The sequence below is a fragment of the Numida meleagris genome, chromosome 1 (genome assembly GCF_002078875.1).
Source record: "Numida meleagris isolate 19003 breed g44 Domestic line chromosome 1, NumMel1.0, whole genome shotgun sequence".
NCBI classification, from domain to species: domain Eukaryota; kingdom Metazoa; phylum Chordata; class Aves; order Galliformes; family Numididae; genus Numida; species Numida meleagris.
The window spans coordinates 165743202-165853355 of NC_034409.1; the positions used below are offsets into that span (position 1 = coordinate 165743202).

At 40.8% G+C, this 110154-nt stretch overlaps 3 protein-coding genes across 10 annotated transcripts in view; all 3 read right to left on the reverse strand.

The window, feature by feature from the left end:
- Window positions 17637-63691, reverse strand: ZC3H13 (zinc finger CCCH-type containing 13). 5 transcript variants are annotated; one of them, XM_021375768.1, is made up of 20 exons: window positions 63491-63691; window positions 57517-57639; window positions 56970-57079; window positions 51566-51677; window positions 44594-44702; window positions 41555-41694; window positions 40688-40848; window positions 39801-39998; window positions 38314-38487; window positions 34309-34619; window positions 32366-32830; window positions 31583-31765; window positions 29119-29662; window positions 28119-28261; window positions 26773-27780; window positions 25250-25765; window positions 22475-22630; window positions 21353-21553; window positions 18722-18885; window positions 17637-18137 (listed from the first exon to the last, which is right to left on the reverse strand). In XM_021375768.1, exons 2-20 carry the CDS (start codon window positions 57631-57633, stop codon window positions 17967-17969), a joined length of 4983 nt encoding a protein of 1660 aa, XP_021231443.1. In that variant the 5' UTR covers window positions 57634-57639; window positions 63491-63691; the 3' UTR covers window positions 17637-17966. The 5 variants fall into 5 exon arrangements, with proteins under 5 accessions (XP_021231443.1, XP_021231436.1, XP_021231451.1 ...); XM_021375761.1 differs by having other exon boundaries at window positions 57517-57642; XM_021375776.1 differs by lacking the exon at window positions 63491-63691 and having other exon boundaries at window positions 22481-22630; window positions 57517-60024.
- CPB2 (carboxypeptidase B2) lies at window positions 65588-81378 on the reverse strand. The gene is made up of 11 exons (XM_021375807.1): window positions 81311-81378; window positions 77511-77586; window positions 73589-73713; window positions 73371-73479; window positions 72719-72820; window positions 72049-72153; window positions 69592-69708; window positions 68537-68627; window positions 67839-68041; window positions 65920-66004; window positions 65588-65789 (listed from the first exon to the last, which is right to left on the reverse strand). Exons 1-11 carry the CDS (start codon window positions 81376-81378, stop codon window positions 65605-65607), a joined length of 1266 nt encoding a protein of 421 aa, XP_021231482.1. The 3' UTR covers window positions 65588-65604.
- The window catches only part of LCP1 (lymphocyte cytosolic protein 1), a 47547-nt gene continuing 28119 nt past the window's right edge, over window positions 90727-110154 (reverse strand). For all 4 annotated transcript variants that reach the window (XM_021375840.1, XM_021375847.1, XM_021375820.1 and 1 more), the window contains exons 2-16: window positions 109962-110052; window positions 108113-108264; window positions 107173-107302; window positions 106422-106554; window positions 105891-105972; window positions 102711-102876; window positions 100587-100729; window positions 99119-99214; window positions 98400-98595; window positions 97023-97101; window positions 96682-96796; window positions 95681-95814; window positions 94612-94735; window positions 93672-93796; window positions 90727-92184 (exon numbers count right to left, since the gene is read on the reverse strand). In XM_021375840.1, coding sequence (XP_021231515.1) covers window positions 92052-92184; window positions 93672-93796; window positions 94612-94735; window positions 95681-95814; window positions 96682-96796; window positions 97023-97101; window positions 98400-98595; window positions 99119-99214; window positions 100587-100729; window positions 102711-102876; window positions 105891-105972; window positions 106422-106554; window positions 107173-107302; window positions 108113-108264; window positions 109962-110028 — 1875 coding nt within the window. In that variant the 5' untranslated portion in view covers window positions 110029-110052 and the 3' untranslated portion in view covers window positions 90727-92051. The remainder of the gene's footprint in view (window positions 92185-93671; window positions 93797-94611; window positions 94736-95680; window positions 95815-96681; window positions 96797-97022; window positions 97102-98399; window positions 98596-99118; window positions 99215-100586; window positions 100730-102710; window positions 102877-105890; window positions 105973-106421; window positions 106555-107172; window positions 107303-108112; window positions 108265-109961; window positions 110053-110154) is intronic.

The window sequence follows — 110154 nt, forward strand, 5'->3', positions numbered from 1 at the left end:
TTTTTTTTTTTTTTTTTTTTTGTTTTTTAATGAGAGGATGGGGGCAGGGATGGGAAGATTGGAGTGGGGGGTGGCCCTCGGTATTTCAATTTTACAAAAATATTCTAAGCCTTCATTGCCCAGTAAAACTGAGCATACCATTAGCTCAACACAAAGCATCAAAGCTGGTTATCAAGACCATCCAGCTCTGGGGGGTCTGCAGACACTTCATTCCAGGGTATTTTACATTTTAAATGGCAATTTATAAAACCACGATACACCCAACACTGAAAACCCGACTTGTTTGAAAGTAATTTCTGTGTGACAATGGCATGCCTCAGGGTTTGCCTTTTTTTTTCTTTTAATGTAAAGATATCAAATCATCAAATGAATAACCCTGTGTTATTTCACCTCTCTGTATGAAGCAAGCCCATCAGAGATACTTTTCTTAATTACTCAGCAATCCCACTGAGATTAATTTATCTCCAGGGTTAAAGTATGCCAGGCATTTAAAGTGCAAACCAAATGATTGTATTAAAAGTTTACCAGAAGGACCATTGACATTTTATGCGTGTAACATCCCCGTTCGAATGATTTGGAAAGGTGGCTGTGATATATTCCATTTAATTATTTCTTTCAATAGTTTTATAAATGTGCTCTCTACGGTTTGCAAGCAGCGTACATCTCGATTATATATGACATGTTTGTTTTTAACTAAAGGAAAATCAATAAAGAGACTCCTCTTTTTATTTAATGCCGCTGTTGGATTGATGCTCACAATGAAAAAAACCCACACAAATATTAGTCGAATCATAAAAATCCTAACAGGCTACTTAACAAAGCATAAAGAATAGATGCTTTGTTTTGGAGTTGCATTAGAAATGCAAGAGCTAGAGGAAAAAGCACTGAGCAGTGCCTTTGCCCTACTGCCGTGGTCATGGTGCCTTGGTGCCAAGTGTGCAAGGAGCCGTCTCCCCCAGAGACATCACAAGAAAGGACCTTTCAGGGTCCCTTCCAACTCAAACAATTCTGCAATTCTATGAACGATGACAACTTGCCATCCTGAGGTGCAGATTTTGGGTTGGATTTGAACTTTCTGGCTCCAAATCTCATTTGTTCCCTGGTGTGCGGTTCATCGGTTACCACCTCATCTGTGCTCCTGCCAGATGTCTGCTGAGGAGGAGAGGCTCCAAAGACAGTTCTTGGATATATAGTCTGATTCTTGGGTGGTGCTGTTTGGAGCCAGGGCTTGGACTCGAGGATCCTTATGAGTCTCATCCATCCTGGGATATTCCATGATTTTATGATTCTCTAAAATGCTGGCGTTAAACCAACCTGGAGAAATCTGGCAAGTAGGTGCAGCTGTGTATAAATCAAAGGATCAAGCTGTTATTTCTCTGCTGAATCGTGGTGCTCAGTGAGGTTCTGTAGGAGAAAACACAGTCACACAAGGGCAGAAGACACTGGTTCATCCCTTCCCACTGCTGGGGTTTGTGGGTCAGAGCTATCCCAAAGGATGAAGGTAATAGTGAAGAGAGCAGCAGAGGAGGGAAACAGCACACAGATGAATTCACACTTAGCAGCTATTGTTAATATTACTGATTTACCTCACGAGAAAGCACGAACAAAGAGGATTTCAGTGTTATTTGCTTCTTATGCCATGGTCTTTTCCACTGTTTGCAGACCCCTCCAATTAACTTCTCCTGGAAAATAGGGAGCCCTTCTAGATGGTTTTCTAAGGCTTTGCAATTAATGTAAGCAGAGCCCTGAGGGCATTTGATTTGTGTTAGAGTGTCAGTCTCATTTACAGTTAATTTGGGATGGATCCTCTTCACTTTGCTTTGCTGGACTGTAGTCTGGAGTCAGATCTGTTTACAAGATGCACTTTATTACCAGCAGAGATACCCTCAGGCTACTACATCAATTTACAAGTACTTAGTCGCTGCTTTCCTTTAACCCTCTGCTGGATGGCATATTTGCATTTTGAAAGTTTGATAGGCAGCAGTCCATTGCTGACTGTGTTAAACAGCAGTTTCCTTAGCTAGTGGATCCTAATTAATGAGACAGGAGCAAGGAAGCCACCTGTATCCTCTTTTTTTCTGTCATGGCACTGTGGCATTTCAGCTGAGGACCCAGTGCAATTTGTGTAATGATGCAGGGGGAAAAGGGCATGGGGATGGCTTGGCAGTAAGCACATGAGCTATTTGAGCACCCCTGTGCCCTGAAGTGCTGTAAACCCTCATATGGAATCACAGAATCATAGAACCATAGAATGGTCTGGGTTGGAAGGGATCTTAAAGCCCACAGGGTTCCATCTTCTTGCCATGGGCAGTGCCACCCACCAGCTCAGGCTGCCCATGACCCATCCAGCCTGGCCTTGAGCGCCAGAGATCCCTGTTCAGCAGCCCTGCAGCCTGTTCCATTGCAGCATTGTCACCTGAACTGGGAGAGGGGCCTCTGAGGGGAAAGGAGACAAAACCAGCAGAAACAAAGCTGTGTAAAAAGGGAGCTCAGGCTCAGGTGTGGCTTGATCCGCTAGAGTAGAGAAGAAAATCGATCCCGATGTTTTCCAATGAAAAACAGCATTTCCACTCAATAAAAATTTTCAAGAACATGCTATTCTCAATGATTTTTCATGATCTGAAAAGCTTTCATTGCCAACAAGTTCCAAAATGTTTCCGTTTCTCAGGGAGAAACCTGAACAACATCAGCACAGACGGTGAAAGCCCCTAATTCTGTGGAGAAAAATGTTTGGCCATCAGCTCTGGCTGGAATCTAGAAACAGCTCTGCAGACAGAACCTGGGAACACATTGCCACCCTGTCCTTTATTGGCAGGGAAAGCTTTCCTTTTCTTTAAGTCTGCAGAGCAGTTTCCTTCCTGCTTTGTCATGAGAGAAAATCAATGGTGACATTGCATGGCACTGGGCACAGGAGATGACATGATGCTCTACGTTAAAGTCAGCCTGCTGGACTCTTAGCAGAAAATAAAGGGAGAAGAAATAACTGAACTCCCCATTAGAGTTCCCCATGGCTTTTGGGCCATTTTTCTTCTCCCATCACTTTTCATTCAAAGTTGGGTCAAGCTAAGTCCCGAAGAGAGAGCAGTAAAACATGGATCTGCAGGAAATGCCAAGAGAGAATGTGTCAAAAGAGCTTAAATGGAGAGCTTACATCGGATGGAAGAGTAAATACGTTTAAACACAAAGCATTTTAAAGCAATGGTAAATGACAGCTATGCTCCTTTGCTCTTTGTTATTAAATCGTGTTGAGTTAATCTGGCATTAAGTGGTATTTCTGTCTCCTTCCTCTGTCACACAGATGCATCATTCCTGGGATGCAGTGGCCTTGATAGGTTTCATGGGATTTTTTGGCCAGCAGAGTGGGATCAGCCTCCATCTGCAGAGGTCAGAAACATTCCTTTTCCCTTCCAGTCTCCTCACCTTTGTTTCTAGACACCACGTGTCTAGAAAAAAGATGTTTGCAAGACTGGAGCATATCCTGGCTAGACTCACCTTGGCTTCTTCTCTTCTTCCTAATCAAAAATTATCTATCTTGAAGGAACTACCTCTTTGTGAAAATTGCAATGTACCATCCCTGTCCCAGACAAAGTCATGATGTTCCATCTTGGAGAAGGCAGTAATGGCGAGGTGATCTATCAGGATGTATTTTCTCAGGTGCTTTGTAATGTCCTGAGAAATGAGGAGTGATGGGCCTCAGCTACATGCAGAAACAAGAACATTCCTTTAAAATGCCCACTTTTCTCTATAGTCACCCTGGATAGCAGAAGGAACAGCCTCAAAGATTGCAATTGAAAAGCTGTGGGTGCTCCGCAAGATTTTCCACCCACCTCTCATGTCATTGGGACAGCTTTCAATTATTTTCATCTTGACCTCAAAGCTGAACTAAAATAGCAGCAATTCCTGGAAATTCTCCTGAGCTTTCTGGTGTGGCCCCAGTAGTATGTGTCCGAATGCAGAGAATGACTGCATTCAGTGATTCAGCCTTGATTGAATATATAGATTGGTCATGTCTCAACTTTCGTTTTAATCTTTCCATGACCTATGGTTTTTTTTGTTTTGATTTTTTTATAGAGAAAGCCTTATTATTTCGAAAACCGTTTCCATCAACCTTGGAATAGATGAGAAGCTGCGAAATCCTAATGGAAGGTAAATTACTGGTGTTTTCACAGGCAGAGCCTCTCTGTGGCCTGACGGAAAGGTTAACCATTTAGCACCTTCTCAGTCTGAATTGAGAATTCTGAATGCTGTTTTCCAAGTGAATGAGAATCTGACAGGACTTGTCATGGTATATTAAATAGCAGGACAGGCTTCTCCACGTCTCTTCGGCAGCTCTGCTCTGTTCCTTATGAAATGATCCTCTGGCAGGGTGGGAAGACAGAGCAAGTTTCCTGCTTACCTGTATGCTCTCCTCTTTGGAGCTGTATGGCAGATTTTTAGAGGGGACCTTAATGGGCACCATCTCTTGTTCATCTTTCATACGTTTGATGGTTGCTGTGCATATCTGTACTTCTGCCCTTCCAGTGTGACTTTTCGGTGGGCTTCTGCATTACTTCCACAGCAGGGCAATAGGAGCATCTGCTGCAAGGGACAGTTATTCCATGTCATAGGAGGGTGCATTTTTAGGAGTGGGGAAATCCCATATGGGGAGGGCATCTGGTGGGTGATTGACTTGTAGTAGATTGACGCATCAGTAGTCAGCCCATCCATGGGTGCCAACGCCCCGAGATGTGACAGGCTGTGACACTACAGGACTGGGACTTCTTCCCATCGTCCAGGTCATGGCCATCCCTCAGCTGCTAGGCAGGGGCTCAGGGCCACTGAGGCAATCTGTCCTCTGAAGCAAATGAGAAACTTCACCTGTGCGCCGAAATCGGATTCCCACTGAGGTGTCTTGATGGCAAAGCCAATTGCTTTAATCCATTAAGCTACTTTAGCTCCCTGTCTTTATCTGAAACTCACAGACAGAAAGCGTCACTGGAAATGTGATGGACTTAAACTACTTAGTGCAATCAGCCTTCCTGGGTGCAAGCTGTGTTTTCTTGGTTACATTTTTTAAAAGGGAAGTGGGAAAAGAAACCCCTCTATCGCAACACTGGATGTGTCAGTTCAAACTGAATCTTGATCTTGTAGGTCTTTTCCAATCTTGCTGATTCTATGATTCATCAAACAAACCGTGCCAGCCAAAAAGCATTTTGGAAGAGCAAGGGGACAGAAGTGGTAGATGTGCTTGATTTGAAGTGGTTGCAGCCGGAGAGCCCACTTACTTTTAAAAGCAAAGCTATTCCAACACATGCACTAAAAAGTGTAGAGCCTGTTAGATCAGTCAGGCTACCAATAGACACTCATATGACACGCTGATTTTCCTGTCTCTCCCTGTTATTTGGGAAAAAGAAGAAGCTTCCCACATCTATGTGCTGACTCCAGCCATCACAGATGTGTAATTTAAGGTGTGCACTGGCACTGCTGCTTTCCAATGACTGCGAGCAGGGTGATGCATAATGAAAACCGCTTTTGGTGTCAGGCTTTTAAAGACCCCAATGCTATTATTACTCTGAGATTTTGATGAGGAGGAAAGCTAAAATGAAACTTTCAGATGACCCCCTCCACTTCTGCTTCTCACTGCTTTGGCTCCAAATTTCCACAAGCTTGCTACAGGTTTGTGGAAAGTCATGATTGAGTATACGAGGGAGAATTTGGGAAAGGTCATGGAGCTGTCAATGAATATGGGGGCAGCTCCCAGGCTCCAAGTCAAAAATTTTGCAGCAGCAGGACCCTGTCCCCCGGCTGAGCTTTGGGAGCCCTTACTCTCCAGGGGTCCTACTTAAAGGTGTCCTGAAACCTCGACCGTGTTCCTGGTGGCCAATATAGCAAAGGGTGAAGAGTCTCAGCGACAGCATTTTCCCAATGAGGAAATAGTCCATGCCACAGCTGCTCCTTCACAGCAGAGATGAGTCTCAGCAGTTGTGCCGAAAGGAGGAGAACTTGGTGTCTCAGGCGCCCCAAAGCCCTCATGTCTCGGCCCCATCCCACTGCCCAGATCAACATGAAACCTGAAATGCTTCAATAGTCTTCATGATGTTATTAAAGGCAATGAAGTAGGGAAATATCAGAGGTGAAGGCTATTTCCAACAGCACTAAATCAGGGAGGGGTGTAACATCTGCATAAGGTGCCCTCTTAGAAGACTTTGACAGACAAAGGCAGAGGTAGCAGAAGATTTATCCCTACGCTGTCTTTTGTGAGTCACTCATACATTTTATTCCATTTCTTTCCCTTTTTATGGGCATCTTGCTCAACAAAAACCCTTTTTTCTGCTACCTGACCACAGCATGGAACATTGGGTCTGTTGCTCTGCAGTAGAGACTTCCAGACCTTGCCCTGGGTTTTATGGGTCAAAATCAGAGAGGTCAATATCTTATCCATACACAAAAGGAAGGGGGCAAGAGGTGGGTGCAGGATTATGTCATCCAGGAAGAATATGAACACAATGCCCAAACATGCAGGAATGGGGTTAGGAAAGCCAAACCTCACCTGGACATCGGTCTGCCAAGGAACAATGAAGGGCAACAAGAAGGGCTTCTCCAGATAGATCATCAGCAGAAGGAAGTCTAGGGCAAACATAGGTCTGTTGCTGACTGGAACAGGGTCCCCATTAACAAAGGACATGGAAAAGGTAAAAGTATATGCCTTCTCCTCAGTCTTTACCGGAAAAATTTTCATTGAGGAACCTCAGGTCCTGGACACCAGCAGAAAAGTTGCTATGTTGCAAGACATAGTCAATGATCTTTGAAAAGTCACAGCAAATGTGAGAGGATCCTAAGGCCTAGAAGGAAGTAAATATCACTCCTAACTTCAAGAAGTGCAATAAGGAAGTTCCAGAGACCTACCAACCAGTCAGCTCACCTTGATCCCTGGGAGGCTGATGGAGGAACTGGTCCTGGAAGCAAAGGTAATTGGAAGTAGTCACCATGGATTTAATTAGAGAGGTGAAATCATGACTGATTGACACAATCCAGAGCAGCAGATGTTGTTTATCTCAGTATCATTAAGGTCCTAGACATTGTCTCCCATAATATCCTCTAGACTAACTGATGAAGTATGGGCTGTGTAAGTGGGTAGGGAGGTGGACTGAAAATTGGATAAACAGATGGGCCTAGAAGGCTGTAGCTGGTGGCATGAAGTCCAGTCAGTGCTAAGTTACAGCACTGGATACAACCTTCATAAATTACCTAAATGGTGGGATGGACCACACCCTCAGCAGGTTAGTAATTGATATAAAACTAAGAGTACTTATTGATGCTCCACAGGTTGATACTGGGACCAGTACTGTTTAATATCATGATTAATGGCCAGAGTGATGGGATAGGTGCATTCTGAGCAAGTCTGCAGATAAAACTGTGAGGAGCAGTAGATAGACCAGATGGCTGTGCTGCCATGCTGAGGAACCTGAAGAGGGTAGCAAAATGAGACAAAAGTCCTGCACCCTAGGGAGAAACAATCCAGGCACCAGGACATGCTGATATCTTACCAGCTAGAAAGCAGCTCTGCACTGAATATCCTTGGGTTCTGGATGGAAATTGCTTCGTCCACTGAGTCTATCTCAAGTATGTGATCATAACCCGGAGTTTCCCTTCATCCATCCCTCCTGAATTCCTTTTCCCTGTAGACTCAACCATGTTTGTTTGTTTGTTTGTTTGTTTTTCTTACCATGTATTTTCCTCCTTTCATTCTTTTTCCCCTGGAAGCTGCTGATTTCTGGGTTCTCTGGCCATTCTCTCCCTGCCGCCTAGAACTAAGTGGGCTGGCAGCAGAAACAGACCAGAGGTGTGCTGCGGGAGAAACCACAGCCCCTAGCAGAACAGCTCCTCATGACATTGCCCTCAGCCCAGCTCCAGGCCTAAGGATAGTACAGCTTTCCCCATGCTTATCCCATCGCCTGTAAGAAGCTCTCCAACATTTCCTAACAACACGGCTGTTAAAATTGTCCCCCCCAAAAAACAAATCCTACCATGATCTAGAGGCTTTTATTCCACAGCCCAGCCCCTGTTCCCCAGACCCAGGACAGCACTAGCTGATGGTTAATGGTGATAGCTGCATGGATGAGAACCAGGAGTAAATTGAAGGCCCCCTTGAAAACAGGGGAAACAGATGTTCATAAAGCTCACACTCCTCATCATTAACTTCAGAATGTAAATGTCTGCTAATTCCTTGTTTTATTGCACAGCCTCATGCTCAATGTCAGAGAGAACAATCCTGCAGGGATGCTCCATATATCAGCTCTGAAGGTCGTGGCAATGTACCTAAACTGGAAAGGGGGAAGTGGGCAGGGGAAGGTGGCTGAGAACAAAAGGGTCTTCTGAGGGACAAGAGAAAATGAAACACAGGGCGTGACAGCAGGGAGGGGAAGGGGGAGCCATGTCCCAGCCAAACAGCACTAATGATCACCTTCAGCTGGATTCCTGACTTCTTTGGGTGACCATTTCTTGGAATCTTAGAACCACAGAGTGGCTTGGGTTGGAAAGGACCTCAAAGATCATCTAGTTTCAACTCCCCGCTCGATAAAAAAAAAAGCCAAGATATACCGTTCCTTGGGAAGAAGCTTGCAAAAGACAATTCTGTGAGTCCAACATGACTGACAGGATCTGAGTCTGTCCTGGAGACCAAAGGAATTTTTCCATGTGTAGAGGGGAGATTTTTACTACCAGCTTTAGCAGTTCAGCTGGCCACTGCAGCAGCAAGGAGGACTTGTTATTGTTCATGAAAGGAAGTAAAGTGGAAGGACGGATCCTAGAAGATGCATGATGTACCATGAGTCCTCCAGTCCACAGCATGGCAAAACCGTCTACGGAATCTTGGTGCACAGCAGGGAGCACTTTCAACACTGGATTTACAGTGCCGAGGTTTAACTACTGAGTCCTATTTCCATGCAAACAGATGTCTGTGCACGCATGTATGGCAAAACAGAGGCATGGAAGAGCAGGACAGGGAGATGCATGCAGTACAAGCAATTTATTGTGTTATTTGTGAGACCAGCAGAACCTCCATTCATGTTCTCTTAATGTCTTAAGTTTTGAAAACATGCATATTTATTCTAACCTTTAGCTGTGTATATGAAGTATAGGTCAAATGTTTATTTGAAGACAGCATGACTACAGTGGCATCCCTTGGATGTCTGAGTAATAAAAGGCCACCTAAAAGTTTTCCACTTAAAAAGCTTCCATATATCACCATGGACACTTGTCTGCACTTGAAATGTGACAGTTTAATAACTACGAAGCAACTGGAAGTAATAATTGAGAACATGGCCAACTAGAGCAATATTAATTATCTGTAACAAATACATCAAGTCAATATGTTGTTGTACCCATAATATTAGCTTCAGCTAGTACATTAAAAGGTCAGCAGGAAATGAGGGATGGGAGAACAACACATCTGATTTGTGGATGTATGCTGTAGACAGTCACGAGTGAGGTATTCCAGCCCTCATCCCGATGTTTGTAAAAGCACAGGAGTATGTTATTCCAATCAATCACTTCCCATTCATGAATTCCAACACATACTTGCCAAACACAAATCACCTGTGCTTGTACAAAGACTTTTTTTTGATTAGCAGCTAAGACCTAATCCTGAAAAAGGCCACAGGCACAGAGAGACTCCACGGCTGTGCCTACAATGGTGATAAAAATCTTGGCTGGGAACAAACCCCCATTATCCTTGAGGAACAAAAAATGCACAGTAATCAGGCGAGGGAGATGTCCAAAGTACAGTTAATTTTGGCGAAGCATATTGATCATTTTGCAGTAGTAATGAAGTGAGGCAATATATAGAAGTCTCCAAGGGTATGCTAAACATGAAGGTTTTGCCCTAGTGCATTGATGTGATGCATTAGAGACAACATGGACAACACAGAGATAACAGTCAACAGTCAAGCGGTGATCTGTACCATGACCACATCCCATAAGTGCAAGACTCTCATCAATATTCAAGTGTGCACAGCAAGAGACTATAAAACAAACCTGTAAGATATCAAAGGCTAGTGACAAGGCAGTCAGGCACACAAGGATTTAACCTCATTGAGACACCCCCAAGCTTTTGGTGAGAGGAGGGGATTGCAGTATATTAAGCATGAAGCCAGCAAGAATTCAGACAAGATAAAACCCTAACGCCAAAAGTGTGGGTATGCATGATCGCACTTTTGTCAGATTTCAGCTCTCATGTACTAAATACTTTGCTTGGTCTTTCTGAGATCATTTTATATGAAATAAATGTAATCACAAATTGAGTATGATATTCAGGTCATGGGATATACAGAGTAGAAACCTCTGTGTTGGGTGTGAGGAAGGAAGCTGGCTTCATGGGGAGCAAGGAGAGGCACAGAAGTGGCTGCAGTGATAAACCACTATCCCTCCTGAATTACTAACACCAGACATTCAAGGGTGAATTATCCCCATCTAACCTTTCATTTTATGGAATCTTTCCCTTCTCCTGAAAGATGTAACGTGTAAGTTAAAAGGCAGATAAAGACAGCAGATAACTTCTCATATCCCTCATATACAGGGAATTGTAATGTTTTGTATTAACTATGGACACCCTACCTCATGGCTAAGATCCGAGCTCTCCCAACTAGAAATGCCATGACACACTGAGGCAATCGCTGTCTTTTGCCATTCCTTCAAGTTGTATCAAGTAGAAGGTTTATTTGACTCATTAATATGAAGAGATTTTTGATCTTGTCTGTCTCTTTAGGATAAGCAGACAGCACTCGCTTGCCTCAGATTCTGCCTTCCCAATGCCTGCTTACTGCAGATGTGTAACAGCTTTAATTTATGCTGCAACAGAATGGGGATGAAAAGCGCTGAATCTAAATCAGACTTTTGATGGAGCTTCCTTACCAGGAGAGGAAGGAGCACAGTAATTCATAAACACAAGTATGTTCTCTCATAGACTCACAGCCACTGATCTTGTGACATTATAAATGAAGATGCTTGGCTTTGTTGTTTTTAATACCAAAAATACCTTCTTTGTTGGATGGCTAACTTTAATGTCATACGGGTCTCAGATTTCCCCCTGAGGGAACTCACAATCTGTATTAATAACCCAATGCAACAGAGAAACCCATTTAACACTCTTATTAGCTCAGTACAAAGATTAATTAAGCAATAATCTCTTCCAAGCAGTTCCTCATCAGTGGTTAATAACATGTTTGTTAGTTAACTTCCTAAGGCTAGGCCTGAGATGGGGAATGTTCGAGTGAGCTGGTTTATCCCTTCAGCAATTGTTAAAGCCTTTATTGCTGATGTAAATTGTACTTCAGGATCTGTAGCAGGAGCACTGTTCATAAAGAGCCACCCGCAGAAGGCAGCCATTTAACCAGCGGGGCTCTAGGGCAACAGAAAGCAAGCTACATTCAAGGTAACTTTATATCCACAACAGCCTTTACAGTATTCTTCAAAATGTACTTACAATTGTACCTAAGACTTCTGTTGGCTTTTTCTAATGCATTTACTTGAAACAGCTTCCCATTGCCATAGAATCACAGAATGGCTTGTGTTGGAAGGGACCTGAAAGCCCATCCTGTCCCAATCCCCTGTCATGGGCAGGGTTGACACTTCCGTGAGTCCTTTCTCCAAGGGACAGGGCAGGCCGAGGGACAGCTCATACATCATTAGGAGCTGGCCACACATTGCTCTGCGCACGATTTGACCAGGTCAAAACCTATGTACAATTTAATTTTCCTAAGTCTGGAAAATCTTCCCCAGCTCTCGATCAGTAGTGCGTGATGAATCACAGAGCTACTTGAGTCTTGCAGAAAGGAGAGGGGAAAACAACTCAGCAATTCAATTTAGTTCAGGTTTACATCGATTTCTCCTCCATCCCTTTATGGGACACAGTGCCAGAATGTATCACAGTAAAGCACATTGCAATGTCTTGAGGTCAAATATCTCATTCAGAGCTGCAGTCCTCGTGTGTTCACAGCAAGCCCGCCGGCTCCATGGAGGCACCCAGCTCTGGGCACACTTCCACTGTGTGCTCAGGAGAGCCTCGGGCAGGTGTCTGCCCACTTAGTGCTCCGTTCTGCAGCCAGACAGGATCGATCACCCACTGCAAACTGCAGCAAAACCATAGAAAGGGGTGTCAGAAGCCATCAGGGCAAAAGCCAAGGGAACTCCTGCTGTTCCTTTTTTAATACACAAATAAGCATGACAGCGATTAAGTGCTTTTAGAGAAATGCAAAATATTCAAAACCCCAAAACCAACACCTGATAAATCCCTCTCTGCTACTCTCTGCCAAAGAGCTGAAAACCAATTTCTACGCTTCAGAAGCAAGCGGGGAAGGGAAACATCTTTCCAGATACTGAATTTATCACTTTGGGAGTATATCAATTTAATCATGTCATTCTCTTCACACTTCACATTGGTTTAGATGGGTGAAAATTGGAGTTGAATCTCCCATCCATAACTGTGGTTGTTCCTTTCTATCCAGAAGTGCACGGCTGAGCTGAGGCTGGAACTGATCTATGCCTGGTGCCAGACGGAAAAAAAACCCTCTGGTTCCAAATTTCTCCATCCACTCACCTTACTCATTAACTATACAGCAGATTTTATTACAGGCTCCACCAATTTTATGTAAAATCAGACCTTTTTATGCTACTGTGGTGGATAAATAGTATTAAATTGTTCGTGCTGTGAAGGTGCTGAAATAGGACCCAGCTCCAGCGCTCCCTATGAGCGGACCTTGAGGCTGTGCAATGCTGCCGAGACCTTTCTACAGCTGCAGTGATGCCCCTGGGGGTGTGCTCCAGGAAAACGCTCGTGTGCAAACACATAGGATCCCACGCTCCTACCTGGGTCGGAAGAAGCCGTGATTTATGTTAAGACGTCATCAGGCGGCGCTCCCCGTTTTTTATGCGTAGCTGTGAACGCGTTGTGAGCGAGATCAAACAACGGGATCGAAGCACGCATCACACCGCACATGCTTTGAGGCTACTGATGAATGGATGAGGCCGTCTCCGTAATTTGTGAGCCAAAAGAAAAAAAAGAAATAGAAGGTTAGATTGTAGCAATAAAAATGTAAATTAAAGGAATGAGCAGCGCTAACAGATTATGCTATCATTTCAGAGCAGACCGCGGAGAAGCCACAGTTGCCCATTTATGCCTTGACAGTTCATGCATCAGATGAGACGTGCAAAGAGAGGGAAGTGGAGGACAGAACAGGCACTGCTAAGTGTGAATTTAACAGTGCATCTGTTACATGGGCAGCTTGATTTTGGTGAGTTGGCAAGAAGGCCTTTTGCATGGAGCAAATAAAACCCCTCAAAACCAACACATTCAGATCAAGCAGGAAATACGCCACAGCCAGGCGTGCTGGCTGTCGATTTGCATGCCTCTAACTGTGGTCCTCACCAGGCAGCTGAAAGGACATTCAGGAGCCATGAGATACGTACACACGGCCGTCCCATAAGCTGGTGCACATGGTTTTCAGTTTAGCTCTGGGTACAGCTCTCCATGAGCACAGCATGCTTAGGCCTTCCAAAATCTTGCAGAGTTTCTGCAGCATCCCACAGCCCTGAGCTCGAAGCCTGATGAGGTACTGCAAGGAAAGGAATTTGTTTCGTTGCTCGTCTGCCAGCCTTTAAATTCATTGAATGCAGCTCTGTCATACAGAGCAAGAGAAAAAGTCTCTTCCCTTCTGGACCACTGTTTCATACATTTTAATCATTGTCCACTATTACTCCTCACCCTTCTCAAGCCCCAAGAATTTCAATAAACTTGGAATGAAATCTTCCAATTTCTCACCTGTTTTGCAGTAAGCTTTCTTGAACTTATCCATCCAGCCCACTCTGCCTTAGTAGACACCACTTTTTCCTCTGTATTCTTCTACTTCTGGCTTTCTGCATGTCTTTTTTTATAGCAGACTGAGGTTTTCTGTGAACCACACGTTTCCTCCTGGCAGACATTGCTAACAGGGCAGCCTAAGGCCTGAAAGTTGTGTAAATCTCCCTCTTCTGCAGTGTCAGTTTGCACAACTTGATGTTGACCAGCAGAGGGACTCAAGAAGAGCCAAATCAATGGATGACATGGAGCTCCTTGTGTCGTTTTCTGATTTTAACTTTGTTTTGCTAACTTTCCCTTCCTCCCTTTTAGTCAGCCCCTTCCCAAAACTGCAAATGTACTGGGAGGCCATCCACTGGGAGCTGACTGTACTGAGACTTGATCATTTGTTTACTCCTCTGATTTACCTCCTGTTTCCCACTTATCTTTTTTTAACTTACATCATTTCTTCATCCTTCTCTCACTGCAGCTGAATTCTTTCAAGTAACCTAATGCAAGACATTCCCAAAGCTCTTCTGTGAACACGCAGGAAGCATGCTTGTCTAAGACAGCAGCAACCACAGGCTTCATGCTGACACAAAGTGTCTCTGCAGCTCGAAAAGAAAGTAAATTTTGCCTGCATCTATTACGGTTGGATTAGATGATCTTAGTGGTCTTTTCCAACCTTAATGATTCTATCCAGCTTCTTTGGGCGTTTCCAGCATCCATCTTTAAGGTACATTTGGGCAGCTTAGGCTCCCTTGGTCTTTGGCTGACATTCTTCAGATTTTTTTCCCCATTTCTCACTTGCCCACTTCTTTCCACAGAACCACAGCTTGCCTGAGCCTGCAAGGCACCCCTGGGTCCATCCAGTCCAACCCCTGCTCAAGGGACACAGAAATCCTATTCTACACTTCACTTTCAGGGATCCCTGTGTCTTTGAACCCAACTTCTGAAAGCACAGATGAGCAGAGCAGGACAGGACAGGACAGGTGAGAAGTCACAGGGACTACATGCAGTATTAAAACTACTCATTTTTGATGTGTTGGATGCCCTGTTCCGGGAGACACTCAAGGTCAGGCTGGACAGGGCTCTGGGCACCTGATCTAGCTGTAGGTGTCCCTGTTCATTGCAGGAGGGTTGGATCAGATGACCTTTAAAGGTCCCTTCCAACTCAAATGACTCTATGGTTTCTCTGCTGTAAACACCACCCTGGAGCATACAGATACCTTCTAATAGCAAATCCAATCATAAAGTAAATTTAAAAAAACAATCATAAAGTAAATTTAAAAAAAAAAAAAAAGTTTTCCTAAAATCCACACCCAAAACCTTTAGAATCCCGACAATGCCTCTTGTTCACAAGCTGCATGTTTGCCACCTACACAACCCCTTCATACATGAACACACACTAAAGATCTGGCAGCACTTTGCATCGTGCTTCAGCAGTTTGCTCTACTGTATCTTCCAGCACTTCAGTCTTTCAAAATCGTAACAACTTCATTACTAAGGAAAAAGCCATTCTGTGGTTGCTGAATCCCCGACAGTGAAAGCAATGAGATGGTCTTTCTTTCCCAAGCCAGTCTTCTTTCAAACAATATTAGCTTCTTGCTTTCTGAATGCCATTTTAACACTTCTCTCGTGATCTAGTTTGGATTCCTTTAACCATTTTGATGGAGGCAAATACCCAAATTCTGCCAGACTCCAGTTTGGCTTAAGAAATCCCTTGCAGCTTGACATTTGGTTGCATTGCTTTCCTTCTGGGGTTAGGGTTCAGCTTGGTCCTTTTTCAGTATTATTATATTAATACCTTTGTCACTCTCAAACTGTCTCCTGACAAGGCATCCAAAAAAAGTCCTCTTCCCCATTCCTCACAAAACGTTGGCATGCACACACCAAGACCAAGCATCGGTACCATTTCCTTGGGCTTCCGCTTTGCCTTAAGGGGATGTCAGTAAAAACCATCCCTTCTTTACAAATCCCCTTTAAAAGCACATACTGACTGCTGATGCAGAACAGAAAGTTGCTCAACTCTGTAAGTTGGCGGCACGTGCTCCAGTGGCAGCTCCAGCCCACCTGCTCTCTGCTGGATGTCCCTACAGCACAGAGAGGAGAGCACAACTGCCTAAAGGCAGTTCAAACCAACTTTTAATTTAGCAAAACTGTCTGAACTCCAGCGCTGTCTTCACACGGTACAGATGGCCCACTGTCAACATCTGCATCTCACTCCACCAGCTGAAAACAGCCTGAAAGTACAAACTGAGATAACAGACGTTGACAGAACCACAGAATAGAGGACACAGGCCTGTTTGTGCCCTGAGGCACAGCTGCAAGAGACTGGCACGGTGCTTCCCCTTTGACAGCCTGCCCCATCCCACCAGATCCTGCAGCAGCTTGTTCTTCTGCCTCTCCTTGCTCCAGACTGCACCTCAGGGATGCTCAGAGCTAATTCATCGCCCAGCTAGGCACAGCATGGGCTTAGCAGGAAGGGCTGCCATCTCTAATTGTGCACAGGGATTGCTTTGGAATTGCTGCCACAGCTTAGAAGGAGAAAGGGAGTAGCAACAGGAGCTTTTCCACGGTTTCAGACCTAGAGCTGGAGCACCCAAGGACACACAGGCATCCCTCTCCTCACATTGTTCCAGGTTACAGGCTCCTGCAAACCACTCCTGGAGCCTTGCAAAAGGAAAAGTGGACTACAAGCCTTCCATCTACTCTCCTTCCACATAAAATCAAGCTAAGAGAGAAGTGGGTGCATACATCCACCTTGACAGTTTTACAGGAAAAGTGTTTAAAGCAAGCACAGCATAATTAAATACCAAACAGTGAATCTAGTTTGTGTACTGCAGTCTCAGACAAGGCTGTTTCTTGCTATCAAACATTTTTATGTCTTTTAGAGAAGGAGATTAAAACAGGCCTTAACGTAATTGGAAGCAATGATCTAATACTTCCAGTTTAAAGGCAGCCTTAATGCAGCTATAAAATAGGTGAGAATGCATTTAAATTCTGAATAGGTTTGTTAACTCTTGCTCAGTTTAAGTTACTAGTATGTTTAAGAACTTTTTTTTTAAAGAATATATAACATCTATTGTGACATTAAAAAAATAATAGCCAAGCCCTTTAAAGGTTTACAGCAAGTGAAAAACTTAGGAAGATTAAGTTTTGCCTAGATCACTTAGTTTAATAAGAATTAAAAAAAATGGTAGAAACGTCTCACATCTTTTATATTTGATACAAGCACGTATACACCAGTGTGCAGGCACTTATAAAAATATAAATTAAATCCTCACATTTTCTTTAATAATAATTATTTGAAGGTAGAATAGTAACTTTTCACTGAAGGCTTATGTACAGGGCATTATAGGAAAGCACTATAGGTAAGAAAACTTTGCCTTAACGTTCTGAAAAGTGAGTTTGAACTGAACTGGAATTCATACTCATGCCTCTGCTTCAAGCCAACACAACTGTCAGTAAGCACAAGACAGATGCAAGATAAGCCCACCACACTGAACTGTGCAGTCAGCATCCCATATTAGTGTGCTAGTTCTAAGCAGAAAAAAACAAACCAGTACCAACCAATCACAGAAAAGACCAGTGGCTCACAACTCATTTTTTGCCCTTGTGAAATCACTCCATGGAAGGTTTTTCTTCTTAAGTAACTTGACTAGCTTTGTCCAAATCCAGATCCACACCAGACTGCTGGAATAAGGAAAGGGATTTGGAAAGCAGAGGTAGACAGATGCCCAGTAAGCAAGCCACTTCACAAATTCCAGACATGTATGAAGGGTATGGGTGGTGGTGGAGAAACCCATTCATCATAAGGAAAAGATACACACACAGCTTTCTTCAGTTTATTACCAGGCAGTGCTATAGCAACTGCTAAAACCAGACATCTTCACATTATTACAACTGAGGCACCATAAAACAGGCTTTTGTTAGTGTAAGATTTATACTATAAAACTTGCAGAGAACTTCACACAGAAGTCTTTCTTTTTTTCCACATTTATTCACATCTAAAATCACGAATTCTTTTTTTCTGTATACAAATGGAGTCTTTTCTTCCATCTTCTACAGCTGCTTTCCAACCAACCAGTTCTAAACATCAACAGCAACACAGGTAGTGGGATATCAACTAGAAAGAGCCACTGTTGTCATTTGCTTAAGACACGCACACTTCCTGCTGGATAGCTGGTTGTGGAATTTTACTATCCTCTGTCTTTTCCTGCCCAGGAACTTGGCACACAGTCTTGCGTTTGAATAACCGTAGACTCAACCGTAACAAGTCACTGTCCATTGCTGCAGGATTTGTGTAAGTTTGTTTTGTTGCACCCTGTCGAAATTGAAAAAAATAAAATAAAGATAGAAAATAGTTGCTTTTAACATGCACACTGAGAAACTAACCTGAAGTACTCTCAGTGGTTACAAGTTTAATCATACATATTCATAAGAAAGACTTGGAGAACTTTTTCTATTAGCATACAAGATCACAAAACCTACTACAGGGTCAGAAATGGATTTCTTTTTAAAAGTATCTAGGTTCTTTCTACCTGGAAGAACAGAATCTAGTAATTCACATAAAAGAACATGGACTCTCAAGCAGGAAAATAATTCAACAACTGTCTTTGAAATTGTATTTTAACCAATTGTTTTCGATACTCATTCTCTAAATGCAGAAAGTGTCTCTTCAGAATTTAAATGTCAAAATAAGAAACAATTTAAGTCCCCAACTTAAATTAATCTCGTGGCATTATTAAAACATAAACACCCTATAACTTTTCAATAAAGGTCTGTTCTATTATTTAAAGGACTAAGTCTGCTCCAGAACAACAAACAGCTACTAGAAAAACTCCCCCCTTGAGAAATAGCAGTATTTACTTCCACATTTTAACCAAGCTCTGTAAACAAATCACTTGCCTTCTCATTCTTCATGAGCTGCTTACGAATTGCAGAATCCCTTCTGAAGCACAGAGCTTTACAGCAAGGACCCAGATTGCTGAGAAGACCTGCTCTCTCCTCTTTTCGTAGAAGTGCAGCCATGTTTAAGGCTCCCAGTTCATGCTCAAAGAGGTTTTCTGCATCTGCAAAGAATTGGCATTTGCAAAGATCAACAAATACATGGTATTTTGGACCAGTAATGTACAATAATATAAATTTACTGGAGTTAGAAACAATCCTGCAGGAGATTTAACAACCACTTTAAAGTTACTCTGTTGGTATTTCTGCCTTCTAAAAAATACCAAGCTAGTACTGCAATTTGTAGAAAAAAAAGGAACAAATCTTTCACCAACCAGTTACAGGTTAAGTGTAGGTGCGCTTATATGTAGCTTCAGCACTGGAAAGCTGTATTGGTACAGCAATCACCAAGAAGCCTAAAAATCAAGTGACAGCTCTGGGACAGAAAAGGGTATAGTATTCATGATCAGAAATGCGTGAAGAAAGGTGTTTCCTGCTAGTGTTAATCAGAAGGTGGGTAAAGTTTCAGTTCCCTGCAAAGCATAGGATAATTGTGCCACTGTCAACACAGGGTTTCAATGGCTATGTAAGAGTGAAATATGGCAATGCGGAGTACTTACTTTATCCATGGCAGTTGAACCTGGAGAACAAGTCAACAGGTACTAATGAACTACACCCTACTTTAGGCCTACCTAAAGTATCTTCTAATAGTGCTCAAAGAGCCAACACTAATTCTTTACTACAGAAAAAAAGAAGTGAAGCTAGAACACATCAACCAAAGTTGCTTTTCCAGATGGCTTCTGGGACATATCTTCTGTAATCTTTTTTTTTTGTGAAATGTTGTCAAAAAGAGTACAAATGTCTGGACTGCAGTATATTTATTTTTAAACTTTCACAATAAATAGGAAGGTATTGAAGATATTATATAATTAAATATTCTGTGCTCTACCTTTAGTAGAGCAATCTAATCCAATGCAATCTTCTCTACATAGCAAAATGTGGTGTTTAGCTGAGAATCCTAGCAGGAGAAAATGCATATGCTTGAAAGCACACTGGTAGTTTCACATGTGGTAACTCTGATGAGCATGAGACCGCACACATAGAAGGGAAAGTAATGGAGACACTTCAACCTCTATTTCTCTCTAGGGCAAAGTCTCCTGTATCTGAGTACACTCAAAACAATGCAGAGGAACTGCTACAGAGACATCTACTATCACCGCTCTCCTGAACTTTATTTCTAGAGATGCATGCAAAGACTGCTGAGGTGGTTTCAAGTAATATTTTAAATAACCAGGTGAAATCTGCACTGCAGTTCCTGTTGCACGGAATCCCTGAGAAGAGGTGTTCAAGTATACAGCAAAATTAAAGCTTACAGAGAAAATGACATTGCTCCTACTTTTACTGTATCAGACTGTTTGCAAGCTCAGGGAGATTATACAATAGTGTTGTGGAAATTCCTAGGCATAAGAGCTAAGACTGTTTTTTAAACAAGAGAAAGGCAAATACTGCATAAAAAGAACTGCAAGCGTCACAGAATAGTCACTAATACCCAGTAAACACCTCAAATTATACAAACATGATGCATTTAAAATGTCCGCTTAGAAGTTGGCTTTAAAAAAACCAGTGCAGGAGCAGTGGCAACAGACCACCATTAACAAGTAACACTTACACATCTTAAATGCCTCAAGCAAGCAGTGAAATTCATGAAGAATAACAGTGCCGGGAAAAGCAAGTTCACTTCTTTTTTTTCCCCCTCACTCATTCCCTAAAATCATGTGCTCTACAGAAACTATCACTTATAAAGCACTACTTTATCATGTTTAGACGCCGGAGTAATTTGTATAGAGATCTTACAGAGAGCAAATGCTTCATGGACCTAAATAACAATTTTCCCACTTGAGCTGTTATGAAAAGCTCAACTGGACCCTAGGATGCCGAAGAGAAAATCAATATTCTTCCTTGTGCAAAAGGCCTGCTTACACTATGGAAGTGTAGTGAATAACACCGGCACAGTTCATGGCCATTCATCTATCATGAATGTCTTACGTCCACATGCTTAGATCCAAAGGTTAGACCTGTGTATTGCAACATTTCATCTCCCACTTCTAGCAGAGACGTAATATACAAACTTCACTGAGCTCTTCCTTTTAAACCAAAACCACCTATGTACACATTCTGGTGAAGATCTTCAGAAAGAAAAGAAGAGGGCATGAAGAGGATCTTCACAGAAAATAAGAAATCTCACTTCTGTCACACTGTTTCTACTGAGTCACTGCAGAAGATCATTAGCTCTCCAAAATGCTGTCAACACAATTTAGACCAAGCATTAATTCAAGATGGTCTCACAAAAAAAATATTCTACTAGGACAAAAAAATTTGTTTAGGCAATTATTCAAGATCTGCCCACCACTGCTGGAATTAAGACACTAATCTGATTGATATGCAGCTGTATGAGATTCCTAAAATACTTACACAATGCTCAGTATACACTCTTTATAGCCTGGAAACATGAAAGAATGAACTAGCACCCATTTCACTAAACATTGTTACTAAGAACAAAAAAGACAGTTTAATCCCTGCAGAAACAATTACCTTTAGGTTTTTCTAATACTTTCTGGCATGTCTCTTTAATTTTGGTGAAGAGCTCTGGTCCAGCCAATCGCTTGGAAATGCCAACTCTCAACATAACAGCACCTGGCGTGAACTTTAAGAGCGCAGCCCCAGCCTCTCGTGGTTCTTTTGGCTGCTTTGGCATGAGACTGGACCAATCAACATCTATAACATCCACAGGATCTGCAAAAACATTGACAGAGAATGAGTTATCACATCATCGTCCCCTACCACAGCTGATTAATTCCACAGGCTGCATACATCCGCCTCCTAAGAGCAATATCTATTAGATGAACATTGCTTTGGAGTTCTCAAAGAGAGTTCCTTAGACACTTCAAATAAGAGCCTTCAAAGTCACTTAGATTGGTGAGAAAAAGGTGTATACAATTCCTTAAAGAACATGAAGCTTACTGGATCAAAATAAACAACCCTAACATTCTGCTTCATTTTGATCCTAACAACTTGGTGAAAGGGCTGCTCGGACTCTGCTTAGCCAGCAGATTTGGATGCATCACTCATGCATTCACAGCAGTGACAGTACCACTAATGTGCTATGATAGATCCAAATTTCATGCTTAAAAAGCTAGTAACTCAACCCTGTACGCAGTTCTTTTCAAAGGGAGATGTATTAGTTACTGAATAACTATACAACTATGGGTGTAAATTTATTACAGAAAATATGAAAGCTGATCATATAGCACAGATGACCTAACTGAAATTATGACAAGTAGAAGACTCTCTGTTTCCCAGTGCATCTAAGAAGCATTCAAGCAACGATAAAACCTGTTCCTAAAAGCATCAGTTCCAAGCAACAATCAATACCAAATGGGACAAATAAAAACACCTTTATAAAACTACACCTTATCCTTCTAGTTAGATACAATATAACAAATATTACTTCAAAAAGTAGCTCACAGTACTCTCTGCTTCACAGGCTTACCCGACCATTACAGAACAAATGAGAAATACTGAGAAGCAGACAAACAGCATTCTGAATTCGGAACTACTGTACACTGCAATACTACTTGGAAAGGACAAGGTAGCACTACATGCAAACTGATCTAAGCTTTATATTCAAATAATCACAAAGGGGTTTTGCTATACTTTTACCAGGCATCTTCTCATCTTCCTGTTGATCCTCCCTCTTTTCCGCATCACCTGCCAGAATTTCATCCAGTTCATCATCACTGATTGGTTCGTATTCTCCAGCACCAGATGCCAGTGACTGTACATCATCAATCTTTGCTTCATCTTCTCCTCCTACAGAGGCAGATACACACTGTAGCTTTAAAGTAGTCATTCTTGTTTTCCAAATGTGCTTTAAGCCGGTTGAAGAAAAAGAAGTTGACTAAACTAGCTTGCTAGTTTTTTGAGATGAATATATTCAAAATGAATATAGGTACTCACTCACGGAGACAGATAAGTTATTTCTCCCATGTACAATACGGCAGTTTGAATTTGACACATCTTGCTCGATTTGTTTTGTGCAATATTAGTCAAACTACACAGAGAAGGCCATACTCAGAAGAAATACATGTTGATTATCTGGTATGCAGTTACTAACACAAATCTATGTTAGCACCAGAACAAATTCTTCCAGATGATTTTGCACATGAATGCTAACTCAGGATTCAGCACAACAGCTTTACAAGACAAGTAAGAAACAAAACTGCAGAATACAAGAAGGTGTGAGAAATTATTCTTAGAGTTTAAGGCTCTTAGTGGAAATCACAAGAGCTTGAAGAAAGCTATGGCAAATTTCTTCAGTTGTTGCAGTCCTATTCATCCACATATAGTGTGCACATAGAAGCTGAACCGTACATCTCTATATGTTTATGCAACTACCTGTGAGACATGCATAAACAAGTTCCTCAAAGCCAGGAAACAAAATACACTCAAAATGTTACATTCTGCAAGTCGTGAAAGGCACATCTGAAGGTACTCCCTCATCTCCAAGCCTGAGAGACCTGACTGAAGCATTCAAAAACCCAACTGTTCAAAATTCAGGCTTTAAGAGTTCTCTGCCAAGGCACTTGCCATCAGTTGTGTGGTACAAAACAGACAGAATCTATAAGGGTCCTTCCCTGTGATGATTATTCTATTATCTTCCATCTTCCTTATCCAGAAGGGAAACCGTTTCAGTGTTAAGATGCAATCTCTCCTTTCGTTTTTTTGTGGGTTTTTTTTTGCCTTTGTAAAAGCTACAGGAAGTGTTGCCTTAGCTAACCTAAAAACCAGTATGGGCAAAACAAGGAAAATACATGCTAGAAGAGTGTAAATTAACTATTCAGACCACCTGGCAGTGCTTTGGAGGAAGCATATATCATCTTGGGCATCATTTAAACCCACTCCTGCAGCAAACACATTAAGGTTCAACACATCACCATAATTAAGTAACTGTATCCCCAAATACTTTGCTAGAAAATATAGTACATTAAATTCATTCAAATAAATACCAGACACATCATCAGATCTGGAAATTATATTAAGTTAGGTTTCTATCATCTTTAAAATGAAATCATGGCAATCTCTAACAGATTTCATTTCTTCTGACTGGACTTCACCAAGGGGGCAGATCATGCCTGACCAATCTGGTGGCCTTTTACAATGGCGTGACAGCATCAGTGGATAAAGGAAAGGCAACTGTCTACCAGGACTTGTGCAAGGCTTTTGACATGGTCTGGCACTACATCCTTATCTCTAATTTGGAGAGGGATGGATCTGAAGGCTGCAATATGCAGTGGATAAACAATTGGTTGGATGGTCACAGCCAGAGGGTGGTTGTCAGTGGCTCTATGCCCAGAGGCTTGACATGAGTGGTGTTTCCCTGGGGTCTGTCTTGGAACTGGTGCTCTTTCAATGTCTTTATCAATGATATAGACAGTGGGATTGAGTGCACCTCAGCAAGTTTGGTGATGACACTAAGCTGAGTGGTGCAGTTGACACAATACAAGGAAAGGATGCCATCCAAATGATCAGTCTCAAAAGGTGGTCCTAATGAAGGCTTCCCAGATAAGTTGTAGATGCCCCATCCTTGGAGGTGTTCAGGGCGATGCTGGATGCAACTCTGGGCAACCTCATCTAGTGCCTGATTTAGTGGCTGGCAACTCTGCTTGCAGCACGGGGGCTGGAATCAGATGATCTTTCAAGTCCCTTCCAACCTAAGTCATTCTATGATTCTATGATAAATAATTTGCACCACTTTCTCTGCATTTAGATTCTTGCTTCTTTTATATTTTTACATAGGTTAGTTCTATTTCCCAAACTCCCTCTCCTGGTAAAGAAACTATTTGCCCCTTACTTTATTAATGTTTTCCCCAGTACCATTATGGGTAGCAAACTGAGGCTGCATTTAATAAGACTAATTCAGCAAAGTCATTTTTGGACTGCTCTGCCAAGCCATACATACGTTTAATCTACTCATCAGACAATAATTTCTATGATAATTGGACTAGGCAGAAAAAATCCCAAATAACAGTTGCAAGTCAACACTCATTTTTTTTCACTCATTACCTGCCAATTCCAAACTAACAAATAGATCTTATAATGGTGTACCAAAGCAATTAAATTTTTGGCATTTATTCTTAAGCAAACTGCCTATGCAGAGACATTACACCTTGACAAAATTACACCCCATATCATTTATGCTTCTTTGACTCAAAATTTCTTTAGAAAAAAACAACACTAGCATTCACATAATTAACACTAAGGAAATACTCATTAGAATTCTCCCTTATCCTGTTATGCTTATGCATAGAGAAGCTGGAGCCAATATCCCTTTCATTAACAAAGCTTTCTAATATAGCTCAGTTCAGCATTGTGCTAAAAGGGAAATAATTAAATATATGACAGTCGAGGTGCTTTCCCAGAACATCTCACCTTCTAGACTCTCTACCTTTTCAGCCTCATTTCCATCTTCAAAACCTTGTAATGATCCTAAATCTTTGTCTGGTCTTTCCTTCTCTGAGGCTGCAGAATCTCGACAAACGCTGTCAAATTCTTTTTCATGATCTCTGTCCAGTTTTGTTTCACTGTGCTTTGTCGATTCTTTTTGAGAGGAAATGTCAAGAGTTCTGTCCCTCTCTCTTTCAGCAGTATCGGGTAGCTGTCTGTCTCTCTCTCTGTCCAGCTCCCTTCTCTTTTCCCTCTCTCTCTCACGTTCTCGGAGTCTCTCTCGCTCCCTGCTCCTTGGCCAGTCTTTGTCAATGTCTCGGTCTCGATCCCAGTCTCTCTGTCTTCCCTCTCTCCTGTCTCTGTCTCGTTCTCGATCATGGTCATGTCGATCTCGCTCCTGAAGCCTTTCCCTGCTGTCAAAGGACCCAGATCTGGAGTGGACCTGACGATCTGATTCAGGAGAACTTCTTCTTGAACTGTGGCTTCTTGAATCTTGACGATCTGGATAAAATATTTTAAACACAGGAATGACTGCAGCTCATGAAACCTTTTTACTACACCAAACTATTTTAAAGAGTCTGGTATGGAAACCGACTTCTGAAAAGCATCATCTGGAAATTAATGATGATATTTCTCTAAGTCCCAAAAAAAAGATTTTTGGTGGTTGCTTTCTACTATTACAGAAGCAAAACTGAAGTACATAATTTACTCAGAAATCTAAGCCAGAATAGGAAAAAAAATAGGAATCATCTCAAAATTATTTTCAAAACACATTTTTTTTAAAAGCTAGGTATGTCTTGGCTAGCAAATGATAAATTCAGAGATAAGTTCAAGCACGAAACCACGATAAGAGTCAAAATTGATTTAGGATGAAGATATTTTTCTATTGATGCTGTGTATGTTTTACAGAAATTTTGTAGTCGTTTCTTTATAGGAACTATAGAAATAAACCAAATAAATTGTGATTCTCTGGATTTGCAATAAAGATGATATCCATATGCACTAAAAGAATCCCTATCAAGAACCACAACAGATTTTCCTCAGCAAAAACAGCTCCTCAGATCAAAAGGGATCCCTCTCCCAGAATGAAGGGACATTTTGCATAGGTCTCAAAATTTCCACATCAAAATGAATGTTAATAATTCATTTTAAAAACATTAGTTTCATTGAGATAATGTTTGTTGGCAGAAGGATTTTCTCTTTCAGTTTCATTTGTCCTACAAATTACTTTATCCTCCAGACAGCATGAACTGCCAAATCTGACTGAATGTTTTGATACAAACAGAGTGGTAGTAATGCCCAGTGAGGATCAACTTTTCAAATACGGTAACACTTCCAGGAATCCTGATTCACTCTAGTTTTATGATGAATGGCAGGGAACTTCCCTCTCCCTTCATACTGATTACAAATTAAGAGAGTGTATAGCCATGCAAGAATGATTTGGGATCTGTACCTTTGCACTTTCATACAGAATGGCAGGCCAGACTCATTAAAAAATATATTCTTACCTGAAGACGTGCTGCGACTGGGCTCTCCTCTTTTCAACTGATCAATCCTGGACTTCCGTTCCCCAGTGATTTCTAAGCTTTTCTTCTCTCTGTCCCTGTCCCTAGAGGTACTGTGCAGGATCCTCTTCCTTCCAGTCTGGTCATCACCACTGCGATGAGCTGAATCATTGGAAGGCGATCGAAGTCTGCTTGAGGCATGGCTCCGATTGCTACCAAGACTGCTGCTGCGCTTCTGATCCACGGGTTTACGATGTGGTCCATCATCTATAGTAACATGTGGGGCTTCCACCTTTTCAACTCTCATTCGGTGACTTTTTCTATGGGATTCCTCAGTGCTTCTTTCTGGAACAACAATGTCACCACGTTCCGGAACATCTTCATCGGACCAGTCACTAAATGTTGTCTCTTCTCTCTTCTGGGGGACTTCTGCCACAGCTTTCTCAGGTGGTGCTTCAACCAATTCCTCTTTTGTGACAGGAGGGGTTCTTGGACCTTTCTTCTTTTTATGATGTGGAACAATTTCTTCATCAGAAACCTCAGAATCACCCTTGGACCTCTTCCGCTTTTTCTCTATATTTTTCTTTTTTTGACCTTTCTTGGGAGAAAAGACCTGGCTTTCCTCAGTCGTTGATTCGTTAGCATATCTTTCGACTCCACTGTCATCATCTTTCTTTTTCTTTGTGGCCTTTTTCTGTATTTTGGACTTCTTCTTGCTGTCATCGTGCATTCTATCAGAAGCATCTCTTTCTTCAGAGGGACGGCGTCCAAGACTTTCCTGAACTCTGGACCGGGAGCCCTCTGAAGCATCCGGTTGCTCTCTCTGCTTATCTGACGAAGAAATTCTCTCTTTAAACTCTGGTTCTTCATAACGCCGGGAGCTTTCCTTTCTGTCTGATTTTCTTTCTTCTTCCTTCCAGCGACTCTGCCTATCTTCTGTTATGTGAGAGGGGCTCAGTGACCGGGATTCCTGTGGTCGCACAACCTGGCTCAGAAGTCTGTGCTTTTCATCTACAGAACAGGAAAAAGAATGTACTTGTATCATTTAGAAAGGAGAACAGGTGAATAAATGATATCTTCTGCATGCTAAAAGGTTTCAATCAAAACAAATAATCCATCATTTCAATTACGTATTTTGTTTTCCTGTTTGTTTTTTTTACCTGCTGCAGCAGCAACAGACTACTTTTATTTTGGTAAGCATGCATCTTAACCAGCATGGAAGGGGAAGAGGAGACTTATAAAAGCTTTCTTCATGTTTTGTATTTTTTTTCTGTTTAAGACTGCAAGTTATTTTCCATAGGCAAAGCGTAAGCTCAGCGCTGCAGCAGACAGAGCCTACTCCTACTTACTTTTATCATCTCCGCTGTTGTAAGCATCACTGTCAGGAGAGTGCTCACGGCGACGTTTGGGTGACTGACGAGGGCTTGGACTGCTTTCATTTCTGTGACGCTTCCTGCAGAGCAAATATTTGTAGTCAAATCTCCTGAGGATTCTTTAAAGAAAACATTCAATATTTGAGTTTATCACTGATCCAATCTCTGAAGTGTAAGTACCTCAAACATACTACACCTCATACAAGATAACACAAGTAAGGATGCCAGAAAGTTTTGCAGCTTTCTAAGTTACTTTAAAACTTCAGGTATTTTTTCCTGTCATAAATAGGTAAGTTATCTTAAACTAAAACTCTAATACTTCAAAACACTTTTTTTTTTTTTTTTTAACAAGAAGGTATGAAAGAATACTAAAATCACTCTTTTTCCTGTGGCAACAATCCTTGCAGTGGGCTGACCTCAGTTGGCAGCTAAGTTCCAACCTAGATGTTTGCTTTTCCCCCCAAAAGGATGGAGGAGAGCTAGATTATTTATAGCACTCCACAATTCTGTCACAGAAAAGCTACTATTATTATTTCCAAGCAAAGCTGCTACTCAGGACAACACTGCTTTGCTCATTACTGATGTGACAATGAGAATTTTATTGTACTAACTGGAAAAAAAAAAAAAGAGAATCAGTGGCATTTACTTAAAAAATAAAATACGACACATTTATTTGGGTACTGTTTGTGCCTTCACTGTGTAGCCTTCTGGTGCTGAAAAGCCAACAGTGCAAAGGGCAATGTATGTTCCACAGAAATTTGATGAAGTCATGAACTCTGACCTGCACAGCAGCTGCCACCACTGTAACCACTGGCACATGCCACATAGATGCAAGGGAGACATGGCTCTAGACTACACCTCTGCATAAACAGAGGATCCTCTCCTTCCTTATGATACTGCCCTACTTACTAAATGACTGACATCAATACTAAAAGATATTTTTCTTTTGATTGAAGTAACATTCAGATCTACTTACTTGGACTTCCTTTCTTCATGGACATCTCTTGAGCTTCTTTCTTCTCGGATGTCTTCCCTCTTATCCCTGCGGTCTTCTCTTCCCTTTTCTTTGTCATCCCAGTCTCTCTGGCGCTCTCTTTCTTTATCCCTGTCTCGACCTCGCTCCCTTTCTCGTTCCCGCTCACGATCTCTTTCACGCTCTCGCTCTCTCTCTCGTTCCTCCCTCTCTCGCTCTCGCTCCTTCTCCCTCTCTCTTTCTCGTTCCCTTTCTCTGTCATGGTCCCGGTCTCGGTCACGCTCACGATCCCTATCTTTGTCCCGCTCTCGTTCCCTCTCCCGTTCCCGAGCACGATCTCGTTCCAACTCCCTTTCCTTCTCCCTTTCTCGTTCCCGGTCTCTTTCTCTCTCCCTCTCTCGGTCCCTCTCTCTTTCCCGCTCTCTCTCCCGGGCCCTTTCATCTCTCCTGTCATCGCTCCGATCCACCCTTCGTTCATCTCGTCTTTCATCCCGCTCAAGGTCATCACTTCGTCCTTGATGTCGTACTGGTGAACTTGCTCTCTGATCTGTGAAAAGAGGGAAGGTTTGACTACCAAGTGTTAAGGGGATGACATATATATCACTTCCACTACACTAATAAAATACTAAAAGTTTTTGTTTTGACAATGTAGATATTGATTTGCATTACAAGAGAAGTGACTCCCTGTAGAAACTTGGGTATTCTCTTGGGAGTGAGAAGGATACAAAAAGCAGTACCAATTTTGAGTATTTTTTTTCAGTATTGCAGGAGGGAGCTTTCCTTAGTTTAGACAAAAGTCACCATGACAATTTTATTTTCTGCTAGATGTTTCTGAAAGGCTTCAGTAAGTAATTCTACAACTCAGTCTAGCCACTATTACCACATGACTGAATCATTCACAGTGTAGTATAAGACCCTGGAAAGCCCAGAACAACATACCTATGAAAATGAAGCATTACGACTTCTTTAAGAAAATGTTACCTCCAAAAACTAAGAGTCACAGGTTTACAAGAACTCACTGTGTTTATTTTGCTTAAACTTTTACTATATATATTGGCCTATCTCCTCCCAGAAGAAGAGATCCCTGCACAGAAATACAAATACAAATCCAACTGAAAAGGACAGATGATGATGAAATACAGAATGCTCTAAGTTTTCACGTGTCTTCACAGCAGGTGAGTTTCTCAATGCTCAGACAGTGGATCGGGGTTACTGAGAAAACTACACTAACAAATAAAATAACTGATCCAGAAGGACAGTGAAGCTTGAGTCACCTAAGGGTATTTGCTCACTACAGCTAAAGTTTAGCTGCACTTTGTTACTTTTTAATATATTTTATTTGAATATTTCAATAAATTTTGATGACTTTGTAACAATTTTTGTGCTGATGTTACAAGTATTTGAACAGTGAAAGATCAATAAAACTTATTCCATAATATACACCCAAAGCATTATACAATAAACACGAACTGCGAAAATAGAGAGAGGTCCATCACTCTGAGTATATTTCCCTGTAAACTGAGACAATGTCCACCAGGGACAAACAGGCAGAGTTTGAACAGGACTAAGTCAATAAAACATGCATTTCCATCAGTTTAATCAATTTTAATCTCAGAGTGAATTAATAATGATTTCATGCTCCCCCGTTACTAGGTAAAATTAAAAGGAAACTTGAATGACATTTCTGCCATAGATGTTAATACTTGTTTTTACAGAACTTAAATCATCAGTTCATCCAATTGGTTCCATGAATAGGTTTCACAGGAAAGCTAGTCTGTAAGAGCCAACTCCCCAGGACATGTTCAGACTGCAGGGTTTTTCAGTTAACACGAAAAAGGAAATCTAGAGATTAGGTTTGTTGAAATTCTGCCTTGAGGACACAAGAGAATCTAGAGCAGTAACTTTCACAAGAACAAGCAATAACAGACATATTTCAGTGGGCCAAAAAACATTCCACAAAGTAGCATACAAAACATTTCTTTGAAAAACTGAAGGTGAACAGCTAGAACACAACTGTCCTTTCCAAAACGCTCTTACTGAGACAGAAAAAAAAAAATCACTGCAGTTTTGTATTTGTTCATCACAGCTCCTCCTTTCATTTCCATACCATTTTAATTTGCTTGACTCCTATTCCCTTAATTGGTGAGCAATACAAATATTCTTTGGAGTGGAACTTGGTACTAAGTTACTTAGAGACAACAGAGTATGCTTTCAGGTGAAAAAGTGTGACATCTTGCACGCTGTGTCTAAAAGAACAATCTTGCCTATGCTTTCCATGATATCGGGTATCTGTACCATCTGTACAGGTTACCTGTAGTGATGAAGCTAGCTTGAAGGACAGGACTAGTATTAGTGTGTAGTTTTTTATGAATTAGTACTGGGAGGAGGAAGAAATAAAGGATATTCACCTTCATACATACACTTTCAACAACATATCTATTTCTGTGTAATACATATATTAAAATACCTCTTTCTCTGTTGTCCCGCCTGTCCCGTTCACCATGTCTTCTTTCAAAGGAGGAATCCCTTGCTTGGTCTCGACTATCATAGCGATCCCGATCAGCATAGCTACTCCTTGATTCCCAACTGTCATGGTAGTTTCCACTACTGCTGTGACCATCAACCTGGGATCCTCTAGTCCCCCGACTTCCTAATAGTGATGTATCAATATAAAAGATGAGTTCTCAAACATATGGAAATCCATACATGTTTAACATTAACTATAATATTAACTTTTCATCAAACTGTTCAACAAAGTGCATCAAATTTCAAAAATACTGTCAAAGTTTAAAATTTCCCCCTTTTTTTTTTCTTCATCAAAGAAGCAATGGGGATGGGTAAGAAATATGGTTTTCAAATGTCTACACAGTTGCTTTTGAGAAAATAAAATTGCTGTCCAGTACCTGGAGACATGCTGTTCCCTACTTATCTACTACACATCAGCCTCTTGTTGTTTATGGCCCATGGGAAAATCTAGGGTTGGGCAACAGAATCATTAAGATTGTTGCACGGATTCAAGTTTGTTTTAAACTGGTATGGCAGGATACCACTCCTTTAACAAATGGAGAAAGCAGAAGGGCTATAATTTTGAGCAACCATTCTACTTTCATAACAATAAAACTGAACATAACATAAAAGCATGAACTATTTGGCAGTGTTTCCTTATTTTGTACCAAACAAGGTAATACAGATGTCAATATTTAATCTCCAACGATAAAGATGTTTACTAGTGTTTTATATCATGTAATACCTTTGTCAGATAATTCTGGACCTCTGCCTCGACTTCTGCCGGTTCGATCGCTTCTGCTCTCATTTCTGGAATCACTTCTGGAGTCATTCCTTGTTTCAGCACGAGAGCTCTCCTCTCTGCCATGGGATCTTCCATAGCTGCGCGAGTCCTCCTGATACTGGTCATCCTTTTTATGGGCATCCCGACTTTCTCTGTCTCTGTAGTCATGAGAATCTCTCGTGGAACGTGAGTCTCTTTGATCACGACTATCTTTGTTATCCCTGCTATAATCCCTCGTATCTCTGGAGTCTCGAGTGTCTCTGGATTCCCTCGTCTCCCTCCGATCTCTGTTATCTCTTGTCTCCCTCCGATCTCTTCCATCACGAGATTCTCTATCATCTCTATGATCTCTGGAGGTACTCTGCTCCTGGTCATAATCACGATCATCTCTTGATTCTCTTTCTTTTTCCCTTTTCCCCCTAGTTTCTGTAAAATGTTTAAAAAAGTATTATATATCTTACTTAATCAAAGCAAGCAAAAATTTAGAAGACAAATAACACTAAAATAATACCGTAAAAATATACTTTGACATACACACAGTAAATTATAATTAATATGGGAGAAGGATAAGGTGATGCTGTGTATCCATCTAAATACTCAATAACCCCTGAAGATCTTTTTGTGAATTTGAATTTGTACTTCACAAATATTTAGCAATTCAGAAGAGAGCAAGTACAGTACAAACAATTTTCTAAGACATCAGAAAGAAAGCACACAACAATTTAAAGATAATATCATTTTTCTTCCAATCATAGGTTCCTTTCTTTTCTACACACACGTACTTTCAGGAAATCCGTGCTGTAACTAGACCACCTCCTTTTAAGACCTCAGTGTCCTGCTGAAATCTTTTTTTGTTATTATTATTTACAATGTTATTGCTTCAGGGAAGTGAGTTTACAGTAGGTCTAAAAAAAGCTGACAAATGCACTCTTAGTGATCTGTCCCTTGAGAGAAATGGCAAGTTTGTCCATTACAAATTGCTCAACCAACTTTACAGACTTCCAGGAGGAAGGACTCTTTTCTTTGCACGCACCTCACTTAATGTTAATGAAAAAGACTACAGAAAAAGCTATTAGCGATGACGGGATTAGCATTTAGGCACCTCACAGAAATGAGCAATAGATACAAATAACCTGCTGCAACCCAGCAGATCCACTAGCACAGAATCAGAGAATCACAGAATGGCTTGGGTTGGAAGGGAACTCAAAGATCATCTAGTTCCAACCTCCTTGCATGGGCAGGGTTGCCAGCCACTAGATCAGACTGCTCAGGAACCCATCAAGCCTGGTCTTGAACGCCTGCAGGGATGAGGCATTCACAGCTTCTCTGGGCGGCCTGTTCCACTGCCTTATCACCCTCTGAGTGAAGAATTTATACCTAACATGTAACCTAAACCTCTCCTTTTTCAGTTTAAATTCATTCCCCCTTGTCCTATCGCTATCTACCTGCATAAACAGTCAATCTCCCTCCTGTTTATAAGCTCCTTTCAAGCACTGGCAGATAGCAATGAGGTCTTACCAGAGCCTTCTCTTCCCCAAACTAAACAATCCCAACTCCCTTGACCTCTCATCACAGGAGAGGTGCTCCAGCATATGCTTCTTAAAAAGAGAAGATCACTTACCTACTATCACCATCAGTGCATTACACAAGAAACACCTAAACAGATGCCTACAGGATCTCTTGAACCAGCTGAGCCTACCCTAAGTAGTCCCAACAGAGCAAAGCCATTGCACAGTCCCTGAAACAAGCACCATCAGCACAGAAAGAATAATACAGATTTCTGATTATTTTCTTCACCACCTTGGCCACTGGGATAAAGACAATGCCACACATTAAAAACCAAGGTTCAAAATTCAACCTGCAAACAAACAAAAGCTACCCTAAAGTGCTATTTTTATTCATACCATCCCGCCTTTCGTGGCGCCTGTCATGAGACTGTGAAGTTCGGTCTCGATCGTGCCTTCCCTTTTCTCTTCCAGGAGATCGGTGTCTTGAAGGGCTTCGCTTCCTCTGAGGAGAAGAGGAAGAACGTGGGGGGTAGGGGGAAGATGATCGCCTTGCAGGCGGAGAAGCTGTCCTTTGATAGGAGGGAGAAGGAGTTCTTTTGCGGTGTGGGGAAGGAGAATGTCTTTGAACAGAGGAGCCTGACTGTGATGAAGAAGAGTGATGTCTAGAGGATAGGGGAGAATGACGCTGGCCAGATGGAGAAGCAGACCTGCAAGAAAGGGTTAGAAAAGTTAAATTGCTACACCCTACATGAAATCAAGGGATTAAATAAATTGTGCACTCTCTATCCTCTGTTGAAAACTAGTGCTATTTCTATAACATCAAGCTAAACTTCCCTCATATAATTCAGCGTATATTTATATTTAAATGGTAATAGTTTATTTAATATCCAAGAACAGGTTTTTCAATCTAAATTACATTTTTTTTTATACACATACACCCACACTGCTTGCCCAGGGGAAGAGAGGGAAGAATCACAAAAAATGTGTTTTTCCTTCTCTTCCACCCCACAAACCAAGTACAACTGTTTTCTTCAACATACGCTGTGTTTTGGACTTTAAGCTAAAATTGGGCAGGTAACTCATATAGTGTTACCTAAGGGGATTTTTTCCCCCAGTAGCATCCTATCTTTTACAAATCAGAAATGTCTTTTTTTTTTTTTGTCATTTTTAATTTCTTTCTTTTATTACAAAGCATTGATATTCAGTTTAGGTTATTATCTTGGAAACTCACATGTGTATCTACTTAAAAGTTGAGCAAACATGAATGTTACAGGCAGGGAAATCTCTTACCTAATAAACTAAAAAAAATATATACTAAGTTTCTCTCATCTTGGAAATCCCACAGCATAACTAAATATCATTTACACAACAGTGAACAGATTTCCTCAAAATGTGTTACCACATTCAAAACCAACACGGACAAATAAACACTTCAAGCCTTTGAGCTCAGTAGTAGCTTTTTTACCTTATCAGCATCAAAGCGACTTGCAAGTGTCTTTTCACATGAAATATGCATTGCTTTTAACTCCCAGCTCTCTTCCACTTCACAAAATTTCAGAGACTCCAAACAGAAGAGCAGGAGTCAGAATAACAATGCATTTTCAAAAATTTCACTTAAGTAATTTACTTTGTGCTTTTAAATGTCCTTGTAGTGTCAGTAACTTTAAACAAATCTCCAGATCATAAAGATGAACTTTTCAGTTTCAGATGACTCACAAAGGGAGGACTACTTTACCAAAGGCAAGACCTTCCCTGCAATACTCCACAATAGCCCAGCAGGTGGTAGTTAGTAGAGATACGTACGTAATACAACTTTTGCTGAATATCTTGATGATGTCACAAGAAATTATTCTCAGTGGGACAGTTGATGTCAATTGGACTCTGAATAGAGTCCAAGCACTTCAGAGTGCTTCAGGCTAGCAGGCTTTTGGCATGTCAAGTTGCTACTGAGAAGCCAAATTGACAGCCATCAATGCTGCTCAGCAATAGATATCGTGGCTAAGGCCATTTTCTAATAGACCAAGACTGTGCAGGTAAAAAGATCCCATGAGAATCTCCTCATGTCCCGAAGTGAGGAACAATTCAGCTTCCAAGGAGCAAAGCTCTGTGAACAGATCACTAATTGTAATCACTGGTGATCTGAGGCAGGGACCCTCAAGTCTGCCCTTCCAAGTGTGTATGGAAATCTTTTTTGGGTAAAAGACAACATGGTGGAAACCTTCTACTAATATCAGCATTTCATCCTTCCTTCTAGTTAATGTCAGTGACTCAAATAAACTGCCTTCAGAGACCCATGGAGTAGAACACTGATCATCAAACACCATTCTCACAAAGATGGTGATTCCACCTCCTAACTACAGAACAGATACACTCACTAAAAGATGCTCCTTGACTTTTCCTTGAAGTCAAAGAAAATATTTTACAGAACAGGCTGAACCAAAATGAGTCATTCAGCTCTACTAGAAAAACACACAGGAAGATGGCAGAAAGAAAGGGATGAGATAGAAAAATAAATAAAATCAGCCTTTGAATATGCTTAACTGAAAGATGCTGAAGAACAGGTTGCATCTGTTTTTTATTTAATGTGTGCTGTGTCTACAAGTCTGTATGCTTGCAGAAAGATATTGCCAGGCCTGGAAACTATCCCACTAAGATGCACCGACGATGGTCTATGCCAGAGACTATTTGAAGTACTCAAGAGTAGACTAAGAACTTGCATCTCTTTATCTGAACATGTAGAATTGTATGGGATCCAGCTGATGCATTCTTCTTGTGGATTAGGGATGCCTGGAACATCTACAGACTGTCTAACCTCCAGGATGTTGAAGTGTAGTTTCTTTTGATTGAAAAAATAAAAATCCTCGAGGTCTCCCATGCATGCTACAGGTAAACATTCTTCATAGATGGTAGGAAACAGTAAACTCAAATTTCTCCATCTCCATAACTGTGCGTTTACACTGGCTGCAGCTTTCTATCACAAGAGGGAAGGTCTAACTACCGATGGCAGGGGACCAACCATTCCTGAGGGAACATGTAGTTCTGCATGTCTCTAAGAAGGTAGTTTGTTCACATGGTCACATACAATCAAAATAGATGGCCTGCAACTAGCAGTAAAGCTCCCAAAGTGCTCAGAAACTAAAACACAGTCAGAGTCAGAAGCAAAGAGAATCCAATTTCATGACTTACCATCTTTACATTTACTTTTCACCATCAAAGCAAGGGTATCAAACAGACATAGAGTTACCAAAAATTTGCTTGCATGAAACAATATTGAGAATTGTTTGGAGACAAGCAGAATGTTTCAAACATGTTTCCTTCCCTCCAGCAGAAGGCCTGCTTGAAATGTCTGCACAGAAACCCCATGCGAGTAGTGAGAAGCAAAACACTGGAATAGGCTAGAAGTGGGGAAAGAGGTGTTGCAAAGGTTTTCTTGTCTCCTCACTACTGGCAGCTGCAGAGGAAAATTGGATGCTCTTCTCCCTTTCCAATAAACAGGCCAATCTGGAGAAAGTCTCCATCAATGATGCCTAGATTAATAAGCTGAGTAACCACAGCAGCAAGAGCTTGCTTACAACTCTCAGGATAGCTCAATAGATGTCACATATCACACTGATGGAACAAGAAAAATAAAGCACATCTGGTGTCCTTCCCCCACCCTTCTCAAAAGAAGTGTGGAAAATAAGTATACCTTCTATTCCATTACAAAGACTAGGGATACAATATTTAGTACTACCATTCTGAACTTAAGCTTAGCAATTCTTTCAGCCCCAAATAAGAAGCTTTCTCCCTTTCTTTTTTTAAAAAATGTAGTAACTTCTCCCAGGGTGGCAAAGGTTTTTCTCTAAGGTGCCTAGAATCAGCAGGAATTACGCCTTCTCTGAAGGGTCTCTGAAACAGTTCTTAAATTGTACTGCTTAGTTAGCTACTCTTGCTTTTCAGGAAAGACAGAGCCAAGATTAGGAAGTACATCATCATATCCATTTCAGAATGCTGAAATTCTGCTCCTTCTCCAGCTCCAAGATAGAAGATTTCTCACATTTTTTTTTGCTTTTCAGAGGAGGAGAAGAAGAGAAAAAGAAGTTCCCTAATGATCACAGACGGAGCATGTCTCTTATCAGAGTTGTGGAGCTCCATGTAAAGCCAAAACATTTGAGAGGAACCGATGAACAGAAGCCTGAACAATGACTTGTGTTTCTGACATGACAGGTGATTTAAATGTAGTACTTGCACAAAAAAAGAAGAAAAAAAAAACAAGCACAAAAAAGCCACTAAACTCAATTTTTTGAGGCACCCAATGCCCACAAATAGACACACATGAACAAGCAGTCAAAGCAACGGAGGAAGTTTCTAAACTAGAACTAATATGGAAGTAAAATCTGTGCAGTTGAACACAACACCCACCTGCGAGAGGGTGAGAAGTTATGCTTGTGAGTAGTTGATTTCACTGGGGCTCGTGAGACTTGACGTCGTCTTGCAGCAGGTGGTGAATACTCCCTGGAAGGGGAAGAATTACTGCCAGAATGATCTGCAGGACTGGGAGAACGCTTCTGTCTATGGGAACCTTCAGAAGGATCTCTGGAAAACATGAAGACAAGCTTGTTCAATGGGCATAACAAGGCACTAGCGCATTTCTATGAGAGAACTTTTGCTCGCAAGGTCAAAAATTAGCCTTAAAGAAGAGTTAGTCCCATCTGTAATTTCATATATGAAATTACCTTAAAGTTAGCAGAATTGAGGAATGCAAGATATTCACTAGCCAATGGATTGTAAAATTCAGAACTATTAGACAGTAAAATGAAAACAGGCTTATAATTTTACCTAACATTTCAGTCAGTGGTGAAACAGAACTTCTATCAGTGGAGACTTGCTGCCTGATTTAAAAATTTCTGTAATGTTAGCATTTCAATTAAGGCGACTCAAGTTCACAGATGCTTTGAAATACTAATCACATTTTCAACAAAACGAAAGATCTGTTTGAACCTTCAACTATTTCACTTACTGTACGTCAAGATTTGACATTATTGTTTATAATAAAGAAGGTCAATGAAAATCCAGTACTGAAATCAAAGCCTGCAGTTACCACAGCAATACCTGATTATAGAAAAATCCATGAGCCTCTTGACCCTTTCAGTACTACCTTAGTTTTTTATCATTTACAACCTTCCAGTAATGATGTTAGCAAACATGACTGAAATAACAGATTTCAAAATAAATTAGTTTTTACTTTATCAATTAAAAATACACAGTGTACTTGTCTTCCACTCCTAAGTCTTTGCTATGTTAGTTACAAAGCAAGCACATACAAATATGTACTCTATGTTTATCAAGGCAACACAAGGCTTAAAAATGCAAATGTTATAACAACTTAAATGGGCAACTATGCTTCAAAAGATGAAGGGAAATCACCCTTTCAGTCCACCATTTGAGATACATATATATATACATATATGCATAAGTGAAGAAATTGCAGAATTGCAACAGACTTCTTCAGAAATCCTTTTTAACCAACCCAAGTCCAAGTGTGCCACCAACAATTTAGAAAGATATTAGTCCTCTAAGATTTCAAAAAAGCAGGCAAGCAGACAAGTGAATGACTTGATAAAGACTTTGGCAAATGAGTTATTTCATTCATGAACGTCCAAGTTCATGAATAATAATGAATCTTTCCAAAGAGCATTTGAAAAACTTATTAAGTTACGTACCTTAAACCTGCCAATATGTTACAGTTTATCAATCAATCCAGGTAACACATTTAAAATACTTAAACAGTACCAAAATGGTTGTTGGTAAAGCAGGTATAAATTCCTTACTATTTGATGTTTTATAAAAGATAACTTTAAAAGCAAGGTTACATTACTGTTAAAAGCTAATAATGCAACACAGCTTACCTCTGCTTCTCTTTTTTCTCTTTGTGCCTTTCAAAGTCACGCCCTCTCTCTTTCACCTCCCTTGTCTTTTCATCTGAACGTTCTTTGCCTTTATGCTTTTCCTTGTGTTTTTTTCCTAAGGGAGTTTCGTCTTGTACAGGAGGAGGAGGACTTGGGGTACGAGGACCTTTCTTTTTACTCTGGTTACTTTTAGAACTCCTAGAGATAAATTAAAAAGAAAAAAAAAAGATTGCCAAATACTTCAAATAGTGATTTCCTTGATGTCGTCAGGAGAATTTAAAATGGAAAGGGCTTTGTTGCTTTTAGGATAGGATTCGCCACTCCATTAGCGGGCAATGCTCAACAACTTGACTGAAGGGTACAAACTCACACTGAGCTCTTCAATTTGTAACGTTTATTTCTGAAGCAAGTGAGCAAAAGTAGAAACTGATCCCATTCAGATAGAATTGTTTTCTAAACTTACATGAACTGCACACATCGCAAGATCAGAACTTTGTAGTATCCAGTCTGCTTAGACTCCCCATTCTGTAATCCAGTATCTCACACACATACAGAAAATGACTTAAAGAACTCATATCTTAGATTTAAAGTTAACTACCTGACTCAGCAAAAAGCATCCATCTGTTTTGGACTATGTATCTCACAGTTCGAAAATATTTACATCATTTTTTTCATATAAATGATCACTGACATAAACGTATAAAGCAGCTGCTGCCACATATTGCAAGTCAGCAACACTATCTCTGTGTTCTACTCTAGCAGAAAGCATCATTTTGAGAAGTTCAAAAAGCAAAGAAAATAAAAAATTGTATTAATTATGAAAATGCCAGTAACAAAAATTAATAGGGTTCTCTGCTCCCACATTCTCCCAAGATGCACCTACTGACCTTTGCTGATCCAAAAGTGGGGAAGATACAGTAGATGCTTTCTTCTCTTTCTTACTAGCCGAAGAGGAAGACTTCGGACTAGATCTTCGTTTTGGAGACTTGCTAGACTTCCTTGGTGATGGCGAAGGTGATAATTTAGACCTAACCACCTCTGGAGAAATCTTGAGGAAAAGAGTATATTAAATGATAAAATACTGATGCTCAAAAGCTTTGCTACTATAGACCAAATATGTAAATAACAGTTAACAGTCTAGATGTGAGACCATAACCATTTACATATCTACCACAAATAAACTAACCACACAGATAAAAATAGATGACAGATAAAATATGAGGGAAGAGAAGACGATCCACTATAATACATTAGAAAAAAATGTATTACTAGAAGATTAAAATCAGTATACTCCCAGTTAGCAGCCAAGTTTTTCCGACGCACTATCAGATAAAAAAAAAAAAAACAACCATCTTCCCCAAAATTAGGGTTTTCAGCAATCTAGTAACAGCTTTGCGTCTGTCACTGTACTTTCCTCTTATTGGAAAAGGAGCTTCGTATAAGTTACACCTTGTGTTTTCTTCTCCAGATTATCTCTCTGTTAAAGGTTTCAAGTCATTTAATTGCAAAGTTTCTCATTCATGCAGTGGCTGACCAAGCAGCAAACTTGGTTATGGTGCTAGATGATTGAGCAGATACTTGCAACTGATACCCAATTAACATATCAAGTTATATACATGCCATTTATTTACCACTGTGTAACACAGCAGAGTATTTGTCCAGAAAGCTCAGGTCTTCCAGAAAACAAGAAGTCTAAAAGTGGTTGCTGCTTTTTTAAAATCTTCTTTTTAGTTTTGCATTTACAGAATACAAACCTCCTTTTTAATGACAATCTCCTCTCGTTTCTCCATGTTTTCCTGTTCCAACTTCATGAGTTCTCTCTGAATCTTTTGGCGCTTCATTTCCAAAGACAGCTCATGATCATAATCATAGTTAACATCTCCATTATCAGAGTCTTTATTTAAAATAAAAAGGCAAATAGATTAACAAACAGATTACATGTGGCATAAATAATATTACTTAGCATACCAGATGCCAAACATAAATATTTCAGTGTCTTTCAAGCACTATCTAAATGCATCAATAAAGCTAAACCAAATCTCTCCTCAAATTATCTGCATGAACCTGAAATAAATCCAGTTATTACCATACACCTTAAAATTAAAATACTTGAACTAAGACTTCATTTCTTTTAGAGAATTGTGCGAATTACTACTCTGAAGCAGCAACGGAAACCCAGTAAAGCATTTATTTCTATTTAAGTAACAAAAATATCTAAAACGAGCATTTTCACAAAGATCAAAAGTAAGATCAAAAATATGTGCAGCCCTGCTTAATTGTGAAATCTTACATGAAGTGGTTTTTAATAGCAATGTTCCATACTAGAGCATTTTGTTTAATAAGGTATCCCACAAAACAATTGATACACTTGTTTAATTACATCTACAAACTCACTTTAAAATAAAGCGATGGTCTGCATGACCTCTTTCTCATCATTACTGCTTGGCTTTCACATTAAATATCACACCCTTCAAGCCACACAACTGATACCTTGTTGAAAAAGTAAGCAGTTTTACTCACTCTCGTAACTATTCTCATTTTGTTTACGGTTACTTAAGTCTGACGCTCAAAAAGCACTTTGATAAAATAACCTTTAGAGAAGAAGATATCCCATCAAACGTCCATTAGCTTTCACTCCCCTTTTGACATGCAGGAACTATATAGAAGTTTTTGCAATAATTATTTTCAGTCTGCCAATTTCCTTCACATGTCCTGAACGCACGGGAAGAGCTTACAGAAAGCTGCAATTCTTACCAGTATACATCCCTTCCCAGTCCATCAATTCACTTATTTAATACTCAGTGTTAAAAGACAGTAATTCTACTTTATCCATCAGACATTTGAACTATGATCAACATCATCTTAAAAAACTCGTAATTCTGAAGCTGTAAACCTGAATGCTTATGAATTAAGATATTCATGTTACATATTTATATAGAAATAGACATTTTTATGTTGCACTTTTTTTCTTCTTATTTAGATTCTATTTCCATGTGTATATGTCACAGAACAGTGCTTCTTAAATCACTCTGAAAATTCAGGTTTAGAAAGGAGTGAAAACATATTACAATTAGTTTTTTTAGAAAGAGAAAACTTCACTGAGCACACATTTCTTTTGGACTCTATAGGAGTTATAAAGATAACAATAGAACAAAATATCATCAAGACCTCTCAGTACTATATTTAAGGAGTGTGACTATCACCTTATTCTTTTAATTTCCTGACAACTTCTGTCAATATGCATCTTCACATATTCTACTCCAATAGTGTCTTGAAAACAATATTTGCAACACTTAGAGCCCAAACAATAGAAAAGCTGCCTACTCAATGAAATTAACACAGGAGCCCCATCCCCAAAATAACTTATAGTATACTTCACAGCTAATAGAATCATTGCATCTGAATTCATGGGAGAGATTTCCAGGGCTTTTTATTTTTTCAGAAATGCAGGCGGCCGCTTGGACAAATAAACACTGATTTTTTACAGTTACTAAACCTTGATTTTCTACATTACAGTATAGTACTGGACAAACAACCATTAATCAACCAACAATTACATTTATATGTTTAGCTAAAATAATTTTCAAGGTATCAGAAAAGGTAAACCACAGCACCTGAAGATTTCTAATTTGAGAGAGACTTTTTGCTGTTTCGGTGTAAATTTTAGGCATCTTTATTTAAATTAAAATCATGCCTCTTCTCTCTTATTGAATAACATATGCTTCCTCCCTCCCAAATGCTTAATTGAAAGTATTTTGTTTAGGAAGGCACTGTGACTGCCTGCATTTTGTTTCCAGTATATGGAACTTCCAGCTAAACACGTGCTAACTGTGTTGAATGTTAAACATGTGCTAAGTGTGTTGAGCGCTAAGCATACAGAATGACTTGCCTATTTGGAAAAGATTTGGGGTCATAAGAACACAACTACTAATACAACTACTGATATCTAGTATTCTTCTTCACAGAAGAGCTACAAATTATTTAGAAAAAGGACTGCTTCTTTCTTTGACATCACAACCTTCTGGTAGAAAGAATCCTCAAAGGTGAACTAGAATCCCCCCACCCCCTCCCATTGTCTTGCAATATTGTAACTATAGCTGAAACACCAACACTTAGAAAATCATGTGAACAACATGCTCCACTAGAAACTGCCATAATTTCAGTGCCAGTTTAACCTGGCATCTAACAGAAGGGAAATAGAAAATAAAGGAGAGAAGTGAGAAAGCAATACAGATTTTCCCTTGACTGTCTGCATAGTAAATGGATGAATATTATCAACACCAAACACAAGAAAATCACCTTCAACCACAGTCCCTACACTAGCAAACTCCTAACAATCTCCCAGTATTTTCGTAAGATGAATAGTTCATGAAATGCTACCTTTAGCTATTGTTATTCTGAGTCCTTTTTAATGAGACAGTTGACAAAAATTATGCAAAAACAAAACATCCATGCTGACTTTTGATTTCAAAGGAGACCTGCTTTCTTCTCACTGACCAGTTTCAAGACTATATTGGATTCTGATAGTAATCTAAAGACTAAAGGCTCAGCCACAGAACAGATGATAGTAAAGTTCCTTGTTGTCTGAGGAGTCAACAAAGCATGTTTTTTAAAATAAGTTGGTTTTACTATTGCAGTACTCCAACTCTGATTGCTCCTTTACTCTTTTCCAATAACAAATCTTAGGGGCTACTGCATAGAAGTACTCTATAACCATTTCTGCCTTACATACAGCCCTGCAGATCTTGCAATTCTTTGAGTTGTAGGGAGACAATTAGTTTAATTTCCCTTACCTTCTCTATTTGTTTCCCAATCTCCATTTTCCTCTTCACTTTCTGGTGTTCTCTCCTTAGTAATTTTGATATCTTCCTTTTCTCTATGTCTTCCTCGTGAAGACTCTTTCTATAAGGGAAAAACACTGCATTAGAGTAAACAACTTTATTTTAAAAAGAATCCTGAAGAAGCAGGTACATTTTACATGGTATTTAGGCTGTTCCTTTTTTATAGCACAAAAAGCATTTTCCCCTTTAGCCTGTTGACCACACACCTTCTTAATTAAGCAGAGACTCCACAGGCAAAATGTTCTAATGCAATTTCATATAATCAGTATGCAAACAGCAGATGGGGAAAAGGGAGAAAAAGGGATTTATCAAATAAGAAGGTTTACAGGCAAGGCAAGAATCAAGCATGTATCAGAGAATCAAGTGTACAACAGGAATCAAAAGAACAGATCAGGTTCTTATGAACCATTAGTTTAATAGCGTTAAGCGTTCTCAGCTGTAAATAAGAACATCATACGAAAGGCAGATGACCCTCAAAGAAGCTGAACCACTTAGGAGGATAAACAATGTGGGGAGGGAAAAGAGAGAGGCTGGCAGAAGGAAGGAAAAAAAAAAAAAACAAAAACCAAAAGCAACGCACTGGCATCAGGTTTTCTTGAAAGCTTTATCTTTGTTCATTGGCCCAGTGTTACAGGTCAAGCCTGTCTACTGCAGTAGCACTCATTTCACATTTGGCAAAACAGCACGTGGTACACAGGACCATGATGGTCCTATAGATACCTAAGGATGTCAGACACTATTCTTGGAGGAAATAGTTTCAAAAGACACCTGGACCTGCGCTACTTTCCTCAAGCCCCCTGCATCCCAGAAGTAAAGCTACTCAGTTGCATCATTGCCTCTGCTGTATCCACACTCTCTAAATATCTGGACTCAAGCAAAGTACAAGACAAATTCTTTAACTGTTTGCAATTAAAAAAAAAAAAAACAAAAAAACAAAACAAAACAAAACAAAAACAACCAAGCATAGAAGACTTTTTATTAATCAGGAAACCAGAAGGAGTAATTAATGAAAGCCTGCCCCACTCCCCTTTTCTTCTCACCTCCCATAGTGCTTTCTTTTGTCTTTTGGGGATTCTTCAGCGCTGGTATGTTGGACCCCCATATGTAAAGGAAAAGGAGATGCCTGAGAATTTCACTAGCTATTCTCTATTGGGACTTAAGCCATTACTCCATTTAAATCCTTAACACCACCTCAGAGACACAGTGAGGAAATAATATAATATTACAGAGAGTCACTCCTAAGTCAGTACAATTAAACTATTCCTTTATTTCTTTATCAATGTCGAACTCCAGCTTAATTACATAAATAATGACAGAATAAGTACTGCATTTATTTTCCCTAGTAAACTGAAAAATACTTCAATGCATAGTTATCTTCAAACCCTTCATCTTGACGCATTAAGTATGTCATATTCAAAGCCTTAAAAGGTTTTGAAAAACTGAGCATTTACTAAAAAATACAGAGGAACTTCTCATTAAAGAACTAACTTGTGCCAAATGTAATTTAAAGCAGCTTCTACAGTGAGGAAAAGAGAGATTTTCATCACTTTACGACAGGTTCACTAAAAGGATGTACACAATCCTAACCTACCAGGTCACACTGATTTCCGACATCAACGCAACATGTACCAGAGGCATCCCAGTCTAAGTGCAAAAACCGTACTAAGCTCCAAAGCAAATTACTTGAAAAAATAACAACAAAAAACAGACTCGTGAGATTCCAAGTTTGCAGCTTTATCAACAAGTCTCTTATGCAACAATTCTTTTTTTTTTTTCTTAGAGCACCTTTGTTTCTCTAGACTGCCTTCCTTGAAGGCTGAATTTGTTCTACTAAAATGCTTACTTTTGCTATATAATCCAACTAATTCCTACAGATATAATCAAATAATAAACATTATTTTCTAAAAACATTGGATTCTATTAATTCAACACTACTTGGTACTAGCAAACTGCAGTACACATGTTAGGACAACCCCTATAGATACTAACTTTGAAAAACATCTCAAGGCCAATTCACAAGACAACTTCCCAACAAAGAACCTGCAGTTTAATCAGAACATTCCAGGAACAATTTAACAGTCCAAGTTCAAAACTGTACAGAACCGGTATGTACCTCACCTACATCTCCAAACTTATAACCCAACACAACATATTCCAACAGCCTTTATTTTTCTCCTTTCAGTGGAGAGATTTGGTAGTGGCAACAGTGGGACAGTCATATTTCTAAAAAAGAACCAAGAACAAAATCATCTATGGAAGGAATTTTATTGAATTATTGAATATAGGGGAAGGGAACAGACAATTTTTATGTAAGCATGTTATTTCACAAGTCAGCACAACTTGATCCAAGCCCGTCCATATGCTAAACAACTTGAGTTTAATTGTCAGGATAAAATATTCTGGTAGCACAGCATCTTCAAAAAGTAAATCTGAGCTTAAAAACTCAGCTGGAACTGATTTTCCCAGGGCACACAGTTCAAGAATTTAAGTTATGATGGTTTAGAACACATTCACATTTTCTCATAGAAAAGTCTTTGATATATTCCTTTTATGTATTTGTTCTACTTACAATGAATTTCATTCCTTCATACTATGGGTGATATTAGTTAATAAGTAAATAATTCATTCATATCCTTATAGGCGTTCTTGTACTTTACATCATTTTTTCTGTCTTTCCCTTTCGAAGCCAAGAATAAAGTAAATCAAACTCCTAAAGGACAAAAGTATGCCTTTCATTAGTAGCCGAAGATACTGAATCCACTTCTGACACACCTGCAAACTCTTTCTCTTCAGACTCTGAAAAAAAACCCTCCATTTAATAGAAGAGAGACATTAAACTTTTAGAGTAATATAATTATTTACTTTAAAAATGGCCTCGAGTTGCCAAGGGGAAGTTCGGGTTGGATATTAGGAAAAATTTCTTCTCAGAAAGAGTGGCAATGCATTAGAACAGGCTGCCCAGGGAGGTGGTGGAGTCACCGTCCCTGAAAGTGTTGAAGGAACGTTTAGATGTTGTACTGAGAGACATGGTTTAGTGGGAAATACTGGTGGTAGATGGATGATGGGACTGGATGATCTTGGAGTTCTTTTCCAACCTTGGCGATTCTATCATTCTGTAAGTGTAGACAATAATTTAGAAGACCCTGCCTATGCTGTTTATAGGTATACACTCAAAGTTAAACTATTTACATGTTGAATAGATGATTACAATTTAATGTTGAGCTTCAGGAAAAACACTACTTAAGAAAAAAAACAAAACACATTACAACTGAATGCTATGAGATTTTATTAAATTTGACATCTACTGAAGTTGAAGTTCCACACCTCCTAAGACATAATTGGCACTCCACAGCACAAGACTTGATGTCTACTTGAAGTTCCCACTACAGCCGGAGGACTATGGCCAAGCACTAAAGTACTCATTCAGTCTGCAAAACATGCTGCTAAACAATAAGTGGTATTTTGCTAATGCTGACAGAGAGAACATTCATAAGGATCTTACCATCTACAATTCTTACAAGGCAGAAGCTTCAGTTTCAGCCTTGTCACTACACACACGTACATCAGCAATATAAACTAGTTCAAAAGTGCCTACTGCTTTAATTCTAGAACAAGCTATCATGTACTGTAGCTATAGAATCTTTTGGTGAAGTACAGTACTGTTTTACTCGACATATAATACCTTCATATTGAAAACTACTACCATACAACATAAACACACAAGAAAATGAAGCTTCCCTGAAATGAACAGATACCGATTCCATTTTAGAGATGGAGGACAATGCTGACTTCCATTTCCAGTGTAAATATTCAAAAGCCAGTGACAAACAGCACAGAAAGGAATCAAGTGAAACACGTGCCTTAGAAAAACCTTTCCTAAATGAAAATTAAGTCTTCCCACTGCTCCCCAAATCACACAAAACTCCCAGAAGCTGCTTCACATAATACTTCAAATACTCCAATGTAACTATCTTCCAACAATTTAGAGAAAAACTCAACACTCAATATGAAAATTTCCAACTGAATACGGTAATAGCAAGAACCTTTCCTAATTCTTTGCAACGTATTTGACACACTAACGTGCAGAACTGAAATAAATCTGAACACAAAACTAAGAATCACAAAAAAACCTGAGATCGCTGTAGTTATCCCTGTAATATAGTACATTGTCTCTGAAAATAATAGTACAAGACATGAAGAAATAATAAAGGATATATTTTATAAGCTGTTCATACAGAAATTTTCTTTCTAAATGCATACAGATTTTACTGGTTATCTTATGTCTCCAAACAACATGAAATCTCTTTCCTTTGGGAAGACTTTATACTAGTCACACTATCTCAGCTTTCTGCGGAACCTGGGCAGGTTTTTGACTGTATCTTCTGGCAATCAGGCTGAACAGTCATATATAAGGTAAACAGCATTTCCCCTTCAAATTTGCCACTGTTTCTACTAGGATAAAGTATGAATAAGACGCACCTAGTTCACATTCTCTCAGTCATACATTATATGCAGCCGCAACATCTCCTTTCCTCTATTCTCCAGCCTCCTTCTCACTCCTTGCTTACTTCAAAAAGACCTTTGACTGTATTGTCTTGCATACAGGTGATCATAACGAAACAGTATTTCAAATAAAACTGGACCATTAATTCCTACAACATAATATTAATCATTTTCTCTTCCATTTTTTTATACCTGAGTATTTGCATCTCCAACTGTGACTGCACTTAGAATAATGGTTTCATTGAGCTGTCCACAATAACTTATTTTCCTACTGGGTGATTTCAGTTATTTTAAAAATATTTATTCATGACTTCTTTGTATTAAATACTTCCTTTGCCGTGCACTGCATTGCACTCGCCAACACCACGTTTCATCCGCCATTGTACTGCCAAAAATCTTTTCCCCAGTCCCTATGGCATTCCTCAGACTTTATTAAGTTCAGTTAGTGTTTTCATGTCTTCTGCAAAGTTTGGCAATTGGGATGTCCAACATTTTTTCCATATTCTTAAAGTAATTGCTCTTTAGATGAAGCACCATAGCACCCTCTGTAGCTTCATCATTTGAAATTGATCTAGATTTTTCCCCTTAGCTGGCTTTTATATTTGGCAATATTGTAGTTGTTAATCTTCGATCTAGTCTTCAAAAAGCTTTGTTTCAAAAGAAACTATTTAAGATTTCACTTATACCAGTTCTCTTTTAGTTCTCTTTTAGCCACTACTCTCTGTTAAAGTTTCAATGCTAGTAGATGAGTGAATCACAAATTTTGTCTGCAGGAACAATGCTCTTTCTTCTTTATTTAAAAAGAAAAATGAACCACATAATTATGAAACTTTTTATGGAGCAAGCTACCTTCCATTACTTCCAAGTAAAATTAAGAAGTTTTAATAAGAGATGAAAATGTCAATCACTAGATCTCCACCATAACAGTAATTCTAACGATGGAGCAAGAATTCTGTAAGCAGTTCAGCCACTTCAGTCTTCTGTTCTTTTGGACATCCTGGATCTCTGCAATGCAACTCTTGATGACTATCTCTCTGCATCTATTTTTTTCCAGAATATTTTCTTTGGATATCTCATATTTTCCACCGTTGACTCTGCGCAATTAATACAAGGATTCAGTGGTTTCCTCAGCCTTGTGTTTTATAAGATTGAAGCATATTTCTCTGCGGTGTGCTTAACACCTGTGAATAACTCCTCCGTATTTTAACAGATCCACTAATTCTCAAACTCCTTTTGATTCCAGTTCATCTTTATTTGGGCTTTAGTTGATTAAGAGTATTTTATTTTTGCATGAATAGAATACTATAAAAAAAACAGTTAACTGATCAAAAGCAAGAATTACATCAAAATTAGAGTGGTACCAAGAGAGAAGTTACATTTTTAATAATGGTTGGAAAAAAAACACTTTTCCCACCAACCATGTGCTTAATAACAAAACAGTTTATTCAAACTATCAGAAAATAAAAGAAACACATTTAAGTAAAAGAATAAAAAGACTGAAAGTTTACATGAATTAACAGCAACTGAAAACATGATTGGAAGGTAAGCCATTCTGTTAATTATAGCAGCTGCTGTTGATTTATTTGCACCCCACAGAAAAATCCATTTTACACAGCAAGTAGGAACAGACCCAGAGAAAAAAAAAAAAAAGAATGGTGTTAATACTTGCAGAAGCAAAACTGGTTTTCCATAAAGAAATTTTTTTAATCATTATCTATATAAAATTAGTCTTGAAAAACATAATGCAAGAATACACTGATGCTATTGTTACAGAGGCTGCAGGATAACGCTACCAGTTCTGCCCTGTCTCTAACATCAGAGCAGAAATAGGTAACGCGATTTTGAAGTAAATTCTGATATTGTAGGGGGTTGAGTTTGCAGAAAGATGCATAGAAAATGAGAATGATGATGAATTAACTGGTTGCAAAACCCAAAAGTGAGTAGCTGGGATGGCTGATGAATATGTGAGGAGGAAGATGAAATGAACCAGCACAACAGTAACTGCGTTGTCTCATCAAAAGCAAATTTGAGATGAACAACTGGAGTCAGAATGCACGTAAACAATGGATATCAATAAATGTCAGTGGGAAAAACAATGGGTGATTCAAATAACAATATATCTTCTTGGAAATATTAAACAGTCTGCACTGTTTTTAACTGCCAGTTTATCAGTATTTTTAACATATTTTAGTCTGTGGGATTTATAAAATCTTTGAGAACCAAAAGATCAAAAAAATGCTAAAAAAATGCAAAGTAATACAACTGTTAAGACACTTCACATTGAAATATGCCACATGCTATTGTACAAAACGATCTATGTGTTAACATTTCAAATATTACAAGTCACCACAAACAGGTTTCTAGGACGCACTGCCCAATTGCTACTGAGGGATTCCGGAGTTCTGCAAACTCCATTCTTACCCTAACAGGAGAGGACGATTCCTCTGTACTTCGTTTCTGTGGCTCAGCCTCAACATCTTGACGTTTGTTCTTCATTCTTTCCCGGAGATCTCCAGTAGGCCTTTCTGGTGACCTGTATAATACAGAAACTTAATATAACCAGTTCTGTGGGACTATTCTTAAAGGAATACAATCTTAACTATATTTGTTATTAGTATATACAGGGAGATCTAAACCTCTCAATAGAAGCGATGAGGATGAAAACAAAGTATTCAGTTCTAATGGGCTTAAGCATTAAAAAAAAACACCCTCTTTTAGAACATCAAGAAAGATTAAATGAATGTACATATGACACTATGTCATGGCTCACTAACCACTCTAAATCAGCTACTGGTGATCCTAGCCGCAACAAATCTATTTTTTTCTGATCATCATGCAAATGTGTTTCGCAATCATTCAGATCGTGTCTTTTCAAATATCTTTAGCCTCATCCATATTTAAGCTATGTTATCTATATAAATACATAATCATAATTATTGCAGAAGCAAACTACTGAAGAACAGCAGCTAGTCACACGGAAGGACAACTCCAAACACAGATGGAAGTCCGTAAGTGCAGATCATCTGCCCTACTTGCCATCCTCCCACGACCTTGGTCAGAGTGCTACAGAAGGAATGGCTATCACAAGGCCATGTACCAGCAGAACACTCTTGGAGGCCTCCTCTGTTCTCCATCTGGCGATAATATAATTATTTTATTTAGTTTTAAAATACTGGACGAACTCTACCAGTCACACAACTGTGTATTTGCTGTTAAAGGAATTACTGTGATGAGGGAAGGGAGAGGGAATATTCTACGCTTCCCAAGGTATCTTTACAATTTCATCACTTCCTCTAGAGATTTAAAAGCTGAATTATCCCCTACGGGTTACAAGAGAACAATTCTCTCATTTAACAAGTTCCTAGGCAAAGGGGACATAGCAGCTGCTTCAAATGATCCTTCAGTTGACGAAAATTTTCTCATCATATAAATCTGGCTTGATATCGAGCTCTCACTTCCGTGACGGCTATTAGCTTTAATTACATATTCTTCTGTGAAATGCTTGTATGAAAGTACTGGATGTGTAACTACCCATTTACATTAAAGAAATAAAGAGCTGTAATGAACGCTATTTTATCTGATCAGAAATTTTATCTAATATTTGGATAAAAAAAATCTGCATTTGCCTTTTTTTCTCCAGTCTGAATTAGAGTTTCCCTTTAGAAATAGTTGTTTCTCCCACATCTCCTCTGTCATGCAATATATAATGCATAAAGTTCCTCTCTCAGTTTTTGCATATAAAAATATTGAAATAAGAAAGACTTCATTTTCAACCAGTGCTGATTTGAAACACAGTAATTTGTTTCCACTTCCTCCTTTGCAATGTTATCTGTATTTAATTCTTTAAACAGCATCACAAGGTTAAGTATCTTAAGATCTAAGAAGAAAAACACCAGTGACTGCTCTCACTGTTAAATGCATTTAATTCTTCATTAAGTTGTAAATAAGATCTCTCAAGATCAGAGAAAAGGTACAAAATGGGAGCGCGCTGCTTCTTTCAGCACTAACAAGGACCAAAAGAATATCCAGCATACAAATATAAACAAGTCAGTTTCCCTGCGTGCAAAACTGTATCATCTTTAAAGTATTTGACTCTGTGAAGGTCATAATTCAACGTATTTTTTCTCTCCCATCTTAAGAACAGAATTCCTTTGTACTACCAAAATTCTCTGAAGTATTTCAAACTATCTTTCAACACTACAGTGGCAATTCAAAGCTTCAATTTTTAATAGTAATTCAGTTATGGAACAAAGGATCCAGGTTTGTGAAACTGAAAATAAATTTAAAAGGCAAAAGAGATAATAGATAGTGTACTAGTAATATTGTTTCTCAAGAAGAGCAATTCTTAGGAAAAACTGGTAACTGAAGGAGAAAGTAGAACTTGCACTGAATGTAGCTCACGTACTTCCTAGAGAGATATTATATATTTTGTTTTATGGATAATACTGTTTTTTTTTTCCCTTTTTTATTTGGAGTGGAAAAAAATTCAAGTTATTTCACCCTCAATACCTTCTCCCACGTGGAAGGGAGGGAAAAAAGAACTTAGTTTATTAAGAGTATTAGAACTTGCTTTACGATTACAAAAATCATCAGGAAATCACAGGAATGAAAAAAAACTACAGCTTCAGGGTTCTACTGTTGTTGTGCTCTTCTGCCTGTTGTTTTTGTCTGCTTGGTTGATTGGTGTCTTTCTATCTTTTTATTACTATATTTTAACAGCTTTGGGAGAACATCAGAGTGAAGGTAATCAACCAGTTGTTCCACACACTTCCCTCCACCAAACATCATAACATAAAAGACAAGAGAGTCAAAGATTTAACAAAATTTCAGTCTCATTTCATTAAATTAGTAGTTCCTGCGGAAGCTGTGACTGTTTTCAGGCATTTTGGTTTAATGCACAGAAAAACAAGTTGGTCAACTAATTTTGCCTTCAGGTGCAGCACAAGTTCAATGTTCAGAAATGGCCTCCTTCCTGCACATTTTGTTTTTCCTCCCTTCCAAAAGGGGGCTTTCTCTTATTTCAAGTGATGCACACCTCTGAGTTGCAACAGGAAAATACAAATTTATTCCACAGTTTAAGATCACAACTCTACAGTGCAACTGTAGAACCATTTACACAAAAGGCTCCGCAGTATTATCACTGTACACTGAAAGAAAAGTATTAGGCGGAAAAAAAAATCTCTAATGAAATAACTTTGTGTGGGGCCCATATTTTAAATGCTGAATTTCATTGTTTCAAATGTTAAGCAGGGCAGGTACATGATTTGAACAGCATTACTTCCTGCAGCAGTTCAGTCCTCTAGACAAAGCAGCTCAGTTAGGAAACATATGTTTTGCATATTCTTGTTTGCTTCTGTGCTATCTTCCAGTGCCAGGAACAGCTCCCTGGACAGGCACACATTACAATACACCTAGAAAAGAAATTAGTGGGTGTATGCGTGCACATGGGTGTGTACAGGCAGATTAGTATATAATGTACATAACTGAATGCTCATTAGACATTCTGCTTTCAGTTTCCTGTACAAGAATATTGGCACTTTTCAAAATTCATATATATATATTTTTTAATCTGCTGTTACTGGAGTTTCAGTTTGTTTCTTAAACCTAGTGTAAGGATTCAGACTGCGGAAGTTCAGGCAGGCAAGAGAAAGACACTACAAAACCACTGATCCTGACAATGGTGTAAGACAAACAGGAAAGGTGCCAAGCAACTAACAAAAAAACCCATGAGCAGAGAAAGAGAGCAAAATTCCTCATGGGACAGCTTATTTACAGGCACGTCTTTCTTCACTGGCTTCTCCTTACTTTAGATGCCTGGAAGACAGGCAGGTCTATTAATGGATTCTTAAACTTATCAAGAAAGCTCTATATGCAAAAATATACAGGCTGTTTTTAACAGATGAAAATTCATGCTGCAAGAAGCAGCATTAATGCTGAAAGCACATGCATACTCCCTTTAAGAGGCTTTTTAGCACTTGAAAGACAAGTTTTCCTACTGTCTGGTAATGCTCTGAACTACAGGAGGCATTATGGTCAGATAAAACCATTAACAATGAGACTTACTTCAGACAGGTATGAAATAGGACGAGCAAGACAGAACAATGAGCTGTGTCCAGCCAAACTGTCTGCAAACCAGACAAAAGACTTCACCAGCGGGGAAGGCTGAATGCTTGCAGTCACACTACCAGTATGCCCCAGGTACCTGAACACAGATACTGCTTAAACTGAACTGATGTGGAAATCAGCATTAGCTTGACTTGCACAAAGCCAACAGATTGCATTTAAAATATCTGAGCAACATTTGTGAAAATTTCTGTAATGTTACATAGCATAAAAATAACAACATCTTTATTATGCAAGTGAAACAGCTTTTTCTGTGCCTGGCCAAGAGCTAACAATAGAAACTTCTGAAGACAAACCTGCTTTTTTCATTTCTTTGCTTTGGTAGGAGGGGTTTTGCCTCCCTCTTTTTGTTGTAGGTTTTTTTTTTTTAAATAACATATTTAATAAATGTTGAACATATCAGGCAAATGAGAAGCAAGATCTGCCCTTGACTTTTTTAATACAGTCTAATAGGAAGAAAAATTTAGTAATAAATCAGCATTATTCTTAAGCGTTAGTGGTGACAGTGAAGCAGAAGCAAAGCTTTAGTCATTAAAAGAAACGTGACTTCTCTTCAAACAATTAAGCAGAACCACACACTGAGTGTTCCAAATACTTGGAAGCAAGGAGAAACTGACGTGCTACATTTAAGTTTTTAAATTTCTCTCCACCATTAAGTTTCCCCACATTTGGAACATTCCGTGCAGAACAGAGTAAGATCTTTTACACACTGGAAGAAAGATTCAGCTTACTGACATATTTTGTATCCCAGCTGCTACCACCTTCGAAGCAAAGGGAGGATCAAACAAGCAAAGTCAAGGCCATCCTGAGAGCATGACACAGGAACAGGAAACAGAACCAGAACCTCATGCCAACCCTGCTGTGTGGCCTTCACCATGCTGCTTTACACTTCGATGCTTCAGTGCACCTATCCATAACCTACAGGTGACACTGACATTACTACAGCATCACAAAACAGTCATGTGTAGAATGTGAAGCCTTCATACGAAGGGGTACTACGAGAAAACTATGCTATCTTTTCGGTCCTTTGTAACGACAATAGTACAAATTTATTACTAACATTTAGTTTTACAAGAATACAGCGTTGCACCACACAAAGGACAGTGGGGAAAAAGCACTTTAAAATGATAACAACATATGAAGAGACATATAATAATACAATATATATTAAGTGGTAACTTTCTGAATTTCCTCTCTTGATCTATTTGTCCAATATCTGATAAAATCACACAATTGTGTTTTGAAGAGTCACTGCTGGAGAGAAAGGACAGAGATACCTTACTCATGAGACAAGATAGTGAAGGCAGAAGGGTTACAAGGAGGAGATTACTGCTCTAAGTAGTTACAACACGATGTGTTAGTAAAGGACAGAAAGGCATATCAGAAGCTGCAGTGACGCTACAGACAAAAAAATAATGCATTAAGGAACTTGATTTTCCCATTTCAAGTAATCTAAGAAGTTAAACTGTATTCAGTGGACTCCATTTTGTAAAGCTACATGCACACAAAAATCTTGGGAAAACCCACTGCACATTGCCGAATCAATTGCTCTGGGCAGCTTCACGATACAATTGGTTACTGATAAAACATACCATTAGGCACACCACAGCATTTCATTATTTAAAGACAAAAACAAAAGACATAGTTGTAAAAGCTATTTTCCTACAGCATGTGAAGAATTTAAAGTGAGTTCTTGATTTACCTTCTATAACTGCTGCTATAGCCTTTACCTCGTGGTGAAGGGCCATGTACGAATCTACATGTGTTCCCATAGAGGCAGTTGCCAGTCTTCAGCCAGTTACGGCACTGTGTCTAAGAGACAGACATCACTGGGTGAATTTCACACTCATTTTTGGAAACACCATTGGTGTGAGTGTGGCAGAACAAACAAATGACTCCACATTAACTCCCATTTATCTGTAATTTCTGTCTACCAGTAATATAACTCGAAAAAAAAAATAATCAACAATGAGCATCAGGTTTGGCAGAGAAAAATTTAAGTTGGTGGAAATAGTATTAAAATGTACAGTACTACTGCTCTTCTCCAGAAGATGGGACAACACACGTTATTTGAAAGTTCTAGTACTAGTATTTTGAACATCCACACGTTAAAGGAGTTCTTTTCACCTTTACTAACATCTGTGACAGCTGAGCATTTGGCACTTGTGAGCTATTCTTTCCCACCATCTAAATCCTGGAAAAGAAAATGCTGGGGCAGGGAAGAAAAGAAGAACGTTTTTACAACTCACCTCTGCAGTACTTCCAGTGCTGGGTCCAAGCCTTTCAAACACACTGGGTCTTCGGGATGTGCTATCGGATATGGTCTTGGTATTTTCCACTGTGACCTTCCTTCTAATTTTTGACATTTTGTACTACTTCAACCAAAAAAGAAAGCAAAACTGTAAAATCCTTCAGTTTGGGGCTATTGACACTGAACTCACACGAATAAAATAGTATGATACACGTTGTAAGAGTTGCTGCAGAGGTGATGAAGAAATAAAAAAAAGTCATAAATGAGTGAAATGTCTTTAATTACAAGGAATGCCTCTGTTTCAAACTAGTCAACAGAACACCGGTAATGACAAATTTCCACTTTATTTTATGAACTGCTTTGGATTCTTCAGCTTCCCTTCTGGAAAGATCATATAATGTTATCCATGCCGGTAGCAAACAATACACCGTACAGATGCTTGCTCATGTATCTTTGTGCAACAACTCAAGTGACTTCAAGTGAAAGAATCTTCTAACGTTACTTCACCAGGCTCTCAGAAACAGATTCTGCCTACTAAAAACTCCCATTTTCAGAAGTGCGTCTAAAAATGAGAGTTCCATTTCTTCTTTTCCCTTTTGTTTTTTTTCTTTGTTACGTGTGAGAACCTACTGAAAACCATCCTGACAACATCCGCACACTGTGTTTATCACTGCTTTGTGTTGTACAACTATTTGGAACTGGCCAAGTATTAAAAAAATATTGTTGCAATACAATTCTTAAGCTTATAAAGAAGTAACTAGTTCTCATTAAAAAACAGATTTTGAAGCAAATACAGAGCAATTTTGACAAATAATAACTCACAATTTGTCTTACCTGATAAAGAAAGGAGTTACTGAACATAGAAATAAAACTATATAAAAATGAACCATGACACTGGGCACTTGAGAAGGAATGTAGGAAAATGGGCTCTAAAAACTATTGTCCATACTTTAAGGGCTACCAATCTGCACAGAAAAAAAACAATTTGGGAAAGCCTGCCAGCTGCAGGACAATTTAAATACCACTCAAAAACCCACCTACTGTACAGCAAACTACTACCATTCTGGAGCTCAGTAGTCAGTATAGCATGATTAGCCAAACACTAACGTCCTATCTTTCTGCTCTTATCCTTGTGTTACTCTGTTCAAAACACACACACTTCAGCTAATTTCTTACACCCAAACACGAGCCACAAATAACAAAAAGCTCATTCACACGACCAGAAGAATACATATTTAATCTAGCCCCCAGCAGGCTGGATTAGTACAAAATGTCACTAGTCTGACCAGCATATGCTCCCATAGCATTCAGACTGTAAGCTTCCATTCTACAGCAAAAGGAATCCACGATGCATACGTATGTACACAAAATATAACACCACTGTAGCCTACATTTTACAGCTGGCACTTTAATAATACCTATTCTTATATTCCTTGTACCCTGGTGGAAATTCTTTATCTGAATCTCTCCGTGAACTCGGTGATGAGACCTCACTTACAGGTCTGACATCTGTGCACTTTCTACGAAGGAAACAAGCTCTTACTGAGCGCTTCAGCTCCTTTATACACAACAGAAGGAAGCTTACGCCGTGTACTTGTACTTGAGCCATTCCTCAGCTCAGCTCTAGTGACTGCTCCTCCAAGCCGTTGGTGATCTGAAGAACGGCATCTCCCAAGCAAGGTTCAGATAACCAAGTACTCAGAGAGCAAAAGATAACCACGTGGTGTATACCAGACATTAAAAACAATGGGTAACATTAATGCTCTAGAGGATGGAAGCAGACAGTGAAACAGTAGATTTCGCCAGTAGCAGGAAATTATTTGGGTTAGTAAAAAACTGTGGAGAAGAGAGATTTCCAGAAAGATCTAATCGAGTTAGAAAATCGAGTAATACAACAGCAGATGAAATGCAAATAAATATAATGTAATGCACACAAGAAGAAATGATTTTATCTAAATACTTGATGAGTTCAAATTAGTCCAGTCTTCTGAGAAAAAATAATTAGGAGTCATTGTGGACAGCTCAATGTGCAGCAGTAGTTACAAAGTCTGACAGGATAAATCATCGGAGTTAGAAAGCAAACACCACCTCTAGTCTAGCTGAGCACCAGTCCGTTTCAGGATTGTTCCGCGCTGTATTTTAGCAAAAAAACCCACTGAATTTGTAAAGTTCCATGCAGCTGCTTGTGAATACAGGATACAAATATATACTGACACACGCGAAAGCATTTTTATTAAGACAATCACATTCCAAATACTGAACTCCGTTTAAATGGTTACAGTAAAAAGAGCCGTATCTGAAACAAAAAGAGTTAGGAGAACGGCACCGGCAATGGCGTAGGGGGAGGGGGTTCAACACATGAAGGACAGATAAAATGAGTGCACCTGATACGTAAGTACAGCACAGCGACGTGATAGCAGTATACAAATACAACGAACCTGCAATCATTTTGCCTCCTAATTTCAACATCCTTTCATTTCCAAAAAATCAGAGGCAAAATATCTTTAAAAAAAAACAAACAGCAAAAAAAAAAAAACAAACCAAAAAACCAACAAACACCACCATGTTACCCTTTACACAGCAACTAATATCTTCTTGGAATTCATCTCTATAGGAAATGATGATGCCTAGGTCTAAAAGAACAGTTCTAAACATGGAAAGGAAGGAGGGGAGAATATCATCGTAACCAAATGGATAATTTCATCCCAACTACTCACTTCACCATACTTTGGCTGATACTTGTAAGGGAATTAAGAAAACACCATCCAACCCTGAATCTTCTAAGGCTTGGGAAAAGAAAAACACAACAAAAAGCTGCTTTTAAATAAAATAAATACTTGGAATGTGAAAATAAAACACAGGTAGCATCCTGTCGATTCTATCCTTATGCTTTGGCCCATATCCACTGGTTTGCTATTAAAACTAGATCATTTCTTAACGGAAGAGCTACTTCATGAGAAATCATTTTGAGCAAATGAAAACAGCATGCTGGGACTGCACAGCACATTGCTTTCTGTACACACAGATTATCTAGCACACATTATCTACCACATGAGGGGTTTCACTCCTGCAGCCAGAACTGCACGATAAGAATTCACTTGTCAGAGAACAGAGCTGTGACACAGGCGGCAGGGTTAGAGTCCAGGCACATAATTCAGAGACAAACTGAGCAATATCCACACACTGGAAGATGCACATCACATTTGAGAGGCTGTACCTGAATATGCAGTCACTCCCATTCTCATTCCTCACAAGACCAAGCAAGTCAGATATGCAAAGATTACTAAAACAATGCTGTATTTGACATTCTAGATGCAAAATGGCAGCTTTTTATTACTGACAAGTATAGAAGCATTCCCCTTGCTGATAGACAAGTATTACAAGGGGAAAGGAACTGAAAGCTTAAGTGAAACGTTTCACTTCCAGATTCTTCTGATGGCAAATTAATGGGTAACTGTGATTAAACATCCAAAAAGAATTCCCACAACTTGCTGACTTCTTCCACACGCATCTCATGCCGCTTTACCATCACAGCCCTGCCCACCCCACACTGCTCACCCATCATTTCCCTTTCCAACCAGCTCTGCATCTGATCTACCCAGGGGGATCAGACAACACTGGGCATCAGCGTGGACAGGGCCTTAAGCATTCAGATTTCCCGTACAATGTTTCAAATAATGTTGAAAATAATTCAAGTTTCTAAATAGAAATATATCTAATTCTCTATTTCATGTACGTGACATTGCACGGTTAAACCTTCTTAGGGTTTTTGAAGCGTCCGCAAATTCTGTAGCAGATTCCTACTACTACCAAATATATTAACTTGCATAATAAAAATGCTAAGACACTAATTGAGGAGCATGAAGTTGATCTCCTTAAGTTCTCTATCTAAGGTTTTGACTGTAACAACCATAAAGCATTACCTCTACGTATAGGAACAGTGTCTGCTGGACTGTTTAATTGTACACTAGAGATATTTCAGCACTATAACAACTTGTTCACTTATAGATACACCTATGTTAGTCTTTAAGGGAGTAACTTTGCCAGAATGTCACTAACAGATTGCTTCTCACTATCTGTAATGTAATTTGAAGTCAAATATATATTTATAAAGTAACATCCTAAGATACCTAAACGTAGATAGATATGAGTATATCTAGTGGGCAATAAGTAAGTAACCAAAATCACTGAAGTGTGATATGATTGACACAATATTCAGCAAGGTTCTGTTTTTATTAGCAGCACTCCTAGGTCTGGAAGTCAAGCATGCTTAATACTTTTGTTCAACAGAAGTACGATACTACAGAAGCCGTAATCAAGTGAAAAACATCTGAAATGTGCTTTTTTATTGTTAGAAAAACCTAATCCAGTCCTCTGCAAACATCAATCCTGCTTCTACAAGTAAACTAGTAATCGAGACATAACACAGCAAAAGTGAAGTTCAGAGAAACTGTAAGGAGAGGAAGTCTCCTTAAAAAGTCCAAAACATCGCTATCAAGTATGGCAATGTCCATGCATGCATACGTGCACAGCACACACAGCCTAAACATCATCATCATCCTACCCGTGAAGCAGTAAATAACATCTCATTCAAAGAAACAACCAAGTTTTTGAAATTAAAATCTAACAGAACTTTAGACACAAACTGATTGCAATACTCCAGGATAAATTAAATCATTTACAACCCCTAATGACTTAATAAAAGCTTGAAAAGAGGAAAGTGTCAGTGCTCCCCTTTATTTTTCCAAATGAAAAGGTTTTAGCTGAAAGGGTTTTGCTTCTAATCACAAAGTCAACATTTCCATGTCACAACACTAATCAAACAGTGATACCTGAAGGAGTTCCACAGTTTCACTACCTAAAAATAGTACTAAAAATAATAAAATCTGTAGCTAAACAATTTTCAAAGGAAGATTCCAATGCTTGCTGTACTTCTATGGGATGCGAATCTAGAAACCTTCAACTTTAACTAAGAAGCCTGTCTGACAGAAATTAATCCAAGTTTATTTCTACAGCCACAGGATGTTAACTCATCAGCACACCAACCTGAAGCTATCACTGATTTAACACTGGGTATTTCCCCATTAAGGATGACAGACAACTGCCAACAATGCTCCCATCAGCATAAAACCATGCTTGGCATTCTACATTTTAATACATAAATAAACAGCAAGGCCTAAGGATGACAACAGAACATATGCAGTAGTCCATACCTCCCCTAAGTCCTATCCTACTCGAAGATGTTTTGGCAGACCAAGAGCCAGCCTACGCAGACTGGTGCGGGCAGACCCAAGCTCACTCAGCCCTCTTTGGAGGCTGGAACTAGATGATCTTTGAGATTCCTTCCAAGCTAAGCCATTCTACGATTCTATGGTAGGATACCAAGCGTGCTGGATGCCCACTGTCTCCAAGCTGCAAGCTGGATGCCCACGTTAACACGCGGCACACAGTCTCGCTTCAGCTAACGAGCTGAGCAGCGGGGCTCAGCAAACAGGCTAGCACGTCCGTGTGACATGCACGTCAGCTCAGCAGGAGCAGTCTGCCCGCTCCGGCCTGCGGACAGGCAGCAGGGTGAACCCCTGCAGCAAGGCCCTGCCCCCCGCCCCACCTGCTCCTCGCACACCTGGCGGAGGGGAGGGAGGACAGGGGGGTTCAGGGGCGGGGATCCAGCACAGAGGCGAAGCGAGGGCGGGACAGGCCGCCTCACGAGGGCACCCTGCGCTGCGTGGAGGGGGCGGTTAGTGCGTGCACTCGAGGGAACTGGGAATTCGACAAAGCAGAAACTCCCTCGCGGCCAGACAGTGAGAGAAGGGGCCCAATGACGGCGAAAACAAAAGGAGCCACACAAACAGCCAAGAGCCGAGAACGTGGGAGGCCCCGGCGGGCCGCCTCCCAAGCCAGCACCCCGACGCGGGCCCCCCAGCCCCCTCCCTCACGGCCCTCCCGCGCCCCGGCCGCGCCGCCGCACTCACCTGCTCCTTCCGCTGCCGCGCCGCTCCCCGCCGCCTCCTCCGCCGCCGCCCGGGGCGGAGAGGGTGGGAGGGGGTGAGGGGGGAGTCCGTCCTCCCGGGCCTGAGCGCGGAGCGACGCGGAGAGGAAGGCGGGGAGCGCCGCCGCTCCCGCAGCCCCACGGCGCCGCCGCTACCGCTCCCGCCCTGCCCCGCGCCACGGGGCCGCGCTGCGCCCGGCTGCGCTGCCCTCCCGGCGGCCCCTGCGCCGCCCGGCGGTGGTGGCGTCGGAGGGGGCGGGAGCGAGAGCGGAAGTGGCGGCGCCGCCATGATGGGGAGGGGCGCTGGGGTGGAAGCCGGTGGCTTCTGAGGTCCCTTTTAGTAGACGTCGCTCTGAGGTCCGTTTTAATAGACGTCGCTCTATGACCCAACCCAACTCTCTCATCCAAGTCAACCTGAGCAGGCCCTCTGCTCTGTTGTGCTGCGCTGCACATCCAGCGTGGCTTTCTGCTGTGTCTTGCGCTGCAAAAAACCCTTGGCTGCAGTAGCCAGTAGCCAGTTAATTGTAGTAGAGGAGCCCGTGGGCAGCTCCCATTCAGTATCAGTGATGAGGCCATCTGCGTGACCTTGTCTTTATCTAAAGTGAGAAGTTCCCATGTGAATGTCCTTTCTGTTTGATAGTAGATGTGATGAATAGAGTTGTTTTCTTGTAAGAAAATCAGTAATAGCTCAAATGGCCAAAATGGGGGATCTTGTAGAATCATAGAATTGTTTGAGTTGGAAGGGACCCTTAAATGCCATCTAGTCCAATTCCTCTGTGACAAACAGAGACACCTACAGCTGGTTCAGGTGCTCAAGAGCCCTGTCCAGCCTGGCCTTCGGTGTCTCCAGGGATGGGACATCCACCGCCTCTCTGGGCAACCTGTGCCAGTGCCTTACCGCCCTTATCTTAAAAAACCTTTTTCCTTATATCCAGTCTAAATCTTGCCTCTTTTAGTTTGAAACTGTTTCCCCTTGTGCTGTCACAACAGACCCTGCTAAAGAGTCTGTCCCCTTTTCTCTTACAGTCCCCCCTCTAGATACTGAAAAGCCACTCTCAGGTCTCCCCGCAGCCTTCTCTTCTCCAGGCTGAACAGCCCCAGCTCTCTCAGCCTGTCCTTGTAGGAGAGGTGTTCCATCCCTTGGATCAGTTTTTCGGCCCTCCTCTGGATATGTTCCAACAGGTCCATGTCTCTCCTGTACTGAGAGTATGCAGTACTCCAGGTGAGGTTTCACCAGTGCAGAGTAGAGGGGCAAGATCACTTCCCTCACTCTGTTGACCACACTTCTTTTGATGTGGTTTGCTTTCTGGGCTGCTAGGGCACATTGCTGGCTTATGTCCAGCTTTCCATCCACCAGTACCCCCAGGTCCTTTTTGCAGGGCTGTGCTCTATCCTTACATCCCCCAGCTTTTACTCACAGTGGAGATTTCCATGACCCAGGTGCAAGACCTTGCACTTGGCTTTGTTGAACTTCATGAGGTTCACCAGGGCCCACTGCTCGAGCCTTTCTAGGTCTCTCTGGATGGCAGCCAGTCCCTCGGGTGTGTCGATAACATCACACAGCTTGGTGTCATCAGCAAACTTGCTGAGAGTGCACTTGATCCCACTGTGGGTTCCCATTGATCCCAGTCAATCCCCTCATCTTCTATAGATGAGGTCTGCTTTGCATATTGTGTGTGGATCAGAGATCCTTGCAATGCTGCAACACCTGGGGTTCCTGCAATCTGAAAGGATGTAAGACTATCTATACTATTTTCCACTTATAGTGTTAGATCTAATAAATAACAGTTTAATTGATACCTTACAAACTCTGAGTGCCTTTCTTACTGGGATTGTAACAGACTTGCACCAGAGATTTTATTCACAATGCTGTTACTATCTGCTTTGCTGTCCTTATGGGAGCTGCATTGATCTGTTGTTGTAAGCATAGGTATTCAAGTATGGCTGGAAAAGTTTGAGGTATTCTAAAATGAAGTGTAAGGGGTGTAGTTCTCATTTTTTTAATATTTATAAAATAAATGTAGTAAAGCAGCAATCTTTTTTATTATTATTTGAGCTACCTTAATATAGTCATGCTGAAATAAATTATATTGACTGTTACAAATTTTGAAGAACATGCTGAGCAATCTCTTTGACAGCAGAAAGTGCTTCTCTGCAAGTTGGCCTAATTTGTGCAGAAGGAAGCAAAAATCCATAAGTTCCTGTATCCCGAAGCTCAATGGTAAAAGAATATTTAATGCCAAGATCATAAGCCCAGTCATCTGAACCTCCAGGAGCTAAATCTGTATAATGAAGGGAAAAAAAGATAAGTTACCTCAAAACAGAACTTCAATTTTCTGTTCAGAAGCTGCCTCCTGTTGCTAACAAGCATATGCTATCATGCTTATTGTTGTAATAAAAAGTCATACTTACAAATTGTTTGTGCACCAGGACCAGGTTTATAAATTTCCTTTGTTGTTCTCCTTATAGCATAAGCTGCTTTCTTTGCCAGACTTTCCTGAAATTAACAAAGTATTATTAGCTTTAGCCTTGTGATAATAGTTAATATATCTTCAGTTAGGATTTATTTACACCATGCTCTGGATCTCGTATTAGTTAAATAAGCATATAAAAGTCTCCAGAGAACCCAGAGAATGTCGTTAAAATTTTCAGCATAAGCCCATGCTAATATTACATTCCTACTGTAGATAAAAATCATACCTGGGGCCTTACCAGCCACTTCAGGCAGCAAATAATTGTCAGAGTATTTATTCCCACTTGTCTCATATTTTTCCTTTTCCACCATGGTATTTAAGTCACTGTTTATTCATTTAGTATTGACAAAAACAGCTACAAACGATTGCATTGACGAAGTTCTGCACGGGAAGCCATATAGAGGACTAAATGCCCAGAATTAGAGTATCTCTTTCTGCTTTACAGTCACAATGCATTTTTTAATGTAGGCATTTGAAACAGTTTGTTTCAGTAAATTAAACAGTAACCAAGACAGCATAAGAATATGTGTTGTTTGGGAATAGTTTTTTCTGTATTTACGTTGCTGGATTTTTTTCCTTCCTCCTGAATACACTGGCAGTGGTCACCAATGGAAACACAACGTTGGACTGTCTGGGGCTTTGTCAAAATGGGATGCTTCCAGTGCATTTATTATGTACTTTTTACAGTCCTCTTATCCATGGAACATGAAGATTAAAAATATATATGTATGTTAAGTGTCATGGATGATGCGTATGGTTGAAAATGATAACAGTAAGTGGATTGCTGTCAGCGTGTGCAAATGTCAATCCTATATGTTCATAGCCTCTTACTCTCTGTCCCTACATAAGGGCTTGTGGAAGATACGAAATGATGTGTACCTTAGGCATGTGATTTCTTGCCATGTGACAAATCTCAAAACCTGAAAAATCTGATTTCTGGTCCCCTTTACACCATTTCTGGTCCATTTTTTGTGCTATAGAGAAGCCCTTGTTTCAAATAAAAGAACTTGTTGCCTCAGCACTTGGAGCCTAGGACTACCACAAGAAATCTAGGAACTGTGAGAGGAGGAATTCTTTGCTCTAGGGGGACTTGATGTCTTTAAATAGAAGAATATTTCTAAGCTATCTCTCTCTATATCCATGTCTTAATTATTCTGTTTAATAAATTTTGTTTTAGCTGGGATATCCTTCCCAGATCCAGCAAACCCAAAGCTTTCTGGTCAGTGAGGAAAAGTGCTGGCTACTTTTTTTTATTCTGAGCTCGACGTGTCTTCCAGGAGAATCCTTACCATGTGGTTTGGTGGCTCAAGAATTCGAAATTCTGCCTATGCAGGGCAAGGTTTCCATCCTACCTTTAAAACCATTTTAAATAAGTAACCCTAGCAAACAACCCTTAATAAAAATAGTGAGTATCCACCAGATCACCTCATTGCATAGGAGTGTGGAGTGTATTTTTCAGAATTACATGCCCAAATATTTCCATGCAGAATTGTCAGGTATGATTACGTACATGCAAGCCACACAATTTAATCATGAATTTACCAAAATGTCCTTCCAAAGTGTTAAAAAATTGTGACTCTGCTCTTTTTTTCATCAGTTTCAAAGTACCAGAAATTGATGATGTGCTAACAATCTGGAATAAATATTTTAATTTTTCCATAGTCTTCAAAAGTATCCGGCTGGCTTGCACGCTGATAGACCAGCCCAGACCTCTGTAAGTTCTTAAGAACAGCAGGAAAAATCTCATTTCCTAATTCTCGATCTTCAGAACATTGTGACTCTGTCATTACAAGCCTAACCAAACAGGGTAAGAAGTTCTGAAACAAATGTGAAACTTAATGAAGCAAGAGGACTTACCAGCTCATCGTGGTCTTTGCTTTTGTCCATTGTGTAAGAATATGGAAACAATACCAGCTGGGAGTAAGAGTGCATTGTTATGTATGCTTTAATGATATCTTTGTGATCTCTGATAAAGCGAGCCACGGCTTTCACTTCGGGTTCAGACTCTGGATAGGGTCCACAGTATGTCTCATAGCACTCATTGCGAGATGCGCCTCTACCTGTAACAAAAGAGTGTACAGGCTGAATAAGAAGTTGTAGAGGAGAAGATGAAAGCGCTCCCATTTTTTTAAATTTGTCAAGAACAAGGTTGTGAGATGCCTTCTTGAAATCTAAAAGTACTACAGGAACAAAATTCCTAATTCTAAGGGTTTATTTAATCCCAGGGAGGAAAGCCAGCTGCTGATTGAAAGTTGAAGAAACATAAATCAAATTAAAAGTAATGTAACAAATGTTGAAGAATGAATAAATCTATGCTCTGGAGCAAGTTACCAAGAAGACAACTAGATTTCACCATTTTTGATATTTTCACAGTAAGACCAAACTGGTTTCTGGAAGCAGCCAGGATATTTATTGTTAAATGGTTGAGGAACCATTCACCAGTTTGTAAATGTTATTTAGGTGCGTTTGTCTTTTTATGAAAACTTTTTCAAAATTATGAAATTTGTAGTCTAAAACTGAGGCAGGGGTACTGCAGAAAGGAAATGAGGTCGTACCACACCAGCGTGCATCAAAATTCCTGTTCATGTCAGTACCAATGCAGCCACTGTTACTGTGTGATGAGCGGCTCTTTCTCCACAGTCGATTCTGTGAAAAGAGACAAATCAATCACATTCAGGGCAAAAAGCTGGGAAAAATGAGGGCAGCATCTTAGCTAGGAGTGATGACTTCCCACTTGTACCTCTGCAGAGGCCACATGACAATGAAGGGGTGAGAGACCAAGGAAGATTATAAAACCACAATCTGGTTGCCATTGAGGCTGTATGATAAAAAGAGGTGTTGGGTAAGGTGGGAATTGGTCACATCTGCTCTGATTTCAATGGATTGAGACTGTAGGAGAAGGGGAGAAGTCACACTATTTAGCCAGGTATGAGTTTACAAGCCCCAGTCCAATCTTTCTGTAGGCAGTGGTAGCAGCATGTGTAAAGTTGGAAATTTGGTGTGCATCTGTTAACATGTATATGTGGGGCTATCCAAATATGAGCCACATTGGGTTGAAGATCAAAAGAGTGAAATAACTTTTTTTTTTTTTGAGTGTAGAATCTAAAAATTTGAACAACAACAGCAACAACAAATTTCAATGACTTGGAGTTTCTAACCAATAAATAAAATCCTGGACAAAAGATGCCTTTTGTACCTTTTTGTATCTGAAACAAAAAGCTCTTAGAGAACCAAACTATTGCACAGGAGAAAGGAGTGAATTGCTGCCTGTGGTCTCTGATGCAGCATGCTATTCAGTTTGTGCTGGATTTGCAGCCTTGCAAAGGCATTGCCTAACATCTGGAAGCTTTAAAAGCCCAGGATAAGATTCAGTTGTTTCCAGATGCATTTCCAGCAGCTTGGAAAATGCAAAGGTACTACGATTCACATGTCAATTATTTTCAAGATTCATTGTGGTATAAATAGGGCAGAGATGCAGAAATTCCAAGCACAGATGAAGAATTTGGGGCATGCAATTCTAGGATGGAAACTGTGCCCTAGACACACACAGTGATAGTTCCCATAAACAGCACGTCAGTGTGTTGCAATTGGTCAGAAAATCTCTACATACAGAGGGTTTGCTCCAGGTGTACTCATAGCCATCCACATTCATCACAGGCATGACGTAGAAATCAAAGTTCTCCAGAAGTTCTGTCATGATCTGATCTCTCTCGCGCAAATGGATTGCCTATAAAACACAGAAAGATCTTATTAAAAGCATTCATAATGATAGTTTTCTTACCTTCCTAGGAAGGCACCTGAAGGCCTGTGTAAAATAACTGCAATTATCACACCAGTCGTTTACACTATAGTCTTTTATTACTAACAGGTGGTCATGAGATAGAGTTGAAGCCTATTAGTAAGAAGGTTTGAGCTTTCACTGCTTGTATAAATGGTGGGAACACTCCCGCTCAAAATACCACAAAGGCAGCAAAAAATAAAGCAAGCAGAAAAATAGCAAATAGCATTTCAGGTGGCTGCTATACATAACATTATGAGTTCAATGCACTTGTATGCAAGGAGCAAGATACATCACTAATTTTTCTTCACAGACCTTTTTGAAGGCTTTGCTTTAGTAATACCTAACTTGGTTGGTTGTCCACTGCACAGGGATGAAATTTAATCTAGATGAGTGAGTTTTTTTAAACTATTGGAATAGATTAAGTCCTTATCATACATATATATATATTCTTTCTTTATGCCTTACTTAAAGCACATTCTTTCATTTTAAACCCTTCCCAGTTTTCTTCAGGCAATGGACTTTCTCTGACTCAAATGAGAAATGTCAACCTTTCTACAGTCTAACAAAAAAAATAAATGATAAAGAAAGGAAACATTATAAAGAATGTCTAGTATTTGCAGTAGAGAGCTACTGATTGTAATGTGTGTGCAGATGTGTATTATTGTCGTGTTTTAAATGTTACTTCATGAACTGACGTAGAAATAAAATTTGAATTTAAAACATGTAAATCAGATCAAGGGGATGAAGAAGCTAAATGTTCAGCTTGTTAATCCTGAAAAACGCTGCAGGGACATGTCACTGGCAACTGACAGCATAGCTGGTAATTATTTGGAGCAGCATGAAAAGGGCAGATACATTTCTCTCTAAGGGAACCTTGAAGGCTGGGATTATGAGCGGGTCGTAAGGTACATTCAGCTATGCCCATCCCTAACTCCTGCAATCTCCTTTAAAATGTTATTGTCGTTGAGGTTTTCTTCTTGTGGGTAAGGACAGAAATAAACACATTTCTTCTTATTATCATCATCATGATTTAGTTCCATCATGGACAAACCATAATTCATATTTTAAGGACTCATCTTTGCTGTTACTCTGGCTACAGTGCTGGTGATGATGAAGTCTCAATCTCATTTAATCTATTTTGATTGTGAATTTTGCTTTTATGAAAAACAACAATAAATAATGTTTCAGCACATTAAGTGAGCAACCTGGGCAACGTTGTCTTGGACAGAAGGGCTCTAGAAGACTTTTTCTTAGACCATACAAAGAAATGAACCATCAGTTCAGCATCATGAGTTGAGGTGCCTCAAATTCAAAAATTAAGATCTGGTGTGCAAACCATGCATCTCGTGTATTTTGGTATATGTTTGTTCAGTATCCTGAGCAGTATAGATACTAAAGACACCAAAGATCAGATGTGATGGTTGGTCTGGGGCTGCAAGTGAAGGTTGGTCTTGCTAAGCCCATACTGTAGTGTCATCCCATCATGAATGCATGCTATGCATGTGGCTAAGGGTTGTTGTTCATATTCTGAAATGACAGTGTCCCTTAGCAGGGATGGTAGCTTCAGAAGAAGGTGGCTTGTGTGGCCTCGTTCTCTGAATGAGGCAGATCCAGAAAAAATCATGTGTGCAAATAGAAAAGGCAGAGGAGCAGGTGTAGGAGGTGCAGGAGCAGGGGACACATCACAACAAATACCAGGCAGAGATGGCTGTGTGAGTACTAGTGTGAAGCTATGCCATGTCTGGGGGAGGTAGGTAGGGTGTCTGTCACTCTAGGCAGGCATGTAGGACAGCTTAAGCTCATCCTAGGTGCCCTCCAGTCTGCTCTATTCAGTGCCAGTAGGAGTCATGAACTTGAGCCACCATGTGACCCAGAGTCAGGATCATTCCTTGGATTTACATGGTGACATAGACAAAGCCCTGGCAGATTACAAAATACTTGATTCTCCTGGCATGCATACTCCGTCCCTGACCATTCCATACCTGTAAAAATCTGTTTAATTTGCTCCACGTACTTCAACAGTCATACCTTAGAATCTATCTGAACTGTTCTGCATTTGATCCATATGTCTTTCTCTCACACATACATATCTCCATCTACTGATATGCACATACATATACACACACGTTGACTGCTACATGTACATCTTAGGCATAAAACTCATATTGGTGCTGTGGAAGTAAATGGATTGAGATGTTACAGAGCACAAATGGCAAGAGAAGGTCATTGGCATCAAGTTATTTTTCTTTGCTCTGAAAATGGTAACCAGGTATGATATCTACTCACGTGGCCTATGAACCACAGGCAGAAAGCAGGAGAAATCCATTCTCTAGCATGGATACCGCAGTCAATCCATATAGCACTTTTGGGGGTCTCCCGCCTTTTAGAAAGCTGACAAAAGAGAAATTATATTAAAATGTCACTATTGTAAAGTGTAGCACATAAAGGTAGAAGTGAAAAGGGTAACCATGGTGGAAAAAGAAGCTTCTGTCTTATAGGTAGTGCTTAAATTGCTCCTGGGCCAGGATACTGCTCTCATGTATGTTCACATATGGGTAGAGGGCCACATTCAGGCTGTCTGCAGCAAGCTCCTGAGATAGACAAAAAGACATCAGCAGGTCGTTTTGCCAAGAGAGCAGATCACCAGCTACACGGGGCAACAGATCATTTAGGTTTGATAGTCAACAGAGGAAGATCATCCACCATGCCAGTATTTCATGCCTTTGGATGATGGCCTAGATATTGTAACTTCTCTGTGACCCAACACGTCCAAATGCCTTTATCAAACGTAGTGGCACCTTATCAGAAGAACCTAGCAAACTTCTAAACAAGACAAACATTTACACATTGCTGAAATATGCATTTAAGTATAGATTTAAGAAAATGTTTTGGCCAAAACCCATTGATTTATTTACATTAGTACCTGGAACAATTTCTCACTAAGGGAAAACTGTACCTTCAAAACATAAAGTGGTCGTTTTTCATATGATGATCCAATATAGATTTTCTCAAGTAGGTCAGAATGGACTCTTACTGTTTCTTCCATCCAATGATAGATCTGCAAAGATGAGGTAGAACAAGTAGTAAATGGATCTTCTCCATGTTGTTTTCCTTCATTCCTAAAAGTGGTCAGGACCTGAATTCGTTCTTCCTCCCCAAATCCTGTCTCATCATCTGACTGGAAAGAAAAGCTAGCAGTTCAGACCAGTGACCTCTTGCCAGCTGACTACTCCTGAAACAAAGAGCGACATATAGTCACAATACAGTCTAAGTATAGCCCTAAAATTCCTCTTCAGTTTTATTTGGTTAAAATATTATTCACTTCATGTTTCAAATATTTAAGTACGTGGTACTTTGCTGCTGCATTTTGCTTCTGAGTAGGCTGCATTTGAGTGGTGGTTTGAGTTAATGCACGTATAATAGACTTTGTCTGGTGCTTTGTTCCTTCTTTATAAAGGCATCACAGTAATTACAGCTCTCAGTGGCTGAGCAATACAATGATCATTATTTACCTGTTGATGGTTTCTTTCCCTGTCTTCTGTCTTAACCATGAGGCAAATTTCACCCCTTAAATGAATCTACAGAGGATTACAATGACAGTATCTTACTTCTGTCATAGAGTGGTAGTTTTCATAATATGATGAAGAACTGCGTGGGTTGACTGTGTCATTGAGTGTCTGTTTTTCAATAAGTCCTTGGACATCTCTCAACAAAACTCTGAAAAAAAAAAAAAAACAAAACCAAAGAAAAAGCACAACCTCCTGATAAAGAAAACTGTTTCCAAGCAAGTTTACTGAAACATTATTGACAAGAAATAAATACATACTTGTGTGAGATGGTCAGTTGCCTTAAATCAGCTTTTATCCTGTTTGTACTGGATGCATTGACATAGAAATGGACTTCTTGGTCCTTCTGGATGTTGTCAACCACAACAGGTTGCCAGAGAATGATCTGCAAAGTTTCCAGGACCATTTTATATTTTTTTACAAAGGAAAGAAAAAAATACTAACATTTAGGAAGTATTGTGAAAATAATCGAAGCATATGTTTTCAATTTAAGAGACCACTTATAAGAAGCAGCTTAATGTGTGTTGTGCTATAGCATTCTGCTACTGCTGGAAATGAAATGTGTGTATTTAAGAAATTTTTATAATGACTTCTGCACATAAATTCGTAAATCAAGAACAAAGACAGGAACATAACCTTTACTGAGATAGCATTTCTAGGATAATAGATATGTTTAGCCAGTTATTATGTTACACATTTTCAAGTCTGCTGAGAGTTATTTTCCCTCAGGGTATTTGGAGAATTAATGAAGATCAGATCAGTCTTTGTAGTTATTGTGTTCACTGATTACTTTGATCAGGAAGGAAATAAATGCCAGAAGGGGATTGAGTATAAGTCAAGATGAAGCAGCAATACAGAGATTAGAAACTGGAAGAAAATAAGAAAATGAGATTCTTCTTGGCAAAATTAAATCTTACACAATAATAAAATCAGAAGCCAACATATTAAATAAGAGAATGAAACTTTAGAAGCAATCATAGCAAAAGATCTAGGAGTGACAGTGAACAGAAAGTTATGCATGAATTCACAATGTGAATTTACAATGTGAAAAAGGTCACCATCATTCTTGCATGTGTTTTTAAAGAGCTGCAGCCTGGAGTCACTAGGCAGCAGGGTTTATTTTATTCCTTTCGATTGCACCAGTAATATTATGTTCCACTTAGGGCACTATGTTTCCAGGCCTATGTCAGCTGTCATCTGTTCACCTCACTAATTTCTCAGACAGAACCTATCTGCAAATCCATACAGAAAACTCCTCAGGTTTTCAATCAAGATTTTGGAGCAATAAATGGTATAACAATTGTGCCCCAGGTATATGGCTGCTGCGTGCCATATGCATGGCTGAGCTAGTGTCAGTGTCATCAACTCCAGAGCCATCTCAGACACTATTGGCAGGGTTGTGGAAGCATTGCATAGCTCAGTGTTGCTTGGAAAAAGCAACCAAGAAGCAAGAGGGAGGCTTAGCTCACCAGCTCCAATTCCCCCATGGCCTTGGCTGACATGACATTCATGTTCACATATACCAGTTCAGATTTAGTTTCTCACTGATGTAGGCATTCTTTGAGTTGAGAATGAGGAAAACTAAGGAACTTGAGATTGACATAGCTGAGGTAACAGAGGAGCAATGAATGGGGGTTACTGGAAATTTTTCATAATGCATATGATAATTGGTTTCTTTAACCATCATCAGCAAGGGTCAATACTTCCTCGAGGGCAGCTACCAAAGACTCTATTCAAGTGTTCCTGCATCTGGGTCTTCTGGTGAAAGCTACATGCATCCTGTGAGCTGTAAGAATAAAATGTTTCATTTGTTTTAGATAATTGCTTTCCACTTTTCAGGGGTATACCAGCTATGTTTAAGCTTAATGATTCTTTGTGTAAGATGATAATTTTCAGTTGCTTTTTTTTTCTTTTTTTTTTGCCATATTGAAATCATTATGATTTGTTGGGAGGTACCATTTTTATCTTCCCTCTCCTTCTCCATCTCCCCACTCCATTTCCCTTTCTTTTCCTTTTCCTTTCATTTTCCCTTTCCTTTTCATAGAATCATAGACTTATTTGGATTGGAAGAGACCCTTAAGATCATCTAGTTCCAACTCCCCTGCTATAGTCAGGGACACCTCCCACTAGACCAGGTTGCTCAAAACCCCATCCAGCCTGGCCTTGAATGCCTCCACAACCTTGCTGGGCAACCTGTTCCAGTGTCTCACCACCCTCATGGTAAAGAATTGCTTCCTAATATCTAATCTAAATCTACCCTCTTCCAGTTTAAAACCATTTCCCCTCGTCCTATTGCTATATGTCCTCATAAAAAGTCCCTCCCCAGCTTTCCTGTAGGCCCCCTTCAGGTACTGGAAGGCTGCTACAAGGTCTCCCTGCAGCTCTCTTCTCTCCAGGCTGATAAGCTCCAACTCTCTCAGCCTGTCCCCATAGGGGAGGTGCTCCAGCCCTCTGATCATTTTTGAAGCCCTCCTCTGAATCCACTCCAGCAGCTCCACGTCCTTCTTGTGTTGGGGGGCCCAGAACTGGACGCAGTACTCCAGATTGGGTCTCACAAGAACAGAGTAGAGGGAGATAGTCACCTCACTTGCCTTGCTGGTCACACTTCTCTTGGTGCAGCCTGTGGGCCTTCTGAGCTGCAAGCACACATTGCTGGCTCCTGTCCAGCTTTTTCATCAACCAGCACCCCCAAATCCTTCTCCTCAGGGCTGCTCTCAAGCCATTCTCTGCCAAACCTCTATTTGTGCATGGGATTGCCCTGACTCAGGTGCAAGTCCTTGCACTTGGCCTTGTTGAAGTTCATAAGGTTGGCATGAGCCCACCTCTCAAGCCTGTCCAGGTCCCTCTGGATAGCATCCCTTTCCTCTAGCATGTCAACTGCACCACTCAACTTGGTGTCATCTGCAAACTTGCTAAGGGTGCACTTGGTCCCACATAGCACCTTTTCTCGTAGGTTCCTGTACCACTTGGAAGAGGAAGCTATCATCAACACATTCCAGGAACCTCTGATTGCTGGTACCCTGCTGTGTTGTCCCTCCAACAGATATCAGGGTGGTCGAAGTCCCCCATGAGGACCATGTTTTGTGTTTATGTTTCCCCTTCCCTTTCCCTTTCCCTCTCCATTACATTTTCCCTTTCCTTTTACCTCTCCCTTTTCCTCTCTCTTCCTCCCTTTTCCTCTCTCTTCCTCCCTTTTCCTCTCTCTTCTTGGCTTCTTGAGGCTCTTGTACATAAGAAAGTGAAGAATGAAAGAACTGAGGAAGAGATGGAAGGGAGAGGCGATCTATTTTGTTACAACAAAGGAGATGAATATGTGAGTTGACCTGTGGAGGTGGGAAAGAGCAAAGTGGTATGAAGGTTTGTGTGAACTGAAGGGTACGATACTAGGAGGGACAGCAGAGGACTGGTAGGAACTGGGGTGGACACAGAATGAGTAAGAAATAGGAAAGACAGAGAAAGATGGGGCATGGGCAGTGTCAAAAACTCTCAGTCATCTGAGGCACATCCTCAGTCATCCTGAAAATTATGTTGGCTGAGGGAAATGTTGCACCTTTTGTTGTAAAGTGTTGGCTGTTGGCTTCAAACTGTGAGGATGTGATTGGGGAAATGCTTTTGAAGAGGAAGAGATGTCTCATTTTGACTAAATACTCTCTTATTCAGCGAAAGATTGAAAGAATAAAAATATATTGCTTAACAGACTTTAATAGTGTGAATAAGACGCTGCTTTAAGAAAGCTATCACTTTATATTGTAAATCCAGTTCTGATCTTCAAAGCTGTGCAAGTCACGTCGGTCAAGATTGAACTAATGTGCTGAGGCCCCCTAGAAAATATGTTTTCTAGTTACTTTATGTTTCTGCTTTACCAGTTTTGCAGTGTCTTAGTACACAAAATCAACTGCAGAAATCTGAGCTGATATAACGCACTACTATAACATTATGAAGCGGAGGTCTCCTCATGTAAATCAGAGGGTAGCAGAGCAAGGAAAACCAAGTATTTGTTGAGTTGCTCTATTAGGACAAAAGCTAAGGCTTTATTTTTTAGGCTAAATCTTTCTCCTGGTGGAAAAAAAGGGAGAAAAAAAAAAGCAAAAAAAAAAAAAAAGCAAAAAAAGCAAAAAAAAAAAAAAAGCAGTCAGTACAGTTTGTGGTAGTGAGACCAGGGAGACACTGGGAAACATTTACCTCAGAGGTGTTCAGTAAATTCTGAAGGTCTTCAGCCTGTTTGTCTGTTTTTGGAAAAGCCCACAAAACTTCATCTCTGAAAAAACAAATGTATTTGGGTGAAGTACAAGCACTTGAAACTTGAGCAAACCTAGCAAAGCTTGAAACTAGGGAAGTAGACTTGGTCTTTCTTGCTTCTCTGTCTTGTCTGCCATGAACTCAAAGAAGCTTCAATAGTGAAGGTGCTGAGCCCCATTCAGCCTCTTCTTCTGCCAGTCAGTCATATAGATGCAAGAGCTGAGTGTCCGGTGCAGGATTTTGGCAGCCAGCACCTACTGCAGGACTCTGGCATTGCTTCTGGAAGCTGGCACCAGCACTGCAGCCCTTGTTAAACCGGAGTGCAGCAGCACCAGTGTGAAACTAGCCTGAACTGGGAAGATGGTTTTCCTTTCCTCACTTTGTCAGTCTTCACCATTGTTCAGCAGAGACATGGGCCATCCAGCATGCTGCAGAAGCCCAGCGTGACATTCTGTAGATGTGAAGAGGACATTGCCATCATAATTCCTACTCCAGTCCAGTTTTCCTTATCTAAGTTCTCTCCCTCTGCCTGCTACCCATGGTCTCAGGTGCTCTATACCACTGACCTCCTCACCCTCTGCTTAGAAATTTACATTCCCCCTTCTACTTGAAACATATGGTCCAGACACACTGTAGAGAGAGGTGGCTCTTCCCTTCTACCCCATGCCTGACCCCACCACTGCTGGCAGAAGAGAAATTCGTGCACAGGTTGGCCAGAACCAGAGAAGAGCTTTCCATCCCTGTGCCTGTCTAGAGTAGTTGACATGTAAGCACACACTTTGCAAGTGGGGGGGTGGAAGTACTTCATCTCTTTAAAGACATCTTTGTCATCTGAATACTACCTTAAGAAAAATACCAATTTGAATGATAAATCCATCCCTGATCTTCAGCAGTCTGCAAGATATGTAGTTCAAAATTGCATTGTAATGTGAATAAAATAATTCAGGTGCACAGGGTAAGGAGGAGGAGACTCAGGGTAATGTTGGGCCATTATTTTCATTTTCTGGGCTGGATGACTCTCATCCCTTCAGTCCCATGGCACTGGTGGCAGTGCATAAGGAAAGCCCTATGTGGCCACAAGCCCTGTCTGAAAAGACTGTTCTGAAAAGAAAGCAGACAGAGCTCTCAAAACAAGCATTTTCAAGCTGCCTAATATGATTGTCACAACTCATTGTTGTGACTGATTTCAAGCCGAGACCTGACAGCGTCTGGCAACCAGGTGATTCATCTTTTCTACTTTTAGCTGGGCTCCAAACAATCACTGCTGCTTCTCATGCAGAACCAACAATATACCAGCCTTTTTTCTGCCTCAGCCATCATTTGACAGAGCATCCAAAAGCAATCAGCAATAGGCAGGGGTGGCACTTTGCCTATTTCATTAAACAAGTGTGCACCAAACTTTGTGTTTAGGGCTATCTTAAAAGTAAATTTGTCGTCTTCTGTCTGGAAGAGACTTTTCACAGGGTGGGGGAGGGATGTTGTATGTGGTTTTGTGCTACAATGCCCACTCTCCCTGTGCTCCCTCTCACTGATGTGCGCTGGCACCAGTGACCTCAACATGCCAGCCTCTGCTCACAGCTCCTGGCATTTTCAAACAAGCACCTCTGCTGTGAACCTCACACAGCAACAGGAGTTTGGGCATCTCATGCAGCTGTCAACATTCTCTTGCAGATTTCTTGCAGATGCTTTCCATTGCGGTGAGGCCAGTCAAAAGTCATGCAACCATTTCAGTGGTTGATCCACCTGGAGCAGAGGTTGCTGCCCATGGGCTCTCTTCTCCCACCTTGCTAGCTCTCAAACAGACCTCAGGATTGCCCTTATCCTACAAGTGATCTGGGTGCATTTCCAGTGTTTTGAGCTCTTTTGTAATACTTGGTGTCAGAAAGACTTTGTATCAGAAATAGTGCCATTAACAGGAGCAGGGACATGATTGTCCCTCTCTACTCAGCTCTGGTGAGGATGCACCTCAAGTACTGTGTTCAGTTTTGGGCTCCTCACTACAGGAAAGACATTGAGGCCCTGGAGTGTGTCCAGAGAAGGGCAACAAAGCCGTGGAGGGTCTGGGGCACAAATCTTATGGGGAGTGGCTGAGGAAACAGGGATCGTTCAGTCTGGAGAAGAAGAGGCTCAGGGGAGACCTTATTGCTCTCTACAACTGCCTGAAATGAGATTGTGGCAAGGTGTGGGTCAGCCTCTTCTCCTGTATAATTAGCAATAGGACTAGAAGGAATGGCCTCAAGTTGCACCAGGGGAGATTCAGGTTGGATGTTAGGAAAAATTTCTTCCCTGATAGAGTGGTCAGGTGCTGGAACAAGCTGCCGAGGGAGGTGTTTGAGGCACCATCCGTGGAGGTGTCCAAGAAACATTTAGAAGCTGTACTTAGGAACATGGTTTAGTGGGAAAATATTAGTGATAGGTGGACAGTTGGACTGGATGATCTTGGAGGTCTTTTCCAACCTTGGTGATTCTATGATTCTGTATTTTTCTTAGAGGTCCAGATGCAATAATCACACCATAGCCTTGCAGAGGTAAACTTTAATACCTGACCACTTCTAATTCCTCCAGCACTGGCACTCAAGTAAAAGTAAAAAGTCAGATAAAATATATCACTGTTAAAATCTTGCTATTTTAGCCATTTTCATAACTGGAGTTGAGAGAGCTAGCATCATGCTTTCTAGTGGGAAATACCATATTCTTCTGCAATGGTCAGGAATTCAGTTTTTGTTTACATGTTTAATAAATGAGCTTCCAAGCACCACAGAGCAATGTTGCTCCACTGAATTCACCTAGAAGCTTATTTAACTCTCCCCTTATTTTAACGCTTCCACCTCCACAGCAATTCACAACAAAATATTGTTTCAACACAAAACAGAGATGAATGATCCTGGTTTTAAGGCACAATCTCAAGAGGCGTCTGCTTGTCACAATTCTGCCACTGACTTGTGTTACAGAGTCACAGAAGGGCTGCGAGTTCTAATTTCCTGTTGTTTGGGTAGGTATTTGGGTTCCCAGAGCACATTGTGTTTAATCACAATTCCTATAGGTTGTTCAGCTTGTTTAATATCACCACTTATCTTTTTGGTTCTACCTATTAAGACACTGCAGGATTTTAAACCACCTGCCCACATAGAAAATAAAAGCACTTTGGCTGTCTTCATCTCTGACATATGCTCTCATGTTTTAACAAAGCAGTTGGTTTCAGGGCATTTCGGAAGCTTATCGATAGGTAACAATAAGCTGCTTCTGAAACATTGTACAAATACAAAATGGTTATTCAAAAATGATTTATCTTCAGAGAAACAATCATAAAAGCTGCTTTAGAAAGAAAACAGATTGTTAGCACTTTCTGAAATGGTTTCTCTTTCTACCTCAAGAAGTAATTCATTTAAGGTCTTGTTTTAAGGCAAACAAAACAAATTATTTTTTCCCATTAAGTTTCAAATGCCCTTTATTGGCATTCAAAAGCACTGAATGAACTGAATTGATTTGCACTTAGACTGGAAAGAATGGTTTTAATATGATTAAAAACATAGGATTTATGGATGCAAAGAAGACTTGGAATAATTTCATTTCCTCCACCATCTATATATTAAATTGAACCACAGATCCAATTACAAGAGCCATAAATAAATGTCAGCGTTTGCCAAATGTTTTCTTATGCAACTTGGAACTACTTTGCCTCCATACTTTCCCCGTCCCACTCATCACACACTAGGAGCCCAGCAGCCACAGCAGGTATTTACCTTGGAAGTGTGAAGGCATGCTTCTCTTGAATCCAGATAAACAGAGTAAAAAAGAGCAAGTACATCATCATCTTCACAGCATCCACAGTGAAACCCAATTCAGTTGGAAAGCCAAGGCTTTGGGACCCATATTATTGATTTCAAAAATGTTATTTGAAGAGTGGTTAAAATTTAATGCCGTCTCTCACTCAACACTGACCTCCTGGTAGCTAAGTCAATATGACAGAACACCCTGGGCAGGTTCTGCTCGTATTGAGGTCACCCAGCACGGAAAGGATAAGGTACATTTTGGGCATTTTCGTGTTGACAAGTCACTGTCTCATCTGAGCCTTTGTTTTATTTCATTGTGGCTACAAGCCACAGACATAAGGAACAACGCCAAGCATGATGTTTTTGTGATCCTGTCGTATTTATGGAGGTCTAGCAGCATGCTTTGCATTCAATACTCCTACAGCATATCACAGCTGAGCATGAAGCTGGTTAGAGGAGAGGCAATGAGGTTATGAAGTCCAGATTATGAAATCCTAAAGAGGAAAGATTTTTTTGCTGGTGCTTGCTAGAGAGAAATGAAGTGAGATGTGGTAACTTCATGCTGTTGAGAGCCACTCCCATAGCTCTCATAGGTGAAGCACCTTCGCCTACCTCTCCCACAGCTGGTCTCTACCTCTTTAGTTAACATCTGATCCATCCAAGGATTTCAAGTTGCTTGTGTTGCTCCACATCCCCTTTTCTGTGACATCCTGACATACAGCCCAGCTTGTGCTTTCCACCTGTCACAGCGGATTAGCTTGTCAAAGAAAAATACCAGTGACTCTTCATCTCATTAATTTTGTATGCCACAAGATTTGTCTTACATATTTCTATCCATGGTTGTCCAGACGGGACATGCCAAAAAGCTGACTGAATTTGACATGTTCAAAGTGGATGATCTCCACATACATTCTGTGCTTAAACAGTAAACCATCTTGACTGGGACGTGGCAGGCTTGTTACATGGTCAAAGTCCTCTTCTTCCACGCAGCAGCGTAACAGTTCCAGGCATGGCACTGATTAGAGAACAGCCCTATGATAGCCTTATAGCCTTATGCAGAGGGGGGATGCTCGTTTATGTCTTCATCAATATGGTCCTTAGCCCTTGGCTAAGTGTATTACATAGGTGCAGGGAAGAGGAACAAAACCTGTAGCAGTTTCATCCATGCTGTCTTATGTGAAAGGTTCTTCAGATGAATGGTTTTGTTCATAGGATGTTCATTACAGAAGAAGACCAAGGAGTGAATCCACATATATTCTCTGGGGACACCAGAGAGCCAACATGTGGGAGTGAACGAGGAAATTAAATTATTTGACGCTATAGGCGTAGCTTAAGATTATAGCTCTGTAGCTGGGAGAAAAATGCCTGCAAGCAACCCCTGAGTTAGATAACATGGACTAGATTGCACCCACCTCCACCTCTAAAACAGTTCTGGAGTGGTCCAGATCAGAGCCAGTGCTCCAGTTCAGCAGGCAGCCATGGTTTCAGAGCTCAAATGCAGTCCTGGCTCTCTTTTATTTAGGTGGGCAGGTATATTCTAGAAAGGCAGACAGCAAAGTCTTAGGTGGCTGAAGTCAACAGAGGTGAATCACCTGGTGTTCTATCTCTGCAAAAATACGCAAACACTGAAAATCACCAAACTGAAAACGTGGGGTTGAGCTCAAACTGGACACCCAAAGGAAACAAACAAGCAAATAAACAAAAAAGGCTTACAGAAAACTGAACCATTGACACCTCACCTAGATTTTGTAGTTCCTCCTTTATCTTTTCTGAATGTTCTTCAAACAAACATGAAGTTTGGTTAAGTCACGCAGGCCATTCCCAGCATGGGAAGTGGGCAGCGCTCTGCCACAGTGGTTGATTTTTAAGCTGATGGTTCAGATGTTCTCCCCTCATCTAGGCAAAAAGAAGCTGCTGGCAAATGAGAAAATACAGGAGACAAAACCTGGTCATCAAGTCATTCCTAGGTCTGGAAACATCTGATACACAGATACAAAAATAAAGAAAAAATAAATCGACTGAGAAAGATGTAGCAGAAGAAATTGAAAAAATAGTGGAGTAGATTTACAGGTAACAAAGAAAAGGATCATTTTCATACACATATTAACATGCTAATTAAGTGGGAGAAAGAAATACTTTACCGTATCTACCTGAGAAGGAAATTCTGGATCAGTGGCAGAAATCAGACATTTCTGTATGCTGATTGCTTTTCCTATGGGTTCTCCAGCTTGTCTGCAAAGAGATGGCTCACACCATGTTTGAGAGGCACCATTTGCCTAGTTGTTTAATGTTTTTTATTATTATTATTTTTGTTTCTGATATGTACTGGAAATATTTCACAAACACACATGAAAATAAGGTACAGTGGGTGTTTGAAGAAATCAAAGGCACTCAGTGAAATTCTGAGAGAAGGATGCACCCAACTCTTGTGGTTCAAACACCACACACTAAAATGCAGTGAACAGAAAGGGAAATATAGGATGAGAAATCAAAAAATAACCAATGGAAGATGTGAGTGACTGTGAGTGTATCCACAACTCCTGCTCATCTGAAAGCCTCTCAGGGATTGTGACTCAAGGTAAGTTGTGAAACCATTGCCTTTCAAGCATGTGCTGTTGCTTATTTGGATAATTTCTGCTTTTTTTTCCTTTCCTTTAGTGTTTGAACTATACAGACAATATCCCACCCCCCACTTACACAGCCTGTCTCAGCAACAAGTACATGCTCAGTGTGCAAAGCCAGCATCACCAATTGCCATGCTGGGCTCATTTAATGGCAGCTCTGTACCTACCACAGCCCTTGCCCCACGCCATCATCACCACCCCAAGAGCAGCACCCAACTGGAAGCCTATATTGAGGTTACTGCCCAGCAAACACCTCCATGAAGTGGGTTGATTTTCAGAAGATGAGATATCTTCACAGAGATATTTATACCACGTGACACACATTTCACACACAAAGGCAATTTCTGTGACAGTTCAATCTACGAGTGGATCAGATTTCCTCTCCTGATACGATCCATTTATACTGAGTCACTGAAGTTTGCTCTGATGAGCTACCACCAACACGCTGACTATCCCCAAAGCATTTTCATAAGTTAAAAAATCTGACATAAAGGATGGGAATGTAACCAAACACAAGCATTAACTTTCTTGCTTTCACTCAGCCGTTAGGGGTTGTGGTTTGTCCTTTGACTCGGGTTGACATTCCCACCATCCACTCATCTCATCCACTCAGATGGAGAGATTCAGTGCAGACTGTGACGTGTGAGTGGGCCACCTTTTGCTCCTTTCATAGGCACTGCAGAGAAATGAGCACTTTTGGGGAGGAATTTGTCTGAGCTGCTGCAGACATCTTAATTAGTGGGTAATTAAATGCCTGGTCCTGCTCATTCATGGCAAGAGAAGCTGGGGTGACTTGCTTGGGGGGTAGGAGGATGGATTTCTTCCAGCAAATCCCATCGATTGTCTGTCTCTCTCCCTCAGACTGAATACCTTGTGTGCTCTTTTTGATTAGGAGCAATTGCTGTTTCACCTGTTATTTGGTTTTGATTCAATATCAAAGCTTTTTCATAGTTTTATTGACAATTTCTAGGCATATTTTTGTGAGACCTGGAAGAAGAAAGTCTGGATGTAGGAACTGTTGCAAAGGGGGATTTCAGCTGTTTGAAAGCTTCCTTTCCTGAACAAATATATTTTTCTCCAATTGGGAAACTCATCAAAACCATTTCTTTCCAGCAACCCTTCTTGCTTCTGGTGACTCAGCACTCCCTGATGAAGAGCTGCTTGGTCAAAAGTTCCAGCTGGGTTCAAAGGTTTTGCTGCACTTGGATTAATTATTGCTGCTGCACTAAGCAGACTGTGGGCTACGCTGAACTGGTGCCTGCATGTGTTAACGCAACAGATGAGACCTTAAAGTGGCCTTCCAGTACCTGCAGGGGGCCTACAGGAAAGCCGGGGAGGGACTTTTTATAAGGGCAGGTAGAGACAGGACAAGGGGCAATGGTTTTAAACTGGAAGAGGGTAGATTTAGACTGGATACTAGGAAGAAATTCTTGACTGCGAGGGTGGTGAGACACTGGAACAGGTTGCCCAGCGAGGCTGTAGATGCCCCCTCCCTGGAAGCATTCAAGGCCAGGCTGGATGGGGTTTTGAGCAACCTGGTCTAGTGGGAGGTGTACCTTCCTATAGCAGGGGGTTGGAACTAGGTGATCTTAAAGGTCCCTTCCAACCCAAACCTTTCTATGATTCTCTGGTATCAGTGTCCAAAAGAGGAGGGCAGGCACTCGTGTCCCAGCAGTATCAGGGTGTCACTGCTCAAGCACCCTGTGTGCCAGCACATGCGGGATGCTGGGCTGGGCCTGGGCCTTTTGCTGGGCTCCTGCAGCTGGACTTGCTGGTGAAGGAGAGCCAGAATGTAATCAGATAAAGCACATTGAAGGAAAAGCTGCTTGAATCGCTGCAGCTGTATAGTCTCAAGCATTTGTGGCTGATCCATCTCCAGTGACTCCCATTAGCACCACCTTCAGCTTTCAGCAGCCAAGTGTCACAGGACTCCCTCCACGCTCAGCCAGTGCCCAGTCATGGCTGCCTTCTCTGATTGCTGGGCAATCAGGAGGAGAGGAAGTCAGCTGTTGTCAGTGGCCACATCGCTCAGATCATTCTCCCTGTCTGGGATTACCATATTCTGCCACTGCTGTCATCCCTCTGACTCCTCTTGCTTCCAGTTAATCAGTAACGAGTCCCTCCAGGGATGGTCACCCAATGGGTCCATGTGACTGAAGCAGAACACAAGAGCCAAGTGGGTCCGTGCTCTTCCTCTTGATTCTTTTAATTCAGGTTCACGTGCAAAAATAATATCCTGAAAAATATTTATAGGCTTTTGCCCTTTTGTTGGTTCATTACCACTATTGATGAGGCCAGAGGTAACTGGCTAGCATTCTTACATGAGGCAAAGGATGACTAAAATCTAACTAAACTCTGATCCCCGTGGTTTGCTGTGCCGCGCAACTGAGTGCTGCTGCTCGTGAGCCACACAAGGATGCAATTAGTTTAACAGCCCTTTATTATGAATGCGGCAGAACAGAATTAGAACTCAATTTACAAGGCTCCCTTTCAAATCCATTCAGCTGTTAAGGCCGCATCATCTTTCAGCTTTCCAAGGCATATAATTGATAAATGATTTCTCCCTGCACACCTCAGCTCCTCATCTTTATTCATGAACCAATTAATCTCCGTAGGACACGGTGATCATTTACATACATGGCCAATGTCACCAACCTCTGTCATTTCAGTCTGGAAACAGTTTTGCAGAGCACGAAACCACCAGGATGGCAAATTGTGGTTTATCTCCAAATGCCTGTGCTTCTGGCATTTCTCCCTCATGTCATTCCCAAATATAAAAGTCAAATTCTACCCGCGTTAGAAAAGGATGAGTTAACCTGGCAGAAAATGAACCTCTCAGCCCTGTGTGAGTGCTGGTCTGTGACTGCTAGATATGAACAGAGCTTGAAAATACACGTTCACTTTGTGGTTTTGAGTACTCATAAGTTGCCCCTCACTTATTTCATTCATTTTTATCCTTTCGTTGCTGTTTAGCTTTCCAGGTCAGCAAAGAACATGCTGTAGTTCAACTCAGCAGCAAGTTGTGTATGCAGGTTGAGGAGGTGAGGATGTGCCAGTCCTGGCTGAACGCTTTCCTCGTGAGTTCTGTTTCCTGAAGGGCTGTTATCAGCTTTCACCCAAACAGTGTGCTCCCCAGGTGACTCATGTTTTTGTGCTGCCAGTAGATACTGATTTATTTGCCGGTATCTCAACAGCTGGCACTTGAAGTGTGACATTGTTAAACAGGATGTCAAGGGGAGCCACAGGAGCGCTTGGGGAAGGTGCTGTATGCACCATGTGCAGTGAGCGTGCTTTGGCTGCAGTGCAGGAGGATGGATGCACATACCTCTTTCCCTTGAGGAGTCGCTCCAAAAATAATGCCTCCTATTTATTTCCATGAAAACTGTAGCAGATACAAAGAGCACAATAGCGCTATTTGGTAGAGCAAATTCTTAGCTACTAAGCACTATTTTTCAACATAGTCACCACCATTAGCTATGCATTCTCACCTGCTTGCCATGCTTGTAAAAATCTGTACCAGCGGAGATGACCCATTGTTGCTGTCACTGAAATGCACCACCCACTGCCTCACTGCTCGTCCACTCACCACATCCACTGTTTGGTCTCCATAAATGTCCAGGAAGAGCTGCTGAAGGTCAATGGGGGCAATTTTTTCCAGATGGAAGAATTCAGTGACACACCTGTGCTTCATACACAATTCCATGTCAGATACCATTTTGTCAGTGCCCCTCGCTGCCATCTGTCGCACAGTAACAAAATGTAAAGTGTTATTGGTGAAAAAGTTCAACCTCTACTGCCGTACCACCAACATCCACCTCTGACATCGTGGGCCAACATAACAAAATAGGAGACATTACTTTCACATACCTTTTCTGTGTGTGTACATATATATACGTATATATATGCATATATATGCATATGTACAAATCAGGATTGCAAATAGCACTGAAGAAGTGATCCCTGTCCCTGAATGTCCCTGAATGCGTCAGCAGTGTTTGCTGCTCTTCCCTGCACTGCCTGAACCTGCCCACATTGCCTGCACGGTGGCTGGCAGAGGTCAGAAGATTGGGCCCTTCCACCAGGCTTTTGGAGGATGCCAAGACATGCTTGATGTTGATTCCTGTTTATGATATGGTTTCCAAGCCTTCAGGAGATCACGGCAACCCAGAGAGGATTTTCCATCGTACTGCTAGGTATACCCCTGTGCAGAGCTTGTCTGAAAAGTGCAGACCAAAACAACCTTGTGAGAATTCGTCCCTCTATTAAATCCATTATCACCAGCTGCCCCTGGCCAGATGCCACCAATTATGCAGACACCAAACCCGTATCAGTATCTTGATCCCGTGTGTTGTAAGGCTTAGCAAGACAAGAAAGTTTGTGACAGCACAGGGATCCCATGAGCACTGTTCATGGATCCTACAATTAGCAGAACCTATAATCTCAGCAAAGACGCGTTTATGTTTTCTGCAAGGTCTGTTCACCCTGTGCCCAGTGTTGGCCTGCGTAGGATCATGACTGAGGCATTATGGGGCACCGCAGCCACATTCCCCAGCATGAAATGTGGTTTGAGAGTGCAGCAAGCTGCACAGCAGGGCTAGTGGTGAGGGCCTACATCTCTCTTGAGACTAGCACACAACCATACACTGGACTTGAGAAGGTCTGGAGAGTTCAAGGCACCACCTCTTGTACGTGTCCTGCTCCATGAGGGTAAAAGCAAGGGAGGGCATCCTACTGAGGGTGAAGATATGAGCAGGACTGGTCAGGAGACATCTCCTCCCCTCAGTGACAAACCAGCATGTGGTCTGAAGTGTCTGGTTTGCTTAACCAAGGCGAAGATCCTGGACAGGCTGCCAGGGGTGTCTGGCAATAGGATATTGCTTTTCTGCCTGCGTGAAACAAAGCAGCACAGTGTGTGTCACTCACCTGCAGGGAGGTTTCCCAAGTGGATGTGGGGGGTTTCTCTCCATGCTTTGTGTTTGCAGATATTCCTTGCTGCATTCCTTTAGATCCTTAACACGCACACTAAATGAGTGCCCGCCCTGGGGGAGCTCAGTTCTTCCATGCATGATCAGTTTTGTGGATTTCTGCCCTTTACACAAATTTCAGACGTATCTTTATTGGTGAGCATATGGCCTATGGGAATTTAGGCATTTTTAGGTTTTGGATGATTTATTATGGATCTGTGATGTACTTTCCAAGCAATAATAACTTGCACCCTGGGAGGAAATTAGGCTTTCTGTAAGACTCGATTGCCATTTAAAAGTGATCAGTGCACAAAAAGTAAATGAATGCAATTAAAAAAAAAAAGCTTTAAAAATAGTTATTTTTCTTAAGGAGAGCTAAGACTCACAGCTCTGTATTCCTGAGCAGCAAAGGAGCCAGGAGAACGATGTGATTTTCATGGTGGCAAAAGAGGACTGATCTGCATTAAAAATATGAACAAAATAAGAATTTAATCAGATATCAATCCTAATTAATAAAATCATAGAATCACAGAATGGCTTGGGTTGGAAGGGATCTCAAAGATCATCCGGTTCCAACCCCCTGCCATGGGCAGGGCAGACTTTGCTTATCCTGAGGTATATAAGATCCACAGATACCACCTTAGATTGGCAGTGGTGGACACCAGCACCTGAGGTTGTGACCTGGCTCGCAGCAGAAATGAGCTGCCCTTGGAGGAAGGAGTGATGCCCATTCATTTCCACCTCTGGAGGAAGCAGAAACTTGGCTTTATCTGTACAAGAGCATGTGCTGTTGGTATCCCCTTTCTAAACGTAGCCAGGAGAGATGATTTACAGCAAGGTGTAAAATCCTCATCATGCACCCAATTATGCTCTACTACACTATAGGGGGATATTTCTTTCTGAGTCCATCTGTTGATGCGACCATACCCTGAAGCATGTGGATTGATTGCCCTCGTGGTTTTATTCTCCTAGTTAGTGTAACAGCTGATGCTTTACTTTTATTCATGTGAATAACTAAGGCTTTTTGAGGCTTTGAAAATTATGATTAATTGTGCAAGGAAAATCAATAATGGAACTGCTTACAAAGCTAGCTTGATTTGGGAGTGATCCCGAAGACAGCTGCCTTCTCTGAGAGTGATGGAAAAAGTTGGAGAAAAGCAATAGCGTAAAAATTCCAGACTCTCCCCCTTTTCTTTTTTTTTTTTTTTTTTTTTGGTGATGTTCGTCATGGGATTAACTCTTTCAGGAGCAAGCATGAGCTTTATTACAGGCTAATATTACCAGCCCGCAGAAGCAAAACCTCAAGTCCATTAAAAACAAAAACAAAAAAAAGAATATTAGTTAAACAGTGGTGATAAGTGAAAATGCTTCCACATCCTTACCAAAATCCAAATTTTCCCACACGTCTGGGTCTGTGACAGCTTTATTTTTCACCGGAGATGAGAGATAGGGATGAAGAACTAGTAAGGCATTCATCGCAGCATCTCCACCGACAGATCTTATTCCCTTTTGCGCACTGACAGGTGCCAGCACTTTGCCTCGGGTTAAACATCCCAATTTTTCTCCATTTCCCAAAGGAGAGCATTTTCAGAGCTCACGTGTGCCAGACTCTAAACCTCCAGATAAGCGATGCCATCTTGCGGCTCGCTGGCACTGCTGCACTGGTGCCAGGGCTCACAGGGGGTGATGTGTGCTCAGCCAACCCACAGCGCTACTTTGTTAGGTTTGTCCCACTTTCAGCTATGTGCTGCACACTTCCCCATCAGCACGCAGCCCTGCTCACAGCAAAGACCACACGTTTGGCTTTGTAGAACACTTTATTTGGAGAGACTTCTCATATCATTGGATATCGGCTCTTTATTAAGGCATTCTGAAGGGGCTAGAGGAGGGGGGGGAGGAAACTGAGACTGTATCAACAGGATCGCATTAAGGCAAAATTCCCTCCTTCTGCATTTCACCACAGCAAAAATCCACGTGAAGGCCAGGACAGAAAATGACTCACGCCAAGGAAGAGATTCAGTGCAAACACCCGCTGACCATCCATGGATGGGGTGAGGTTCTCAGCTGGGGCAGTCTGCAAGAGCCCCGGGAGCTGCTCAGCTGAGGATCCTGGCCTGGGTTCAGGGAAGCATTGAAATGTGTGTTTCGTTTGTAAGCACACATTTAAATGCTCTTCCAAATCAGGGCCACAGCCCTTTGAGTGCAAGTCTGTACAGTTCACCATTTAATTTTTATTCAGTACATAAATATATTGTTCTGCATCCCTTTGGTTAACTTCTTACCTCTGGTTTCTTATTGCTGCTAACTGAGTGTACCCCCTTGGTTTCCTTAACACGTTTTTCATTTCTATCATGCTTTGCAGTCTGCTTACATTTTAAGTGTATTATGGCATGAAAATGAATTATCCTTTGGGGAGCATTCCTCGCAGAGGCTCCAGAGCTTGGCTTCTCCTGGAGGAACTGGGTACAACGTGGTGCCACGAGTGGTAATGTAGTCTGTGAGCAATGCCAGCAGTGGCGGAGGCAGAGCTTGCAGGGAAAGATACTGCACAGATCACATACCAGCAGCACACAGCAGACCCAAACACTTTTCCCTTTCCATGAGCATTCCCTAAGAGGATTCTACCATTCCAAAAATATAGTCACTAATATTTGCGTTGGTTGAGGAAACCTGCTTTGCAACCCCTGGTGCAAACTGAAGGAAGTATGGCAGAAACACTGCCAGAAGCGTGAAGACGTTTTCAGGCAAAAGCAGCATACAACATTTCATAATCCTAAAAGCCATCTGCACGTCCACAGACAAAGATCTCCAGGTGACCTCTGCCAGATAATTCTGGTATCCGTTACTTTGTGGTTACACGTAGGCTTCCTGGAAAACTTATTCAGGAATATGAAATGGTTATGTCTAGCAAAGTGGAAAGTAAGGCAAAGAAATCAAGCATATTTTTCTGTTTGAAATAAAACATTTTCTGGATACACGACTTTCGTATGATCTGGCACCATGTATAATATTCATGCCTTACAAGCATGAAGACCTTGCATGTTTCCTTGATACAGAGAAGAGCATCCAGTTTGAGGGAATCAAAAGGGTGAATACCAGGCATCAGTGCAAGTCTCTTGTGCTTTAAACTTTCTTCATTCCTTTTCCCATAAGGCAAGCAAACACTGTCATAACCATTTTGGGTTTTACTTCAACCAGGTCTTCTGGAAGGGCGTAGACTCTTGCTCCAATTTTTCTCGCCATGGAGATGGCATATCTGCATTGCAAGTGGAGAAAAACAACACAAAGAAATAAATCAGTGCAGTAGCATTAATATTCCCTTTGTTAAGAAGTTTTTTCATGATCAATACCAGAGTGGGTTGGGAACTTTCTTAGTGGTTCACCAAAATTAAACTGTTCTATAGGAGCATGAGAGCCGTGTTTGTAAGGCACTAAATATCTTGTAAAAGATAGAGTATGAGCACCTGATCTAACTGTAGGTGTTCCTGTTCACTGCAGGGGAGTTGGACCAGATGGCCTTTAAGGGCCCATTCCAACTCAAGTCATTCTGATTTCTGTGATTCTAATGTTCTCTCATGGTCAGAGCGCTGATTACCTGCAGCACAGGTTAAACTCGTCTGAAACACATTTAGTCTCCCATGTTCTGAAAGATTATCCTGACAACACTGGTCTTGCTCCTTTTCTCGTTGCTTTTCCATCTTTGTATGTAAATAAATTCACAAGGATGGAAAGCACAAAGCTGATGCTGGTGGACAGTAGTGTTGTTGGAAATCAGTGTTTAGGGACTTCTTGAGTCCTACCCAAAATTTGTGATCTGACCTTTCCATCCCCTGTTCAGAGCGTGCTGTTGCAGGACTACTGGCTAATCTCCTGCGGGTATATGTCTTCTCTCTATCTTTACAAGAAAAATGCTAGAAAAATCCCAGTTTTTTTTCCACTGCAGAGCACATTCATCTGTGAAATCCCCTCACAAATGCAGAGAAACACTCATGAGAGAAAGAAAGGTAGGAAAAAAGTCAGAAGAAGACATGAGCTGAGGGATGAAAAAATGGAGTACAGGGAGGATCACACAGAGGGCATCAAGGAAAGGAAGGAACAGATGGTAGGAAATAAGAGGGTAAAAGAACAGTGGGAAAAGTATTTACAATAAATATTTGCAGCTGTGATTGCCTTGCAGTCATCTTTTTCTCTTTTGTAGCTGCCATGTAGCAAAGGAGAATCTAAGCTGATAAGAGACTGGGAAGTCATCCATGTAACTCTGAAAGGAGAGGGGATGATGCTCTCAGGATGGCTTCCTGCTAGGAAATCTTTTGCACTCCATAATGACAGTTTTTCAGGCAGGAATCCTGTCTCCCCTTTCTGCCTTAAATATGTCCTTGTGCCACCTGTATTTGACTGACAAGGTATCATGACCTCTAATTACTGGTTTTCCTGGCTTACGATTGTTGGCCTTATTCCCTATCTCCAAAAGAGTTTTAAATTTAATGAGCCAAAATAGGAGCTTGGGAAGCCAAGTGATCTTGATCCCATGAAGTGAATTATAAAGCAGGAATTGTGACATTATACACTTCATTTCCAGTGATAGCCTTTTTTAGTGCCTAACTTCTAGCCTTCATGCTTTTAATTCTGGAGGTTCTCAGCTGAGGATATGCCAGATGAGAATGATAGCAGAGTGGTTTAAAGATGATCAGGCAAGCCTGAGGACAGGGTTAACTGGAGTTGTGTCACTTGGGGTGAACATACTTAGCATTATTTAGCTTCTCCTCATCGTTAAGGTCCTCTGTTTTCAGGAGGTCATATTTGATTGATCCTGGTTGAATGGCATCAATGAGGTCAAGGACTGGCATGCTGGTGCTGATTTTGCTATCCTGCATGGATGAAAAACACAATTAGATGCAAGAACAGGAAGACATATCTCTCACAAAGCCAGAGTCCAGGCTCCAGAGCAATGGCAGCTCATTTGCCATTGAGATCTTTATGAAGTGCTGTTCAGCATGATTTTTCATCTAAGGCAGACTTGGAAACCTTTCATGGATTTTTTTTTTTTCCTGAATGCCTGAGTCAGTATTAAATCACAAGACAAAGTTCTGGGTTTGCTGGGTGGAAACCTCAGCGATGCAAACCTGCTGATGGGGAGTGACTGGGGACTTCAGTTGGTGCAAACTGATAATTTACATCCACTGCACATTTCCCAGCATGGGAAGTGGAAATGTATTAGGGAAACTGGAAGCTCTCTAGAATTGGAATGCCTCTGTGTACCTTGCAAAATAGTGCTCCAGCCCTGAATGGTACTACCAGATTGGAAGTGTACTGCTATTTTCAATACTGTCATTTCTAACTGTTGTTTAATAGTCAACAACACAGTATTTCTTGCCTAATTCCAGTTATCATCCCTGCTCCATACTTTGATTTCACGTGTCAAAATGGCATTCAGAGTGCTTTCTGTTATGTTCATATCATCTTTCCTCTACCTGTTCATAATAAACGCTCTTGAATAAAATCTACATATCTGAAAATGCCTTTAAAAGGGAATGAAAAATAACTAAACACTGTACTTGATTATATCACAATGTAGTGTGTGATAATATGCATATATATGCCTATATTCACATCATGTGTATAACACACACAAACACACTGCATAACAGATTCCTGAGCACAAACTTCTAATAACAATCTGTACCTTGAAACTGGAGATGGTTGAATCCTTGCCGGCTGCAGTCAGTGTTTCATTGACCCAGCTGACAATGATTTCATCGTTCACCTTCTCTCCACCACCAATATCTTCCAGGATACTCAGAGTGTACCTTAAGAGGAAAGCCAGAATGTCCCCATTTGCTCAAAGTCTACTGTACCCTCAGAACCACTCTGTACACGGGTAGCCTGACTTGGACAAACCCAATAGCCCTCTTTGACCCAATATCTCCCCACTCCCCATGCACTCAGAGAATATATGTATTTAATTATAACATACTCATTCATCTAATGGTTCTTATTCACCCCCAATTCCCTAATCATTGCTTTGGGAGTGTCAAAAGATTTTGATTCTTAAAATGCCTAAAAGGTCCCTCTCCTGGGATCTCAGTGCAAGTGACTCACTCTCCTACTGTTTTAAAAAACAATCACTGACTTTATAGGCAGAAGATAATTGTTCTCTTCTAAAACTGACCTTCTGCATAAACACAGACCTGATATGTTTTGCTTATATGACAGCATACACTCTGGAAAGATATCTCAAACTGATGGCAAGTAACCACCACATCCCTATATTAATCACCTGATAAACTCACAAGTTGCAGAATGTAATCTGTATTCAGTTCCTAGCCATCAGGTCTCTTTACACCTTATTATGGACAGACAGACACACAGAAATTAAAGTGGGAGCTGCTACCGAGCTGCATCTGCTCCAGGCAGCAGATTACAAAATTTCTGCATCAGTTCTTTGTTTCCAGTACTCCTCAATACAGAAACATTTCATCTTGTTTTTCTCTCTTCCATGCAATGAACATTCATTCATGCTATATGGATAGTGACAATAAATATCTTCTGCATGAATTGAATGTAATGGCCTTGGCCACAAGATAATGTGCTTCATGATCACATCCCTAACTAGGTTACCCTGTCTCTGCATCTATGTGCAAACAGATGAAAGAAAAAGCTGTAGCCTGTAAATCCTTCTTGTTAATAGCATCTGGAAACTACCACTATGCCAGCTGTGTATACACTCCTAAGCTTGTATTTGACTGCCATACCTCCTCATCAACTGCCAGATTAAGGCCAGTGTGAGCGTACGGTTTCCTTCATTCAGATCTTGTCCAGCAATGCCAACAAGGGAGAATTTGGCTTGGTTTTTTCCCAGTTCCACTGCATAGTTGCAATTTTCAAGCTGTTAATGACAGAATCAGTTAATATGGTTCAAAAATGTGGAAAGAAAGAAGTGGCTGACAAGACATCTACTGCTACTGTACATTCTTTGGATCACTTAGCCCATATCCTCCTAGGCAAACTGGTCTATCCTTTCTGACAGATAATATAGATAATATAGATAATATTTGACTACCAGCAGCCAGCATCGTCCCAAAGCTACTAAGATAAGAGTTAGCCTAGAAGGAAGTGTTATACTTGATCATCAGGGCTCATAACACACATTACCCTGGGAAATGTGAATCTGCAGCTCATAAGTACCTCCAGCAACATGGCACTGTGCTGAGACAAAGGATCAATGTCCCAGCCAATATTTCAGGTCAGTTAATCACCCTGCCCTAAGTGGATGGAGGTATTCACCCAGACAGCTTGGAGAAAGCTGCGTATTTAGCAGCAACTCTGTGATCTGTTCTTGAGGCACCTGATCAAGAATGCTTATCGTCACTGTCTTCATTTGATGTAGAGAGCAGTGGTCCAGACAGCAGCAATTAAGCTGGTGCCACATGACTCACGCTGAAAACACATTACAGTTGGTGACTAAAGCAGAAGCAAAAGTGGTCTGCAAATACAGTTTTCAAATATTGATACAAAAGGTGTCAAGTCTTTTTTACGTTAGCAATCCTATTCACTTGTCAACGGAGCTAATGTGAGTCAAACACGTTTTCTTTTCAGGATGAAAAATTATTCACTGACTAGACAAAGGAAAATCACGTGATGTGCTGTACTTGGGGCTTGAGAGCAACATGAGTGCTGGTATTGTTGCTTGAAATACTGTAGACATTCTCTGAGAGTAAGGCATTTCTACTGGAGGTATTCCAGCTTTCTGTACCTTTTTCATGTTGCCACCCAGTTTAGGATATGGTGGTTTGTTCACCCTGTTCCAGTCTACTGGCACTTTGATCTTCTCATAGAGCTGGAAGATAACCAAGGCATCTGACAGGTCACTGAAAACAACAAAAAAGATAGATCATTGACCAAAGAAATGAAAAAGGTATCCAGATGAAATATTAGTACATGTAAACTTAGTTTCCTAAATATATATATATATATATTTATACTTTTGGATCTTATATGCATATTCTTATAAGATCTAAAAGTTCTTTTATGTTTTCTGTTAACAATTTTCTGGCTGCATATATTGTCTGAAGGATGCGTAAGGCCTCTCCTTACCTATATAAGTGATTTACACGTGGAGTAACACCCAGGGAGTTCATCCAGTTCCTGAACGTCCTCTCTTCCCTTGTCTCACCTAAAACAACAGATCTATCAATCAACAGGCCTGCACACCGCAACACTCCAGCAAAGTATGTGTCTTGTGATGAAACCATAACTCAGAATTTACAGTGCTCTGAACCATAAACAGAATGAAACACTGGCTGACAAGAGAAATAAGAGAGCACGGTGCATGTAATATTTCTTTGTGCCCCAGATATTATAGTATTTAGGCAGACTGGCCTTGAAATGCCTTCAAAAATTCAAGAGCCCATGCCCTAGAATGAGCAGTTTCATTATGAGGCTTTTGAGAAACTTAAAAATAATTGAAAATATGGATTTATTCTGAGTATCTCTTTATAAACACAGCATACACTGACTAAATGCTAGAACAAACAGAGCACTTCCATTCATTCCAGCATTTAAGCACATGCTCAACCAGTTATTACACTGGTCCCATTGACCTCATGGACACCATATATTTTCTTACTTACAAGTACATGATTAAGTACTTTGATGATTCACACTATAAAGCTCAGAATTGCAAATGATTAACAGTTTTAACTGCCACTTGAACTGTTTCAGACAGTTTTTTTTATTTGCTGTAGCCAACTGCATAACTGATTTACTAGATATACTGCATACAAAAACAAATAATGGGCTGCCTTCTCCCAAAATCTTTGAACAACTGTTCCGCAGTGAGAATTAGATGCCCCCAGAAACAATTTAGATGTTTTCAATTCAGGTTTTTGTGAGCTATCTCTGTGCACCAAAGGAGAAGAAAATTAGCAAAAAAACTTCAAACGGTACCAAAAAGGGAAAAATACACTTCCTGTTGCCTTGTTTAATGATGGCTCTACAGATGATGCCTCAGAAAATTCTAAGTATTAGAAGTTGAAAGCTTTCATCGAGCATCATCTTTAAGAGAGTTTAGAATGTGAGAGCTGAGAGAGGCACTTTCAAGTGATTATTCCACAAGAATCACCACCTGCCTCAGAGTCAAAGTACTGCAAGGGATGAGGCTGCTGGGACAGGGCAAACAGGGGGATGTGAAGCACAGGACCATCAATGTGTATTGATATATATATATTGATGGTCCTGACCCCAGCCCAGAGTGGGCAAGTATTAGCTTTGTTTAAGATCAGATTCTTAAATTATGTCCTGAATTAAGGGAATGCCAGATCAACTATAATTTCATGCTAAGAAGCATGCTCAGTAGTCCATAGAGGCTCAGACATCCCACAGACATTTTCATCTTTAACATATCATGAACTCAAAGCTGGGGATACTGCGGCATAGGTGACCAGAAGCATTCCTTATGTGCATTTTCCTTACCTTCAATAGAGCTCCAGTCGATGTCCTGGTTCTCTGGCTTATGCAGGGCAGGGTATTTGTTAAACAAGTTGGCGATGAATGCCAAGTTTAGTTTGGGGTTCCCCCGGACAACGTCGGTGGCTGTGACGAACTGCCGGCATCCCAGCCGCTCTGCCTGCTGCAGCATGCACTCCGCACGCTGCACGTCATCCTTCTCCTGTGCCAGACAAAAATGGAGATGGTACCACGTCAGCATTACCCCACAGCCCAGCACTGTGTGCACACCACAGCTTCAGATGAGCTTTACCCATAATCCAGCCATCTTGCCATGTTTATTTTAGTTATATGTCACGTAAAAGGGGAAGGGTTGGATAAATTCCCAAATAAATGCATTTAAATATACTTGCTACATGTTAGTAGTTTATCAGTGTGGTTCAAGGGCTGTTGGATGGGGCTTTGAGCATCCTGCCCTAGTGGGAGGTGTCCCTGCTCATGGCAGTAGAGTTGGGCTAGATGATCTTTAAGGTCCTTTCTGACCCAAACTGTTCCTTGATTCTCTGAATATCTAATGGAAAGCAAAACACATCATTCATTTATTCAGCTTTGATTTCTGAAACGTACAATCATGTTGCTACACTGAGTTCTCTTGTTCTGTTTTCTTAGTGCGACTTGGTGTTGACCGGCAATGCAAGTAACAGACAGAAAATATTGGCATTTACTCTAAACTCATCTCATCTTACCCTTAATCCTGACATGTCAATAGTAATAGCTGGAATGCCTTCTTCGTCTCCCTTGGGGGCAACTTGGTTCAGCAAATGATAATAAGCTCTTGAGTCCTGTGACAGACAGAGAAATTAAAGGGAGAAAAATTACATCTAAAGCCCAGATTTTGCGTGCCAGTGCTCTCTCGAACAATGTGCACACATGGTTCATTTTTATTACATCAATCACTGGACTACATAATTAAATTACTAAAGCTAGAAGCACTTAACTATCCCCATTTTATGCTGTGTTTGCCAGATCCATTTCTTCCCTAAGCCAATATGTATACACTACAGAAAGCTAAAAGCATGAGGCAAAATGCTGTGTTGCAGTTATAAAAAGAACAGCGACAATAAAGAGATGTAAGAATTGACTCAATATGAACATCAAATTAGAGATAAGAAAATGTATACCTTTATAATGCTGTAGAAGTCAGGCTGCTGAGCATTTAATAAAAGAAAATGCAGAAGGAGAAAGCAGAGGTTTAAAGCAGATTTCAAAGAAATGCTGGAACAGTTATAGAAGATAAAGCATAACTCTATAGGAAAACAGTTGATAACAACAGTATCAGCATTTTTTTCAGGCAAAAGGGCAGGGATGAGACAAGAATTTAACATGCTTTTGTGAAAGTTGCATCCATGTATGGAAAATATTAATCTAATTTCAAAAATGAAGAAGAACTGAACACAAAACTGCACGTTAGTGTGTAGAAGGACTTGACTTCTTAATCAAACAAATGCTCTTCTAAAATGTAAAGTAGATGACCTCATTTTTTTTTATTTTTACTGCTTCTTGTATAACAAATACCATTTATTGCCTATTTTTCCATCCCCAAAAATTCTTTATGTCCACTGTATCTGGAAGGCAGATATTTATACCAGAATTGAGGTGGAGGGACACACTTAATTCAGGAATGACTATAGAGAACTGAACTCTTGGCCTCCAAGAGGCAAATGTGTACCTTATTTTCCAACTGTAAACATGGCAAGCGTAGTTTTATCTTTCAGAAGGATTTAATTAGTTGCCCTCTCAGGCAGCCTATGGAAAGATGAAAAAGACTCCACACTCTTCCCTTTCCACAGATGTTCTGAGATCACCTTCATACCACTGAACCAAAACTCTGTTACAGTAGAAAATTATAATGTAGTGTCACTCCCAAACTCTTCTGTTATCTTCCCTGGTGCTTTTTTCTGTGTGTCCTTTAAGCCATGCTAAGTGACTCCTCCTATGTAGTACTGAAGGAAATACCAAATGGAGGAATTGGAAGAGCACCATCCTCTTCCCCCATACCCAGTTATATCTCCAGGTAGGATAAACTGGGTAGCCTTCCAAACCAAAGTCTAGAGGAATTTAGGGACATTTAGTGAGTACACGATCCTTCTCTGGATGACATGGTTTTGGGTGTGGAGCAGATGTTCTGCTGCTGTTGGTCAGTGCTCTTCATACCTTGATATCTGAGCTGAAGTTGTTGACCTTGTTGCATCCCGCATTCTCCAGGTGATAGTTTGCCCACCTCAGCAGCAGTTCCTCTGGAGACAACCTCATCAGATCTTCCAGGCTCTCTCCTTCTCTCAGAAGAGCAATTAAGGCTAATAGATACAAAAGAAATAAATAGTAAATGCCACATGCTGCATTATTTATTTGTTTGTTCACCATATACCTTAAAAACAAACAAACAAACAAAAAGCAGCAGAATGATAGGCAATAGGCAAAAGCTGTAATGGGAAAATTCTGATTAGATATGAGGAAAAACAATTTGCCACATAATGAGACCAACCCTGGGGCAGGATCCTCAGAGAGAGATGTCAGCTGGAAGAGGGATTCTCATGTTGATCATGGATTGATTTTTGATTAATGTTTTCTTCTTCTTTTTTGTTTTCTTCTTGGCACATATACTAGCAATGTGCAGAAAAAAAAAATGATGATGATATTCACTAGGTGGCATAGTACAGTGCACAATGAGGAGATCAGACAGGATGAACAGGGTGGTACTCAGTAACAAAAATTGAGTGAAATCCGATAGTTCCATGTTGAAAGACACTCACAGGGGAATTAATATGAATACCTGCTATTAGCTAGAAGCTTCTTATTACGAACAGAGGATGAGAACAATCTGAGTGTATTAGATGTCTTCCGAGCTCATCTGAGCCACCACGTGACATGACCAGGGGAAAAAACAAACATGATATTAGCCCACTCCAGGTATTTCCCATAGAAGTTGGGATGTATTACTGCCTTGATACTAGCTGCTCATGAGAGCTCTCTGGGAATACAATGCCCACATTCAAGAAGGAGAAATTTCACCTGGAACAGCTGTGAAGAAAGGATATCAGGTAAAGAGAGAACCCAAAAAATAAATCAAAATGATAGTGGCCTGTCTACCCTGACAAACTGAAGTCTGAGATGAGAAATAAAGGAAAAAATACCATTATGGGAAGAGAGCCACTAAGCAGGGTAAGGTGACCAGCTTCACCATCATTGCTCTGCAACAAAGGAATGGGAACTGGGAACTCTAGAAATTGATCTCTCTGGCTATGAAAGGGTTAGAAGGTACAAGGGGTGAAGCAATGATGGTAAAATCTGCATGGTAACAGGAGGAAAGTAGCGCCACTGCAGGCTGAGCAAGCTATCGAGAGGGGCAGGGAACACAGCATCAAGAAGAGATGCTGTGTGGTCTGCATGCAGAAATGCAAGGTCTCCCACTGAAGCAAGTTCATAGATAACTTTGGTACTGGTGAGACACATCTAAGTACTGTGTCCAGCATAGGGGTCCACAGTACAAGAGATAATGATGACTGCAGTGAGTTCAGTAGAAAGACACCAGCCAAGAGGGTGGCTGGAGTACATGATACATGAGAAGAGGATGAGAAAACTGGGTTTGTTCAGCCTGGAAGTAGTCCAGGAGGGGAAGCAGTCTTTAACAATTACAGAGGGGATGGAGTTGTAGTTTCCCCATCTGTACAGGGACAAGCAAAAAGACAAGAAGTTGCAGTCACAGGTGGGAGGAAGGGAAATTCCAATTAGATTTAAAAAAAAAAACAAAAACCACAATGAGAGTGACTGAGCACTGGAATAGGTTGCCCATATAGCATCAGAAAACACCTTTAGCAATTTTATCAGCCTTGAGGCTGGTCCTGCTGTAAGCTGGTGGTTGGATGGCCAGACCAGAGGATCTCCAGACAAAATTATTCCATGATTATATAAATCAAGTTTTCCAAAGAAAGGGAGATGTTTTGCACTGGTTTCACCAAAAGAAATGCAGTGTAGCATTTCCTTGATCCCAGGTTTAGCCAGAATTAATTTTGTGTTGACTGAAGTGCCAAAACACCAATACACCCGGATGTAGATCATCATTCCCAACCCAGTGAGCACGAAATTGGCTCTGCACAAACAAGCCTACACACAGCCTTGGAGTCTGGAGTGCCAAAACTTGTGGAGCGCAAGGGAAATGAGAGCAGTCAAGAAGACAGGTAATAAAGACTTAAATAAAACATTGAATTAAGATAGTTTTTAAAATAGTTGTGTTGAGAAGACTGTTTAGTGAGCACTGAAACCAAGAGCCACACATACCTTCATTCCTGCTGATTTCAATGTCAGCAAAGAGTCCAATTTTGATGACTTGCCATAAAAGACCCAAAACCAGATAAGGTTTGCCTTCTTTTAAGTCTTCAGCTCCAATGTTAACAACATGGCACCCAATGGCTGAAGCAGAGTTCAGGGCCAGGTTCAGATTTTCCTAGAGAAGAAAACTTCTGAATGATGTAATAACAGAGAGCTAAAGGTACAGGAATGAAACTCTATGGAAAAGCCCTAATACTCAAGACACAAATAAATTGCTAGTTGGCAAAGTATACAAAAAACATGCGGTCATAGGAAACAATATGAGTAAACCTGTTGTATTTTTAACCTCGCAATTCAACCATGGGCAGAACTGTTTAGGCCTCATTATTTTCTTTTTCAACACTGGGGTATGGAATCTAGGGCTGGGTGTGATAAGTAGAAGCAAAGGGCTTATGTAATTCACAGTGAGGGGCAGAAAGAAAAGTGATATTTCAGGAACATTATGTTCCTTCACCATTTCCTTCCCATTTAAAACAAAGAGCGTAAAAAAATCTGAGACATAAGTCTGCAATATTCAAAAAGGAGGCTTGTTAAACAGGGCAAGTAAAATAGACAAAAAAGCCTGGCAAATACAATTTTTCACACAGATTTGCAATTTTCAAATGAATTTCACTGCTGCTGGCATGACAGATAGATTTGATTAGGTATAAAACACAGGGAGAGACACAGTGTAAATTCTCACAAGCTGGAAAAATTGGAGCATTTCAAATTAATTATCTTTTCTCCACCAGACAGCTGTAAAAGGGTTAAGTTAAAGTGGAAGCTGTATTGATCAAATCATGTCTACATGTGACAGGGATTGATCTGGGTTGCATCACTAAGCGATGCTGCTGACCAAAACGATTATAACTGAAAAATGTGGTATACAGCATAAAAATCCAATTTAATGGCTTCTGAGCTTACTTGAGCCTGGCTAATGTTCCATCTAATCAGAGTAGCTGAGGGCTAAACTGGGTTAGGTTCACATCCATTCCATATATCTATTTATATTCTGTACCCAGTTATATAGATGTCATTCATATAAAAATATTTCTCTATGTACTGCTGTCTGAGAAACATAATAAACTTTAAATAGGTGAAAATTTTTTTGTCCAATTTTTAAATCATATTTATGTGCACATGATAGAAATAAAGGCAGGATTCAGTTTTCAAGGTGAAAAAGCACAGATTGTAAAGAACGGGCAAAGGCTCTTGTTCTACCTCAGACACGTCACACCCCATAGTACTGCCTGGACCACAGCTGATATTTGGGTGAGGACATCAGACTACAACACAGCAGTTGTGAATTCAAGTCCAATGCCTGGGTGAGCTGGGAGGGGGGTTTCAGCCTTCTGAGTGACTCCACCTAGAATTTTTCAGCGTATTATCCATCTAGTTGCCCTTGTATTCATATGGTGTCTACCACAAAGTTGTCCCAAGGTTTGACCTGGTAAACATTTATATACTGGTTTAAGTGGCTGTCTGGTGAAGTCCCCGGTGACTGGAGAAAGGGAAACATTACTCCCATTTTTAAGAACGGGAGAAAGGATGACCCAGAGAACTACAGGCCGGTGAGCCTCACCTCTGTGCCTGGGAAGATCATGGAGCAGATCCTCCTAGAAGACATGTTAAGGCACATACGTGACAAGGAGGTGATCCGAGACAGCCAGCATGGCTTCACCAAGGGCAGATCTTGCCTGACCAATCTGGTGGCCTTCTACGATGAAGTGACGGCATCGGTGGATGGGAGGTGGGCGATGGATGTCATCTACTTGGACTTCTCCAAAGCCTTTGACAGGGTCCCTCATCACATCCTTCTCTCCAAATTGGAGAGGTATGGATTTGAAGGATGGACTGTTTGGTGGGTTAAGAACTGGTTGGCTGGTCACAGCCAAAGGGTTGTGATAAATGGTTCTATGTCAGAGTGGAGGCCAGTCACGAGTGGTGTCCCCCAAGGCTCAGTCCTGGGACCAGTGCTCTTCAATGTCTTTATCAATGACATAGACGATGGAATCGAGTGTACCCTCAGCAAGTTTGCAGATGACACCAAGCTGAGCGGTGCAGTCAATACACTGGAAGGAAGGGAAGCTGTCCAGAGGGACCTGGACAGGCTGGACAAGTGGGCCCACGAGAACCTAATGAGGTTCAACAAGGCCAAGTGCAGGGTGCTGCACTTGGGCCAGGGCAATCCCAGGTATTTATACAACCTGGGGGAAGAAGTACTTGAAAGCAGCCCTGCGGAGAGGGACTTGGGGGTCCTGGTGGACGAGAAGCTGGACATGAGCCAGCAGTGTGCGCTGGCAGCCCGGAGGGCCAACTATGTTCTGGGCTGCATTAAAAGAGGAGTGGTCAGCAGGGAGAGGGAGGTGGTGGTCCCCCTCTACTCGGCTCTTGTGAGGCCCCATCTGGAGTACTGTGTCCAGGCCCGGGGCCCCCAGCATAAGAAGGACGTGGAGCTCTTGGAACGAGTGCAGAGGAGGGCAACCAAGATGATCAGAGGGCTGGAGCACCTCTCCTATGAGGAAAGGTTGAGGGAACTGGGCTTGTTTAGTTTGGAGAAGAGAAGGCTCCGTGGAGACCTCATTGTGGCCTTTCAATACTTGAAGGGAGCGTATAAACAGGAGGGGGATTGATTGTTTGTGAAGGTAGATAGCAATAGGACAAGGGGGAATGGTTTTAAGCTGAGACAGGGGAGATTTAAGTTAGATATTAGGAGGAAGTTTTTCACACAGAGGGTGGTGACGCACTGGAACAGGTTGCCCAGGGAGGTTGTGGATGCCCCGTCCCTGGAGGCATTCAAGGCCAGGCTGGATGTGGCTCTGGGCAGCCTGGTCTAGTGGCTGGCGACCCTGCACTTGGCAGGGGGGTTGAGACTCGATGATCTTTGAGGTCCTTTTCAACCCAAGCCATTCTATGATTCTATGATTCTATGATAAGTGCAAATACAACATTTGTTTAGTCCGATTACTCAAACGCTTAAGAGAAAACAGAAATACAAATCTTCTTGACCACGTGAATCTGGGCATCTCAGTTTGCCACAAACAACTTCAGCTGATTGTGCTGGGCAGAATGAAGTCCAGCCTTTGCTCTAAGCATTTATATTGGAGCATCCTATGTGGAAAAGCAAGGAATCCTGTTACATTTTTGTACCTGTATGGTGAAGGGTGTGAGTTTCTTCTTGTTGATTGTTCTCTCATCAATGGTATCTGGGACTGAAAAGTTGATCATCTTACTGGAAATACAAGAAAATACAACAAGAGATACACTAGTATTGACATGTGCAGATAGAGCTTTTGTCACTACACTACAAAAGAAGTCAAAGAGCTGGAGAGTTACTAAGTGAACATAGATAGTCATATTCTGCCTTTTACATGTGCACTCATACACACAATACTTGAGCAATTATTTTGAGTCAAATGCCAAATGTACTACAAACATGGGGCAAGAATACCATCATGTAAAGTGTACAAGATGTTTATTTTGCAGAAATTCCCGTGAAAGCACTCAATATCTTATGTTGCTTCATATGAAACCCTGAAGTCCCTGAACAAAAGTAGAAAAAAGTTAGCTACTGACGGCAAATTTCTCTGACCTCCTCTCATTGGAAAGGTCTGGAGGCAAAGAAAAATTCTCATTGAACATGAAAGAAGCGTAATCTTTTGAAATAGAATTGTTATTTACCAAAGCACTATGCCATCACCAACTGCCTGAAAGAGATCATCTGTTTCTGGGTTCATCGGGACAACATGTTTACAGTCAGGGTCCTTCTCCAGGGCTTTATTAATCCAGTTGACAAAGGCATACTTTTCTTCCTCTGTGGAAACAACATCAAATCCATCCATTTTCCATGTAACAAATTTGCCATCATTTTACTTACAAAAGTTGTTGGGGGAAAAGACTACTAAATCTGGGTGTGACCAAATAACAAACCTCTACAAGGGAAGAGGGCTCTGAGGAGACGGGCAAAAGTATGAGCTTGTGAGGCTCAAAGAAAGGTGAGGAAGGATGTATGGGGTGGCTGACTACAGCTGCTGCAAGGGAGCAGAACTTAGACTTGACACAAAGGGAATCGGGGGGAGCGTGTATTCTGTACAAATGACTACATGAGCTGAGTGAACCAGACAGCTGTGTAACTGTCCATCCCTAACTTAATCAGAGAATGCAAATGTTTGTCTTCCTGAGTTAGCCAGACCGGCATGGGGGTGTATAAATGACTTGGCCAACCACAGAGCAGAAAATCTGAAAAATGAACAAAATGAGATGACAAGTGCAATGGGCTTGAGTTCATTCAAATCCCTATAGTCCCTCCCACTCAGTGGCCCTGGTGGGGTCTTGCCCACATTATCAAAAAGGTCAGGAAACATTTGGTTTCAGATTTACAGAGGGACACATTTACTCCTGGTTGCTACCAGCACAGGACCCCCGTCCTTACCTGAGTAAGAGTGCTGTGTGCCGGCACTGGACTGCTCTGACGTCCCACCAATAGCACAGATCCCCTCCTTTTTGTTGATTTGTTTTCGGAATGATTTAGCAACGTCATCGCTCTTCAGGTTTTGGAAAATCTTTCAAGCAGAAGAGACAATTTTAAATTTTCAGAGAATTAAAGCAAACTAAAACCATGAGCTCTTTGGCCATGAGACATGTCCCCTCGTCTTTACATGTGAAGAAGCACAGCTTGTGCGTTACTTAGCAGATACGGGGGAAAATATGTGTACCTGCTCTGATACTTTCAAAGCCATGAAAAAGACCAGATCAGTAACAGAAACATCCACAGCATGAAACCATGGAGCTGAAGTCTGCAGGAGGAGCATGTTCGAAAGTTTCAGTTTGAGAAAAAGGCAAGCAAAAATCTGTTTCTCCACCCCAACGGAAATCCCACTATTTTAGCATTTTGCCCCAGTTCAGACCAGAGAAAGAACAAGTTATTGAAATTTCTTATAGACATCTAGCCATAGCATTATCTTTTCACAACTTATAACCAAAAAATTTCATCCTGCTGCATTAACCAAACCGAAAGATATTAAGTCTGTTCAATATGCAGCTGCACTCATTTGATTTGTCCCAGTTAACTGCAGGATTTCTAGTTCAGTAATGCCTTGCTCCCATTTTTTCCATTGGGGAACACCTTGGCAAAATGATGTGCTCATGGCTCTCCTGTGCCCTGGGATCCACCATTATCTGAGCATCACAGATAATGAGAACATTTTGGGGAAGAACAAACATTTTCCTGCAGAAAAGGCTCTTTCTGTGGAAAAGATATTCTCTGCTGATGCAATGAATTAAAAATTCCCAACTAGTTCTATTTTTTAGAAGTTGGTCTGCTTTTATTTTTCATTTTCTGTATTTACTCTCTGAAATAACATCCCACTTACAGAAATAAATTCATCAAAACTGATCCTGCCATCCTGTGTGGTTGTCAAATTCTGAACGAGCTCTCTGGCCTTATATCCTGGGAGAGGGAGGTTGGCTGCCTTCAAGACCTCTGTTAAATCATTGGCGTCAATGAAGCCATTCCCACTGATATCTGCAAAGATTAAAATGAACATTTAAGATTCTCCATCAGCTGAATGAAATTTTCTGCACACAAAATCTACTGTTTTTATTCCACCTGAGGAAGTGTACATTATACATAAAGATCTGTTATTCAGAAGTCCCTTATTTTCAACCACTGCAGGGGCATTTACAACCCAAGAAAAAATTACAATCACCATTTAACAAACAAAAATTCACAGTGGTGAATTTACATGTTTTAGACATGTAATAATCTCATAATGAAGCTACAATTAGATATATACAGTTGACATACGGACAATCATGTAAGTGATCGATGGAAAGACCATCCTGCCTAGAGAGCAGCGAAGAAAATGGATTTGATGCAATACTGAATCCAACCCTGGAGATGTTCAAGAAACATTTAGATGCTGTACTAAGGGACATGGTTTAGGGAGAAAATACTAGTGATAGGTGGACGGCTGGACTAGATGATCTTGGAGGTCTTTTACAACCTTGGTGATGCTATGATTCTATGGTTCTATACACCTTACACCTGTATATATTCAGAAGTGCAACTTGTGATTTTTGCTTCTTTTTACATCTAATATCATCAGTAGTCATGAGTTTAGAGGCATGGAAATGCACGTGGTCATGCTTAACAGAAATACGTGCATGCTCCTCTGGGATGGTGCTGACACAGACAGTCCTACCGAGCCTGCTGCAACGTCCATGGGAGGATTTTAGGAATAATATGGGTTAAATAGTCCTTTCTCCCCTACCAGTTTGTGAAAATCTCCACAGATAAAAAGAGAAACTGATTCTATTGCATGGAGAGCTTCTGTTATAAAGCAATATTTATATACAGTATTACATATAGTTCTAAATTGGTTTTTTTTTGTATTTGCTTTTTATAGATCTGTGAGTTTCTTGTTCTGCAGTCTCTTTCCCCAGAGCAGAAGCTGAGGTGATTTCAAAGAAGCGGGCATCAGTTTCCTGCGTGGTGAGCTGCAGTGAGCCACCACTTGCTGCATGCTGCAAAAAGGGCTGAGCTCAGATTAATACAGACTGCATAAAGCATTAGATCTATCTCTGAAGTCAAAAAAAGGCTCTGGTCTTGGAAACATCTGGAAGAGGAATGAGAGCATCCTTCCAGCCTTTGAATTGGGTACACTGGGCACACCCCATGCCCCAGTGTTTCAGGTTCCCAGCCTGGACTGCCGTGTGCTCAGAAACAAAAGCATCACCACCTGAAGCAGGAAGGACAACTGGTCAACACACAGCCCAGTGAGGCTGATGGATCTGATGGTTAAAGTTAGCAAGTGGTGAGAAATGCGAGGCAAAAGTAACCAGGGCTCAAAAGGTCACAGGAAAGGGATTACAAATTTTGTAGCCATTTGCACATTTGTCCCCCCCAGGCCTTTCCTCCTCAGAAGCGGTATTCAATTTGCATTTAAATAAAAATCTATTCCTTTCCCAGTCATCCTCTGGAGTAAGCAGCATTCTTAAGAAAACACTTCCAGCATGGTTTTCTGTTCAGGTTTCCAAGCTATTTCACAAAATCTGCTGCTCTGCCTCCAGTATGCTGCATAGCGTGCTGTGGTTTCGCTGGGAGCTCTGCAGGGCAGGCAGGACTCTCTGAGGTTTGTGACACAGCAGATCAGCACTGCTGGAAGCTCATTTCACCACAGCCAGCAAAAAGAGTTCACACCCGCGGCCTCTTGCACTCACCCACTTTGCTGAAGGCCTCGCGGAGCTCTGCCATCTCCTCCTCCGAAAAGTGCACTGCCGACGCCATGCTTCGTCTCTCCGAGGCACAGATCTGCAAGAAGAAAGCACATGTGCTCATGGGTTGCATCCTTGGGCTTATAAGCATCATGAAAAAGAGGGATTTTCACTATAGAAAGATTTTTTTTTTTTTTTA

What these genes read in the sequence shown, in the direction of transcription:
- ZC3H13 (XM_021375768.1), bottom strand. Translation starts at nt 57,633, where the DNA reads ATGTCAAAAATTAGAAGGAAGGTCACAGTGGAAAATACCAAGACCATA. An exon ending in GAGAAAAAAGAGAAGCAGAG is followed by an intron (nt 38,488 to 39,800) that starts GTAAGCTGTGTT and finishes CATGTTTTCCAG; the next exon opens with AGATCCTTCTGAAGGTTCCC. An exon ending in GCGGGACAACAGAGAAAGAG is followed by an intron (nt 29,663 to 31,582) that starts GTATTTTAATAT and finishes CTCTTTTCACAG; the next exon opens with ATCAGAGAGCAAGTTCACCA.
- CPB2 (XM_021375807.1), bottom strand. Translation starts at nt 81,378, where the DNA reads ATGATGTACTTGCTCTTTTTTACTCTGTTTATCTGGATTCAAGAGAAG. An exon ending in ATTTACTGAACACCTCTGAG is followed by an intron (nt 73,714 to 77,510) that starts GTAAATGTTTCC and finishes GAAACTTTGCAG; the next exon opens with ATCATTCTCTGGCAACCTGT. An exon ending in TTTTGATGCACGCTGGTGTG is followed by an intron (nt 68,042 to 68,536) that starts GTACGACCTCAT and finishes CTTTTGTTACAG; the next exon opens with GTAGAGGCGCATCTCGCAAT.